The sequence below is a fragment of the Carassius carassius genome, chromosome 29 (assembly GCF_963082965.1).
Source record: "Carassius carassius chromosome 29, fCarCar2.1, whole genome shotgun sequence".
NCBI lineage: Eukaryota > Metazoa > Chordata > Actinopteri > Cypriniformes > Cyprinidae > Carassius > Carassius carassius.
The window spans coordinates 27,493,290-27,608,156 of NC_081783.1; the positions used below are offsets into that span (position 1 = coordinate 27,493,290).

General features: G+C 37.4%; 5 protein-coding genes across 6 annotated transcripts; 2 read left to right on the top strand and 3 right to left on the bottom strand.

Annotated features, from left to right (window-relative positions):
- Nucleotides 1-1,516: 1,516 nt before the first annotated feature.
- Nucleotides 1,517-4,446, bottom strand: dusp1 (dual specificity phosphatase 1). Its single transcript, XM_059516478.1, has 4 exons — nucleotides 3,879-4,446; nucleotides 3,535-3,683; nucleotides 3,211-3,430; nucleotides 1,517-2,663 (listed from the first exon to the last, which is right to left on the bottom strand). The coding sequence occupies exons 1-4, from the start codon at nucleotides 4,246-4,248 to the stop codon at nucleotides 2,320-2,322; spliced, it is 1,083 nt and encodes a 360-aa protein (XP_059372461.1). The 5' UTR covers nucleotides 4,249-4,446; the 3' UTR covers nucleotides 1,517-2,319.
- A 3,548-nt stretch (nucleotides 4,447-7,994) lies between these two features.
- On the top strand, nucleotides 7,995-30,069 carry ergic1 (endoplasmic reticulum-golgi intermediate compartment 1). Its single transcript, XM_059516479.1, has 10 exons — nucleotides 7,995-8,150; nucleotides 14,356-14,417; nucleotides 16,195-16,267; nucleotides 16,911-17,005; nucleotides 21,259-21,383; nucleotides 21,586-21,690; nucleotides 21,775-21,835; nucleotides 27,296-27,396; nucleotides 28,179-28,301; nucleotides 28,393-30,069. Exons 1-10 carry the CDS (start codon nucleotides 8,131-8,133, stop codon nucleotides 28,498-28,500), a joined length of 873 nt encoding a protein of 290 aa, XP_059372462.1. The 5' UTR covers nucleotides 7,995-8,130; the 3' UTR covers nucleotides 28,501-30,069.
- A 416-nt stretch (nucleotides 30,070-30,485) lies between these two features.
- flt4 (fms related receptor tyrosine kinase 4) lies at nucleotides 30,486-86,701 on the bottom strand. Its single transcript, XM_059516480.1, has 30 exons — nucleotides 86,366-86,701; nucleotides 76,393-76,489; nucleotides 74,579-74,853; nucleotides 67,598-67,725; nucleotides 62,475-62,649; nucleotides 61,101-61,243; nucleotides 60,459-60,630; nucleotides 60,246-60,363; nucleotides 59,487-59,662; nucleotides 58,929-59,094; nucleotides 54,273-54,399; nucleotides 53,496-53,604; nucleotides 46,932-47,273; nucleotides 45,910-46,056; nucleotides 41,647-41,778; nucleotides 40,888-40,994; nucleotides 40,439-40,574; nucleotides 38,716-38,820; nucleotides 37,551-37,664; nucleotides 37,146-37,234; nucleotides 36,940-37,057; nucleotides 36,099-36,199; nucleotides 35,717-35,839; nucleotides 34,838-34,949; nucleotides 34,360-34,459; nucleotides 34,142-34,247; nucleotides 33,888-34,000; nucleotides 31,241-31,361; nucleotides 31,064-31,149; nucleotides 30,486-30,935 (listed from the first exon to the last, which is right to left on the bottom strand). The coding sequence occupies exons 1-30, from the start codon at nucleotides 86,421-86,423 to the stop codon at nucleotides 30,716-30,718; spliced, it is 4,116 nt and encodes a 1,371-aa protein (XP_059372463.1). The 5' UTR covers nucleotides 86,424-86,701; the 3' UTR covers nucleotides 30,486-30,715.
- A 7,790-nt stretch (nucleotides 86,702-94,491) lies between these two features.
- trim105 (tripartite motif containing 105) lies at nucleotides 94,492-102,044 on the bottom strand. 2 transcript variants are annotated; one of them, XM_059516481.1, is made up of 7 exons: nucleotides 101,902-102,044; nucleotides 100,796-101,103; nucleotides 97,868-97,963; nucleotides 97,549-97,782; nucleotides 97,200-97,219; nucleotides 96,850-96,956; nucleotides 94,492-95,270 (listed from the first exon to the last, which is right to left on the bottom strand). In XM_059516481.1, the coding sequence occupies exons 2-7, from the start codon at nucleotides 101,066-101,068 to the stop codon at nucleotides 94,726-94,728; spliced, it is 1,275 nt and encodes a 424-aa protein (XP_059372464.1). In that variant the 5' UTR covers nucleotides 101,069-101,103; nucleotides 101,902-102,044; the 3' UTR covers nucleotides 94,492-94,725. The 2 variants fall into 2 exon arrangements, with proteins under 2 accessions (XP_059372464.1, XP_059372465.1); XM_059516482.1 differs by having other exon boundaries at nucleotides 100,796-101,097; nucleotides 101,902-102,020.
- Nucleotides 102,045-103,263: 1,219 nt separating this feature from the next.
- npy7r (neuropeptide Y receptor Y7) lies at nucleotides 103,264-111,975 on the top strand. Its single transcript, XM_059516810.1, has 2 exons — nucleotides 103,264-103,502; nucleotides 108,793-111,975. The coding sequence occupies exon 2, from the start codon at nucleotides 108,798-108,800 to the stop codon at nucleotides 109,926-109,928; it is 1,131 nt and encodes a 376-aa protein (XP_059372793.1). The 5' UTR covers nucleotides 103,264-103,502; nucleotides 108,793-108,797; the 3' UTR covers nucleotides 109,929-111,975.
- Nucleotides 111,976-114,867: the final 2,892 nt, after the last annotated feature.

Here is a 114,867-nt window from a genome sequence, read left to right on the forward strand (position 1 = left end):
ATAGATAGATAGATAGATAGATAGATAGATAGATAGATAGAATACCCATATTATTTCCCAAATAACAAACCAAAATTCACTGGTACATTATAATTCAAACTTCCTTTTATTCAAGGCCCTTATCACTGCCAGTGTTGTGCAAATTACAAAGCCACCATAATTGAGGCTTGTGAAAACACTGCATTCTGGTATTTTACATGACACAAAGGATGAGGCACAGAACACTCTGTGCTTGGCAGCACACTTAGTGCGCTTTAGTCGTCACACTTTTCCCAAACGCCTTGCAGCTGCTCCTATTGTGGTCTCCAGAGGGCTTGAGCAGAGCCCATGCTCCTCTGACCACCTCTCCTGCTGTCTGACAACCCTTAAATGAGCTCATTGAGACCCCCGTGCTGGAACAATTGCAAAAACACTGATTCTATGCAGTGTGGCCACAAGGCATTCCCAGTGCAGGATTCCAATGCACACGCGAACACAGGTCAGAATGCCCCAAAATGTCATGGTCAGGGTGAAAAGGGGATTGTTCAGAAATTTTCCCAGCCATATTTGAAATGTTCACACGGGCCTGAATTCGTTCAAACAATAAAGTCAGCTGCATTTGTTTGTTTAGTGACCCCTCTGTTCATCTGTCTGCATATTGAAACATGCAGTGGCTCCAGAAACGTATTTGGACACTTTAGTCACTTAAAGCTGTTAATGACAATCACAAACTGCATCTGTAGATTATGGTTTGTATTATTTATTTGAACTTAAAAGCATTTCTTTGCAATTCTGTGTAAACCAAAATCTTATCTTCAATCTTATCTTTCTAATTCTTTCTCAGTCAGATCTGTGCTAAAATATCAATGGCAACCTTATTTATTTTTCATATTGTCTCAGGTATGATCAGTGGACAGCACTAAATATAAATGTAAACAGTTTTGTCATTTTAACCATTCGCTAAAACAAGTGGTTTTAATTTTGTCACTACAAAATATTATGAAAAGCCTAAACGTATGAGCATTGGAGTCTTTTGGTTGGCCTCACATACACTGAAATGTCCCAAAACCTACGTGCTCCAGGAGAATGTTTTTTATTTTCTCTGTTTTATGCCAGATTTTGCTGTTGTACTTGTTTGTATAGTCTATATTTGTGTAGTATTTTCCTTTTCGTGTGTCTTTGCTTGACTTTAGGTCTCAACAATAAGGAGAAGCTCAATGTGTTTAAATACCTTCCAAATGTAACCATATGATTTTCAACAATGTATAAAACATCAGTTAAAATTTTTTTTATAATAATTTACTTTTAAAATAAAGGAGTATGTTTGCTGTGGTATTGGAAATGGATCTTTAAATGTCACTGGTATGGTGATCAAATACTGAAATGCTGGGACAGCCCCACTTGGAGGCATTATTGTATTGTAGAGGGTTACTGCCTTGACTATAACTGCAAATTAAATATCTATGTAATGCAACTTAAATTTTCAACTCCAGTATATATAGTGTCATGGAATTACCACACATAAGACTGCATTGTATGAAAAAAAAACTTTATTGTCAGCAACAAGGATCACAAATATATGAAAAAATATAGCATAAGAAATATATTAATTTAGTCAATAAATAGTCACATATCAAAACAGCCTCGCAAGAGTCACTCCTGTTAGTAGTGCTTTAGAGAGGACTCTTAACGGACTGACCACAGTACAGACACATGAGGTATTCTGAGTTTACGGACAAACAAACATTTTGATGAATTGGATTGCTTTCTAAAAAGGCATGACAGGCTCATTGTTTCAACTTCCACTGTCTTAAGGCAGACCTTACACAGAACTACATTCACAGTTCAGAAACAAAATAAAAAGCAGCACACATTAGCACCTTCACGTCTAACTTCCCATCTCCCAAGACTACTCTCCTAATAAAAAAATAATAATGATAGTAACATCAACATAAAGGAAACCAATCCCTGAGCAACCTGTAAGACATGGGGGCATCATTCGAGATAACCAAAAAACCTGAGACTCATCAACAAATTAAAAAGATAAAATAAAAAAGGAGAGATTCTCACAAAGGTGAAATGGAGTGTTTCAAATTGGTTTGTGTCACATCAAATTTTCAGAGGTTTTGATTCAAGTATGGACCAGTGTTAAAATGCTAAAACAGTCTGGGGGAGTTAGTCTTCAACACACAATTATAAGCCATCGTGGAATATTGGCGGCAACACAGGAACTAAAAGTTCCTGAGCCTTAATACTGGAAAGATCACCTCAGGGATCATACAGTCATCATATAAATAAAACTATCCCCTGTCAAGAGGTGAGAAAACGAATCGGACCATCTCAGCAGGAGGGCGAGGTAGTGATGGGACTCTGCAGGAAGGAAAGAGGGCTGGCCGCTGTGTGGATGGGGAATTTGAAAACTGTGCTGCTTTTGCTAATGGCGGGACTTCCTGCCTCTGAGGAACACGTAGAGGAGGCAAGCACTTGGGATTCGAATTGCAGAAGTTGCCCCATGAAGCTGAAGTTGGGCGAAATGATGCTGCGGCGCTGTTTAACAAACTCAAAGGCCTCTTCAAGTTTGACCCGGTTGGTGCGCATCAGATAAGCCAAACAGATGGTAGCAGACCGCGAAATACCCGCTTGGCAGTGAACGAAGACGCGTCCACCTTTATTCCGTACAGAATCTGTGGGAAAAGAAAAAAAAAGTACTGCGTTGGTTAAATATAAAACCAGCTCGACCCTATTAGGAACCCAAAAGTGGTTATAACAACTTCTCTAAACACACATTCAATTGCAAATTATACTCTGTAGTTTTGCGAATCAAGGAAGCCATCTCATTAAAGGAACTAGAATACACGATGGGGGGTAGTGGCATCCCTGCTAAGTGCACTGATCTGATAGGAGGGCAACAGAGACCCAGAGACACTACCTTTTGTTCAGGCTAAACAAAGGATGCAAAGCATTCAGACGGAGCCAGTTGCTCCATGAAAAGGTCAGGTCACGGTCTGGTGTTACTTGAAAAGGGGGGATGAGAGGATGATGTAAGCCTTAGTGGCTGTCAGGCCTGGGCCGTACAGCTGGTCAGAATGGAGGGAACTTTTGAAAATTCAATTCAGACTTCAGCTGAATGGGGGTTGGGCTATGAGTCTGCCAAAGCTATGACATATGATGACATCTGTTCCCCATTTCTTAACGGAGGTTTGAATAATATCTGCGAAAAATGATACTCACCGATAAATTCGATAGCTTCATTGAACCAGGAACTGATGTTGGCTTTGTGGTTGTCCTCAACAGGAATACTCTTGTACTGAAAGTGGTCTTCAAAGTGGTTGGGGCAGTTGGAAGACACGTTAATGAGTGCTGTGATTCCCAACATGTCCAGCATGTCTTTTCTGGAGGCGTGATAAGCACTGCCTAAATATAGGAATGGCAAGATCTCAACAGGGCCACCCTAAAGAAAAAAAAAGGAAATTAGTGGACAAGTTCACTTGCAAGGAGTCGAAATCGGTCTTATTTACAACACAGTTGCTTATTTAAAGAATAGTTATAATTTACCTGATCATACAGAGGGGTTGTACATGAGTTACAGGAGGAATCAGAAGGGTTTGGATGGCAGCTAGAGCTCAGAGGTAAACTCAAGCCTTGTGGGGGAACTGGCTTTGTACACATTTCAGGAAACTCAGAGGAAAATGTCTCGAATCCACCTAAAAACAGTCACATAGAAACCATTATTTTTAACAAAATTTACAAGTGTCTGGCAGTTGACAACAGCTGAAGAAAACATTTGGTCGCACTTTTAAATACACAACCATTCACAGTACACGAGTTCACACCTTATACTTGTAATAGTAGTATAATTAAATAGCCCAAATTATAGTTCAAGAAGAGTCTTTTCGTACCTTTAAGAAGGAATACACTTGCTCCACGTGAATTGCGACACAAAGCGTTCACGGCGAGCATTAAAGTCCCGTCTTTCTTCACTTCTCCCATCTCCAGACTGCGGTCATCCAGGAACACAACACTCTGGTATTCCCCGGACAGAAGCCTGTTCCTGGTGTCCTCGTTGGGTACAATGTGCTCCAGCCCCAGCCCCCCTCTGGCCCTCCGGCGTACTATAGTACTGAAGCGCACATTACTGGAGCCCGAAATATGAGACGAGCTGAAGGAGAAAAACGAGCGACAGTCCAGAACCAGACAGTCCGGATCATCTTCCTCCAGCAGACCGCGAAGCGAGGCCGAGTCGATGGTGGGCACTTCCATGATGACCATAGTAACGTTAATGATTTCAGTGAGATAAACGACACGAGAAGACACGGCGAGCCTGGAAAGTTCTCTCTAAAGTCCTTTGTTCGAGAGTCTGACCCAGTAATAGTCCTTTGAGCGGCGCTGGAAGTTAAATTCTTTTGTTTTAAACTTTAAAGACCCGCTACTTTGTTTCTTGTCGTTCCGTTTCTGATCTGAAAGGGACTGAGCGGCGTTTATATATACTAACCTCTCCGGCTTACACTGAAGCATGACGTCAAAAGCTCCGCCTTTCTTGGCCCGTGGCCCGCGTGAATTCGCACGTACGTCAGCGAGACTGAGTTTGGCTAACCAGGCCCACATTATCTGATTCTGTTAAAGCCACTCAACCTCTAGACCGGTAATCTAGTCCAGTTTCCGAGCGGTGTCACTAAATGTGAGTGTTAGTATTGATGGTGATGACTATTGATATTGTTCTTGTTTAGGATGATGGTTTTGGGGCTTTGAGTGACAAAATAGTTTCCCTCAGAAGATGATCTTTGATCTTAGACCTGTTTATCAGCCAGGTCAATGTTTGGCCATTTTGAGATTATCAGCATTAGCCAATGTTTTGGCAGATTAACACATTTGGTAGTTTCCTCTCGTGTCAACTTTATGCAAGGGTCTACATAAACTTGTTTTAAAATATGTTCCAAATGTTTAGGATATATGCTACACATATCCAGGTTTAAAAGGATGGAATTTTAAAATACAGAGAATATGCTTGCATAATAAAGAATAAATTTAAGTGTCCCACTTTACAGGTATTCGACAACAATCAGCTCATAATGTTTGAGATCATATTGAGATCTCCGATTACTGGGGAGTTTTTCTCAGGAGAAAAATCTGAGAAGCAAAGTGATATTCTAATCTCTTCAATTCATTTCATTGATGACTTTAGGAAAACAATCAAGATATTGATTAAAGATCTCAATTATTTATTCAATTATGTGAGGTTAGTAGCCTAATGCTTCATCATGTATGGAATTCAGTAACAATACAATAATAATTGTAAAAAAAATGCAAGCATGTTTGAGCTGTAATTTTCCATGATATTATTATTTTATGTGATTTTGTAAAAACTTTTCTCATCAGATAAATAACAAGATAATCAGTGAACCTATCATTGTACTCATAAAAGTTTATACTTTGTTTTTATTGTACAGGAGTACATAGTGTGCAATGCCACGAGAGCAAAGGGAAACCATAAAAGTTAATCACTGTATAGAAACTTGAGGTCTAGTAAATTTCCATCAGCTTGAAACATAGGCCATGTTGTAGGAGACCTGTATTTTCAAGATAATCAACGTGTTTTGATCAAAAAGTCAGTGTACTGTACTTGGTAACTAGTTTGTCAGAGTTTGAATATTTTACAAGGAATTGGAGTGCTGTGTTGTTCAGTGAGTCGGTTTAGACATTTTTAATCAGAAATGCTTGTAGCTATTTCACTGAATATATGCTTTAATTAAAAGTGTAATAATTTTATATTTTTCTTAATAATAATAATGAAAAAACAACAGTACAACAATTTACATAAGGGTTTTCTTTTCTGGTCTTACATTTACCAAACTTGTCATAGCAGGAAAACAGAATGACCACTGATGCTTTGTGATCCCTCTAATACTGTTTCATCATATTCATATTCACATATTCACTTCTAAAACTTTAATTTGATAATATTTCTTTCAATGTGTCAGCCGCTATACTTTACAAGAAGCATAAATGACATATATAGGTCATGACGTCAGCACTGCATTTCTGAACTTGAGTCAGAACTTGTGTAGGATTTCTGTCCAAATCATTTCTGGAGTTGTCGTACAGAAAAAGCAAGTAGCAGTATTACTGTTAAAAAACTGATGAGTCACCAGAAAAATGCAAGCCACCAAATGAAACTGTAATGCCCCAGGAAGAACATTGTGTACTGCATCAGTTACAAACTAGTTTGCATGCATGAGAATGACGCAGCATTTAATTTGGAAAATGTTAACATAAATGATTATTATTTATATCTAGAATAGTTCCTTGCTATTTTGGATTATTAAAGACTGTTGATGGTAACTCCTGCGTTCTCCTTACTCTGACACAGTAGAAGTGTTACCTTGATAGACACACAAAAAAAGAATGACACTCAATTCATCAAAAGTAAAAATTAAGCACTTTAAATTCGGTGAATTAAATCTTAAGAGCAGGAATGTGAGGTATGTAAAATCATTTCAAAAATATATTTCAGGCATTACTCACATTTGCATGTTTTGATTGTTAGAAAGGGAAGTGAAATAGTGTGACAAATGAGGCATTTCCTTGGTGTAGCAAATAGAATATACCAGTGTCATCACAGACAGATTTACGGACAGAGGTGCCTCTGGGCAACAGTTGTTAGGCCTGGGAAAATACTCTGAATGTCCTTTTGCCTCTTTTCCATAAATCAGTTATAGCAGATTCTGTATTAATATCTGACAAATGAAATTTCTAGAATGCACCCAGAAATGACATAGTGAAACACTGCATGATAAACCACATCATTCAGCTACAACTACTACATAGTTGGGTAAACATACGTACAATGTATACCGAAAAAAAATAAAATCTGTAAGATTTAATTAGTAACTGTTATATCTAAGGATCTTGTAATATCTTGTGTGTGTTTGTTTTTTTACTAGTTCAGCTCTTCAGTATTTCATTGGCTAGAAACTGCTCTTTGTATGTGCAATTTCTATAACATGTTTATAAAATGCATCTAATTACAAAGAAAAATTATTCATTATGTGAAAACTCTGTTGAGAACCCTATGTGTGATTAAAGTTTAGGTAAGATACAGAGCAGTATCACTGGAACACTGTAGTTTATTTCCAGTAACGAATAATGAAACATTCCTGTGTGTAATTTTGGGATAACCCTAACCCTACATTACTTGATACTGATTGTGGTCAGGACTCTGTTCCCATTCTGAAATATACAATTTCTTCTTTTTAAGGCATTGCTTTTGATTTCACCCATGTGTCTATAATCACTGTCATATTGCATGAAACTTGGGTTTCGACTCACATACAATATGTTGTAACAGAACAAGGACGTAAGTTCATATAGTTTTGACATCAATTGCAAAAATAACTTGTATATGTACAGTAGACATGACAATGTAAACTGACTAAGTATCTAAGCTTATTATTGTTAAACAAAGATCAGTTTTCAGACTGTTAAGCAGAATTATTCTCAGATTACACTGGCACAGATACTGGAAGAACAAGACAGAGCCACAGGATTTTTTTTTTTCTTTTTCTTTTTGTAGAAGTAGTTTTAGACTGTTGTACCACATAAACGGAAGCAAAAGCAGCGAAATAAACTTGGACATGAATCACCATAGGCAACGCGTTAAGTTTGCTTGACACAACCGGAAACAGAATTACGATGTTTTTGTAGAAATGGTTTTAGACTGTTGGACATAAACGGAAGCAAAAGCAGCGAAGTAAACTTAAGTTTGCATGCCACAACCGGAAACAGAATTACGATGTTTTTGTAGAAATGGTTTTAGACTGTTGGACATAAACGGAAGCAAAAGCAGCGAAGTAAACTTAAGTTTGCATGCCACAACCGGAAACAGAATTACGATGTTTTTGTAGAAATGGTTTTAGACTGTTGGACATAAACGGAAGCAAAAGCAGCGAAGTAAACTTAAGTTTGCATGCCACAACCGGAAACAGAATTAAACTACTCGCTCCCCTCCGACCAATAGTATTGTGCAAAGCGTCCTAAGTGGATGTCACATCCGGTCTGAACAGCCGGCAGGATTGAAGGAACAATCTGGAGTTTCCCCCTACTTGTATCGTTTATTTTTTATACTTTTGACATTATTTTATTCGTGCAGACACAATGACCTTCGATGTGCGGAGGTGAGTAGAGGTTTGAAGCTAGTTGGTCGTGGTTTTTTTTTTCTTTAGTGGATGAATCAAACACGTCCACCATAGACACAATGGAAGTGTTTCTAAACCTGGTGAGCTATGTTCCCTACCTAATATAGCGTCGGTCATCGCTGTTTAAGCAGCTCATTAGGTTTTAAGAGACCCAGCAATTCCCTAAAACTACAACAGAGCCCAGCATGTATTGTGAAAACACAACCATTTCTTTTTTTGTCTGAATGTTCTGTAATATTGCGTTCTTGATAAATATGAATGAAAAACCGAGCAGGATGCTGTCAACAGCTCTTGGTAAAACTGCATGGAGCAATTAATTTAGCCGCAGATGAAAATTTGTAGATGTGCATGTCACCTTATTTTTAGTAGCATCCTAAAACACAGATAAAAAGTTGTGTTCTAAGCGAGAATTAGGTCAGTTTCGCATAAGACATTTAATTTTGGTGTTGCATAGTCGTCCACTTCTATTAATGGTTGCTTTGCTAAATTCCTGCTCATACTGGTTACACTGCATGGTTATGCAAATAAAAACAGGACCTACAACATGTAGAAATGACATTCATATATCACAGTTCTGTTGCTATCTGGAAACCATGTAAATTTCTATGAAAGAACATATTCATACTGAATCCACACTGAATCAATAAAACATTTCTGTAGATCAGAATGCACACAATACTTGCTTTTACTTGTATTTTTAATGTAATTGTTATTATCCATGACAAAAAAGTTAGTGTTGTGCTATGCGGCTTGCATAGCTGATTATGGAGGACAAACAAGATGAACAATGATTGATTAAATACTGATTTCTAGAAATCTTCTAGAAATTTTGTACTATTCAAGTTTGTGCTGTGTACGTTAAAAAAAAGACTTATTGTATGCTCAAAAACAGTAAAAAAAAAAAAAAACTTGTTTAAACTGAAATTAATTGCAGTGATAAAAAGTAAATCTTCAGCATCATTACCCCAGTATTCAGTGTCACATGATCCTTCAAAATCATTTTAATATGCTGATTTGATGCTCAAAAAACACATTATTATTATCTGTGCTGCTATTATCAGCCATAATGCATTTTTCAGTTTTCTTTGATGAATCGAAAGTTCAAAAGAACAGCTTTTATCTGAAAGCGAAATGTTTTGTGACATTTTAAGTTTCTGTAACTTTTAATTGATTACATGCATCCTTGCAGAATAAAAGTGTTCATTTGTTTACAAAAAAATTGACTGACTCAAAACTTTTGAATGGGTGTGTGTTAAACTGAAGTGTAGGCTAATTTACTAGTTTAACAGTGTTTTTCCCAGAAGCTGTAATGTAATCCAACTTAATGACACAAAGGTATGCAATGCTAATTTCAAATTAGTAAAGTGTAATTAGATGTGAAATATATTATTATATGTTCCCCAAATAAAGTAACAAAAGTACTTTTGCACTGAAAGTTTTGGTCAGGGTAACGTTTAAAAAATCCCCCCCCCCATCTATTTAAATGTTTAGCATCCATCGTTTTTGAATGTGCGTATTTAGGGCTGTGTGTGTTGTGCTATTACATAATACTTATGTGCTTAGGCGTCAACACTACCTTATTTTCTTGTTTCCAATCATGCTTCATTTTAGCTCATCTGTAGATTAATCTGATGCAACCAATGAAAGTGACAAAGAGGCCTGAAATAAAACTATTAGCTCTTTATATAGCAGACGTCACTTCCTCTTTAAAAACACACAGAGAATGAGCTGTTTGCCTGAGAAAGGACTCATAAACCTCCAGCTGTGAGACACACACTTATACCACAGTTCATTTCAGTCAACTGATTTTAATATTATACAACTGGCTTGTATACCTACATCTAATCAAAAAAATCTATAATAATCGATTAACAAAAACAGTTCATGGATGTTTGGTGTGACAACCTTGAGCTGGATAGGGAATTATTGTAAATAATGGCTTAAAATGAAATAATTTTCAACAGTTAATCATTGTGGCTTTTTATCCAGCTAATAAATAATAGAAATAAAGATAATAAATAAATTGTTAATTGCACCAGTGGTTCTCAATTCCAGTCCTCGCCACCCCCTGCTCTGCATATTTTGTACGTCTTTGTTAACACACATGATTCGGATAATCAACTCGTCAGAAGTGAGCTCCGTGCATGAACTGTGCTCCCATTGACATGATCCCTACACCGTGTTCAGTGCTCCCTACTCCCTGAGCAGGGGAAATCTGAAAATTAAAGTTTACTTCACTTTGGAACATTTATTCACGGATTAGCGCTGTGCAACATGGACACATGGACAAATGTGACATCATATACCTCTGTGAATAAATACAGTTTAAATTCATGTCTCGCACACTTCAATGCATATTGAATGGAACATATACGTTCGTTTCGAACTGGAATCATGGCTGAATATCCTGTGATGTTCACTTCTCAGGGCACTAACGCTCGAATAAGACAAACGTCTGAAGCCGTAAGAGAAACATACAAAATGTGCAGAGCAGCGAGGACTGGAATTGAGAACAGATGAATTACTTAAATTTAACAGCACTTGAATGTTTGTACTGTTTGTGTTTACCACACAGGCCATAACTGATCCATCATTCATCGACAGAACAAAAATAATGCATTGTGTATGTGATTGTGATATTGCAAAATGAATCATAATACTGTGTTTGATGTTATGGAGGAGGACATCATTACAGTTTAATGTGTGGATTGGATTCAAATTGAGTTTATTGTATATTTATTGTAAGAGTTGACGTGTGCTGGAAATGTTTTGCTGCAATTTTAACTTTCCATTTAGGAATTCTTAATAATTTTAATTTTCATTGTTAGTTTTTATTTTATGTGTTGGCACAATATATATTTGTCTGTGAAATGCTTTTAGTTAGAATACATTGTAAATATTCTGGTCTTAAGTAACTAAAAATTGCGCAGTATTATTTTCTAAAGATGTTCCTTTGTCGCTGTGATACACTTTTGTGTCTGTTTATATTGGCACATATGAGCCCTTCGGCTTATACTGACGTTTCAGAGCAGATGTGGGTGTTTGTTGCTGTAGTAATTCAGGAAATATCTGACAGATCCAAACACTGAACTCTTCAACAGCCTCAGGAAATGTGGAAATGTGCCTGCTGTTATGCAACGTGTTGGAAATTGTGTCCGTTCTGCCCAATCCACATTTTTGTGTGCGTACTAAAAACACTTATGTGTGTTTTTGCATTTTTTCCTTACATATTGTCTGCTTTACAAGTAAAGAGTGAAAAGGTTTTGCATGCTAGACTTTGCTATTAGCTGTAGTTTGAGTTTAGACTTTTCTGTGCATTTTCAAAATCCCTGTTTTCAGTTGATATCTGTTTTTGAGATAATCCAGCCCGATCTAATGAGAAAATGTAGCTCTTTTACCCGGTGGTTAATTTGTAAAAATTCATACAATGATGTTCAGGATAGTGCATGTACCAGCATTTATTGTCCTTTCTGTGGTATTTGGTCCAGAAAGTCCATTAGCTCTAAATGATTGAGTGAATACATCACAAACAGATTTATATTAAACTATACAGTTAATGAAAGTCCTGTTAGGTTAATTAACTATAGTCATATGAGTATGATTTAAATGTCTAGAAAGTGAGCAGTCTCGTACAGTGGCTCTATAAAGCATTTTAACGCCGAATATGATAAATATATTTATTTATTTATTCATTTTCTTCATTAGACACACAATATCAAATCTACTTTTTGGGCCTATTTTGGTATATTCTTCAGTCTCTCTTACCAAATCGGGTCTTAAACAGTATGAAGACATCAACTGGGGATGTCAGTGGTTTAAGAACAGTGTGTCCTTCTCCTGAGTTTCACACAAAGGGGGTAACCTTCTACATCCTCTAAGCTCTTCTGTCAGAACACAGTGAACTATATGATTCCCGTCGTGGGAGGAGGGGTATAGCAGAGAAACACAGGGCGTTTGGTTTAACAGGAAGTCAGCCCCACTCCCCCTCCAGCATTGCGTCAGCTTGGGTCATTTCACTGCAGCAAATGTTCACAGATGTAAGTGTTTTTGAGGGCAGGCGACGTAAAGGGTTGGACCAGTGTGCTGATGTAGCTGTGAAGGTTTCAAAGCCGAAAAAGGGCAAAAGACTCTGACACAGCCACAGTCTGAGAGCTCCTTAAAAAGTCAGGGATTGGACGCATTCCTAAAGGGTATAATATTACTTATGGACTTATGGAGAGTTTATTTCTCTATTGGTGTCATCTCAAACAAAGATTGTTGTTTCTTTTCTGTTAATAAACATAACTTTGACTATTTGTTGTATAGTAACTCTTCCTTATCTAATAGAATTGCCAATATCATGTATTGCTTCATTGTTCTGTATTTTATTCAAAAAAGGGCCATTAGTTTTTAAAGCATTCTAAGAGCATGGTGTACTTTCGATTACAGGTGCAGATGTTTTTCAGTACAGGGGAAACTGCATATTGCCTGAAGAATTAAGCTTATCAAATAAGTAAGCTGCAAAAAAAATGTGTCTAGACAAATCAAAAATATGTATTTTTATAGTCATATTTCTCTCTCTCTCTCTCAAAAAAAAGGTATTCTTCAAGACTATAAAGAGGTTTTGCTAAATTGGCTTTTAAGACTTGTAGTGTATTTAATCTGTCTATTGCTATAGCAAAGCTTAACAACTCCCTTCTGAACAAACAGCTAAAGCCGGCCTAAGCTGATTGACAGCTTAGACTGGTCTCCCAATCTGGCTTTAAAGTGGGTTGGACACTTTTTTTTTAGCAGGCCAGACTGGTCTTAGCTGGTTTTTAGCAGTTTTTTTTTTACAGAATCAATCAACTGGTTTTAGCTGGATTGGCGTAACAACATGCTAGTAACATCATGCCAGAAACATGCTAACAGTATGCTAGTGACTTGCTAGTCATGCTAGCAACATGCTGGTCACTTGTTAATCATGCTGGAAACATGCTAGTGACATACTAGTAACTTGCTAATCATGCTAATGACATGCTAGTCACTTGTTAGTCATGCTAACAACATGCTAGTCAATTGCTAACCATGTTAGCAACATGTTAGTCACTTGCTAATCATGCTAGAAACATGCCAGAAACATGTTAGCGACTTGCTAATGACATGTTAGTCCCTTGTTTATCATGCTAGCAACATGCTAGTCACTTGTTAACCATGCTTAGTTATAATCATCAAAATTAAAAGAAACAAACATTTGAAATGTATCAGTCTGTGTGTAATGAATAAATATAATATACGTTTCACTTTTAGAATGGAATTAGTGAAATAAATCAACTTTTTGATGATATTCTAATTATATAACCAGCACCTGTGTGTGTGTGTGGGTGTGTGTGCATATATATATATATATATAGAGAGAGAGAGAGAGAGAGAGAGAGAGAGAAAAGAACTATTTCTGCCCCAATTCTCAATTGTCTGAAAAACTGACTTCATTTTATTTATTCAAAATATTGTATTATTCATTTGAAATATCACCTTGATTGTCTCCTAATGGGACTCACTATCATCTTTGTCTTGATTTCCTGAACAAGATATGTTAACATAATTACAACAATATAAATTGTTTTGAGTAGCAAAACGTAATATGAATAAGATGTTTTGTCTTGTTTGGTTTGTAGGAATTTTTCACTTGTTTCAGGCTAGACCTCACTAAAGTTAAGTTAAAGGGGAATCAAATCAAGTGATGGTAATACAGCGAAAACCAAAACAGCTAGTGAATGCATCTCATTTTAAAGATGTCTAACTATTTTGATATTTAGTGTAGCTTGAAGGGCCCTTTTTAAGCAATAGTTTTTAGGTGTGTAGTTTTGAAATAGTTCTTTGTTTGCCTTCCCTCTGGTCTCAGTGATTGATGTGATGTGTATTTAGTCAATGCTGACAGCCTTTGCTCTGAACTCAGCCACACTGTGTTGTATGAAGAAAAATTTGTTGTTGAGGAAGGTTGTGATTGTAAAGCAGGAATGCTGAGGAAGAGGTGTAACTCAAGAAGTGGGGGTCGCTCTTGACTGTTGCGTCTGGACCGGTGTTTCATGGACAGACACCCATAGTTCACATTCCTAAACTCCTCTGTAATCCATAAACTGCACTGGAAACAATGTGCTTTCACATGAACCTTTCCCAGGAGTCTGCAATATTTACCTTTTTCTTCTCTTTCTTTTCCTTCCAGGTTCGATGTCTACAGGAAAGTGCCCAAAGATCTTACCCAGCCCACATATACTGGAGCTTTCAGTGAGTGCCAAAGTTTATAGTTAATTTGCCATCATAGACCTTCATCCACTCCTCAACCAATAGCTTGCTTCATCAGGGACTGATTTTTACAGCCTGATGCTGTTCTGATGCTTTATTTGTGTGCTTCCTTTTTTTGTGTGCTCACATCAGCATTCCTCCTTTGATCCACAATTAAATTTTTCCAAACCAGCTTGCTGAGTCAGATTTAGTTTCCTTACTTCATATGGCTCATCTTTCCCTCATGATTCGGGAGGATGGATGTTTGTAATGCTAGGTGTTGCCGTTTGACTCATGTAGGACTATGTCATTCTACACTCGTTCCTGTGACTCTTTCCATTGTTGTTTCGGCCTCGAGTGATTTACTTAACATTTAATCATGTTTTCAGGAACTTGTGTAGACCAACCCTAATCTTAACCTACATATTTTGTTGCTAAACTGGTTTTGTGATGAATTTCTCACACACCCAGAGTAAATATCTATTGTTTGTAAATTGGGGGGTTCTATTAAAGGGATAGTTCACCCAAAAAATTTAATTATCATCATTTACTCAGTTGTTCTAAACCTGTATATGTTTATTTCTTCTGTTGATCATTAAGGAAGATATTTGAAAGAATGGTTAATCAAAGATATTGAAAATATATATACTATTAAATATCTTCTATTGTGTTCAGCAGAACAAAGAAATTCCTACAGGTTTGGAACAACTTGAGAGTAAGTAAATAGTGAGCTGTCCCTTTAAGATGCATTCAGGATGAACGTCTACTAAAGGAACATTATCTGTTCAATTTTATGGACTTAAAGTTTTTCCTTATAGTTAACAAAATAGTTCCTTATAGTCAACAGAAAAAAAATCAAAAATAGATGAAGATAATCTGTTAATCTGATATTCTTTTTGTCATTTTTAAAGTCTTTCTGTATGAAACCGATGAGCAAAACAAAAATCAATGATCTACAAACATAATGGCATCTGTTTCATTTAATCAACGTTTCTGCCTTTCTGTTGAGTTGACAAAAAGATATAAGCTAAAATCAGTATCAGTGAAGATAGCGTCATTTGTATGATTGAATCCTTCCTGTTTTCAAAGAATATAATGTCATCTGATTTACTCAACTCTTTTTAGAGCTTTTCAGTAGTTATAAATATATGAATACAGTTAACCAAAAGAAAAAGCAATCATTTACACGTAATAATAATATCATCGAAGTGTTAATAATTCTTTCCCGGTATTATCTTCATTAAAGTGGAATAAGTGATATAACCCATATTGAACCCGAATCAGTGAGCTATGTGTCATAGCGACACGCCTTATTGTTTGTGTTAAAGCTAAACATTAGCCAAGTAAACTGGAAAAAAACCAGACTCAAGAGTATGACATGTCAGCCACAAAGTCACATGACCACAGTGTCACTGGAGACCGTCTCTATGTAAATATGCACTAGCTCTGCAGACAGCCTCTCAGTTTGACTCATTTGGTCACATGTTTAACTTGGTAACGATTACGTACTTTTGAACACATTTATTTGCCTGAACATCCTTATGTAATGGCCCTTTGACTTTTAATATATGTTTGACATGTTGTAATCATTTTGCATAGTCAGGCATAATTTAAAGAAATGAAATCACTGCTACCAAAAAGGAAAATTTCTGAAAATGAGTTCCTTTCAGCAAACACTGACTTAAAATGTTACTTTGAAAATATCTTCGTACAGTATTACTCCGGTTTTGTTACACAAACAGCTCACTAATGTTTTCACGACCTTTTCTTATCCCCTCAGTTTCAATATGCTGCTGTGTCTTCATGTTGTTCCTCTTTCTCTCCGAACTGACGGGATTCATCGCTACAGAAATGTACGTATGAATGTTGTTCTCATGAAGACATCAAACATAGTATTAAATAAAAAAAGAAATAAAACATTTAATTCAATGCACACAGACAATGACTTAATAATATACAAGCATGTTATGTTGTATGTCTCTCATTTCTGAATTAAAATTAATTGTCAAATAATTGGTTTATAATCAAAAATGTTTAAGTGGTCCAATAGTCCAAAGATCATAATGATAGGAAAAAAGTCTAGTTTAAAATCTGATGGTATCATAAATACAACCTCAAGAACAGGTCAGGATATTTTTTTATCCAAAATTATATTAGTGTACATTGATTTTAGTGCAGTGAGTAGACCATATGACAATTTTATAATTGGTAAACATTTTCCAGTTTTGTTTAAAATGGTATTTTGGGGTGTTTTTTTGATCAGCAATCAAGATCTGAATGCAATTACACTTTAGTGACGGATTAGTTTCACACAGGACGTAGTCAATTTGTGTTCACCGGGGGAAGTGAGGAAACGAAAATTACACTCTCTGCAGTTTTGTCATTTTACTGTCAGGCTTGCATAATTTTTAGAAGATGACCTTTACAAATGTCTATTGCTTGTCAGTATTTAAAGTTTGCGTTTTCATATTTGTGTGTGTGTGTGTGTGTTTACAGAGTAAATGAACTGTATGTAGATGACCCCGATAAGGACAGTGGGGGGAAGATAGATGTGAGTTTAAACATCAGTTTGCCAAACTTACACTGTGATTGTGAGTATAAACATAAAATACATAAACGCTCTTCTGAATTGTTTTTTTTCCATCCACATGTGTATCACATCATCCTTTGTTGACATGTTATGAGTGTTAACAGTGACATTACTGTTAGTATGGGATCTTAATTCATCTAGCAGAGCTCCTGACGTACATTATGATAGGAAACGATGGTGACCTCCCACACAGTTTACCATCACTGAAAGTCTCAGTTTGAGACATATTGTGTGTGCTTTTTCACAGAAGGATTCGAATAGACCTATCCGTCAGTCAAACCCAATCTTTTGAAACTCACCGGGAAAATGTTTGGTCATACATGAGCAAGTGTATGAGAAAATATAGTTTGCCAAATAATAGTTTGCCAATATAGTTTGCCAAGTGTTTGCCAAATAATACCTGATATGTCATGTTTGCGTAAATGAATCAGTCACATGCCCTATTTAACTAGTGATCAACTATTCTGCAGTAATGCGGTCGATGTACCGGTCTGTCGTGGTGAAGAAAGAGCTGAGCCGCAAGGCAAAACTCTCGATTTACCGGTCAATCTACGTTCCTACTCTCACCTATGGTCATGACCGAAAGGACAAGATCCCGGATACAGGCGGCCAAAATGAGCTTTCTCCGCAGGGTGGCTGGGCGACCCCTTAGAGATAGGGTGAGAAGCTCAGTCACCCGGGAGGAGCTCAGAGTAGAGCCGCTGCTCCTCCACATAGAGAGGGGTCAGCTGAGGTGGCTCGGGCATCTGTTCCGGATGCCTCCTGGACGCCTTCCCGGGAAGGTGTTCTGGGCGCGTCCCACTGGGAGGAGACCCCGGGGAAGACCTAGGACACACTGGAGAGACTATGTCTCCCGGCTGGCCTGGGAACGCCTCGGTGTCCCCCCAGAAGAGCTGGAGGAAGTGTCTAGGGAGAGGGAAGTCTGGGGTTCTCTGCTTAGACTGCTGCCCCCGCGACCCGGCCCCGGATAAGCGGAAGAAGATGGATGGATGGATGGATGGATCAACTATTAAGTCACCATTGGAATTTTGTGACAATAGTTGATCACTAGTTATTTAGATTAAGGCTGGGCAGTGCATCAAATGACTTTGCTAGTGAGATAAAATGAGGAAACATATAACTGAAAACGGTGAAAATCTTCATTATGTCTATTTAGTGAAAAATGTGTTAATTGATTGTATGCAGATTGTTACTGTAGTTTAAATGGATTCAATATGTAAATGTAGACCCTGTATATTCTGTGCTTATTGCACTTCTGGCTAGATGCTAACTGCATTTCGTTGCCTTGTACCTTACATGTGCAATTACAATAAAGTTGAATCTAATCTAAATAGTTATTAAATATTTTGAAGGTTTTGTTTGAATAAACTGCTAAAACTATTGAGATCTTTAGATGCATCACCAAGCACTAATTAGGATCATTGAATGATCGGTCCAGTGATGAGATTTGCGAAGCATAACCAGTATCATTTGCTGTTTTTTGACCAAAAAAAAAAAGTTTAAATTCGTTTGGAAAGTGACTTAAAGTGTTCATAAATGCCAGTACCCTCAGAGGAATTGTGGTCACCTCTGATGTCATTTTCGGGCAGATCCACAAATGTTTGCAAAGACATTTGCAACTGGGTGTTTCACACACATTACACAGAGCCCAAACTATGTTCAGAACAACATCTTGGGCAGTTCTCATTGGTGAGAAATGAGAGGTTATGCCTATTATGGAAGACACATTTTCTTTTAAATGAGGCCCTTCTGACTGAAACCCAAATTTTTCAGATTTTGTTATGAGTCATTGAGTCAAGCCTCTCTGTGATCTCAGTAATGACCTCATTTAATGTACTGTTTTCAAACAACTATTGGAAGTACCAGTAGATGTCAAGTTTTACCTTTTCTGAAGAACGCGGGTGGCTATTTCCTTTGAAAAAGTTGCCTCCATGATGCTAAGGGTGGTTCTTAGAGGACTGATAAACGTAATGTATTCTTGAGAGGTTTCTAAGGTGTTGTGGTTGGTTGCTAGGTGGTTAATGCTGGCCCTCTGAAGTCAGATGTAAGTCTCGCTGAAGTTCTGGCCTCTAAATAGGACTGGTGTTATTACTTCAATGCAAATAAGTGGGCTTTTTAGTTTATTCTCATTTTATTATCTATTATCTTAAAAATAAAGGAGCTTCACGATGCCATAGAAGAACATTTCTGTCTAAATGGTTCCATAAAGATCCTTTAAAATCTGAAGAACCTTTCTGTTTCACAAAAGGTTCTTTGTGTTGAAATAAGTTTCTTCAGTTTACAAAAAAGTAAGAAAGGGATGGTTCTATAAAGAACTTTTGACTGAATGGTTCTTTGTGGCATCAATGTGAAGAACCTTTTAAGTCAAGTCAAGTCACCCTTATCTTTCTATCACTTTTAACTATACAGATTGTGACAAAGCAACCAAACAGCATTAAATAGGAAAATAGTGTGTCCACAGACTGGATCTGGTGGCTACTGTGACCTCGGAATAAGAGAGAAACAGACTAATATTAGCGTAGATGCCATTCTTCTAATGATGTAGCAAGTACATTGGATGTTATGGGAAGTGTTCCTGGTTCCAGTTTATTTAATTAATGCAGGATATTAAAAGTGTATAAGTGTGTAATGTGTAAGCCATGTTAAAGAGATGGGTCTTTAATCTAGATTTAAACTGCAAGAGTGTGTCTGCCTCCCGAACAATGTTAGGTTAGGTTAGAGTTTTGAGAACGCACCAGACATGGAGGAATTTAATGTAACAAGAGCTCATTCAAATACTGAGGTGTTAAACCATTCAGGGCTTTATAAGTAATAAGCAATATTTTAAAATCTATACGATGTTTGATAGGGAGCCAGTGCAGTGTTGACAGGACCTGGCTAATATGGTCATACTTCCTGGTTCTAGTAAGAACTCTTGCTGCTGCATTTTGGACTAGCTGTAGTTTGTTTACTAAGCGTGCAGAACAACCACCCAATAAAGCATTACAATAATCTAACCTTGTGGTCATAAACACATGAATTAACATTTCTGCATTTGACATTGAGAGCATAGGCCGTAATTTAGATATATTTTTGTGATGGAAACAATGCAGTTTTACAAATGCTAGAAATGTGGCTTTCAAAAGAACCTTGATGTGTGCTTTAAGCACCTTTTATTTTTAAGAGTGTACCAGAAGAAATGTCTAATTGGTTAGAATAATGAGAGGAACAATAGTACATGTTGCGAATGAATCCGTAATCATTAAACATTAACATTTGTTCCAAAATAACCGATAATTGATACAAGCTATATGACATGCCACAAGTTATCCTTGGAAAGGATTTTTAACAAAACTTTTTTTTTGAACAAAAGTACTTGTGGACTTTACTTTCCATGTTGTTGCTCTTACCGTGCTAGATTAATTATTTCTAGAGGCATACACATTGTTCCCTTGAAGTAGCAACGTGACTTTCGACACTTGTGTGCTTATGTGGAAAATGAGGATGCTTTTTCCTTCATGTGCTAAGAAAGCGTTGCAAGACTTTGTGTACAGATTGTGCTTAAAAAGGCAATTTAGTGTTTCCATTCACACATTTACTCTATAATGAGTGGAGATTGTATGTTTGAAGTTTAAGGAAGAAAAAAAAAAGATGTAGTCGTTTAAGGCTTTAACTGTCCAAACTAATAAATTACCAGAGCAACGTCAGAAGTTTAGCTCAGTGGAAATAGTCAAACACTGGAAGGAGTTTAATGGAATCATTCCACCATTCATTTTCTGGACGGCCTTTATTTTTTTGTACTTTTGAGAACATGAATAGTAATTATACCTGTCTTCACAAGGGTAAAGAGAGACAGCCTTAAAATAGCATCGGACAACATGACAACATGCTCATATCAGTGCTACGTCACACTACTGAGGTTTTTTATTCCTTAGCTGTGAAAAGTCATATAAACAGTTGTGTAATGATTCTGCTGAACTCATGAACATGTTGCATATGAAGATTTGGGATAGTTCACAAAACAAAAAAAAAAACAAAAAAAAAAAAACAATTACTTTGCCAGTTAGTCTGACAAGCTCCAAAAAACTTCAAGAACAGTTAAGAAAATGATTATGTATTTATTTATTAGGCTATTATTATTATTATTTTTTTTTTATTGTTCTTGAAAAGTGTCTTTTTATACAATGTAACTGAAAATGTTTCAATCTCTGTGTCCTCACCTTTTGTCTGAATGTTTCTATTTTCTGTTGTGTCTATATTTTTGTACATACATAGTGGTGGGTTTGGACATCCAGGATGAGATGGGGCGGCATGAAGTGGGCCACATAGAGAATTCAATGAAAGTGCCTCTAAACAATGATCACGGGTGCCGCTTTGAAGGGGAGTTCAGTATTAATAAAGTAAGAAATGCTTGACGTTAGTTGCATTCTTTTCTGCTCGTTGGGAGTTAAATGTTTCTTCAAGACTAGAAGCTATCGGAAGTATACTTCTGCTATACTTCTGTCTTCAAATGAAAAGCCTTCTGTCAAGTGAAAGGAGATTGTACTATCTGGTGTCTTTGCCTGTATGATGATGGTGTTGCCTTTTTTCTGTTTTCTGTAGGTTCCAGGAAACTTTCATGTGTCTACACACAGTGCGACTGCTCAGCCTCAGAGCCCTGATATGACCCACATCATCCACAAACTCGCCTTTGGGGAGAAGCTACAGGTCGGTAGTCCATATGCAGTCATTAAGAAATATAGAAATGTAAAATAAACATGTAGAAATCATTGTCATACCACGCAATTGCAGGTGCAAAATGTCCAGGGGGCTTTCAATGCATTGGGTGGAGCCAGCAGACTTGAGTCAAATGGTATGTGTCTTTGTGACCTTTCTTCATTTTTTGCCGCTTACACTATAGCGTACATAAGCAAAGGAAATGTAACAAAAGTATTTGTGTGTGTGTGTATATATATATATATATATATATATATATATATATACACACACACACACACAGTGTCCTCCATAAGTATTGGAACAGTAAAGACAAAATTGCTTTCTCTGCTGTGGAGTCAAGACATTTGCAAATATGATTAAAAGATGAATATGCGACAACTACAGAATGTCACATTTTATTATTAGGTCTTTCGATACACATATATGTTTTACCAAATAAAAAGGACAGCACTTTTAGATTTCATCCCACTATTTGATGTGAGCATAAGTATTAGAACAGTTGAATTTAAGGCAGATGTAAAAGATTAAAAGCTAATAATTAGTTGCAGATCCCTTGCATGCAATCAGAGCAATGAGTCTGCAGCCCATAGACCTCACCAGACTCTTGGTCTTATGCTTTGAAAGGCTTTTCCCCAGCCTTTAATGCAGCCAATTCCAACTGTTGCTTGTTTTGGGGAGTTTCTGTCTTTAGTCTCCTCTTCAGTCAGTTAAATTAATGTTCCTGATAAAGTCCTTGACTGAACTGGCAGGGTGTTTTGGGTCATTGTCCTGATCCAATATGAAGTGCTTTCTAATGAGTTTGGTAGCATTTTCTTGAATATTGGTAGCCAAGATGATTTTGTACCCTTCCAAATTCATTCTGCTACTGCCATCATACATTAAGTCATCATTAAAATGAAGAGGTCCTGTTCTAGAGACAGCCATGCATGCCCATGACACCACCTCCACCATGTTTTACAAATGAGGTTGTATGCTTAGGATCATTTACAGTTCCTTTTTTTTTTTTCTTTTGGTTTCCCATCACCTTAGATAAAGGTTCATCTTTGTCTCATCAGTCCATCAACTCTACTGGCTCACATTTGTGAAGAACCTTGCCTTTCTATTTTTGGTGCTGATCAGAGGTTTGCATCTTGCTGTGTAGCTTCTGTAATTCTGTGTCAAATTCTCCTGTGGACTGTAGATTGACAGAGCATCACCCCAGCTTTCTGGAGGTTGTTGGTGATTTAACAGACATGTATTTTAGGGTCCATTTTCACAGCTTTTATGATTTGTCTGTTATCAACTACTGTTGTTTTTCTCAGCCGATCAGGTCGTCGTTGGTTGCTGATGTCGCCGGTAGTTTCCAAACTCTTGATTTCTCCAAGCCCTTTGTTTGTCCTATAGTTCTTATTGACTTCCTCTTTTCTTTTAGCATCCGAATTGCTTGCTTTTCTTTCAGAGTCGGCTTCCTCATCTTCATCCTGGTTTGTGTCGTCATTGAATGCAGACTTAGATTGAAGAAGCAATGGATATAACTGATAAGACACATTCCCTGCTTTTAATATCTGAGGAATTGTATAACGTATTGTATTGTATAATTGTATAATTGTATAATAAATAATATAACGGAACTGCTTCACTGCTTGGCAATATTTGAAAAACTTTTGTCTGCCAAATAAAAGTCATGTGGTGCAATCAAAACATAAAAAAGGAAATGATATCATATAGAAGACCCCTGCAAACTCCCGTGACTGTATAAATGGCAATAAATCTTCTATCTGACAAGGCAGGATTAGAGAGACAATCCGAATACTCAATCTCTTTAAGGTTGAGTGGATTCTAATTGGCTACCAATGTTTTTGATTCATCAGCTGAAAAAAAAAAATTCTGAAAGTGATTCCAACGATATTGATCCTCTGTGCTGTAGTGTGGACTGTGCTATTCTCATAGAAGTAGAATGATAATTATTACCATATAGTTAAAGTTATCATCCTTGGTGTGAACAGACCTTAAAGGGATACTCCACCCCAAAATGAAAATTTTGTCATTAATTACTTAAACCCATGTCGTTCCAAACCTGTAAAAGCTTAAGCTTCATTCACCTTTGGAACACAATTTAAGATATTTCGGATGAAATCGACTTTATTCAATAATTCGTTTCTCTCTACCAAAGCTCCATTTTGGAGGTTATGAGCTGAACGCAGACAGCATACACTCTTGAATAAAGTCATTATTTTTGTTTTCTTTGCATACAAAAAGTATTCTCGTCGCTTCATAACGTTACGGTTGAACCACTGATGGCAGATGGAATATTCTGATGATGTCTTTCATACTTTTCTGGACATTGACAGTGTAATTTACCTGGCACTCAATGGGACAGTAACAAGCCTCATGGGGCAAGTGATTAATAACAAAATTTTCATTTTGGGGTGAAGAATCCCTTTAACTGTAGTACCAAAACATTTATCAAATCTGTTGATTTAGTCCTATACTGACCTGTTTAAAAGAGATGGTCTTCATCCCTCCTGGGGTGGTGCCACTCTTCTCTCTAGAAATATGGCAAATAGTCTTAGTGTTTATACTTGACTAACTGGGGCCCAGGTCAGGAAGCAGACAGACTGGCTAAACCGACCGTCTGCTAGCTGCCTCCCGTCACAGAGGTCAGTTAATTCTCAGCACATAAAGACTTTTTCACCTAGGTATCACACTATAGAGACTGTGTCTGTTCCCCGAACTAGAAAATACAAAAAACGTCCAAACCAAGTTAAGATTAACAATTTAATTGAGGTTCAACAAATAAAAAACAGATGCAATATGGATAAACAAATGTTAAAGCTTGGCTTATTGAATATCAGATCCCTTTCTACGAAAACACTTTTTGTAAATAATATGATAACTGATCATAATATAGATGTACTCTGTTTGACAGAAACCTGGCTAAAACCTGATGATTACATTATTTTAAATGAGTCCACCCCCCAAGATTACTGTTATAAACATGAGCCGCGTCTAAAAGGCAAAGGTGGAGGTGTTGCTTCAATTTATAACAACGTTTTCAGGATTTCTCAGAGAGCAGGCTTCAAGTATAACTCGTTTGAAGTAATGGTGCTTCATATAACATTATCCAAAGAAACAAATGTTAATGATAAATCCCCTGTTATGTTTGTACTGGCTACTGTATACAGGCCACCAGGGCACCATACAGACTTTATTAAAGAGTTTGGTGATTTTACATCCGAGTTAGTTCTGGCTGCAGATAAAGTTTTAATAGTTGGTGATTTTAATATCCATGTTGATAATGAAAAAGATGCATTGGAATCAGCATTTATAGACATTCTGAACTCTATTGGTGTTAGACAACACAAAAGACTGCTTTTTAAGTTATCTTCCTGATGTATCCAAATTCCTTAGCATATCCAAAACCTCAGAACAACTTGATGATGTAACAGAAACTATGGACTCTCTCTTTTCTAGCACTTTAAATAAAGTTGCTCCTTTACGCTTAAGGAAGGTTAAGGAAAACAGTTTGACACCATGGTATAATGAGCATACTCGCACCCTAAAGAGAGCAGCCCAAAAAATGGAGCGCAGCTGGAGGAAAACAAAACTAGAGGTATTTCCTATTGCTTGGCGGGAAAGTAACCTATCCTACAGAAAAGCATTAAAAACTGCTAGATCCGATTACTTTTTTTTCTCTTTTAGAAGAAAACAAACATAACCCCAGGTATTTATTCAATACAGTGGCTAAATTAACGTAAAAAAAGCCTCAACAAGTGTTGACATTTCCCAACACCACAGCAGTAATGACTTTATGAACTACTTTACTTCTAAAATCGATACTATTAGCGATACAATTGCAACCATTCAGCCGTCAGCTACAGTATCACGTCAGACAGTGCACTATAGACCCCCTAAAGGAACAGTTCCACTCATTCTCTACCATAGGAGAGGAAGAATTGTATAAACTTGTTAAATCATCTAAACCAACAACATGTATGTTAGACCCTATACCATCTAAGCTCCTAAAAGAGGTGCTTCCAGAAGTCATAGATCCTCTTCTGACTATTATTAATTCCTCATTGTCATTAGGATATGTCCCCAAAACCTTCAAACTGGCTGTTATTAAGCCTCTCATCAAAAAACCACAACTTGACCCCAAAGAACTAGTTAATTATAGACCAATCTCGAATCTCCCTTTTCTGTCCAAGATACTAGAAAAGGTGGTATCCTCACAATTATATTCCTTCTTAGAGAAAAATGGTATATGTGAGGATTTCCAGTCAGGATTTAGACCATATCATAGTACTGAGACTGCTCTCCTTAGAGTTACAAATGATCTGCTCTTATCATCTGATCGTGGGTGTATCTCTCTATTAGTTTTATTGGATCTTAGTGCTGCGTTTGACACAATTGACCACAACATTCTTTTGCATAGACTTGAACACTTTGTTGGCATTAATGGAAGTGCATTAGCATGGTTTAAATCGTACTTATATGACCACCATCAGTTCCTAGCAGTTCGTAGCATGTATGTATCATAAGGTTTTTGAGGAAAAAAATTCAGGGGTTTTCTCTATATAATGGACTTCAGTGGGGTTCACTGGGTGAAGGTCCAAATTGCAGCTTCAAAGGGCTCTACACGATCCCAGCCGAGGAAGAAGGGTCTTATCTAGTGAAATGATCTTTATTTTGTAGTGTAGCTCTGCAATGTGCATGCGTATTCTGTGCAGTTCCATTCGAAACATTAAGGGTAGGTCGAAAAACTCCCATGTCATTTTCTCATCCAGCTTCAAAATCATCTTACATCGCTGCAGATATACCGACCCAGTGTTTACAAAGTGAACATGCAAAGAAGATCAAATGCCTTTTACAAAAAAAAAAAACACTGTAAAAGCGATGTCGGGTAATTTAAAATGATTTTGAAGTTGGAGGAGAAAATGAACTGGAATGCACAGAGCATAGACCAGACAAGAGTTTGAGGTTAAAAAGTATATAAACTTTTTTTTTTTTTTTTTTTTTTTAAGAAAATGACCAATCGCTAGACAAGACCCTTCTTCCTCGGCTGGGATAAAGTAGAGCCCATTGAAGCTTGCAATTTGGACCTTCAACCCAGTGAGCCCCACTGAAGTCCACTATATAGAGAAAACCCCTGAAATGTTTTCCTCAAAAACCTTAATTTCTTAAGAAAGAAAAACATGAACATCTTGGATGACATGTGGGTAAGAAAACTGAATGAAAATTTTAATTCAGAAGTGAACTTATCCTTTAAGCCATGTTTTTTGAGTATCATACATGTCCTTAGTAGGGGGGACATAACATGCAAATGTAATACTTGAAGTTACTGTAAAAGTTTGTTCAAACCTTTAAGTGTGAGCAGGACTGTTATTGCTGCATAACTGTTTACGCTTGTTATTTTGTGGACTCAATGCTTATAAAAAGTTCAACCGAACACAAGTCACACAGATTGTATTACAAAACCGCACATAAATAGATCATAGTAACAAGAGAAAGAACTACGTCACTCAAATGAAATAAGCCACCATCCTGTTTGTTTATCTGTATCAGTGTATAATAATTTCTGGAGAAATAAAGCTATGTGTTTCTTTTTCTTCAGCTTTAGCATCTCACGATTACATTCTTAAGATCGTCCCTACAGTTTATGAGGACCTGGGAGGGAAGCAGAGATTTTCCTACCAGTACACCGTGGCTAACAAGGTAATCTGAGACACACACAGCCACGTTACTGAGAAATTGCGAGTCTAAATATATGAATGCGCTTTGCTGATTGCTCTTAAATCAGCTTGTAATTACCACAGATACTGAATGAATTGTGTCTGTCTATTATTAAGTACCATCTATCACCTCTAAAGACACTTAGAGGACGTTTGCAGTGACAGCTGGCATTCATTATGTGTGTATGTGAACAGAAGGCCATGTGCTAGGAGTTAATATGTAGTCAGGTTGTTCTTATTCAGAGGGTGTTAAAAGTCCTCAAAGTATGAGTGTAGAGTCAAACCTTCATTCGTGAAATTGATTTCTGAAATCTTATACAATAGTCCTACAAAAGAAAATCTGAATATATACACATAACCTAAAGTATGTTTGCTTAAGAGGGGTGCAACAGTGCTTTTACTATAGGGATTTCTTCAAACAGTTGAATATTTATTTATTAATTCATCCAAAAGTCGTTTTGAACGCACAGAGTTGATCTTTTATTACACATGAAAATGGAATAAGCTCGTTCAGGGACCAATTCTCTCTATAGACTAGTTGCTTATTGGCATGCAAATTACTAGCATTTTAGCATATTAGTCTTATGCTGCATGACTCTATTTTAGATCACTTACAAGCCGATCCCATACCTACACTAAACAACTACCTTACTATTAATAAGCAGCAAATTAGGAGTTTATTCATAGTTAATAGTTAATTAATAGTAAGAATTGGACCCCAAACTAAAGTGTGACCAAAAGTTCAATTGTTGGGTTGTTTTCTAGGAGTATGTGGCATATAGCCATACGGGACGCATCATCCCGGCGATATGGTTTCGCTATGACTTGAGTCCAATCACAGTGAAATACACAGAGAGGAGACAGCCGTTCTATCGCTTCATCACTACTGTGAGTCAGCCTCTGTATGTATAGCTTTCTCTTTCTCTTTCTGTCTCTATCTCTCCCTAATGATATGTATATTGACTCTTGTCTCGATCAGATTTGCGCTATCATCGGCGGGACGTTCACAGTGGCAGGCATCATCGACTCCTGCATATTCACGGCCTCTGAAGCCTGGAAGAAAATCCAGATTGGGAAAATGTCATGAGTACTCATATCTACTTACCATGCCTTTTATTTATCCCAGCCAAACCTCTGCACAACCGTCATTACACCCTGTTATTATGACCCACACTAACTGGAAAACATAGTCGTGCCAGTTCAATTCTCTGTGGGCTCATTTGGTTAGACTGGTTTTCATCTCTAAACATTTAATACAGTGTATTACAGGGATTTCATTTGGGGCATTTAGGTGGTTTCCTTACTTCGCTCTCATATTAATTCACCCATAACTTTCAAAGAACTGATGTGGAAAGAACCTGTCTTGCTCATTGGAAGGACGCCAGGGTTTCCTTGTTTAAATACATATGACTGAGATGTGTACGTGTATATTGTTACATACAAGGTGTAGTGTCACTTTGATCGGTTATAGTGAAAGAGTTTTAATAGAATTCCCCTTAAAGAGAAATAATCATTGAATTAATTCAGTGTGCCTTCATATGAGCTGAGCTTTCTACCTGGTCCTGGTTAAACCTCGTGAAACCTGTCAAAGACCATGTCTTGTTCGATTTTTGGGGTCATATTGTGCCTCAAAATGAAATTTACAAAAATAATATTTTTGCATCGTGATTTCTTCGCATGACAGTTAAACCCATTTCTCCCGATTCATTACATAATAACTATGTATTATTTAAAGTGAGTTTTCTAATCAAGCTAGTGTTTGCCGTTTTCTTTTTTGCCTTTAATATGTGCAGATTTAAATGATTTTACTGTATTTTTACAGTATTCTATTACACTAATGGGAATTATCATTGAGAATTATATCCAGATACATTATGGTAATGACAGTTTGGGGTTAAATGTGTTTAATTATCATGAAAATGTCACAATCCAAATAATTGCAATGTTTCTAAAATCAGATCGATTTCATATTTCTTTTGATTTGGTGGTGGACTGTGAGCTGTACGTATTTCATGAGATGAACCTGAATGTTTTAAAAGAGGTGGATGCTGGTCTTATTTGGGTTTAATTAAGGAATGCTTATTCCCAGATTGTCTTTCTATGTTACATCTTGCACTCTGATGTCATTCTGGTTGTAGACCTGTATTTTATTTTGATTGTTTGATTGAAGGGAAATCATGATTGTCTTCTTTTTTTAACTAAAAGACTCTTGAAGGAAAGTTTTTTGTTTATTTCCGTGTCTGTAAAGGCACTTTGTGGCTTAACTGTACTTTTATTTCAGTCCATAATGTTTAATGGTTAACCTTTTATTGTTTTGAAGATTACGCTGGAAACGTGTTGTTTACGTCTTGTCAAGCGTTCCCTCTGAACACTGCTGTAGCGTTTCCTGTCAGTGTTTTGACCATGCTCTAAGATCTGGTTGTACTGGTAACACAGGATTGTTCCACATGAAAGCAAGCTACATGTCAAACGTGTGATGCGTCGTTGCCACAAGTTGACATGGCAACAGAAGTGTATTTTCACTACATTTAGTGAGAACAGAAACCACAACCTACTTTTCAGCCTTACTTAATCAAATGGACGTCATCATCTGGACTATGCCACTTTATTCTGTCTTTGTTTACCATGGTTAGAATAAACCACAGCAACGGCTGGATTCATGGTTTGTTTGTCTTTTCAAAATTCAGGTTTGTTTTTTTAAGGTGTACCATTATGTTGAAAAGCAATCAAAATAAACATTATGGAGCCATTCAACACAAGTCTTGTTTCTTAAACAGGTTATTAATTAAATGAGTACTTTGAGTTTATTGTCTTTAATATTTATGTCTCCTGATTAAATCTATATCCCGGGGAACACATGATAGGAGAAAATTGTTAGCCTGAATGCATTGTAAGTCACTCTGGATAAAAGCGTCTGCTAAATGCATAAATGTAAATTTATATATATATATATATATGTTTCCATAAAATTATTAAAATATAACCATATTGTTTTATGCAGTATTGTAAAATGTATGTAAAAGTATTTACCATCAGATGACACTTAAACGGAGAAAGAAAAAAAATCAGTCAAAAGATGATATATTCATTTATTTATTTTTCTTCATTCTGGTTCTTTTCTCTCTTTTTTGTACAAATTAAAAGAAGTTTACTCTATATAAAGATATAAGGTGATAAAATACTTTTTTGGTATGAAATTATGGTGCCACCTAGTGGCTGCTAAGAGAACTTTACAAAGCAAGACTTCAGTTCAGTTAGTTGTGAGGGGGCGGGGCCTGGTTACGACTGGCCAATCAGTGCGGTTACAGGTTGGAGGTTGCCGGGCAGGCTCCCTGGTATATGGCCTGGTCCGACGAGGAGAAGAAGTCACTGATGCCCTCCTCCTCCGACAGCTGGCCGTACTCGTTGTTGTAGAAGGTTTGGCCTGAGAGTTGGCTGAAGAAGGGTGGGTGCCGTGTGCTGCCGCTGCTGCTCATGGACGGAGAACTGATGAGGCGTTCTGTGCTGTGGCCCGCCGATGTACTACAGAGTTTACACAATGCTTAATGCAACAGAGTATGAAAACGGATCAACTATAAATGAAGTATAAGTCATAGCCCTAGATATTTTGCTTATGATAAATGGTGTGCATAATTGTCAGTATCACTTACTTTTTCAACATGGCCCCTCGGTGCTTGTGTTCAAACCTCTCGAGCTCATCTGATGCCAAAACCATCCCACTGTCTGTCTGGCTGTCCTATAGGGCCACAAAAATACATGAAACAATATACATGTTGATATTCTTTAGTTTACAAAGACTTTACATATACTGGAGGTCTTGGTCATACATGATGTGTCTTGTGTGATGTCATTTCCAGAGGAAGTTCCTCAAAGGTCTTCACTCGTGAGTGACACGTGCTGGAGGGTCCGACCATGATGCAGCCAGCGAAAGGCACACAGTTGTAATATCTAGTCAGAGAGAACAATATATATATATATATATACAGGGTACGATTTGTGAAAAAAAAAACAGAGGGGGGGATGTTTTGAAACATTTTAATTCATAAAAATATATCATGAGAACATGAACTATATGACGTCATGCGCTAATTAGCATATTTATGACGTAAGTGCTTCATTTTGTATTGCCTCCCTATGCTCACATACTGCAATTTAATTTAGCCATTTCATTTAATTCTCAATAAAACTGTTTTTATTACTATATTTTAATGTTTCTGTTGTCAGACAACGGAATGAATATTATAATGACTGAAACGCGGTCCATTAAGACTACATAACCAGCTCTCAAACATTAATCTGCACTAATGAAATCAAATACACATACGATAAAGTCAGTGGTTGTGCTGTGACTGATGTCGGCTTAACTTGCTTGTAAAATAGAGTTAGAAGCAACAGAAAATCTTTCTTTTTTTTACTGAAAGTGCTGCTCCTCTCTGCGCTCGCTGAACACAGCAGATACAGAGAAAGAGGCTCGCGCTGGGAAAGAGAGACCTCGTGGGCAGCACCAGAGAGTCTCAGAGACTAATAAATGATTGCCCAAAAAGTCGCTAGATTTGTAGCTAGTCGCTTTTTATGGAAAAAAGGCGCTAAATCTTGCCAAGTTAGCAACTCCACTGCCCAGCAGACCTGGCTTCAACCGTCTCGCAAGTGTTGATAGGCTATTACTCATGAGGAGGTGTAACCAATCAAGTCTGCAGAGTGGTGAATACAGAGAGGCTGCGCGCCAGCCAAAGTAGCGCATTTTAAAATAAAATTGACTTCAATCAAACCACGGATCCGTGATAAGTTTCGTGATCCGTCTCGCCACTAGTGTAGTAGCACTGATCACTTTGGGGGGGGGATGAAAATAATTAAGCAGAGGCAGGGATACATTGACCAGAAAGGGGGAAATCCCACACATCCCCCCGGCAAATCGCACCCTGTATTTATAACAAAGGGGCATAAGAACAGTCCACCACAATCCTGTTAGATGGCTATGACTATAATATTTTAACTAAGATTTTCTTAAATGTAAATACATTTGATTTTTTTCCGTTTTATTATTTGTCGTGTAAAAATATGTCTGATTTATTAGAAAGACAATAGCTCCTTGATAAGACAGATTTGACATAGGCATTTGTTTTTCATACTAAGGGCTATATGGGCTTATTCAAATTCCTAATCCAGCATACTAGAAGACAGGACTAATATTACTTTAACCTTATTAAACCTACACTCAATCATATTTGATGAACACAAACGCAGTTTAAACTCAACATGATCAAATCTTAAAACCTGTTGAACACAATCTATTACATGCCTTCTCTTGTTGATAGTTTATAAGTGGCAAGTAAATTTGGCATGTGTCTTTTACAGTAAATAAAGGAAATAATATTTTAGTAATAAATAATAATAATAATTTAAGACCTATCATTAATTATGAAAAAAAAAATGGTTTAGTACAGAAAAGTTTTTGTACTAGTTTTGCATGTTTTTTTTTTTTTTTTTTTTACAATAATCTGCTTTCAAGGATGGGAACATTCTAGAAGGTTCTGTAACATTCTGGACTATTCTGTAAAATTCTAGTGCTTTCAAAACATTTCAGAACATTGTGGAACTACTCATACACAAACACAAAAATCCTCCAGCGTATACTCCTGAAGTTTTGGACGAGTCTAACTGTTATATAGAGTGACAACTTGTTGTTAGCTCAGTATTATGCATGTAACATGGCATTTGTATGCATGAGTAATACCATGCTGTAAGAGTAACAATATCTTTAAGAAGTCTGCTATAGAGTTATAAAGATCTATTTTTTGGGTGAATAAAATTGAGGTGTTGTATATAAGTCCACATAAGTATATATCATTCAGATTTGTAATGCTTTTTTTTTAAAAGTCTCTTATGCTCATCAAGGCTGCATTTATTTGATCAAAAATACAGAAAAAAATGAATATTGTGAAATATTGTTGCAATTTCTAATATTGGTTTCCTATCTTATTATACTTTAAAATATTATTTATTTCTATGACTCAGCATTGAATTTTCAGCATCATTACTCCAGTCTTCAGTGTCACATGATCCTTTAGAAATCATTCTAATATACAGATTTATTATGAAACTGTTGTACTGCTTAATATTTTTGGAACCTGTGTTCCATAAATAAAATAACAAGTTAAAAAGAATAGAATTTATTACAAATAGAAATCTTTTCTAACAATATCACTTATTTTCCATTTAACACATCCTTTGCTGAAAAAGTATTCTAAAAGTTTCTTTTAAAAAAGAAGAAGAAGAAATTTACTTACCCCAAACTTTTAAATATATTAAACACACATTTTTTATTTTGAATAAATACTGTTCTGTTTAACAAACTGTGTTCTGTATAGCCTTCATACGGAACGCTTCTTTGATGCCTTAAATACCAGTCAATTCCATATTATAAGGAGCGGTTGGCAAGCCTACCCCCATCACTGATATTAAATGTGTATGTACCGGGTGGACATCGTGTTGCAGGCGAGTCTGATCTCCTCTTGTGATGGTGGTCTAGAGGAAGCTTGAGAGAAGCCATCATCCTCTGAGCTCTGAGACACATTGAACGGGATTTCCTAAAATAAAAAATAAAAAATATTTCACAGAATCAATAAAATATACACCGTTAGCTATTATATCACTTGTATAACCAGCTGAGTTGAAATAGTGTGTAATGCTCAGATATTATTTCTGAATGTACAGAAATGTATTCTCACGGGTAGACTGTTTTCCTGAAGAAGATCTCCAAGTATCTCCACCAGAGCAGGAAACGTGGGTCTCTCCCTGGGCTCGCCCTGCCAGCAGGCCAGCATGATGCCATATCTACCAGAATACGCAAACACGTCAGAGTTTCATCTCTGGATGAGGTCATCAGTCTGACTAGCAGCTTGGAGTCGATCAAACACACAGACAGAGTCATCAGGCCAATGCTCACATTTCAGGGGACGCGTTGTCTGGTGCCCTCATCCTGGTACCGTCTTTGAGTCGCTTGCAGAAGTCTTCATCGATCTGGATGCCCGGGTATGGAGACGCTCCTAATGGGACGTGATACAATCAAGTCTGTGATCAAAGACTTTATACAAGCTTCAGAATATTTAAACAGAACAGAATCCATTTGTAGGGAGGGAAAAAAACTGTTTCTTGAGCAGCATATCAGCTTATTAGAAGGGATCAGGTGACTCTGAAGAATTAATTAACGGCTGCAGAAAGTTCATGGGCGCTTGGAGGGGGGTCCATCAAAATAAACTATATTTTAAAATGTATAAAATGGTAATCAGTTATATGTTTTTTATCGTTTTTTATACTTTCAAAAACAAAAAAACATTCATTATACCATAAATATGAGCGGAAAAGAACCGAAAAGGTTGAGTTTGAGGAGTTGCCAGTGCTCAGGTATCAGGTTAGACTCTTACCTAGTGAGAAGATCTCCCAGAGCAGCACTCCAAATGACCATACATCACTCTGACTGGTGTAAACCTTATCAAAGATGCTCTCTGGAGCCATCCACTTCAGCGGCAGTCTAGCCTGCAAACACAGATAACATTTCACCTATAATAGTGCCTGTGAGAGAATACACTCTTATCATGATCCTGGAGCTGATATGATTTGCAGTAGGTCAACCATTCATCAATGCCTCTCAAGGGTAATCTCATAAACTTACCTTTTCTGTCTTATTATGTTTGTCATGCAGTAATACCACTAGTATTGTTACATGTTTATCTTTTGCCTATGTATTTTATTTTTCCAAATAATATTTATTACGTATTCAATGTTGCCTTAACATTTCTGACAATTTTCAGTGGATTCACTGATATCTGTATATCATGATGCAAAGGCAAGACAAGTCATTTTTAACCACTGGCCTTTACCGAAGTGCATTCATATTGAATCTCATGTTGGGTCACATTTTTGCATGTCCAGGTCATATTTTACATAAAAATAAAATGAAATATAAATAAAGTAATAATAAAACACAGACCTTTTTTATTAAAATATTTTTTGTAAGGATGTTATTTCCCCCCCAAATTATAATTTGTTCTTTTAAACATTAAATGCTGTACTAAAAATACTATCATTATATTTGAATACCTCTAATATTGTTTGATTATTTTGAAATTACTTTTTGCTTTCTTCATTACATTATTGGAGATTGAGGAAAAATTAGCATCAAACAAAATGTCCTTTTTTATTTTTGAGTGAAATGTGACCTGGACTTTGTCTTCACAGTTTTAATGAGATTCTTCACTAGAGAACTTTCTGGATCATGCTTTTATTTACAGGGCTTCTCTTACATTTCCTTTGCGCACGTAGTCAGGGTCTTTGTAGATGTCCCGTGCTAAACCAAAGTCACAGATCTTCACCACGTTGTTCTCGGACAGGAGGATGTTGCGAGCCGCCAGGTCACGATGAATGCACTGTCAGAACAAAATCAAGATTACTAGATTTACGACAGATGAGCAGATCTAACATATTTGCAACTTTCTCATCATCAAATTTTATAAGATTTGTCCCCATTTGTAAAAACCTCTATCCAGCGTAACTTTCCCCCGTTTGATGAGCATGGACAGATCTAGAAGAGATCTAAAGTTCACCTATTACTAATCTACAACCTGCTAAATGTGACTTGATTCATTCATCAGAGAGTTTGAGCTTGAATACATGTTTGAAATGTACCTTACGAGACACCAGAAACTCCATCCCTCGAGCGACCTGAAAGCTGTAGCAAATCAAATCCTCTATCGTGAGCGGAGTCTTCCAAAGATCATCCACTGCAACTGAAAATATCAGAGAAAGCATATAAGAATATCAATCAGAAAATTGCCAGGAAGGCAATTCAATAAAAAGACTGTTGTGGATGATTGCTTGGTGTTGCTATGAAATCATTAAGGTGTTTTAAGTGCTTCTGAGCATGTTGCTATCCTATTATACAAACACTTCATAGTTAATGGTGTTTGATGATTTGTTGACAACACTTCATGAGCTAAACTTTCAACAGAACATTTGCAGTTGATTTATAATATCTGTATTAGATGCATGTTTGTGCTGAGTTCTCTATGCACCAGCAGGTGTCACCAGTTTGTGACATTTTGAATGCTTCGAAACAGAATCAAACAGAAGTGGCTCATTTGATTTAAAGCTTTATTTTACAGTTCAAGTGCTATGGTGTTAGAAACAAAAGATTTATTGCAACATATTTCCAATTCAAATGCATAACCAAAAATAATTAACAAGTTGTCAGTATTTTGATAAAAGAATAAATACTACAGTTTACTCCAGAACCCAAAGCTCTCTCTTTCCTGTTGAAATTGCATGGCTCCTTTCGGCTCAGAAACTCGTGAGTTTCCTACTCATAAGTTGCACATGAACGCCCCATGAAGTTGTATTAACAGTCATTTTAATAGCATGTGAAGTCAGCTTTATTATCCACCGGGTAAACATCTGTACATATTTAATACTGTATATAATCTTAATATATCTTTAGACATCTTGCTCTTTGACTTGTGAGTGCTCTTACCACGAGACTGCATTGGAGGGGTGATGTTGGAAGTGGTGGACGGCTGACCGTCATGCTGGCTAACCTGACCCGCTTCTATCATTCGTCGCACCTGACTCTGGGTTTTAGGAGAACGGTCCTGCAAACACAAGCACACGTTACACCAGAACACATAGCAGTTATTATTGTTGTGAGAGTGTTATCATCATGTTATTTATTTCTCTCACCCTGTACGGCAAGAAGAACTCTCTTTTGGCTCGCAGGAAGTTGGAGAGATTCCCGTATTTACAATATTCCACTATAACCATGAGAGGACCTGACAATCCGAGATGTTTAGAAAAAAGTAAGAAGGATGCTGCAGACACAAGATACAATCAAACAGTGTTTAAAAGGTTATGGCCTTTCTTCATAAAATACTGCCATATTGGCCAAGTCAACAGAAAAAGTAAGTGGCATCATTCTGCCAGAAGATGGTCCCTGACATGTAAACTTTACATGCTGCAGTGATATACACCGTAGCTGAGGATGTAATATTTCTAAACTTAGTATTTTATCAAACTGAATCACTGTATTGACCAATCAGCATCCAGGACCAAAAGGTATCTATTTTAAAATAAATGGTACGTTCATACCGTTGGTTTTGGTACATGCTCCAAGAAGGTTGACGACATTGAGATGGTTTCCAATGTGAATGAGGATCTTAAGTTCTGACATCAGAGCTTTGTGTTCACTGGCTGTGGCTCCCTCTGTGATATACACAGATGCTGTTAAGTATACATATACTGTACTGTGCAAAAGTCAGTAGGAAATATCAGTTTACATTTTCAAACATTATTTTTGCCATTAATTGTAATAATCCAGTGAGATTTGTGTTTGCACAAGGAGTCTGACAGCAGCCAGTGCTCCACACAGAGATCTGATCACCATCATCATCAGTCTGTCTGAAATAACATGAAGAAACAGATGAAACTGAGACAGACTCAATCCAGAAGAACTGTGACAGTGTCACCAAGACACTTCAAGAAACCTACCTGCAAAGGTAGGTACAAAGAATAAATACATAGCATGCAAGATTAGGATGCGTCCCAAAACAGTACACTGATTGTCACATATTCATCATGGAGAGAGAAAGCATCAAGCTTTTTTAACCCCTAGTGTGGTCACACCAAATGTTGATTTAATTTAGTTAGGTTAATAGAAGTTAATTCATAAAATCTATTTATGATATTATTTTTGACGGCATCCTCACTTTACAGCATTTTTACACAAGTGCCTAAAACTTTGCACAGTACTGTAGTTTTGCAGGTTTCTTGAAGCGTTTTGGTGACACTGCCACAGTTCTTCTGGGTTTAGTCTGTTTCAGTTTGTTCTGTTTCTTCATGTTATTCCAGACAGACTGATGATGATGAGATCAGATCTCTGTGTGGAGCACTGGCTGCTGTCAGACTCCTTGTGCAAACACAAATCTCACTGGATTATTACAATTAATGGCAAAAAGAATGTTTGGAAAGGTAAAGAGATTTTTGCTACTGACACACTACAGCAAAAAAAAAAAAACAGAAATACTGACTTAAACCATTTTTTGTTACTACTAGTTGCCTAAGACTTTTGCACAGTACTGTATATATATATATATATATATATATATATATATATATATATATAATTAAAAATAAAAAAATTAAATTAAATTAAATTAAAATAAATTTAAATTAAATTATATATATATATATATATATATACATGTGCAAGTGAAGGCATTTTTGTATCAACTATAGTTTTTCGGTAAAACCGAACCTTTCAGCATCTTCACTGCTACTGTGTTTGAACATGTTTTCTTGTCATGCCCAAAGATTGAAGCTTCGATCACTTTCCCAAAAGCTCCATGCCCAAGCACCTTCCCTGCATGAACAAAGAATAAATACATAGCATGCAAGATTAGGATGCTTCCCAAAACAGTACACTGATTGTCACATATTCATCATGCTGAGAGACTGACACAAAGGACAAATACATGCTGCTAAAGGAAATAGCATTTTCACATTTAGGTTGACATATAACAGACATATAACAGACAAATATCTATGTCTTAAATTCTTTACTTTCAAACATTCAAAATCTTGAGCTTTTATTTTGGTTAAATGCTGTTAACTTCTTTATCTTCCATCTTCCATCTTAGAAACATTGCCAAGCTAGACTGGACTATTGTAATGCACTTCTAGGTGGTTGTCCTGCTTCGTCAATAAACAAGCTACAGGTCGTCCAAAATGCAGCAGCTAGAGTCCTTACCAGGTCAAGAAAATATGATCATATTACCCCAATTTTACAGTCTCTGCACTGGCTACCTATTAAGTTCCGTATCAGTTACAAATTATCATTACTTACCTATAAGGCCCTAAATGGTTTAGCTCCTGCGTACCTAACTAGCCTTCTACCACGCTACAACCCATCACGCACCCTAAGGTCACAAAACGCTGGACTTTTGGTAGTTCCTAGGATAGCAAAGTCCACTAAAGGAGGTAGAGCTTTTTCACATTTGGCTCCCAAACTCTGGAATAGCCTTCCTGATAATGTTCGGGGTTCAGACACACTCTCTCTGTTTAAATCTAGATTAAAAACGCATCTCTTTCGCCAAGCATTCAAATAATGTATCTCTTAAATTGTGAGTGTAGTTGCATCTGATCAAATACACATTCTTATTCTTTAGCTTGGGTTAAACTAATTAGTTTTACTTTGTTGGATCAGCAGCTATGCTAATGATGTCTCTATTTGTTTCTCTGTTTTGGTAACTAGGATTTACACAAGCTCCAGTCTGGATCCAGAAGACCTGAGAAGAGATGATGCTGACCCTCAGAGGACCCCAGATGATGCTAACCCTGAATCAACAAACAGAACTGACCAATATTGTTACAAGTGTGACTGTGTCATATAATAATTATTAATGATTAATAATATTAATAATGTTCATCGTCTGGCTGACTACGTCTTGTATTAATTTTTCTGAAAAATCCTGTCATACCTGTACAAACTGACAGTCACCACTGTCTTGCATGAATTTATGCAACTATAAACGTAAAAAAGGGAACCTAGCACACTTTACATTCCCAAATCCATGTTAAACTCACAGCGTTTGCAGAGATGGAGTTTTGTGAGAAGCAGCATTTACTGTGAACTGAGCCACTTCGAAAACGCTAACATCAGCTGTACACATGTAAATGAGCACAATGACACAAACTATATACCTCTTTACTAAAACAGCAGCCTGATTTGATAAAATACATCACTGTTTCAGTTTTATTTTGAACACCTGACCAAGCCCAGTTCTTTATTTTGATGTTACATTTGTTTTTGTTTTTTTAAATACAAACCCTCACCCTTTACCACATGATACAAGGATTCCTGAGTACAGTCAAGAAAATGTCTAGACCATAAATATGCTTTACTTCTGGGATCCAAGCCATGAATGTCCTACATTTGGACTAATTTAAAGCCTGTATCAAGAGTTTTTTTTTTAATGTACCGAGGCGCAGTCTGTCTCTGGATATCTCCCACTGGCTGGAGTCGTAGGGCAGGTATTCACACTGCTCCTCAAGCGGCACTTCCCCCGGGTCCATGATGATTGACAGATAGCCTGTCTTGATATCTGCTGGGTTCATCTGCAGGACAACACCATAACAATTACTGATGGATGATATACCGCAGCCTAATAAGAAGACAGAAACAGCGAGCCTGAGGCGGCTGCGCTCCACATCATCTCGTAGAAATGCTGAGTCTGCTACTCATGTCCAGCACTGAAGTGCTGATATGGCTTGCTCTTATGTTGTACTGAAGCAAGGCATCATTGATGTAAGTGCTTATTGTTACTAAAAAAGCCCCGCTGACATCATGGGCAGATTCAAATAATGTTCCTTGTGTAACCATGTTCATTAATTCAGATGTATTGAAGTGCTATTGAAGCATTGTACTGACTCGCTTGACGTTGCAGAAGATAACAAGGAGAAGGACCCAGAAAAAGATGGCGATGACCCCCGTTCCGATGAGAATCACTATTTCTACATTGGCCTTGTCATCAGAGCCTGGAAGACAAAACATATTATTGTATTAAGCTTATTATTATAACTAAACATGAAAGTTCACATCTTCTAAACTGATTTGATTTTAATACATGTTGTAGATTCTAGAAGTTTGTTTTGCAAAAATCTAAATTTGATGGTAAGACAAATATGTTGTTGTTGTTTTTTGACCATTTGTTGATATAACATTCTATATTTAACAAATTATCATATTATATACCAATACTAATATTACATTTTCGCTGTCATATAACACATTTCATTATGTATTTAATGGTAAAGGCAAGATGTATGAAGGTTAGAAAGGAGCTATGTCTGTTAGGGTTTGTGGTCCTCACAGCAAACACATGTTCATAAAGGGACTACATAAGTTTAATAAAAAAAAAAAAAAGAAATTATAGTTAGGTAAGAGTAAGGGTGTAGTAATTAAAATTAGCTTGAGAATATTTAAGAAAAGACATCAGTGTGTGAAGCCCTCACTATGGTATAAAAACAAATGTGTATTAATGTGTATGGTGTGTGCTCGTCTGTGTATATAGCAATCAAACTATTGTATATGTTCCACTAAATAATGTAAATTCTTCAGCACAATCCTGAAGAAAGCAGAGTTAACTGTATACTACAGCGCCACCTAACGCAAACAAGAGGCTCTCACCGATGACTGACACCGTGGCGGAGGACTGAACGCAGCCCCTCTGGTTGCAGGCCGTGCAGGTGTACAGACCGGCGTCTTCCTCTCGCACTCGCTGAATGCTGAGAGTCCGATTGGAGTCCTGCAGCAGGATCCCTGAACACATCCACAAAACTGTCAAACACACAATCTGCCAGCCAGCCATGGCTTTAAGACACAGCATCTTCTTTTGTTATGGCTTTCTTGCCTTATGTTTTTCTCTTTTCTGAACTGTAAGAAAAAGGAATCCATAATGATACATAGCCTGTGATATTTTTAATTTATCAATACTTTCAGAAAATAAAAAAGAATGGGATTTTTTTCTTCATTGATGCCATAAAAAACTTAGGTAATACTTTATTTTAAGGAACAATTCTCACTATCAACTAGTTGCTTGTTAGCACGTATATTACTAGCATATTGGCGGTTTATTACTACTTATAGAGCACAGCCAGACTAGCATGTTTGCATGGGTACTGCACGTCGATGCGGACGATGGCGCAGAAGTATAAATGAAAACTGACGCGAAACGCTAAAGCGTAGGTCCGATACTGAAGTATAAGTCCACCTTACCAACTTTTCTGTCCTCACTGGATCCCCCAACATCATTGGGCTTAGTCAATCTGATGCCTGTATCCCATTGAATCAGAGTGCTGTCAACTGCTGCCGGATTGTTGCATGCAAAGTTTGCATTTCATCAACACCATTAGATCAATGGGCTCTGTCAGTGCTTTGGCAAGACAAGGTTGTTGTTGTTTTTTGCCTTGCAATAAAGCCAAGTTCAAAGGCCAATTTTAAATATTGGTACAGTAAATAAAGTGCACAAAATCTGAATTTTGTTTAGGCAGTATTTGTTGCAGTTGATAGATCATGTTGAGAGATTTGTCCAAAAGGTGTATGTTTTAGCACCAATGCATTTTTAAATGTCATGTAATATTCCCATATAAACTTTAACAGCCAATTTTAATAGTAATTTTTAATATTGAAATAGTAAAATTTGCTAATTAACAAGATCAATACATCCTTCATTAAACCGCTATGTCGAGCTCAATGCATCCTTATGGAGGTGTCAAAATGCTGAATCAATTAAATCACTTCTAACAGCACGTAATGGGAACAGCATCATTCACATAGAGGGCAGAGCGTCACATTATTTAAAGGGGAAGTTCACGCATTAATAAGTAGCAAAGGATTAAGTAGCTGCATTGATTACTTTTATGCCACTGATCAGGCTTTTATATATAGTTCGGGGTAACAAAGGGTTTTATATGGTTGACTGAAACAATAATTACAATAACTGACACTTTAAATCAATTGTTTCTATCAACAACAACAAAACAATTGAAAAAAAACAGACGTCCAAAGGAAATCACTCCCTCTTACTGTTAGACTGAAAGAGAAGTATAACCTTCTGTAAACGGCCCTTTCACCCCTTTCACCCCCTTCCCCCATGTGTTGGAAGCTTTGCATAACACCGCCCAAATATTCATGCAAAGAAAGAAAGCATAACTTTGATTCTTGCTGAATTGTTGCCGCCGCCTCGATGTCGTGGAGATGCTATGTATTTCCAAATATGGTAAGGGACGTAAAATTTTCATCACACATTGAGGTATTCGATCAATCACAATGCTCTGCATAGCTGGCCAATCAGGACACACTGTGTTTTTCAGAACGATGAGCTTTGTAAAAATAAATGCGTTTTAGAAAGGCGGGGCACTGAGGAGCAACAATGTGATTTATAATGTGATTTTTGGACCTTAAACTGCATAAACACATTGATTTACACTAAATACACAAAATAATAGTATTTTTAGCATCATCATATGACCCCTTTAATTTCTCCTGTCAAAAGATATGTGGTGTATTAAATTACACAATTGCATGTCATAGAAGTTAACAAGCAGATGTTGACTGGTGAACCATGCTTGCATGTTATTTTAGTTTGCAAAAATGATTTTAATCATACATTTGTACAAATTATAATGTAGTAATAATGTGATGACAAAAAAATACTACAGAACAAATTGTCATATTACTGAAAACACACATTAGAAAAATCAAATGAACCGTATAGTTTTAGGGCTGCAGATGCTGCAAGCTAGTTTATATAAGAATGTGCTCACGAGAATCTAGTTCATACCACAGTACTAAATACAGTAATTGTGTCTTTAAATAAATGTTATAGTATATATTATCTTAAAAGACACAAATAAAAGTGTTTCTTCCTTTTGAATGTACAGAAAGGAACACTGAACGATTTATGAGCATTTTATACATTATACACAAGTATATTAAATTATATCACCACTGCGCCATAATTCTACAAACACACTGGTTCTACGCATTCTTTTATCACTGAAACTAATGGAAACTTGATTTGGAAAAATTATTTGGATAACTTTTTGTCATGGGTGTCTGGGTGTGATGTGTGCTATCAAAAGGGCTTTGAAAACTGAAATGGAATCTCTTGTATGGCCTAAATCAAGGATTTACAGGAAATAGTATTTTTGATTTTTGCCAGTTTCCATTCTATGACACACTTACTGCACTTTGTAGTGGAAAAAGCAACCCACCAACCCATAATAATCAGATACTTGCTATAGGCACAGTGTTAAAATTTTAATTAGATCTGTATTGGATCTTAAAATCTATCTAGAAAAATATCTGTGGCTTTGCTATGAACTGAATGAGCTGAGCAAAAAAAGTTTAACTCATATTCCAGTCACACAGTGACCTTCTGCTAATAGCTCTTGAACTCAGTTTGTTCCTGATATAAAATCCTCCCCATAACACCTATCAGCAAACTGCACTGTACATGCACTGCATGTGAATTCACTTACAAGCCCACAAGAAACCCACATACAGTACATTCCCAGAGCTGTATATATATATGCTATTATACTGCAGTCCAGAGTTTCATTCGACTTGCAATCCGAACGATCTCCAGTACATTAGCATGACCTAAGTGCTTTTTCCAGCACCAGAATTCAATTTTGTGTGTGTTAGTATGTGCTCATGAATAAGTGTGTTCCTATTCAAATGTGCTGAGCTAGATGGGATTGATGTGGTGAATATAATGTAATCTGTAATGGAAGTGTTTTGGAATAGCACATGTATGTTAATTTGAAGGGGGCTGAACAACATGCAGAGAAATGGAGAGGAAATCAAACTAAAGAATATAGTGTAAATTTAAAGCAGACAATGCTATATCTATATAATGCAATAGCTTAAATCTATACCTATTACTCAAACTCACAACCTAAACAATATTACTATTGAACCTCGGTAGGAGTTTAATCAAATGAACCTGGATTTTCATATGTTCTCTGAGATTTTGCAAATTCTAAACTCACTGCTGTAGTGGTGTCCTGGGTGGTTGCCTGGTCATTGATATATGATTGCTAGGGTATTCTGTATGTTTAATGCATCGATATGCAGCTGTAATGTTTGGATTGGTAGCAAGAGCCATCGTTATGTGGCTGATTAATTACAGGAAGTATTTTAGTAAGGTATTTTTTTTGGCACATGGCAGTTGCCAGAATATTCGGTGGTTGCTAGATTTTTCTCTGTGGTTGCCAGGTGGTTTTGTGTCCTGTTATATGATTACTAGGGTTTTATGGGTGAATGCTAAATGTTTTCTACACTGTAAAATGTGGTAACCAGTAATCGTTACCTTAAAAACCTATTTCAACCTGATTTAACTCATAAAATGTTCAGTGATAAATTCTATCTTTGAAACTTAAATCAGTTAATATGGACTGGTTTGTGGTCATTTTTAGTTTTTTTTTTTTTTTAAGTTTTCTGGGTGTCTGCTTATGGCCTAATTTTAAAGAATTCAAAATTAATGTCTCTATGATATTCAGGTCTTTACAAGTGATTTTAAAGTCTCAGGGAATTCATTTTATTGCTATGGATGACCATTGCTATGTATAGTATAATATAGTGTAGTATAAGCTTGTCTTAGCAAACACCCTGGTCCCACTTTATATCAGATGTCTTTAACTACTGTGTAATTACAGCATATATATATATATATATACATATATCCAGAGGGTTAAAAGTTTATGTGCATATGACAGAAATTTTCAAAAAAATTAATACAAGACATGGTCAACCAGACGATGAACACTATTAACAGCAATTATTATATGATGCAATCAGACTTATAGCAATATTTGTTAATTCTGTACGTTGTTTCAGGGTTAGCATCATCTGAGGCCCTCTGAAGGACATCCATGAATGACTAACCTGATATCTGATGAAGGGGTTGGTTATCTTTAAACCAGGACAGCTGGGGAGAGGGTGTGCCCTCGACATCGCACTCCATCTGCAGCGACTCGCTCACATTCACTGTCTGATTGGTGGGGTTGTTACGGTATCGAGGTGCCTCCAACGCTGGAATGGACATAGGAAAAGAGAGAATATGCCTTTAGTTTTGGTTAGATCTTCACTGATAAAGCATTTGTAGTGACAGTGATATATAGACACATTATACACACATTGCACACTTTTGATATTGGGCATTAACAGTTACCCCATGAATAAAAGACAGTGGACAATGCAAAGTCAAATTTACAAAATACAGATTCAACCTCTGTTCCAAATCCTAGTGGGACAATATATATTTGAAATTGCAAGTGAAAGTCGTGACATTTGCCAGGTATGGTGACCCATACTCAGAATTGGTGCTCTGTATTTAACCCATCCAAGTGCACACACACATGGAAGTGACGGGGGAACACACACACACACCTGGAGCAGTGGGCAGCTATTTGCTCCAGCGCCCGGGGAGCAATTGGGGGTTCAGTGCCTTGCTCAAGGGAACTTCAGCCATGGGTATTTAGGGTGGAAGAGAGCGCTGTTCATTCACTCCCTCCTTAGTCTATTTTTTTAAGGAATCCTGAAGATATCTTGTTTCAGAAATTCTAAATATACTTCAATAATAATAAGTATTTATTAAACAATGTTCCATTTGGAGCTATTTTAGTATTTGTGTGTCATGTTTTTGTTTTTAGTAGAATATTCAGTAATTACCCCAGCAACACTTAATGCCGAACTCCATTGAAATCGTATGTAAGAGTTAGAGTCTCTGTGATTTACACAAGTGAAAGTATCTGCAATACATCTGAGTAACTACTTAAAGCATTCAAGTCACTTTCACGTTTAGGATGCTACCTTAAAAGTCAGCTTTGTATGTAAGTAGCAAACAGCAAGCTGGCACCAGGAACGTACCTGGACTTATAAAAAACTGATCATTGATTGACCTTCACCTTTGACTGGGATGTACTTGCGGTGGCAGTGTTTCTCCCCACTGCGCTGGTTCTGCACCTCACACACGTAGTTTCCCTCATCCTGCAGCTGGATGTTGGTAATGGTGAGTTCCAGTACCCAGCTGTTGCTGGTGGTCTGGAACGAAAGCTTTCCCCCCAGAGACTCTGCATATTGGTGAACACTTTTGCAGTCCAGCTCTGGTGGAACAGCCTGCGGGTCCAGACGGTACCACCGCAGGTTCTCATAGGTGTAATTATCTGCATTACACTTCAGCCGTACCAGGTCCTGCTCGAGCGGATCCTCCGAGGGCTCCATCTCTATCCCGAATCCCTCTGGGATAGCTGAATAGGAAATTAATGTGAATAATAAGACAAATAATGGCACGCATCTCTTGGATAAACCACACAATTTAGCTTACTTATGTCTCTTTCTGTACATTGTAATATATATATATATATATATATATATATATAGTAGTGCTGTCAACGTTAACGCGTTAACGCATGCGATTAATTTTTGTCTGGTTTAACGTGTCAAAATATTTAACGCAATTAACGCAGCATCCGTATTTTCTGCCATCCGTTGGCTAGCTTTACATTATATGATCACGCTCTTATTCATTTAAATGCTTTTAAACATTTCAAGCGCGGCAAGACAAAAGAGAATGCGCTGTCTGTGAATGCCCTTATGTGACACATACACACGTACACACACACTAGTGATGCGCGGGTCGTCTCATAACCCGCGGACCCCGCGGGTTACCCGCGGGTCGGGTTGGGGCGGGTAAAGAAACTGTCACTTTATTTGCGGGGCGGGTTGGGGCGGGTCATTAAAAACAAAATTAAAAAATGTCAGCCTTTATTAAATATTTGCGAACATCTATTTTAATATTCTATTAGGTTATTTGATAAGGTTACAATATGAAGGTCGCCGCAACGTAAATTGCGTGATGTGCCCCCACTGCCCAGGCGTCACGTGACACGTCATGAAAGCGGCGCGCCAAACAGCTCCCAGCCTCCCACCGCCAGCTACAAAAAAAGGAAAAAATAAAAGTGGAGATGGAAGACGAGGTGAGGGAGAAATTGAGGTCGGGAATATACATCATTAAAAGAAAAGAAGGTCAGGCTGCTAAAGGCCCTTTCACACCGGATGCGTAACGAAAAAGCGAAACGAAAAAGCGAATAGTTCGCGTGCGAATAGTTCGCGTCAAAACCATTCACATCAGCCGCGACGCGAATTTGCGATGTCTGTGACGTTTAGAGAGCTTCAACATTCCAAAACTTTCGCGCCGACAGTTGAGAAAATGGACACTTCAACATCATCATCCAGTGAAGACGAGCTTTTCATTTTCTTTAAAAGACAGAAAAGAAGGTTTTGGGTGCACCCAGTCCTAAAGAACAGAGAGTCTGAAGGGGAGTATGCCAATCTTGTACAGGAGCTAAAACTTTATCATGGCCGGTTCCGCACTTGCTTTCGGATGTCTGTGGGACAATTCGAGGAGCTCCTTCAGATAGTGGCACCGCATCTTACGAGACAAACCACAAACTTCAGGGAACCAATTGATCCGGAGCAGCGTCTGGCAGTCTGCTTAAGGTGAGCTGTCCTCTTAAAAACATCAGCCCACAGAACACACACACAAGTAATCAGAAGATCCGTCATTTTTGCTGTGACGTCACCTTTGTTTCCTTGTATGTGATTGGCTGAAGCCTTTTTGTCGCCTCAAAAGAAAAAAAAAATCGACATCGAAGCGAAAAAAATAAAAGTCGTTTTTTCGCCTCAGCACATTCGCGTTCGGTGTGAAAGCACTCATTACACAAACAGCTGATCAAAAAATAAAACCATCGCGCGAATTATTCGCGCCTTAAAATCGCGTCCAGTGTGAAAGGACCTTTAATCTAATGTTTGGGACCGGTTCTCAGAAATAGTTGCAGCAGGAGACAACAGCAGTATCGGCTACGTGAAGTGCAACTCGTGTGAAAAAATATATAAACACGAGAGCCACAAAACGGGCACTTCCAGCCTGTCAAGACATGTTTGTGGGGGGTCTAAGAAAAAGGACGACAGTGGCACGTCTCAAAATATTACCGCTTTCCTCAAAAGTAAAGTAGTACCAGCACATGTCAAGTCCGAGGTCACAGACCCTTGTGTTGAATTGTGCTGTCGAGACCTGCGGCCCTTCGACATAGTATCTGGAGATGGATTTCATTCCGTAGCCCAGTGTCTAATTAACATTGGTTCACGTTACGGACGTGTGGATGCCAGCAGTGTACTCCCTCACAGGCAAACTGTTTGCGACAGAGCCAAAGCGACCGCTAAAGAAAAAAAAGAAATCCTCTCAAAGAAGATAAATATAGCTCTGGATTGTGGCATAGCTATTACCACTGACATGTGGACTGATGAGTTCAACAAACGATCATACACAGCGTTTACTGGTCACTTCATTAATGACGACTGGAAATTGGAGAGCCGTGTCATAAGCACAGCTGAATTTGACTCTACTCTCAAAAAGACAGCGCACAACATCCACGAGCAAATTATTAAGGAGCTGCATGACTTTGGTATTGAACCTGCCGGCATATCAAAAGTAATTTTTGTAAGTGACCAGGGCGCAAACATAAAAGCTGCCCTTCGCAGCTACAAGTGGGTGCCGTGCACAGCCCATGTCATTAACATCGTTCTCAAACACACATTTGATGTAAAAGAGAACACGCCAACATATATGCGCGACGTGAATGATGTCATTGCAAAGTGCAAAAGCCTTGTGACATACCTGAAAAAATCCGGGACTGTAGTACAACTCCCTCACACTGTGACACAGGAATGCGAAACCCGTTGGAACAGTAAAGTTGCAATGATGCAGTCAGTCAGTAAACAGTATCGTGAAATCCAACAGGCCTTGCAGGATAAAGATCAGCTCCACAGAATGGATGGCATTCAGCTGGATGTGTTAAACACAGTTACTGAGTTTTTGCTGCCTTTTAGAACTGCGAGTGAAGAGTTGGAGGGTGATACGTATCCAACTATTCAGCTGGTCGTGCTTTGGTTTTTTAAACTGAAGAAACACTGCGAGCCCCAATACGGTGATCCGGAGTACATGGTTTATATTCGGGCTCAGGCAACGCAGCTGCTAAACGAGAAAATGTCCATCAGCGTCACCCACAAGCTTGGAACGTTTCTTTGTCCCCGTTTTAAGTCCCTGAAGATGTTTCAAGCAGAGGAGAGAAACGCTGTGTACGACCAGGCCAGAAAACTTGTCAGGGAATTTAACAGTGCGCTGCTTACACCTCCAGCAAGTCTGAGGGAGCCAGAGCCGATGCCTCGAGGTGAGTATTGTAACACCAGCAAATAGGCTTTTTAGCTATAGTGGTCTAATGCATGTTTTAAAGGTTAAATATTGTTATATTTTATTTTTAGTTGACGAAGCCGAGCGAGTCAAAAGAAAAAGAGATGCGTTTAGTGAGTGGGAGGATGAAAGTGAAGTTGCCGCCGAGAAAGACGAGGTTCAGCGCTACATTGAGGGACAGTTCTGCTGGGACGGAGAGGACATTCTTAGCTTCTGGCAGTCCCAGTCAATCGCCTTTCCTGTGCTTTCCAAGCTGTCAAAAATGATACTCTGTATCCCGGCCACAAGCGCATCAAGCGAGCGCACATTCAGCTCTGCTGGCCGGGTGCTGGAGTCTAGGAGAAATAGATTAAACCCCGGTACAGTGGATGCCATTCTTTTTTTGCACAGCGAACGCAAAAACGCCAAATGAACAGTTCCATGTGCTAAATAATCAAAAGTTCATTGGTTATATGTAGCGTACTAGGTTGTAAATTGTTGGCCAGCCTATTAGATGATTACAAACGCTGCTTTGTAAATGTTTAAAAAATGTTATCACATGACCTGATAAATGGTTCATTTCATTCATTCATACTTAATCGTCTGTTGTTGTCAGTTAACAGGGCGATGTTTCTGCACTTTCAGGCTGTAATAAAGGCTGTTTTCATTTCCATTACAATGCATGTCTATTTAATGGTCGCCGGGGCGGGGCGGGGCGGGTTGTAAAAATAGATACAGTGGTGCGGCGCGGTGCGGGGCGGGCCAAATAATTTCATAAATGCGGGACCCGCGGGTTGGAAAAAAAGCCGACCCGCGCATCACTAACACACACACACACAAACACACACACACACACACACACACACAATGCATAGACAGGGCGCCAGAATCCAGTTCTCTTAAGCGCTTGAACTAACAATAAACATCCCAAAGTGCCAGTTTTGTCGATTATCCTCATAAGAGCAATCTTAAATGATTTATATAAAGTCTAAAATGAACAAAAAGAGTTGTGAGAGAATGAGGCGAGATCCATAGACAGTATATAAACGGTGAGATCCGCGTGTCTGTCTGCTCTTAAAGGGACAGCAGCCAATAAAGCTTCCTGTCAGTAAAGTTAAAGAACAAAGGGAACAGAGAAAATGACTCGCTGCTCTTGACTAAATAACTTTTGTAGCTTTAATAAGGATTAACTATTTAATTTATAGTTTATGAAGTGCAGACTGCATATAACTTTGATAACTTTATTAAATTTCTGTATATTTCCTAACTGTTAAGACAGGAACGGCAGGAGTAAACATGACATTTATTATGGGTTTATGTTAGCATTGTTTTAAGTTTACTTAAATTAAAAACTGTTATATTTTTGAAGCCTAATAATAAATGTAAAAAAAATTTTTTTTTTTTAAATCAGTAGCTGTATTAATATCAGTAATACTGGCCTTCATTCATAAAAAGATGTCATTTAAACAAGTATTTAAATTTAACTGTGAAATTAATACATTAAAAAATATATTAAAAACGTACAAAAACATTTCTTTTTTTATTGCGATTAATTGTGATTAATCACAGAAAAAAATGTGTGATTAATCTAGTTAAAGTTTTTAATCGATTGACAGCACTAATATATATATATATATATATATATATATATATATATATATATATAATTTTGAAAATCATTTTAATGGTAAAAATGCTACACTAAAAACCTTTTAAGTGGGTGCACAACCACTTTGGCACTATGTACTGTATAGTGATTATTGTTTGCCGTTCTCATTTGTTTGTTGGCATGATGTGGGTGATTTCATGTGCAAGAAAAGCTGCCACATCTAGATTACCATATTGTATTAATGTATTTAATATTAAACTAACACGTAAAAGTGTCAAATGTATGTGTGGATGTGGGGGGTACAACATCCCTACTGGTGAAGAAAAGTTTTTTTTTCCAGACCTGAATGGCGACCGAATGTGGTGTTAGTGTTGGTCCGGACTCTAAAAATGGTTCTGTTACTGGCCTTAACATTGCTTAAATAGAGTAAGAGATTTGCAAGCCCTTCCAATTGCGTCTTCTTACAAAGACTTTGTCCCTGAGCTGGACTTTTGAACCTAGACTAAACTATTTTCGGAAGATGCCTTCCTCTACCACCAATCATCAGGAAATGTTTCAAATCTGCCTGGAAGAGAATGTGTGTCTGTATTGTCTTAAAGCAGTCAAGGAGGATAATTTGAATGGCCAAAGGCTCTCCAAGGATTGCAGCTAGAGAATTATAGAATATTGTTCAGTCAACAGATAAAAAATCTAAACCTGACTGCCACTGTTAGAAATCTTAAAGTGGGCAATGGATGGATCTTCCATCAGGGCAATGATCCAAAACACCAAAATCAACAAAAAATGGGTGACTAAATGCCACTGCCATGGCTTTTCCAGTCCTTTGACCCGAATTCAATAGAAAACTTAAGAGGATATTCTTGATTCAGATCAGATTAGATTCAATTTTTGTATTAGAGAAAGCATATATATATTATTTTTCCACCTTCTACAATTGTTTTAACTAAATAAAATGTTGGGGTTTTGTGAATATTTTTAATAAAAGATCAACAACCTAGATTTATTTTTACAGACTTCTTTGTTTATATTTACAAAGGGTATCAATAATTCAGAACACAACTGTATTAGTATTTACCTCAGCTTGTGGTTGAACTTTAATTCATATTTCTTTCTATTAAACACTTATGTTTTAAAGGTGGTTGACAGTAAATTACAAGAGTAGCAGATTTTAAACAGATTCTAGTAATTTGGTATATTACCATCATAAAATGTTTTTTTTCTCTCTTTACTGTTTTTTATCTGAATGTAATTGGATTATATTATAATTGATGAGCTATTGTTTTAATTATTGCTTCGATATTTTTTATGATAAAGTTCTGGCGACAACATCTACATTTTTTACTGAAAATTACACTAACATTTTACAGTGTATGGATAATACTCAAGGTTAAAGTTTTTATGAAATAGAAGTGATCATCTTTTTTCCCTACTGTGAAGTAGATCCAGGTGAAATGGATTCTTGAACAACAAAAAAATGTAGAAAAAAAAAGGATATGCACAAACACATCATTTAAAATAAACGCTTGCAAGAACTGTAAATTTTGATTTCATGGTGATTTAAGCATGATCTTTTGTTATGTTATTGAAAATCCATAAAGTTTTGTTTAGCACAAAAGTGTTGCTGAAACTCACTGGTCACGTAGAAATAGATCAATCGTTCATCTCTTCCCACTTTGTTCTCTGCTGAGCACTTGTACATAGCCGACACATTGGCTCTCTGAATAACCAAACGGCTCACAGTCTGTGGAAACAACAGAAGAAGTTTCAAAGACTGACTTGTTTTCATCTGGATCACATGCAAAAAAAATAAAAATAAAATCATTGTTAAAAGGATAGTTCACCTAAAAATTAAATCTCTTCATTATTTACTTGTGTTGTTGCTTCAAAACAGTATATACAGTATATATTCTGTATAGTAAACCTTCCGTGGAACACAAAAGAAGATGTTTTGACAAACAAGTCAGTGGGATTATAAACCCTTTTTCTGCTCATTAGAAGAACGATGGTCAGAATAAAATACAGTACGAGAAAATAAATTATGATTTTTTTACTTTTTGGTGAATCTTTAAGCTGTATAGTGTATTAGTCTATCTTTCCCCTCCCACTCCTATTCCCAGGGTCAAACACAGGAAATTACCCTTACAGGTGTGACAGAAAACAGGAAGAGTGTGCTGTGTTAATGTGTGTTTATTCCCTCTCCATCCAGGGCGCAAGAACTGGAAGATGGGTTTAAATATTTTGAAAGTGGAAATTGTAACACATTCCCCCTCCCACCCACCCTAGATGTCAAGTTTTGGTTATCCGGTGTCACATAAAGCACTCAGGGTTCAGGTTGCGGGCACATAAACTTGGTTCGGACATTTATGGGAAATTTTCAGGAAATAAGAAAAATCCAAACAGGAAGTGAACCTTTTCTTTCCCATCCACCATCTCAGTCAAAGTTTCAAAACTCTCGATAGGATTGACAGCGTGTTCAGGATCCAAACCCATCCAGTTTTGACAGATGGGAATTTTGTCTCGTTGACCCCTTCGACCTCTGTGAAAATGAAAACACAACTATGAATACCATAGGACAGATATGGACAAAATGTTTCAGGACAAAACATCAGTCTCATTGCATTTATAAACTCTTAGAATATTCCTCCCTAATATGTGTGTCGGGGTTATGGAGCTGTTTTGTTGTGTTTTTTCTCCCCATGTGCTCCCCGTGACCTAGTTGTCACCAGTGTTGGGTGTAATGCATTACTAAGTAAGTACCCTCATTGTTTCCCGAAGGATTCCCTTGCCCGCCCTGAATACCTCCTCTTGCTGGAGCAGGGGGAGCACTCGCTCAAGGACCAGACCAGACCAGACTGTTTTTGGCCCTTGCCCATCTCACCAGCTACCCAGCAACAGAGCCCACAATGAGGGAGAATGGCGTGGACAGTGAGAGCACAGAGAGGAGCTCCGCCCCTTGCACTGTGGCTGAGGGTGAGCTGATTATGGATCTGGGACTGCTGGACTTCAAAGGGGAGTCTATTGATGGGGACCGCATAGACTGGGACACTGATCTGGCCACTTTCCTCCCTCCAGCTGCAGATCCCTCTGTCACTCCCATTCCTGAGTTAAGCCATGAGAGGGCTCATGTTACTGAGTTAAGCCCAGAGAGGGCTCCCATTCATGAGTTAGGCCGAGAAGGCTCTCGTTCCCAGTTCAACCCTGAAAGCCCAGAGGCTCACAAATGCCAATCCTCCTACCTGCTCCTGCCTTCTCCTTCGCTGTCGTCTGGCAGCCCCTCTGCTTGCCCTTAGCCCACCATCAACAAGGTGGAGCTTCACGGGACTGCCATCCCATCCCATGACTCCGCCTCCAGCCTCTAAGCCCCAGACTCTACCTCGGCCCGTTGACTCGTCGGCTCCAACATGGCTCCAAACTCCCTCCTCTCCACCATGGCCCACCAGTCCACTAGCTCTGCCGGACTTCCTCATCCCTCCTTCATCACCTTGGTCTGGCATCGACCATCCTGTGCCTCTGGACTCCAATCCTCCGGTTGCAGATTGTCCCTTCATCCAACGGGTTCCATCAGGCTCCTTCATTCCCTTGGCTCCTACACAGTCCTCTGTCGCTCTGGCTCCATGTTGGCCTTTAGGATCCACTGGTCCGTGGTGGTCGCCGGCATCATCTGTTCCGCCTTGGACCTCTGGAGCCTCCCTGTCATCATGGCTCATTGGCTCTCCATCTCCACCTCGGGATCATCTGCCGTTGGTCGTCCCCCTGGAGTTATCTGCCTTTCCTCCTCTATGACTCCTCCCTCTGTCGGCTCCACCGTGGGCCGCCATCATGGCTGTGGGCTGGATCCTTCTGCTCCAAGTCCTTCCTGTCGCCTCCCTGGCTCCTCCCTCCATCGTCACCTCACTGGACTTTGTCTGCCGGACCCCGCCAGGTTTCTGTCTGCCTCCTGAGCCTCCTCCCAAGTTCCCACCCATCCACCCAGGATGTGTCTTCCAGGAGGGAGGCGATATATCAGGGTTATGGGCCTGTTTTGTTGTGTTTTCCCTCCCCATGTGCTTCCTGTGACCTAGTTTTCCTGTGTGTTTGATTATTCATGTCTCCTAGGTGTGTCTTGTCAATTACCCTATGCATTTAAGTTCCAGTCTGTGCAGTGTTTTTCCAGTATTGAATGTATTCATCTATGTGCAACGTGTGTGTGTGCCTGCCCTGTGTTACCCAGAATTGGAGATTAGGAGCTGCTGAAACAGTTCTACTCAGCCATTATTGAGTCTGTCCTTTGCACTTCAATAACTGTCTGGTTTAGTTCAGCTAAAAAATCAGACATCAGAAGACTACAGAGACAGTTCGGACAACTGAAAGGATTATTGGTGCTCCCCTGCCCACCCTTAAAGAACATCAAGAGTGAGAAAAGAGGCTCAGAAAATCACTCTGGATCCCTCACATCCAAGTTACCCCCTCTTTGAACTGGCCGGCGCTTCAGAGCTGCAAATACCAGGACAGTCAGTCACAAGAACGGTTTCTTCCACCAGGCAATCTACCTCATGAACATGTTCCCCACTTATTCAATAAAAATGTGCAATATCATTATATTTATTTGTTACCCCTCCATCCTAGTACATCCCTGCATCTTGCATCTTACTCTATTCTATTCCAGTATCATCTATAGCACAACCGTATATACAAATTATTATTATTTTTTTTGCCTGTGTGTTGTTGTCTCTCTGTACTGGAAGATTATGTCATTAAAACAAATTCCTTGTATGCCCAAGCATACTTGGCAATAAAGCTCTTTCTGATTCTGATTAAATCCCTACGTCACCTCACTCCTTCGCTCCTTCACAGTCGCAGCAGATCGTGACAGTGTGTGGGAAAGAGAAAGAGGGAGAGGAGAGCGGGAATATCAGATGCAGGATGCACACATCGACAGTACCCACACCAGGAAGAGCTTTTAGATGCATCTGCTTTCCTGTGTGCGATGAGAGCTAAGGAACGACAAACGAAGGCAACAAATGAGCATTAGCCTTTGATTAATTTAAAAGATATAACACAATGGGTATGTTGCAAAACCTAGTCAGCTGTCTACCTAAGGCATAAGGCATAATACAGCGCATCCTGACACAAGGCTTGGTTATTGAATCAAATCACATTCCAGGGGGCCCCCAATCTGACCAGGGCCCTTTGAATCACCCCAACCTTTTCTCTCTCGTCAACTGTACACATGATATACAGTAAGGTTGCATTGTATCTGTCCTTTACAAACAAGGCAATCCTACAACACACTGCAATAAGCTCAGTAAAAAAAAAACCTTCCAAATTGCCAAGAGATGTCATAAATATAGTAATGTACAGTAGATATAGTAGATAGAAGAACCATTTATATAAATAGTTTAATCTAATTAAAAATGATTAGTTTCACCAAATTTGTGTGTGCTCCTTTGAAAAGAAGGCAATTCCAGAATGCACTGCATTGAACTTAGTCAAACATATGTATCTAAGGTATATAAATTAGAATTTAAAAAAATAATGACCTGTCTACGAAAAAAAAAGTTAAGTTAAAAAAACCTTTTCACAGTCTTCTTCACCTTGTAGCAATGCATTATGGGATTGTATATTTGGTAACACTTAAGTATAATACCAAATCTCACTATGAACAAGTTGCTTATTAGCATGCCTATTATTAACATATAGGCTGTTTATTAGTAATTATAAAGCACATATTCTGCATGACCATACTATACATCCCTAATCCTACCAATACCTAAACTTAATTACTACCTTACTAACTATTAATTAGCAGCAAATTAGGAGTTTGAGGCTTTGATAGTTAATTATTTGTTAATAGCGAGAATTGGATCTCAAAATAAAGTGTGACCATATTTTTCATTAAAGAGATGCACATTCCTAAATATATTCTATTCTATGATAAAAGATATACTATTATGATCACACCAACACTTTGCTATTCTCATAGGATTAGAAATGGTTAGGGTTAGACATAAATTCCTGAACCTACCGTTTAGCACCAAGCATGATATTTTTCCACTCACAAAAAATCTGCATGTGCCAATTTGCATAGCCAACTTGTATTAAAACCAAATCATGGCAGCGGTGAATTACCCATATAATGCATATAACTGTCTAAGTAGGCCGATCACTTGGTTTTGAAATAGTGCTAATATCTGCATCCTTAGAGTGGAACTCACAGCCTGATATCAAGAAATAATAACTGCTGATAAATATATAATGCACTGGTTCGAGTGTGACTAGGGACTCTAGGCTTCAGCTGTGAGAGTGTATAAATGATGTGGAAACAAATGGGAATTGCGGTTCGCCTCCAGCTCTCTCTGGACCTGTCTGAATGATTCAGCTGCTGCCTGTAGCTCATTCTCTCCAACCCAGACTCTAGAAGCAAATCAAACCACAGAGAAGGTCCAAGCAGTCCTCTTTCAGGGCCAGAGGATGCTTAAATGCCTCTGTCTCTGTGCTTCCTGTTGTTTAGACGACAGGACTCTGTCCTTCACACTGTGCTTTCTTCAAGCCGAATACTATAAATATTCCAAACGCCCTCCTAACCTCCCCACCTTCCCCAGCTGCCTTATCTGTCACATCTCTAGTCAACAAGGAAGAAAAGCTGCCAACGCACCGCCCACTCAGCCTTTACTTCAGGAAAAATAAACAAAGCTTCTGAAAACATGGGAAAGAGTGTCTCTGACTAGTAAGAGACTGTGGGCAAGTCGCCAAAAGGGACAAAAACTATCCACTCTGAACTCAACCTGAACCACAAGCACTGGTGTTTAACATTCAATGGTGATTTCGACAGCTTCACCAGATCAGCTAATACTCCCATTGATCCAGTGCTGACACTGGGAGCGCAGTCCCTTCAGAGTGAGCAATATCCTGAGACTTGAGATGTTTGGAGAACCTATTAACATTGCAACATTCACTTTGGATGAAAGCGCCTGCTAAATGCATAAATTAAAATGTAAATTCTCAGCCCAACGACATTAATTCAGAGGTTTTCAACATGATTCAGAAAGCATGTCAGATGTGACGAGTTGATCTCTGGTTTCTTACAGGGTTCTGCGGGTGCTGTTGAGACCGCAGGGGCTCCACGGCCTCCACTGCCAGGTGATGGTGGCAGGAGGGGACCCGGTGGCGGTGCAGGTGAGCGTCTGTCGACTGCTCCTCCTGTAGGGGTTGGTAGGTGTTGCTGTCTCCTTCTCATGGATCTGAGGAGGAACTGCACATGCAAATCGAGAAATTTATGACAAATCACTATTACACTTTCGAAAAAGTGAATTACATTAGTTAACATGAACTAATAACACAACACACTAAAGCAAATATAGATTATATATATATATATATATATTATGCCATCCTTATGACAGAGCAAGAAAAGAAAACTGCACATACAAGATGATTTTCATGCATTATTTTTCATTTCATTTGTTTGATGAATGATCCCTTCTAGCATTTGTACTGCAGCTACAATCTTTCTGTTTCCAGCTCAGATTTTTAACCACCAAGGCACATCAACCCTGACTTTTTTTTATTTTTTTTATAATGGATTAACTTAATCGAAAGAGCAGATATTTCATATATACATCTATTACACATTGAGAGCATTACCATTGACTAAGAGAGTAAAGTTTAGTCTTTTCTCCAGGGCTGCACGTGTGTTTTTCAGGATCAGTGTGTATTCTCCAGCATCCTGCTTACACACGTCTCTGATCTCCAGAGCATGCTGCTGGACCCTAAACCGACTGAACTCTGGCCGTCTGGTGATCAATTTGCCATTCTTATACCTGCACACATACAGATCATTTACAACATAATGCTGTCTGGTTAAATATATGCACATTCATGACTATTTTTAAAGATGAAATGTTTTCCATGACATTTGTTTCCAAAAAAAGACATTCAGCATGAAGGAAAATATAGAATGGCACATGATTGATTGGTATGGTAAAAATGTCGATAACAAGGGAGCAATTCTCAATATTAATTAGTTGCTTTTAAACATGCCTGTTATTAACTGTTTATTAGTACTTATAAAGCACATACTCTGCATGACCATATTCTACATCCCTAATCCTACACACAATCTAAATTTAATTACTTTAATTACTTACTATTAAAAAGCAGCAAATTAAGGCAAAGGTCATGGTTAATGGTTTGTTATAAGTGAGAATTGAACCTTAAAATAAAGTGTGACTGAAAATGTCTTTATTTGGGGGCTTGGTGTTGTCAGGCAAAGCTGTTTCTGATGCAGAGCATGGTCATTTATTTTAATGACAGATTACATGATATAAAAATACATTCAAATTATATGGCAAGCACAGGATTCACAAGTTGCTCAGGCATGTTTGCAAATGCTTGACTTTTTACCATTTTGTTTCTGGTAAGGGGTATGCTGACACTTTCACAGGGAGCCGGGCAGATTTTTGTCCTTCCTTCGCCTCTATAACTGATCCATTCCTGTAGTCCAAGCTGATGAAAGGTTTCTCTGTGGAATTATGGAAGAGCTGTTACATTAGAAGTAACATGCTGTTTGTTTAACAATATATGTGTAATAGTACAGGCATAGTTATTTTTACATACCGTGAACTAAGACTACAGTGGTAAGCTCTTGTTTCACCTCCACACTACTGACAGAGCAGGTGTAGTAACCGCTATCATCCACATTAACGCTTCTGATTGTGAGGATACTAGACACTTCCGTCGCTTTGTCCAGGATGTTACGCACAGACTGAAAACTTGCCAGTCTGTTCTCCTGTCCGCACAGTGCAAAGAAATCTGATTAGTGCTCTGACTTTTGTGTTCTTGTTGTGTACACTTGCTATTTGCAACGTCACCAATTAAAATACTATATACTACCACATAACTAGCTTTCCATGAATTGCATGACTTTAGAGAGGGATGCAGGAAACTAACTAAGGCTGATGTTGAAATGAAATCCTGGACTATTAAGACAGTGGAAATAATAACTGGATAGATGTACTAAATGAGTGGCCACAGATAAGCACGAGTGTTGGAGAATGATGAATAAGACTGCATATTTTAGCTGAGATGTATTAATATAGAATGCAATCACACCAAAGCCGCTGCATTTTTGTTCACAACCCAATAGCATTGCAAATTCATTAGATAAAGGACATTTATTCTGAATTGGACAGGTCATGTTCTTGCTTGTAGTTGATAGTGATAACAGTACTGTAATATGTATTGTGGCCTGGTAATTACCTTTTGGCCTGGGTAGTCCCAGTGGAATTCCACACCAGTGTTGAACTCGACCAGCGCCGTGCAGTTGAGCTCCAGACTCTCCCCCTGCATGAGCTCCACGGGCGAGTCCTCAGGAAACAGCTTGAGCTCGTAAAACTTCAGTCCTGTTGGGTGTTGCAAACATGGACTTGTCAGCACTTTCAAGTTCTTGGCACAATGGATGAAGTGTTTGTATCATTGCTGTCTCCACCATGATATTAGGGTGTTGTGGGCGGTTGCTATGAGGTTGCTAGATGCTCCGGGCAGTTTTAAAAAAAGTACCGCTGTACAGAACCCGCTTACTGTAAGTGTGATTTTTGGGATAGACTTTGTTTTAAGGCGTCCTTTTTAAAGTCTAATTACACAAATAAGTACTAAGTAATATATATAACGTCCTTTCTGTGTGTGTGTGTGTGTGTGTGTATGTAATCAGTGTGATTAGTAATCACCTCATTAATCTAAATAAACTGTGACTTTGTGAGTTGTTGATAATTTGTAAGTTTTAATGGCCCAAATAAAGCAAGTGAAGCAAACAAAGCAATTAGGTGCATTTTATTAGATATGCTAATGTAATATTTATTCAGGAGTTCAGCTGGTATGCTCTGCTGACTCTACAGCACCACGTAATTAAAGCAAAGTTTTCATTTGTCCCTTTTGAGTAAATAGGTTATTGATTTTGGCCAGTGTTTTGTATGACCAGCACTTTAGATCGAAAAAAGAAGGATGATGACCTCATTTAGTAGTGTAATGATAAAGCATTTCTGAGATGTCCCTCAGCAGGATGGGAGAAGATCACACCCAACTCCAGAATCAGCGTATGGAAAAAAAATCTACTCAACTATCTGGACGAATCCTGTTTTCAATGTGATATAAAATGAAAAGTCTACATAATAGATAATTCTACGTAATAATATACTTCAATCAAAACATTTTTCTAGATCAAAAACCTCTGTTGGTTCTGGAACAACATTCCTGCAGTATAAACCAATCACAGCCTTAAACATACTGCAACGGGCAGGAGCGGATGAGAATGCTGTTCCCACCCCTAACCACAACCTTAAAATTAAAAGATGGAAACTGGAATGTGATTGTTGACACTGATTGTTTGATGGATGAATCAAGTCACTCTGCTAGTATCTACCAAATGGCTTAAATCTAAAACATACATGATCCTTCTTGGCAATATCACCATTTTATAAAACAGTGTATTCAATATTACTCAGTAACATCTAGATCTATTATTTGTTATTATAGCTATACCCGTTAAATTACTGTTAACTACTGGCACGATTTTATAAAGGCTTCATTACCTGCAGCTACTTAAAACTTCTTAAATATTGAATATTTAATGCTTACCTATTGCCTGCACCATAAATATAGATGATCTGTGCTCGTTGTTGTGGACTGAAGTGGAGCAGAAGAAGCCGAAGAAAGTGGAACTGTTCTTAAAGATGTGGCTGGGAACCAACCAGCCCCTTTTATTATTCCAGGTGATTTCATTGCCTTCTAGAAGCAATGTAGCCTGCTCTAACTGTACAAACAACAACAAACATTTAGCACAAACACATCTGAAAGTTAAAATAAAGACAATGTTACAATCTCAGACCAATATTACAATCTTATGTATAAAAAAAGCACATATTTAGGCTTGTGATCCAAAAATAATTCTTTATATATCTGAAAAATAAGTTGCATGGTTTTTGAAAAAATTAAGGTGAGGTCACAACAGAGAAATTTTGCAGACAAAAAAGATCCACTGTCTATTGTCAATACCATAGATATGTATGAAGCACCGCTCACACACTTTCTGACAAAGTAGCTTTCTGGTGGTCAGCGCAATGAATTCACATGACCAATTTAAAAATGAACATACCCTGCATTGAAAAAATGCAATCACATGCAATCACATGGATTCCTATTGAAATGACTGGATTTTGTGGATGAAATTTTGCAGAGCAAATGCAACTACACAAACTAACTTCTTAAGGCAGGAAACTGGGGCAGAAATCTAGTGACTGAATGAGGCACAATTCAAGTCTATTCAGGTCACACTTACTGCATCTAATTTGCTTTAAATTGAAAATTCAGTCATCGTCTTTTCCACCTCATGAGTCATGAATCATGTCACTCAAAACTCCCCGTTGAACCAAATGTCAAAGATGCTCCTGTCCATCCAATAAAATGTATGGTTATAATTCTGCTGCAATTAAATAAAGTCTAGTCATAGTCTGAAAAAAATGTAAAACAGTTCTGAAGATTTGAAATTATTGAAAATATTAAGGGCGTAAGTAAGTCGGCTCTTGAGTCTATGGCTGCCCTGACACACTAATAGAGGAAAGTCTTAACATTAACCATTGCAAATTTGAAATCTATAACTTGAACTCTTTTTTAACCGTAAGCCACAGAAGGAACTTTCTCTTTTTCTTCTGAATCCTTGGCTTAGGCAAATGAACACCAAAATGTAAAAATGTGTTGGTGTTGTTTTTGCCCTATTTTTAATTGTTTCGTAAAACCTACTTATTAAAATGGCCCTTTTTTAATTATCTAATTGCAAAGTGTAAAGTGCACGGCGCAGGTGCACTCAGGGCGTGTCCAAATCCACTTTTGCTATTTTAACGACGGAAAAACGATTGGCGCGCCCGGGTGCATGGTCAAAACGGGTTGTCCCTATTCTCTTAATGAGTAATGGGTGTAATAACGTGCAATAAACCAATCAGAGGCTCATCTTCCATTCCCTTTAATAGCCAGTTGCGCTCCTGCCATGACGGATTTGCTATTTACATGGCGGAATTTGGCAAGCGCAAAGACAGAACGGGTATCCGAGACGAAACGGAGCTGCTCGTGTGCAAGCAAATAGATTCTAATACATATAATTCCTAATTCTGATACATGCGATGACTATTCATTATGACATGTAGGCATTTATATATATATATATATATATATATATATATATATATATATATATATATACAGTACAGACCAAAAGTTTGGAAACATTACTATTTTTAATGTTTTTGAAAGAAGTTTCTTCTGCTCATCAAGCCTGCATTTATTTGATCAAAAATACAGAAAAAAATAATAATATTGTGATATATTATTACAATTTAAAATAATTGTTTTAAAATTTATTATACTTTAAATTATCATTTATTTCTGTGATGCAAAGTTGAATTTTTAGGATCATTATCACATGATCCTTTAGAAATCATTCTAATATGACGATTCATTATCAAAGTTGGAAACAGTTCTGCTGCTTAATATTTTTTCAGAACATGTGATACTTTTTTAGGATACTTTGATGAATAAAAAGTAAAAAAAAAAGAAGCTATGTTTTTAAAATATAAATATTTTGTAATAACAATATACACTACTGGTCAGTAATTTGGGGTCAGTAATTTTTTTTCTTTCATTTTTTAAATAAAATCATTAAATTGTTAAATTGATAAAAAGTGATAGTAAAGAAAATATATTATTAAAATATATATTATTAGAATTTTTTTTTTATTTTGAATAAATGCAGTTCTTTTTAACCTTTTATTCATCAAATATATGAGACAGCAGAACTGTTTCCAACACTCATAATAAATCAGAATATTAGAATGATTTCTAAATGATCATGTGATCGACTGATGTTACATGTGACACTGAAGGCTGGAGGAATGATGCTGAAAATTCAGCTTTGCATCACAGGAATAAGTTATTTTTTAAGTATATTCAAATAGAAAACTATTATTTTAAGTTGTAATAATATTTCACAATATTACTGTTTTTTCTGTATTTTTGATCAAATAAATGCAGGCTTGATGAGGGCGGGTCGACGAACTGCTGGACCGCCTAAGAAGGGCCCCGTACATCAGTACCCTGGACCTCACCAAGGGCTATTGGCAGGTACCGCTCTCCGAGGCCGCCAAGCCGAAGACTGCCTTCTCAACCCCCAGTGGCCATTGGCAGTACCGGACCCTTCCCTTTGGCCTCCACGTGCCCCTACAGTGGATGGCCCACGCCAAGGACACAAATGCTAGGGTGACTCGCTGGTTCTTAGCGCTCCAGGACTTCCACTTTGAGGTGCGCCATCGGGCCGGGGCCGCCAACGCGAATGTGGATGGCCTCTCACGAATCTGGACAGCTTATGCAGGTCTGTCAGGGGTCATTCCCCACCCTCCCCTAACTTCACCCCTACTTTCCCCATTTGTTCGCAGGACCAGAACGACGCTTGGGGGGGGGGGGGCGAATGTGACGAGCGTCCTAGGAGGAATCAGCATCGCCCTGGCAACCAACGGCATACACCTGCACGTCCTCACCGCTGGCTGATCGTTCACAGCTGCATCTCATCAGAACACCGCTCTTAAGCAGCACATGCTGAGCAGACAAGACAGACACTGGTCTCGAGCCGAATGCACGCTGGACTAAACCTAACCTTGGAGCACGTTTGGACACCCACTTTCACTTGGATTGAGCACTGAAGAGCACCGTGAGCACCAGCCTCCACGCACCGGCTTGCCATCCTGCACCTTTTATAATTGTAAATAAAATCCACCCTCCAGGGCCTTTTGTTGTTCACAAAGCCAAAACTTGTCGAGTGATTCTTCACCACCTCACAATATATATATATATATATATATATAAAAAAAAAAAAATCTTATGTTCTTTCATTTTTAATATTTGGCATGTTTGTTTGCTGCTGTGCGTCCCTGTGTTTAATAAGCAGTATGTACGCTCTTTAAATAACAAAGAAAAACTCCTTAAAATAGCAATGCACCAGCAATGTGCCTGAACACACCTCTTTTTTAGACCAGCACACCCACGGGCGCAAAAATTAGCAAAAGCATTTGCTAATTAAACGACGTGGCGCTGGATGGGAAAATGTGAATGGAGCTGGACTGAAACTAGAAAACACACTTGCACTGCGCCATGCGTTGGATTGCGCCGAGTGTATTATACTCTGATTTTCACCAAAATTGGTTTAGATCATCTTCAGATCAAGCTGGCAAAAATTTCAAGTTGATTAGTCAAATCTTTCTCGAATAACACGCAAAAGAATTTTACGAAAAGCATGCAAAATCTCCACAAAATTTTGGCATATTAGGACAAAACTTGGTGTGTTATAACAACCATGACCTGAGACTACCTGCAGTGTTCCTGCGCTGTGCCACCTAGTGATCAGTAGATATGAAAAATGCATATTTTTGCATATAACTTCTGAAGGGTTAGGCCAAAAATCACAAAACTGATCTTTTTAGATTAGGTGCATCATGCCAAATGGAATGATACAGAATTTTCTAATTTCAGCCATTTTGGGAGTCAGCCATTTTGAATTTTGTAGTAAAATGCTGTATTTCCTGAACGCATTTGATGTATTGTTACAAAACTTGGTATGGGTCAAAAACCTACTTTTTGAACTCCTCCTAGGCCGTTGGTCTGATTTTCAACAAAATCTAATCATATTTTCAGCCCATGCTGACAAAAAGTTACGGATTTTGTGTTGACAGACAAAAACATTTCGCATACCACCGCAACGAATTTAAGGAATGATGCCAAAATGACACTTGAGGCTGTATCTCTGCAATGCTTTGGCATATTGATACCAAACTTTGCGTGTGCAATTGTCAGCTCACACAGAACACACCTCATCAATTTGATAACAGCGTCACCTATTGGTCAAATGTGATAAGCCAATAAATCCTATTACTAGATGTTGTATTTCAGATTTTCCAGTCGTTTTGACAAAAATCATCCTAAAATGGCTTCAATTAGTAATTTAAGCAGTTGGCCTAATGCTTGCTTCTGTATTGATTGGCCCCATAATTGCCGCTTGCAGCTATATTTATTATTATTATTATGTAATACTGAAATATTATTTGATTTAATTGAAATATTAAAGCGTTGTTAGATATCACACCTGTCTATGTGACAGCCACTGGCTCTGTTTACAAAAGAAAGAGTTTAGGGATCAGTATAAGAACTATTTAGACAAAAAAAATGAACCAGTTACATACATTTTGCATAGCTGCAATTGCTTACATTGGCTTGCCTGGAATGCAGAGAGGGTGTATAGTTGATGCTAACAAAATGATGGAAGTTAGCAGAAGGCTGAAATCAGTTACAGCACATTTAAAGATGTCTAAAGAAGTTTATTTTAACAAAGTATAAACAGACCCATATATTTCTGCCCCATTTCAACACTACAGACTTTGCCCAGTAAACCCAGCCCATGAAGTATGATTACCTGGAGAACAATCAATTTGCAAAAAAATTCTGGAGAAAAACAAACAAACATTTATTTAAATGACTTTTAATTTCCTTTGGCTTGGAAAGCTATGTCACCTGAATCAGCTAAGGGCTGAAGTTACACTGCATATACAGTAACTGTTATTATCCTTGGTCAACTCTCTAAAAAATAATACAAAAACAAACATGTCCCCTAATCAATTTTGCAGAAACAGAGAGATCAGGTGAGCAGCTGCTGGACAACCTACCGAGAAGAGAGAGACTTTCAGGTCAGGATCTGAAACCAGGCATGGGACCTCAATGTGAGTTTGAGAATCTGTTATGAAGATGGTCTCAATGTTGTTCTCATTTCTCTTGATGAATGGATGCTGTGGGTCTGTTTGTTTGAAGAAAAGTGAAATTAGTTCAGTTGTCTATATTTTTCTTAAGTAAAACCCTTCAGATTATACAATTATATTAAACCTACATAAAACAGATAATATTTCCAATAGATTTACCACAAGTTTTAAAAGCAGAAATTTGAAGCTTCTATTTTTAAAATACATTTACTTGAATTCTTTATGATTTTTTTTTTTTTTTTTTTGAGCTGTACTTTTGGTGGATCAACCTCTGATTATGTCATATGGACATAATTTCAGTGTGCAAGGGTGATCCACGTTCTAACACATGTAACATTTACGGACAGAATCATACATACATACATACACAAGCATGCAAATGCAAGAAAGCAGTCTCAGGCAACATTGCACTGGTGATAAACTTCTATACACAAGGGGTGATAGAGTTTGTCAATCTAAATAAAGATATTGACTTTAACTACTTAAGCAAGATCAATATAGTATTTGACCTGAAATCGAAAAATAACAGAAGAAAGAAGCTGTATGCTAATGCTTGCTATATATCCCCTTTCTGAAATGCTGAGAATGCTGCAAGCTCCTGCAATGCTTTATGAATACTATTGCGGTCTGACACCAGCTGCGTTTGTGAAGCTAGAGGCATTTGTATTCACTGACTTGCAAAGAGTAGATAGCAATACCTCAAATTATACTGAATTACTCTTGCCTCCTAGACCAAGGTATGTGTGTGACTGAATACACATTTTTCAAAATAATTTTCTGTGTTGGTCAATTCTATTAGGATCTGGAAAAGGATGGAACGTCTGATGGGAGGACCTTTAAAATTTTGTACCAACACACACGTATGGCACAACTTTAATTTTTTTATGTGAAAACTGCCCATTTTTCCAGCCCACTTGGTCAACATTGGGCATAAATGCATGCGTTGACTTATATGATCACCAAGGACTCTGGTGAACTAAGTTTTGTTTACCAGCATCATCATATTTTGTCTTTTTTCAGTTATGTTCTGCTCTCAAGGCCTATGGAGTTCCCTGGGCATCCCCCATTTCCTCTCATCCTATGTGGGATTGGATCGCATCACCCTCTGGTTGGACATCTGTTTCTCTAAGTAAACTTAATTATCACACTGCAAAGCCTCTTTCTATTGAATCTATCTGGAATCGTAAAAGATTTTGACTTATCAGTTGACTGGAAGAGGATGTGGTCTAATCTAACTTTAACTTCTAAAAACTTGACTCGACGTCTTATCCTGTCCAATGTCATCCATAGAGCATACATACTGTAACTTTTTACAAGAGGTTTAAAATGAAACTGTAATCGACCTATAACTGTCATATCTGTAACACGGTATCATCAGGTACTTTTCTCCACATGTTTTGAGAATGTCCAATTGTTTTCAACTTATGGACTCATGTGAATTCTGTTTTATCCTTTTTAATACAACTTGATTACATGTCTAATCCAGGTTTATGTCTTCTCAATGATGATTCTAACTCCTGTAAAAGTTCATTAAAGAAGAGAATGTTGTTTGCTGGTTTTACAGCTGCAAAGAAGACAATAATACAAAATTGGTTTACTCGGCATGTGTGCAAAAGTATTCTGGATTCATAGCCTGCTTAAAAATAGTAAGGCTTTGAATAAGGCTAAACCTTGTACCATCGATGCACGGCATTGTTTTTCTTCAAAAATTTTAGACTAAATAAAGGAATGACCATTTTTTTCTCTCTCTCTTTTGGATTGTAAAATGATTGATGTGTCTGTTGCTTCCCCTTTCCTGTTTTGTTTGTTTGAAATTATGTTGTTTTGTTGAATAAAAAAAGAAAAAGTTGATCACAAAAAAAAAAAAATCTGTGCCAATCAACAGCATGTCACAGACCTTGTTGATAAAGCATTAAAGTGTTTAAATCAGAATATATTCGAAACTTAACATTCCATCTCAAGTTCTTTGACGGAATATATATACATTTTTAGCCAGATTTAGTCTGTGGATGATCCGAAATATCTAAGAGAGTACATTTTTATGACACCGCTCTATCAACAGTCTCTAGAACGTTCCTTAAAGCACCTGATAACAGCCTTTTTCTTGGGCAGCATGCATATGTGTGGGACGCTAAACAAACCTCTCCAGCTTTCACTTTCAGCTGGAAGTCGCAGCGCTGTTTCTAAGCCTTTCTTTGTACATCACCTGGTGATGCCTGCATCTCTAAAGCCACCATTATTCTAAAGAGTGTGATTTTTCCTCATGTAGCTTAAAGCAATCACTCCAAGCTGTCGGAGTCCAAACAAAAGGATTGTATCTTGAGGTTTATGTTTCTGCCCCGCGGTGGTCTACATGTACCGACATAATAGGAAAAACTCCTCACAGTGATTGTGCATCACAATAAATCACTTTCAGGAGGTGAATTGCTTTTTTGAGGGTGAAGAGACTGGGAAGCACTGGAGGGCATGACATGTAGCCATAATGCTGATAACTCTGAGAGGCAGCGGGACCAATAAGCAGTTAACTGAAGCCACATGCCGTGAAGTGCCATTCTGCTTTACACTCACTGCTAATTTATAGCTGTGATTTCAGCTGGCTCTGATCAACCCCCTAGTAAGATCTGTGGAAACTGTTTCGGCATCTTGTCAGGAGAAATCACCCGGCATTTCACACGAGTGAGTGTCTCAGCTGACTCTTTGATCAACTGGTCGAAAACCAATTGCTAACAAATACAGAGCTGGATTGTGTCACAAAGATAAACAATCCACCTGTCATTGGTTAAAGAAAGACTCCAACCATAAATTCTCTCATTATTTACCAACATACATCATTCCATACCTGCACTCTATTGTCATTTTCTGTAGTAGAGAAAAAAATACATATATATATATATATATTTAAAAGTATTGAGAATTGCTGTCAAGCTCCAAAAAGGCCAAAGGCTGCCTTATGAGGCCATACACTATTTTTTTGCGTTGCACAGTCCAAAATATAAGCTGTTCTTCAATGATACTCATGGAACAACCAGTGCTGTTTTGGCATTAATGATGCCCAACTAATCCAAAACAAAGCAACCACGTGCTCCTCCAGCTAATCCAGGTGTGCCAACAAACTATTTTAAAATGTGAACTCCATTGGATTGTAGGCACTACTTTTACCTTCTGTCCTGTTTTTGTTCTTTCTGGTTACCATAACCTGCTGCTTTTCTGCCTTTGTGGTTGAACTATTTCTGTAATTCAGGCTTCAGTGTTGTCTGCTGGAGTGTTTAGATTAAAAACATGGGCAGCTTCACTGTAGGCCTGGATTTAAAAACCCTTGAACCTCCCAGAAAAACATACAAGTGACATGACTGAGTGTTGAATAAAATATTTTTGCTGATAAGGTCAATTTATTTATGAAATCAAGCTTGACACAAGTATATTAAACTACAGCCAAACTCTTATCCACAATACTGAGGGGATAATATGTTCATGCCATCAAACTCAAAATGAATATTCTTCCCTTTAAATGATAAAGTGGACACTGGCAGGGTAACAGTGAATATACTTACTCTGTAATGGTGATATCAGCAAATTTGGCATTGTGTACATTTCTTTATTACATCCTTATCTTTAGTTTATTCAGTATAAAAGCTCTTTCCTAATCCCTGGCTGTCTCAGGGTAAACCAACTATGTACTAAGCGTGTTCATAATGTTTTGAATGAGATGTTTATGATGTCTTTGTCTGTTACCCAAAGAAAATAGAAACTTTAGACAAAGATAGCCTGTGGCCAAGCATTCTTTGAAGGGAGTCAAATAAAATGGGATTTGTGATTTGGTTTGCCTCAGGAAAATGCCACAAAAGAGATCGGACACTGATATTAAACTAAATTGAACTACTTTCAAAGGTTAAGTATCTATTTACACAAATAAGCTAAAGAACAAAGAAGAATTGCAGTCCATTTGTTACAGACTTTAACATTAACTACAGTCTCATTCTAACAACAACATTTAAGCACCATTTGAGTCCTCATAGCTTCCTACTGCTATTAATTACTTACAGTACATATTTTAGATTACTTTAATGATTGTGCTATTCTCAGTGTAATACATGTGCTGAAATGCATATAAAGTAGAGTGATTTTAAAATACATTTGTGCTTGCACTTCCACGACATTACCTCCCTTTATAAATAACATTCATGATATCATACAGTGCATACAGAAATGATACTACAATGTTTTGATCACACTACCTTTATCAGTATTTCATTATGTTTATGTCTAGTAACTTTAGAAGTACATATCAGCTTATTCTACACACCCTAAAAATAACCTTATGTAAGTCTACTAATAGTCTAATGAGAGTTAGTTGACATGTAGTTGCATAAAGTTACAAGTGGTAACAAAAAGTTACTTGTAGTAAGTAGTATGTCTAAAGTGGACTGTCAAAATAAAGTGTAACCAACTCAGAAATGTAACAGCATTGATACCAAGCATGATCTTATACATTACAGCTACATATATACAGGGATGCAGTGTTGGGTAAGTTGCTCTAAAAACTAATTAATTACTAGTTACTAATTACATCTTCAACAGTGTAATTAGATAACTGTACAAATTACTCTCTCCAAAAAGTATTTAGTTACTAATTACTTTCTATATCCTATATCATCCTCGACAACTTAATGATACAAGGATAGATATGAAACGGTTCTTTTAATTATTTCAAGTAACTACATAAATTATTCTGGTCACACTTTAGATTAGGGTCCAATCCTCACTGTTAACTAATTATTTACTATGACTTTTGCCTCTATATACTTCTAATTACTGCTTATTAATAGGATTTAGAATAATGCCTTGCAGAATAAGACATTAATGTGTGCTTTATAAGTGATAATAAACAGCCAACATCCCAGTAAAATTCATGCAAATAACCAACAAATTAATAGTGAGCATTAGACACTAAAGTGTTACCAATATTCTCATTAACTCACCAAAGTATTTAAAGTGAGAAGGGTACATAAAAAGCATGCATTTTAAGTCAAGACTTTAAATATTGATGTTAACCCTCTATGGAGTTGCCATATGGCAACAATTAATTTATACTCATTTCCTTGTTATTCTGAAAAAAACTATGATATATCACATTATGGGAATTAAAAGGGTAGGCCTTAAGGTAGCCAATGATGTGCTGTTTTTAAGTCACATGACAACTGAATGTCCTCCCAAAACTCTTTTTCCCATGGTCAACTTCACACAGAAGACACCTGTTGAAGTGCTCCAGAAATTGCTCTATTAACCTAATTTCTAAACATCTTTTCTCAAGGGGGATTTTTTTGCAACATCTTTGGTAAGTAAATTAGATATTTTAATTCATAAATCAATTTTGTCTAACATAGTTTTACTGTAAATTAAAAAAATATCAAGGTTGCCATATGGCAACCCTGTACCACAGTGGAATTGAAGTAATGTATTTCCCCATTGGGATTTTTTATAGATAGTAGCATCAATAAAATCATCACATTTATTTAATGTTTTGAAGTGTTTATTGTAGTATAGTTGTATTTATGTATAAATAAAAAAATTATGTCTTCTTTTCAGAAAATGAATACAGCTATATTTTATGGAAAGGGCAATAGGAAGAGTGCAGAGTTGGCCTGCAAATACCCTGGCTGCAGGGGGATCGTCCACATGAAGTGCAGCAAATGTGACTTGCACCTTTGCATCACAGCTGAAAGGAACTGCTTTTTGCAGTTTCATGGGATGTCATGAAATTTGACATGAGTTGGATTGAGATGGGTGCACATGGATGGACTGGGAAAACCCACACTGAGGGGCAGCTGTGCCCTAATGGTCAGAGTGTTGGACTAGTTACCCAAAGGTCACCAGTTTGAGTCTCGGTGCTGGCAGGAGTTGTAGGTGGAAGGTTGTGAATGAACAGCGCTCTCTTCCACCCTCAATACCCATGGCTGAAGTGCCCTTGAGCAAGGCACTGAACCCCCATTTGCTCCCCGGGCGCTGGATTTATAGCTGCCCACTGCTCTGGGTGTGTGTTCACGCTGTGTTCACTTCTCACTGCTGTGTGTGTGCACTTGGATGGGTTAAATGCAGAGCACCAATTCCAAGTATGGGTTACCAAACTTGGCAAATGTCACAACTTTCACTTTTCACTTTACTTCAGGGAGCCGCATATCGTAATACCTGTATTTTATGTTTTCATGTTCTACATGGTATTAGTGCATGTTCCAAGCTACCATACATTTACTTAACTTGTATAAAATACTTTAAAAAATATTTGTTCTTGTTGTTGGAAACTTTGTGGATGTAAAACAATAAAAAGCTGATGAATTTGATATCCATATATGGTATTTTTTTGTCCGTTTGCAAGCATTATAATAATACTTTTAAGTACCATTTTGAAGGTTAAATGATAGGAACCTACCTACTTTTGGTTTGCACGAGTTCCAAGTATAACAATCTATCAATATCTAAAAGAAATGTCCATTTAAATAGAAAAGATAATCATAATTTAATAGAAAAACTATTTTTTTGGCCATTTTCCATCGTTTTCCTAAATATAGTTCAATTACATAAGAAGAAAACTGTAATTAAATTACAGGAAAAAATAAGAGTAATGGCTTACTCTACTTTTTCAAGGAAAAAGTAATTATATTACAGTAACTACTTAAGTAATTAGTCACACCCAACACTGCAGGGATGTAGATATATTTTTGGTACACATGTTATTTTGGTCACATACAGTATGGGCACCTGCGCACCACTTACATGATACAACCTGTATATACACCACAGCTCACCAAAATCAAATAATACAACCAGAATTAATTCTAATAAGACTAACCAGTTTTAATCCTAGTCAGAAGTTAGTCTGTTTACAGTTCTCACCTCGCACAAAGACAAAAATGCTGGCTGCCGTGGTCCCATCGATGATCGCTTTGATATCCTGGTAGAAGCAGCGGTAGTATCCTGAGTCATTGGCCTGGGTGTTGGTAAGTATTAAAGTCTTGCAGTAAGGTTTCCCAGGCTCCCCTTGGCACTCCTTCACCCTGACTGCTCTGTGACCCGGGGTGTCAACAGATGACTGCTGATCCTGGCGATCAGTTAACTCAACTTTACTTAGAGACACTTCAGGCCAGCTCCAGTCCAGAATCCTCTGTCCCCTGGTGGAATGGGTCAGATAATCACATTAAAGTCAGTGCCCTTCCAAATGTTTTACCAAAAACATAGCCCCATAATACACAACCACATGATTTTTGAGAGCTTGAGGGTGTTTATACTCCAAAAGTTCTGTGTTGATTTTCCATAACTCTAAATATTTAGAAAAGTAACTGCACACCTTTCTAAATATGACATTAAGGTTTGTAGTACAAACAGAACAGGCTGGCTTGCATGCCATAATGTAATGCTTAGGGTTAGAGGAGAGTGGTTGTTTAAATCCTCAATTCCAGGGTTTTGAGCAATAATAAAATTAATGTTTGCCTTAAAAAAGTTTGTGTTTTCACTTGAGAAACATAACATGCATGTCTTGAAACCTGTGATCAAGTTTCTTAGATGGCAAAGGAAAAAGCAATGACATTTAAAGTGATGTGTTCCTCAATCAGATAATGGAAAAAAATTAGTTTGCGTTATCCTGTTCATTGAACACATTGTACGATGGCCCAAAAATATGCTTTCCTCTCAAAGGTATATGTTCATAACTGTTGAAAAAAAAAAAGTATTCTGGGAATTCTTGGCAAGCAATGTCTGCAAATTTTGAAGGGATTAGAGCTAAATATGTTGGATGGCCTCCCTGCATGTTCATACCACATTTATTTCTAAACTTAACCATCCAATCACTTCCAAATTCAACATGTCCCTTGTTTTTGTAATAGCTCACAGGCTTATCTGATTATTCAATCAAAAATGACCAGATCTGCATCTTTATTGTTTATTTAACTAGACATTTTATCCCATTTTGCACGAACAAGTAGTTTAACCTAGATGCAGTAGGGTAGTCAATGTTTCAATGTTTCGATTACTTTTTTAATCAACACCAATATTTTCAGAAATAATATATGTAAAAACAAAAACAAAAAAACAGCTCTGTGGTGTGACTTTCATATTTAATATGAGCTGCATTCATAATAATTATTAAAAAAAAAAAAGTTGAAAGTTATGACAGATAATAGTAAAACGTTTAAGAAAAAGTTTAGCATTTAAAGGCACAATGTGTCATTTTTTGAAGCAGAAACAAGGCTGCTAAACGAGCGTGACACACGGCTTGAAAGCAGTGGAGCTTTTATTATGCCTCAGTCGACCGCTTCCGCTCCTTCCGGTCATGAGTATGTGAGAAAAAAAGCAGCGCTGTTTTATCATAATAGATACATTTGAAAGGTCTGTTATAATGCTACTCTGTGTGGTCGTCACTGGTCTATTGAAACACACAACATAAAGTGTCTTCGGTGTTTCCATGTTTTCTACAAAACAAAAGCAGAAATCGAGGGGTTATGACATCATTGGCACACGGTCCATGTCACTAGTTAAAATTGCTAATTTCTCTGGATTTAAACATTCTTCGAAACATTTGGGATAATGTAAGTACACAAGTCAGCAAAACATATGACACTGTTCTAGTGTTTTTTTTAAATATTTTAATAAAAAAACTATTACATATTGTGCTTTTAAGGTCAAGTACCCATTAATAGATCATTTGATTGTACCTGCATGTAATGGTCAATGTGTCGTTAGCGTTAATCACGAGCTGGTCTTTGGTGTTGTCGAGGGTAGGTGGACTCATAGAAAACCCAGTCACCAGACCTACAAGAAAAGAACAGCATCATCATGAGCACAATCTAAGAAACAGTCAAATTCTCTTTATGTTCCTGGGATTACACATTTTGATAAACAGCGCTCTCTTCCACCCTCAATACCCATGGCTGAAGTGCCCTTGAGCAAGCCACTGAACCCCCAATTGCTCCCCGGGCACACTGTGTTCACGGTGTGTGTGTGTTCACTGCTGTGTGTGTGCACTTGTATGGGTTAAATGCAGATCACCAATTCCTAGTATGGGTTACCATACTTGGCAAATGTCACGACTTTGACTTTATTTATTTTACTGTTTTTGTACTGTCACATATTTTCTCATCTGTATATTTTTGAGGATGCATTGCCTTCCTGGACAAAATGCGCCTTGTATCATCGTTTACCTGGGACTGACTTTCCCATCATTAGGTGTTTTATTAGATTACCCAGACAACTGTCAACAGATGTGATTTATCATATATTATAGGAATTTTTAACTACCAGTTCCTTGAGCACATGAAAACCTATTTGTTTTCTTTAGTGTATAGACTACTGTGTGGTTTGTTGTAAATGCGCTATACAAATAAAATTGAAATTGAAATTGAAAAAATGAAAAGGCTCCTAATCTGGTTTGTTTTTCACTGACAGTGGGACAGAAAGGTCAAAAGGTCATCGTGTGCATGTTAATCGATCTAGGAGTGGTTTAAATGTCTTCTGTTGCTCTCAGAGCACACGGAGTATGAACATGCCAAGAGGAGTTATGAGATGCACCTGGATCAAATTAACACCAAATGATGACAAGAACATACACTGAGCATTCAAACCAGTTTCCTGATCACTACACAAATCACATCAACAAGTGTTACTTTATATGACAAGTTTATAAAAGGAAACGTCGGAGGAAATTAATACACAATATCCTGACAGAAAAAAATAACTGAATACTGAGTCTGAAATTTATGTTTCTAATTTATTTTCCTAATGTGATATACTTCTGAGAAAGCAGGATATTTTTGACAAGGTTTTAGAAAGGCTGAATTACCACGGTTCTCTAAAACAATACTGTAACAAGTTATTTATACATTGTGTATTAATTAATTTCTCTATTTGTTTTTGCACATTATTTAATGTTGTCTATATACTATATGGGGAAACTAAGCAAACGCATCCCAAGAAAAGCCTTATTAAGCATAACCTCCTTATCTATATCGAGCCTCTGAGGAGGAATTCAAAGAACCTGCCTATGACAAATTTCTTATTTATTATTATTATATTTTTTTTTGCCTAGGACATTACCTTTAAAAAATTATCTTGATATCTTTGATATATTTAGCCTAGCATTGTCGTAATTATAAAAATAGATGGAATTTTGTATAATAGAAATTGTCTGTATATAATATGATGAATGATTTTGTTCTGTTTCAGTCAGATTGACACAGCTATCACAGCTGTGGCAGAGATTTGCATATAGTAAAAGACAGGGAGAGTGAGGCACAGTTCAAGTGGCATGTCCTCTTTAGACTAGCAGACCAAAATGCTTTTCATGCCAGTCCCTGTGACTCCATAGACCCCATCAGCATACGTCAATCACAAGGAATATTTCTGGATTTCATGTATACAATCCATCTGTTTCAGACGCATCCGGCCTCAAAAGCCAACAAAGGAATTTTCTAAATATTTGATGGCGAGTCAATAACCTGTTTAAAGTTGAACATGAACATCCTGGCTTTTCTAGAGCAGTATTTTCAGCTCTGTAGATTTATTGTTGGATATCACCAGTCAATGGATAATGTGAAATATAAAGGATCACATTTATTTATTTTTAATTGTTTTTCTAAAATCCTGTGTGCATTACATCTGATTTGGTCTTAACTATCAGTTTGAGTTCAATATATTCTAGCTGATTCACAGCCCAACAGATGGAAGGGGGAAAAAACAAACATTTCGTCAGCTTTAATGAGGTGATTTTTGTTCTGAAGACTTTGGGCAGTGGTTAAGCCAATGATTTATGCTTAAAAATAAAGTAAATCACATCCAGTCAGTCCACATATGGTCAATGACAGTATATTTATTTATTTTATTTAAATAAATACATGTATTATTATTTATTTTATTAAATTTTAAAGTAAATACGACTTCACATTGTGTCAATAACCTTTACACACAACATCTGACACTTTCGTTTGTCGTAAAAAACAGTTTTTGCATCCGTAGGAAGGATTTTGATAGGAAAGGTTGCTGAATACGAAAAAAACAAACACTTTTAGTTGACCTTTATAAAAGTCATATGTTTCTAACTACTTTACATGACCTACAGGATTTTCTAGTACTGTAGTTGATATAGAGAGAACTATTTGAAAACAGAAAATGTGCATTATGCAACCTAGACTGTCATTACATTTTAGAACCAAAACACTTCAAATAATTTGCCAAATTTTCATCTAAAAGCAATAATTTGTTTAGTCAAGTCAAGTCCCCTTTATTTATATAGCGCTTTAAACAAAATACATTGTGTCAAAGCAACTGAACAACATTCATTAGGAAAACAGTGTCAATAATGCAAAAATGATAGTTAAAGGCAGTTCATCATTGGATTCAGTTATGTCATCTCTGTTCAGTTAAATAGTGTCTGTGCATTTATTTGCAATCAAGTCAACGATATCGCTGTAGATGAAGTGTCCCCAACTAAGCAAGCCAGAGGCGACAGCGGCAAGGAACCGAAACTCCATCGGTGACAGAATGGAGGAAAAAACCTTGGGAGAAACCAGGCTCAGTTGGGGGGCAGTTCTCCTCTGACCAGACGAAACCAGTAGTTCAATTCCAGGCTGCAGCAAAGTCAGATTGTGCAGAAGAATCATCTGTTTCTTGGTAGGAATATCTATAATCTTAAAAGCCCAATTGTGTTGTGTTTTGAGAATAAACATGACAAGACTTCAGCAAACAAGTACAGTAGGTGAAAACCAAAGTGAATGATAGGGATCCTCAAATACTAAGAAGGATTGTGTCCAAATAACAAAGATCTACAGCTGCAAAAGTAACAGCAAACCTTATATTCACCTTAAAGACCTTAAAAAAAATTCACAAAGCCAACAACCATGAAAGAGCTGTAAATGCTGAAACTTTAATCAAAGTCACCAATGCTAAAAATATGAAAAGGATTAATTAATTATAAAACCTGGACTGCTGGATCACCAAAATGAACTGCAACATCCGCTTGACTTGAATATTATCAAACAACTATGGATAGGTTTGGAAAGAAGAGTGACAATAGTGAGAAGTCAGTTCCCTTCTTCAACATCTCTAAAGTGGCAGATTTTCTGATAGATGGCATTCCACAGAAGACCATTTAAAAGCTGTATGAATCTATTGCGAAAAAGAAGAATCCAAGGCACTTCTTCTGGTCCAAAACGTTAACAGGCCTTTATTCACATTCTGGCCTTCTAAACATGCACACTTATGCATTTCAGAATGTGTCCAGAAGGCAGAAGACTGAAATGCATCAACTTTTTGGACCAGAACAAGTGCCTTAGATTGTTCTTTTGCAAATGAGTTATTTCAAACCCAACCAAAGAGCACCTTCTGGGATTACTTCACAGGGTCTCTAATCAGCAAGTAGTGCTTCAAGATGTTTCCTATGAGCTGTATAAATCTATAAATAAAGGTGGAAAGCTGACGTCACACGCTATACGTTACACCTCACTGTTTTTAGGTCCGAATGCTCCCGGATATCCCAAAAGCAAACAACAAATCTTGCTAATAAACACTCACAGTTTGCTGTGGCATTCCTGAAAATGCATGATCATTGATAATGATAATTAATCTTTTCTGAAACTTGGTTTCCAGGATGTCACAAGCTTGGAGACTGATATGAGCATACACTATGAGTTGTTAAAAACTTAGCTTAACTTAAAGGATGATGAATAGTGCTCATAAATTACTACTGAGATAGCATTTTCGCTTGAAACTAGTATCAAATTGGAACATTGATACATCATGACTATGAGAACATAACAGATGTTCACTTTATTTTATCCAGCTCCTGAATGTTCACATTATATAACTGTAAGGGTTATTAGTCAATAAACTTTGAAACAAAACTTTGATATATTCATATATTTAGATATGCATATTTAACAACTAAATTATTTACTAAAGAATGTCTTTGTAAAAAATGAGACTGACATCTGATGAATAATGCAAACTGAGAGATTTACATTACAAGCCCAAGATAGAAAAAAACTTCTAATGGAAAGTGCAAATAGGAAAAAGTCCTTGGTTATTTTTGTGCTGTCTTGTCACGCTGTCTGGTCTCTGTTTCCCTGAGTCTCCACTAGTGGTCTCACTTCCCCATAGGCACCTCACAGAAGGCACTACAATTCCCACAAAGCCTTGTCCCTTCATCACAGTAATTGCACCCCTGTTAATTGCACTCAGGTGTCTTCACTTGATAGTCATTACCCTGCCTATATTAACCGGTCTTTTTCTGTTTGTCTTCATGGAGTCCTTTCATTCCATCACCCAGTTTCCTCGCCTTCCGAGTTTCCTGTTCCTGTTCCAGTTCCTGTTCCTTCCCTGTTTGTTTGTTGTTTGGATGGATTTATGGTTTTGACCCCTGCTTGTTGGATTCTGATTTGGATTACCCATTAAATCCCACACTGCGTTTGGATCTCTCGTCTCCTGCGTTTCTCTGGGTTCTGATCGTAACATATCTACATGATAGCTTTATAGCATGACAGAGAAAATGTAATGTCAGAATAAAGTCTTGATCTCCAGACGCAAAGCCAAATATACATTTGAATGCATTTTTTGTTTGAATGAAAATGGACCAAGGCCGATATTATATTTCCTAGCATGTGCCTAATAAACCTTACTAATGCAAAATCAAAGGGAAATGATGCAGAAAAAGTAAGCTTTAAAGTTCTGTCTTACTTGTGGTTTATATATGATCTATCGCCACATGGTTTACTCACTTTGAACTAGAAAGATTGAGTTGCCTACATGCTGACTTGAAAAGATTTATGACAAACATTAAGCAGCTCACAGTGTGAGCGGTCACTCCTCATCCACAGCGTTTCTCATTTACTCTCCCCAGATGTGATGATGACACACAAAAACAAATATCCAAACTAGCAGTACTGTGCTCGGTGGACCTGGGTTTAACTCTCCACTGCACACAGCAAAAACATTTGTAAGGATGTTTGACTCATGCAAGCATATTTTCTGCCAAAACACAGCCTGTAGACACAGCTGGATGGCACCAAGGAATGAGTCGAATCAGAGACACTTGGAAGGTATCTGATAGCAGGCTTACATGGAGCTTAGAGATATTAGGGCAGCATTTTGAAATCATCCAGTGTAAACTGATGATTCAATGCTAAATTGGCATGACATGGGGATGGGAGTTCTGTGTGCCAGATCTGTTCCATATGGATATACATTTCTTTCACAAGGATGCTGTGTGTAGCAGTCGTCTGGGCCGCTGGCTGTTAACCTGTCAGTGTGATATATGACTAGAGTAATATGTTAGCAGGGGTTAACCCCTAGGCAGAGACAGATGATGGCACATACTGTATTGCCTGTTTGTAATTCAAAGCACACTGCAATGGATACTGGATGTGTGCAGTGTTTAGAAACCTTATTGTTTTTGTTTTGTTTTGGTTTTTAGTGCTGGGTAGAAAACCCAACTGGAGGCAAAATAAATTCCTGTATTAAATTCTCCACAGTGGCTTGGTCATGTCAACCAAGATTGAATTTCAGACCATGGAATTTAGAATGTGATAGTTCTGCTGTTCAGAGCTAGTTGTGATATTCCCTGAGCTACTGGGAATGATTGGGAAAGGCAGGGTAGTCAACTGATCATACAACAACTGACTAATTGATTAATGCTGACTATTTATTTATTTATTTTTATATTGCAAGTGCAGTGCTGTACCAGGTGGGCTACTGAGCAAGTTTACTAGTGTGTCAGAAAAGCCATATAGATATAAAGCTGGTTATGTTATGCCAAATCATGCACATAATAAAAGGTTTTTGATAGCATTGTACTTAGAACCAAGCACAAAATACATTTATTAATCAGTAATCTGCCCATGTAATCATACTTTTTTTGTGAAAAGGAATACAAATAAAGGAAGTAGTATGCCTGTGGAAAACAGATAAATCGTGCACTCAGGAGCAAAGAGCAGTCATTTTGGCACTTTGAAGCATGCATGCTGGATTGTTATTCACTATGGGACATATAACAGTGAGAAAAAAAGCCTTCAAAGGTAGTCATGTAGCAAAAGTCTTTTCCCTTTTGCTCTAAGGACGGAAACATGGAGCTTTTGATAGGCAAATGCATTTTTTTTTGTCTTATCCAGTAAATTTCCTGTTTTCCTGCTTGGCTTTCATTTCATAATTTCCTTAAGTGGAACATAACAGTGAAATGTTCAGTTTGTTGTCTGTCTGTCTGTCTGTCTGTCTGTCTATCTATCTATCTATCTATCTATCTATCTATCTATCTATCTATCTATCTATCTATCTATCTATCTATCTATCTATCTATCTATCTATCTATCTATCTATCTATCTATCTATCTGTCTGTCTGTCTGTCTGTCTGTCTGTCTGTCTGTCTGTCTGTCTGTCTGTCTGTCTGTCTGTCTGTTATCAATGGGGTCAGTTCACATCATCCCAGTCAGACATTAGGGCACAGGGTCTGAAATAGCTGTATGTCCGGCCTACAATTGGAGGGCAGCTAGGCCACGGAACAGACCTCCTCCCTGGACTGAGGAGTCAGCATCCCGCTGCTCCCCGTGGAGGACGTCGGTCAAGCCCCGGGAGGGGATGTGCATGCACATTAAAACATGAGTGAAGGAGAAAAAGTTGGATGCAGTTCCTCTGTCCTCTAGAGCCAAGGCCAGGGACACGCTTTGATTCCATTGTCACCCTCGGGAGAGAATGAGATCCAAAAATGTGACTGAATGTCCTTTCTTGCATGTCTATCTGCCTAATTGTGGCCTTCCTATTTCCTGGCTGGGATTTGGGGTGAGGTCAGGATGTTGTGGGATGGGAGACATCTGTGTGGATTTCCTACATGTCTCTTTCTCATCCCTTACTAGTATTTCCTGTACCTGTGGAGGCTGCCAACAGGACGCTGTCCTCTTTCCACTGCATCGTCGCATTTTCTGTCATCACTGTAATTCAGAAATGATATTCCCCATTTAGATCTCTTGGGAAGTAAAACAGTAGGAGTCCATGGTTTTAATCAGTATTCAGCTCAGCTGAAAGTACAATCAAATTAGCCAAGATCTTTAGGGTTGTCACAGATTCCATGCGGACCTGTGTCATTAGCTAATTGCAGCTATTATAAATCTGCTAATGCAATGATGCTGATACAGAAATGGGTATCATGAGATTAAGCATGCGAATATGGAATCGGTCAGAGGAGGCCATGGTAACACTGGCAGTCCATTTTCCCATGAACCCACGCTGACCTCCAATGGCAGGCCATGCCATATCGCTGACCACAGAAACCTAACACTTGTTACACCTCATAGTGCACCATAAAATATTGCCATAGGCCATGAAGCTCACACCAATTATGGTGACGCTGTGCTTAAACCAATAAGCTTCAGATTTAGCTCCACTGAGGCCCCTCAAGAAGCATCTCAATTTAAAGTGAAAACACAGTATATAAACTGATGACAAGCCCTTTAAACACAGACCAAGAAATAGACTGAAAGTCTATCAGAGAATTCTGCTTGTGTAGTGATTTAACAGAAGTAATAACATATTTAAAAAATCATGAAAAGAAGAAAATAATCTCTGCAGCTCTTAAACTAAAATATATATATATATATATATATACACACACACATATACACACATATATATATATATATACATATATATATACATATATATATATATATATACATATATATATATATATATATATATATATATATATATATATATATATATATACACATATATATATATATTATTATTATTATTATTAATAAATAAAGGTAATAGGGTGCTGTTTGTTTCTGCTCCTGTAGCCAGGAAGATCAGAATATTGGGAAAACATTGAGATTTCAAACCTTAACCTCCATGTACAGCAAGACAATTAGCACCACTAATTTGAAACACATTGCTAAAAGTCTTGACATAAAAACATTTAAAATCCTATTCTGAGTTTTGAAGTATGGTTTTACAATTCCAGCTTTAAAGAGTTCTGCATTCATCTTTTATATTAAGAACGGCCTGGAGAGCTAACAGATATTTGGAATTTAATCAGTGGAATCTCTAGACAGTAATTACATTCTATTACATGCCAATACTGTCCTGAAGTCAGTGTTGTGGCCAACACATTTCTCATGCTGTTACTTAATAAACCTGTATGCGACACATACATCCTAATGCAAATATCAAACCTTCAAATGTAACTGACTGATAATAGGCTTCCAATTTAGCTCTTTAAGTCAACAAAATATAAAACGCAGGTTACATGGAAAGCTACGCTGCTTGAAAGGATTTTAGCAGTTTGGACTTTAGCACAGACACAGCACTTGTTATGACAAAGCAGTCAAACACAGGGTCACCATGCTGCCATATGGTTTTCATTTGTGCAATGTTTTAATGCAGTCATCTATAAGTGAGGCTCTTATAGCTGTAGATTCCTAGAATTTAGACAAAGCTCATCCTTCTGCCAAAGTCTTCACCTGAGCTGCTGCTATGTGATGTGTAACCAGACAACAGGAATGAGTTTTCCACCCTTCCCAATCTCACTATATGACACCTGCATTCACTAAGGCTCTTGATCTCTTTATTTGGGGATTCACAGCAAAGTGAAGCTTTCTTTCTAACACTACCATGAAACACAGAGTTTTGAAACCTGTGCAGAGAATAGCGAGTTTTTGTTGTCTCAAACTGCTCACTATTATGATTGGCTGATGTCTTACCCCCTGACTGAGGGTATGGTTTCAGATGTATTCTGTTAGAATAAAACTGTGTACATAAGAAATACCACAGCAAAAATATAATAATATACAGGATATTGATAACCAGGAAATGCTATGAAGATTAAAGTCAAAATAAAAACATGATCTTGTATCTGTAAGAAGGCACAAAAGAGAGAAAGCAACCATTGGTCAATCATCATTGCTCAGAAATAACAGTTTAAAAAACATATCCGATTGCTCATTTAAAGTTCCTTTAAGCTGTCTTCTTCCAACACTGCAGCCTGTGTAGCATTAAAGTGGAATTGGAACTGGATCTCATCAAGACCAATTAAAAACCTCCACTGAACAGGCAAGAGTAAAGACCAGGCTCCCTCTAGTGATATATCACACACTTTTGAAAAAAGAAAAATGTAATCAAAACTGCACATAGGCTACTGCAATGATTGTGAATAACGAGAAGCGATGTATTCAAATTGTAATGAGTTATGTATAGCCTAACTAATTAGTTATGGTCAATTAAAAAAAATAATGAATATGATTGCACTAAAGCAACGAAAATATCATTACCTTAAAAAAAAAAAAAAATTAAATGGAATGAATGAATCGTCATGATTTCTGTAAATGGTTGTGTAAATTTGTAAACTTTGGCATGAGTAGGATAATATAGGACTGAGCTAATATTTAACAACATTGACAAGAAGCACATGGACAAACTTGTATGAAAAGTGTCAGACAGGTTACAATGATTAGAACGCGACCAATTTGAAACGGTCACTTTATAGCAAAGTTTTCGCGCGCTCTCAGTTTTGACAACTTCGTTAATCATAATGTGACCGTTACCACTTTTCCTGCGTTTTTTATAAACCCAAACTTTCAAATTTTCCGCATTCTGTTACAACAACAAATCTCGAAGTAATCGAATTGTTTACTAAAATGCGTTCTCACCTGAGAAGAAGGGAATCCCAATCCAAATCCTACAGAAAAACGTAAAATCTCTCTTCATTTCCAGGTTTCCAGTACTCCGGGGTTTTAGATATTCTAGCAAACCCCCGTGTTTTCTGATGTACTTTAATAAAGCGAGCAGAAGCACCTCAGATTATGGTGAACCCCAAAGAAGCGTCTCTGCCACAGGACGACGGGAATAAAACGCTCTTTTTCCTGTTGAAATGAGAATCCTGACGTTCTGAATGGATTTACAATCATTTCCTTTTCCTCTGACTCAGTCATCTGCCGCTTTTCGTTCATAAACGCCCGTGTCCTCCATACTATTACTCCCCCAGTCTGAAGTGTCACATAAAGTGTCTGGCCCCTGTGCTTTAAAGTTTAAACTGACAATGCATTTGCACATAGCACATATATCCTTCCAAGGACCAGCAGTTCATTTGTGTCCACTATAGTGGACATATGTTTTGTGTTAGCCTAATATCACTGACAGCAAATGCCAATAACTTAAGTCTTAAAATCCTGAAATTTTTGTGACACCAGTTGATTGAGGGTGTCTAAATATAAATGGTTAGTCTCATGAGTATATCTGCAGTGATCTCAATAGGTAACATCTCAAATGTGAATTGCACCTATGTCCAGGTGTGATATTAAGTGCTTTGTCAGACATCCAGACCATGATTAGATAGATGATAAAGCTGTCAAGATGATGATAAATGGGACACCCAACAGAACTTCACATCCCATCTGACTATTTAAAAACCTTACTCAGATCATTTCCACTTCAAGGTTTCAAACATAATCCATGAGAGCATTACACAGTGTCATTATGCATTGCCTGGATTGTTTTAAATTATGTTTTTAAATGAACAGCATTTTTTAAATGTAAGGCACCATCTGAAACAATAACTAAATGAAGAAGCAGGCATATGGTAAAACATCACCAGGAACGTGCAGCAATCAGACCTACAGCATGGACTAAAATTCCAGAAAGTGAGAAATACAGTCAGTATTTTTGTGTACATATGGCAAACCTTTTTAACATTCAATTCTTAAAAAATATTGTCATGCTACTAGTGCTTATTTTTTAGTTACTAGTATCTATTCCATTAGGTATGAGTACTTGTTATTTTTTTTATTAGTGCTTACTAGAACTTTTTTTAAATATTGGTACTTACTAATTATTTAGACTGAAGATATAATATTACATTTCATCTCAGTATGCTAATGACACAATGAATATTTGATATTCGTTGCATTCTCAGGTGCCGTAATATTCAATATTTATTTTTAAGGAATTATAAATACTCTCCAGAACTGCATGCTTCTGTGGTGGATGTCCTGGGTATTGTGTTTGTCTGGCAGGTGTGCATGAACTGGTTTCTGGATCTACTTGTCTGCCAATAGTCAAAAGGGTCAAGTACAAACAAACCAATAAATAGTATATCTTCCCTTGTGCTTTTATGCTATCCAATTAGCAAGATAATCTAACATACAAAGCCAGTAACAAACAATCGGTTTCATTTAATATGTTAATATATTGTACCATGTGAACTCTGATTGGATAGCTGTTAGGTTCTCATGTTTATGTAATGATCTTTAAATGAAAATGTCTCCAAACACATTGTCACTAATTCCTTATAAGCTTGAAGATATCTCCAAATGAATAGGTAATAGTTATTCTGTTTTTGATATTGTCTATTAATTTTGAATTAGTAATTATTCTAATACTGTAACTATAAGTAACTATAACCAGCAAATTATGAGTTTGAGGACAAAATTGTAGTATAGTTAACAGTGAGAATTGATCCTCAAACTTAAACGTGACCGTACTTATAAAACTAGTGTCTTTTGTAACTGTTACTAGTAACAATTCTTATTTTAACTGCTTTTTACTTTTAACTTATGACTAGTCAGAATGGTAGAATTAAATAAAAAATCTTAATAATAAAATAAAAAAATAATTCTTACTACTTACATTTGGAATAAGCACTAATTCAAAGGTGTACTAGTGTTTATTGGATAAGTACTAGTAGCTAATTAATAAGTAGTGTCTAATAAATATGTACTTGTATCTAATAATAATAATGAGTAATTAATAAATAGTATCTATTTAATATTAGTTATAGGTATCAAATAGGTTCTAATATCTAAAAATAAAGTACAAATACCTAGTGAATAACCACTCATATATAAAAATATGTACTAGTCACAACTGGAATACTTAATTGTCAAAACTAAAAAGTTGATATCTGAATAACAGATCCCCATAGTAATCAATGGCAAAAATGTAAAATTGTTATTAACAATAAAATACTCACCACTATTGAGATAAGTAGTGTCTACATAATAGGTACTAGTATCTAATAAATGAGTACCTGTAAACTAGTGCTAGTGCTTATTCATTAGATTTAGATTCTTATTTGTTTGATATATACAGTGCTTTAAGTGGGCCGGTACGCAACGGTACTCAGTACAGCCACTTCCAAATATAGCTCTTGAGCGCACTGCCACCTCTCCGTGCGCCCACAACGTGCTTTTAGCATACCGGTATGCTCATTTGGACATCTGTTTTAATAGAGGTTTTAATCTTTTGCCTGCGCTGCCGCTTTTCAGAGTGCCCTTCACAATGTAAGCTTCCTAATTCGTCCCACCGAGAGCAGAGACTACATTGCCCATACACCCTTGAGTTTTACAAGTGAAAAGCACATGCGCATGCGCTGCTGTCAGTAACAACTCCACGTGGCCGGAGGGGGTGTGTGAAACGCGCACACACTCGGATTGGTAAAAATACAAATACAGTGAACAACACTTAATATGCTCTCCTGGCAAACTCTGAGTACTAAAAGAACACAGTCATAACCAGATGACTCGCTGGCTGACACCCCACCAAGCCTGAACGATTTTGCTGCAGGACAGACGCAAGATAATGAAGTAATGCAGTAGCTCTTTCAGTTAGGGTGACCAGACGTCCCGAAATCTAAACTGTTGTCCCGAATCCTGAATCTGGCCCTAATTGTCCCGAACATTATACTAAAGCAAAATCTTGAGTAGTTATTGTCTGATAAACATTAAAAACTGTCTGCAGAGATTGAGTCGTCCCCCGCCGGCTGCTCATTGGCTGCAGCATCTTTTTTCTAAGTTCTAAAAAAATACCGTAGGCGGCTAGGCACAAATTTAGATATTCATTTATCCAATTAATATATATGCACAAAGACAATACGACCTTTTTGTCCCCTTTTTGTTTTAAAGCTTGATGAAGAGAGCGCAAGTTGCTGCAGCTGCGAGGAGGACAGTGATGCGCGCATACAGGAGTGATTGACAGTTCACGGCACTATGTTCAAAAAATACTCCACTACACAATTATTTTGTTATTTTCGTTTAAGCTTATTAGCGTTAGCGTTACAGAAAGGTCTGATTTACGCACAGTTACAACAGTAATTTTTTTTTTTTTTTTTTTACAATGACATTTGAGTTCATGATTTTAATGTTGTTGTTTCTTGTGGCAGACTAAAGAGTTATGACAGACGGTTGATCTTTGAATAAAAATGTGTTTAGTTAAGGTTTGAAATTCATTATCTTTTATTATAGGCTACGAAGTCTAATATCATAAGCCCTCCATCCCGTCACCCAAGACCGCAGACACGCCCCTTAAAAACTATATATATATATATATATATATATATATATATAGGCTATAATTGAGTACCGGCACCTCTTTTGGGCCACTTAAAGCACTGGATATATATATATATATATATATATATATATATATATATATATATATATATATAAGGGGTGTAACGGTTAACAAAATTCACGTTTCGGTTCGATACGATACACTGGTGTCACGGTTCGGTTCGGTACGTTTTAGATACAGCAAAAAGAAAAAATTGGCAGATAAATTTCCTTGATTTTTAAAAAATGTTTTATTTATTAAAACTAACAAAGTATTTTTTTTATTTATTTTTTTACATTGAACAATGATGGAGCTATTCTTTACCCATCTTCTATGGTGTTTTCTTAGCAGCATACTGTATAAAACAAAAAAAGCTCCTTATTAAAAAAAAATGAAAATGTTATATTATTGTAGTAGTTATAAACAAATACAAAGATGTAACTTTTTATATGGAACTCTATAACTCTTTATATTGAGTGTGTTTTTACTCAATTGGTTCTCTATAGGGCTTATATTTTTTGTAACAAAGCAGGAATTACGGTCTGTCTGAAATGGGCTCTTGAAGGAATATTGTAACGGGGCTCAATTACATTAAGCATGTTCTTAAAACCTACGTTTTCCACTACAGAGTAAGGTGCTCGCTCACTCAGTACGCGCTGAAGGCTCGTTGCAAAATGGCTAATGCGTTTAACAGACCAGAAATAGAAGATCCTCCAATAACCAACAGGTCTGGTGTTTGGGTGCACTTTGGATTCCCTGTAAGCTATAATGGGGGTGATAGAATCAATGGTAAATAGTAAGGTCTTATATCCGCGGCTATAACGTAAATGTAGCCTTACCAATCGCCGTGGTGATGTCTTTTCCCCTGTTTGAATCCGTTGGAAATGTCTGTCTAAATGCGGCGGGGATAGTTTGTTGCATGTATGGTTCTCCTTTTTTTCTTCTTTTCCCAGATACTGACACACTAAGGTGATGTCGGCGTAAATGAGTTGATATGTTTCAAGTATTCCCGCTGGTGTTTTTTTTTTTCTTTTTTGTATTCCCGCCTGTGTACCCTAGATGAGACATATCGTTGTTGTTTTTATCCACCACTCTCTTGCCATCACCATTATAGCTTACAGGGAATCCAAAGTGCACCCAAACACCAGACCTGTTGGTTATTGGAGGATCTTCTATTTCTGGTCTGTTAAACGCATTGGCCATTTTGCAACGAGCCTTCAGCGTGTACTACTGAGTGAGCGAGCGCCTGACTGAGTAGCCTAACATAAACATATAAGTTGGTGTTTTTTTCTGCTTCGGGGGTGTCAGGGGCATTGCCTGTTACGTCGTTTGGGTTATTGGGCTACCTTGTTGAACGCATATCATTATATTTAACTTTTTTTTTTTTTTTTTCAAATATAATTAATTAGTCCAACAAACCGTTCTGTCCATAATGCGTACCGCGTACCGAACCGAAAACCTCTTACCGAACGGTTCAATACGAATACGCGTATCATTACACCCCTAATATATATATATATATATATATATATATATATATATATATATATATATATATATATATATATATATATATATATATAAAGAACTCCTATCGAATGATTAAGCACTAGCTAAGGCACTACCTAGAGAATAATCACTAGTACTCAGCTAATTAATAGAACTAGTAATATTAGTATGAAAGGATTAAATGTTAAAATGGCTTGCCATAGTGTTCATGTGTTTTTCCAGGCATGCTTCATGTTTGATTTGGCTCTTCAAACATTCATTAGAATGAATGTTATGAAGGGGCGGGGGATTCTCAAGTTATGTTTCCTGGCAAATGTACAAACACTACGCCACGAGCTAATGAACTTTTTAACAGCCAAAAAATAAATAATCAAATGAAAGCATTTATAACTGGCAGTTCTAGGTTAGCATTATCAGTCACGATTAATGCCAAAAATTATACATGTATGAAAAAAGTCACATGATAACTATTGTATTCCATTATTGCAAGTAATCCCTTCAGCAGAACACTCAACTCTGCATCACTCCAGAGGGACTGTTCTTGCAGTTCACGTGTTTTCAAATGCTTTGCTTTGGAATCTATGCTAAATAGCAAATAAATAAGACTTGCTTTCTCTTTGAATGCAGATTGTGTGTACTTGAACAGGTTGCAATTAGTAGTTATGACTATTAATTTTAACAGCGGTTGTTAGCTGGCGGGTAGCAATCCAAAAATAGATGGCAGGTCTGTTATGATTGTCTCACTGGCAGCAGAGAAGAGGTATTACAGCAAAATCAACACGCTTTTCAACTTTTTGTCACTGACATAAAAGTCTGTGTGTCCAATCAAACTCTACATTATTTTGGCATGAATCCGTCACTTAGTATAAGATACACAAATTAGACAAATGCAAATATATTGAATAGACTGCTTAAAAAAACGTGAACAAAATGTGAAATAAAATGATGATCCAGACTAAATAAAATATGGGTTATGGGTTTTGGTAGTATTGGATTGGCACTTGAGGTGCACTGAGAATCTGGTCACACTTTAGTTTGGGGGGGGGGGGGGGGGACTAATTCTCAGTTAACTAACTATTAACTACAACTTTTGCCTCAATAAACCCTTAATTTGCTGCTTATTATTATTGGTCATTTGAAAGTATGTGACTCTCTTACTGTAATAATCAAAGAAACATACATAATTATTATTACATTTACATTTATTATTATTATTATTATTGACTTTTTCCGGTACGCAGCATGAAAGGCACAGCATTTCCTCTCGCCCTGTCCTCTAGAGTCCAGCTCAAGGACTAGACCTTGAAGTGCCATGATTTCTTCTTCCACATCCTGGGGTCAGGAAACACATTACTCCGCTCTCCCGCTCATCAGACGGAAATGAGACCATGTCACTCACCACCAGGAATTAACAACACTGCCAAGAACTAGATACAACAAACAAACATTACAACAGTTATGAGCTCGGTGTTCAGATGTAGTGTTTTGGAAAATGAGTCAGATGAACTGTAGAGCTTCAGTTCAAACTAATTATTTTAATGCCAAATGGTTTCCTTGCACTTTTCCACTTTTTGTGGGACACCATTTGTGGACCAATGAAAATTAAACTTTCAGGAACCCATGGTAATGTTGTGAAGTGAGAGGCTGTATTTGAGTCTAAGCAACTAGAATGTTAAATTCCATGTTAAATCTTGCAACATTTATCCAAGTCGAAAATAATTACCTTGCTATATTTATAATACACTCATATATGTTAAGCATGTATGTAGATGAAAACATTAGCACAAACATGTCCGACTTTAGAAATGAAGGCATCGAGGGCTGAAACGGCAGCCTTGTGTCAAACACACTGGACAAAGGTCGAGAGGCTGGAATGTTAATAGGCTGTTTAAATCATGGCTGCTCTGTGTGTTTAAAGGCAACCTGACCCTGTGGAGGAGGGCTGAGCACTGACTCTTATTTCCAGCAGCAAAAACACCCCCGAACCCCAGTCCCAAGGTGGCAGTAATGTAGTTTGAGGGCACCCGGACTCTTATTCTGTTTGTGTGACCCCTTGCAGGAGGCAGGAGGAAAGAGGATGTTGGTCCACTTGCCTGCTTCGATAGATAATGGCAGCCCCATCCTTGCTGTTTTCTGCATCCGGGATGCCACCCCAGGTGCTCTCCCCCACTGGAAAGTCATACTTCATAAACATAAACTTTTTTGTTTACTCTATAAATTTAAACATGAAATGTAACTGAACAGATATTGCATTGTGGTATACACATTTTTTACATGCTGAGTAAGTCATATGCATTCGTCAAAAATAAAATATCAAACTTACGGTGCTTATATAACAGAACAGGGTGCTTGTTTTTGTCCATTTGACAGGAAGGAAGAGCTAGACATAAATCAAAACTAAACATCTTCCTGCCCTGCCACTGAGCCTTGACACAATGATGGACAGAGCGAACTAATGCATGCTCACATTTATTGACTTCAGACAAAACAAACACTGACTACTGATGTAGCAGGAATTGGAAACATGCTCAATTTTTCAATGATGAAAGTGAAAACAACTGGACATCCCACTGAACAGAACAAAGTATTTCAATTAATTTACAAGTAATATCTATAATTACTTTGCATATCTATAAAGGAAATGATGAAAAGAGTATTGTGTAACATGCATGCCGAAGAGTGCTGCTGTAATTTTTCTGAAACACATTAAAAACATTGACTGATTTAAACCATATAATATTTATTTACCATTTCTTCAGTATTTGTAATTAACTTAAAAAAAAAAAAAGAGGAAAGAACCACAGGCGAAGGGCTTTACATTCCAAAGACTCTATACAATTTAATTCTAAAACCGATTTTAAAATAAAATAACGTTTAGCTGAGGGTAACGTGTCAATGTTGTTAGTGTCATCAATTAACATCAGTTACCCTGGTAAAATCTGGTACAAAAATTAATTAAGAATTTTGTGTGATCCCTTTTGTCTGTTTGACGAAATACAAACAAAATAAATTCACCTCATTAGAACTGATGAGCATTTTGAGGGCTGCATGGCTTTAATGTATCAAAAGTTACGCCAAATGTGAAATATTGAAAACCTCATGCAAGTACAGACTCATGAACACAGCTCAGGTTACTAGAGTGTCTACAGGCTTTGTTTTACATCTCTGATGGACACTAAAAGGGGAAGTGGAGGATGCGGATGGCTTGGGCTTTCTGACTGGGTTCCCTGAGACACGTGCTAAAAAAGGGGAATGCTTTTCCTCTTGGCCCGCTGGAGAAGAAATACAGCAGCGTCATGTTATCTGCATTATAAAAAGACACTTTCCTTTCCTCACAGTCCAGGAAAACCCCAATCCTGCTAGGTGGGGTCATCACATTCAGGGGTGTCCAGGGCTGCGTGCCGGCCGAGTACTGGCTATCATTGCGCAGCCGGAGGGTCCAGTACCCATTCTCAGGGCACAGCTTGACTCTGACCTGACGATTCACTGATTCCAGAGCAACACCCAGGTCCCATTTGGGATTGTTACTTACATCCACCTCCCAGTAATGCCTGCCTGACTGGAAGCCTTCTGTTGCAAGAATGTTAACACACTGAAGGAAGCGTTTGGCATCACACAAGTAACTGGTCATTTTGTCGCTCTCAATGACTTGGGTTTTGTTCCTGGAAAGCTGTAGACTTGGATGAGCTGTGTCTTCATCAAATATCAATGGTGCTGGGCCTGGGAAAAAAGACACGCTATCATAAATGGCATCGACTGCAAAACAATGGGTTTTGAGAACTATTTGAATGTTTTTTTTAAATGCTTGAATCGATGAAAGGGCTTTTCCATTATATTCAGATCTTTTACTGGTTCTTGATTGCCCACATTCTTCTGCTTGTGCAAAAAAACAATGTTTCAGGTGAGTAATGAAAGCAATTTAGCTGCCCTCACTGCTTGAATGCAACACAAAACACAGAGCATGATCTGTGTCATCCAAACTATGAACAATAACTCTGAAATAAAAAGGTATCTTTTTGCCCTAACAAGCACAACAGCTTTTTTTTTTTGGTTGGTTGATTTTATCTAGTAGTTGAGTCATGTCTGGTGTAGACACGCAAACTGCTGGGACCTTATCACATCGCATCTGGTTAAGACATAAGGTGCATCCCATATCGCATACTTATGCACTATTTTATGATGTTTTGTAGTATAAATAGTGCAAGTAGTGTGTTCAAACTGAAAATTCCAAAAAGAAGAATGCACTTCAAATACCAGGATGATGCGCTTAAATAACCGGAAAAAATGAAGTGTGGAATGTTGAAAACTTAATGCACTCAACTTTCGCAGCTTTAATTAGGTAGCGACGGGGGAGGGGCTATCAGACTCAGATCTTTAATGACAAAATAACAATATAAATAAAATAAAAAAGTTTGTCAAGACAAATGTTATACATGTGTGTCATTTTGGATGCAGCTATGGTGTAAGGAGCCCAATCATTAAAAAAAATGGTCAAAAGAACTTACAGATCAGTCTTGAACTAATTTATAGTTTTTTTTAAATCAGTCTAACCACTCATTCAAATGACTGTAAGGTTATTCACTTTTTCATTGAACCGCAAGTCATTAGTTATCAAGTCCAACTTGATGTAAGGAATAACCAAAGACATATTTCTTACTGAAATTTGAGCATCATACTATATGGGGACATATCAAAGTGCTTGGGCCTTATTAATAGCCAATAACCTTATAATAGTTTGTGTTTTTTGTCTTCAAAGCCAAACAGATATCGACTAAAAGCCAAAACAAAAATCCAACTGAAATGAACCAGTGGAACTGGTATATACAGATATGTGTGCTATGAAGATAAGTGCTAGATGGTATGAAACATAACAGTACCAGTGTTTTTATACTATGTGTAAGCTTTAAAACCCTAATGTGCAACAGACGACTGCAGTTTTTCATTATTTCCTGATAAGGGTGTAACCTTATATTTCTATGTAAACAAAAATTTGTGAATACTGCTAAAACTGACATCCAAATCATCATCTAACATAAGCCCACTGCGCCATTCAACAAATCACTGAATCCTTTGTTGCCCTAAGGGGGCTATTCATACTGTCACAATGACAATAAAACCATCTGTTACAGAGGAAAATGAATCCCTTGAGCTATTCTTCTACTTCAGTACCTGTTAAATTGGCTTTGCTTTTTTAAAACAAATTGTACAAATACAAATATTAAAGATCATGTAGTGACCATTAATTAAACATAGTGTTTAGTGGATTAAGTATCGTGGCAAAGTGTTATTGACAAGTTACCTGGATTCAAATGTTGAAACATTTTTCGCCACATAGTGTATTGTAGAGGAGCAATGTGTTTGCTTCTGAAAGTATTCAGGTTGATATTCAGCTCTTGCATTGGCGATCTGGAGTCATAGAGGCATCAAGGTTTTAATAATAAAGACATTAAAAGTTTTGTAGAGTTTTTCAAATAGTTGAATAAAATAGTTAAATAGTTCCAGTAGTTTCTACTATTGTACCGAAACCGGTACCAAGAACTGGAAAAATTTAGTGGTACAGACTATTAAAGAGCCATACAATGAATATTATCAGCAATCTACTGGGTGGTAAATAATAATAATATAAAAAGCTTTTTAATTGCTACTCACTTGTAGTTCAATTCTGGAAGCTGTGGAGGAAGGAAATGGAATAGAACAGGTTATTTCTCAACCTTACACGACTTCAGATGCTATTGCAAGAACACAGCAAAAGCAAACCATCTGTCTGATAATTAACAGCACGTTCAAATCACTGTAGAATTGATTTTTTTCTACAGTTTTGCTGTTTTGTGAAATATATATGAGGCTCTGGCTCTAGCTACACTTCACTAATAACTCATTCTGACAACCAGCACTCTAGGTTCATGTGTAAATATGACATTAATATTACAAATATTAGTTCTTTGACAAATGGATATGCAGAAGCAGCATTACAAATGAAAAGAGTCATTGTAATCACCTCTACAAGAACAGATTGGTCTGTGCTGCTGGCAGTCTGTCGTAGCATGTTGATGTTCTGCTCCACGTCACTGATTGCCACCTGTAGGGCCTCCAGATGTCGCTCCAGCCTCTGCAGCATTTCCTCTTGTTCACTCTTCAACTGCTCCAACATGGCTTCCTCCTCCAGCCGCAGGAAGTGATGCAGAGCCTGGAAGTCACTGTGCACTCGACCCTGCAGCTCAGATCCCATTTTCTGAGGACAGGAAAGGGAGAGTTGTGTGATTCTGTTTTGCAGGAAGTGTCACATTGTGATCTTTCTCTTTTGAAGGTGGACCCACTTTTATTTTCTCCATCTTGTCTTTGTCCTCACGGATCATATTGACGTAGGCATCTTTCATGGAGAACTGGGATTCTAGACATTCCTTTAATTGTTTCTAGAAAAGAGCAATTGGTAAACACATACTCACAGAGAGTATTCAAGAAAATCAAAACAGTAGTTTCATGATTGTCCCTCAGTCAGCACAGTCCATTAACTGACAAAAGAGAGGCACTGTAATATGCAGTGAAGTGAGGCGAACCATTTAAAACCGATTCCATAGATTCGCATCATCGTGCGATAACACTGGGTCTCTACTGTTTGTTTGTTGCAACTTCAATTTTGATCCAATTATGATTCATTGTGTGGTACTTAATCATATCATTCATGTATAATATTATGAGCTCACTGGTAATACCAAGACTTGTTTGCGATATAAAGTTGGCGCAAAATCAAGTGAACAAAACATGTGAGCAGATAAACCTACCATAACTGAACTTAAGCGCTTTAGGTATTGTTTTCTTGTACATTCACGTTTAACTGAATGTACAAGTGAATGTCATTAAAATACTTTCAAAATATGTTTTTCTCTTCATTGTTAGTTAGCACATAACTGATACAACCTAATAATCACTGTAGCCATGAAGAGCCAATCGCTAAGAACTAATCAAATATTTATCGGATGGAAACTCAAAATTTCCAAACATTTTCTGTTTTCTGCAACAAGAAAACTAGCACGGCACTTCTATACATTTAAAGAGGTCCTATTATGCTCTTTTACAAAGTTTTGATTTTCTTTTTTTATTAATTTTCTTTTTTTATATTATTACAACACCTCTCTCCCCAGTCTGGCATGAATGGCTTCAATAGTTCCTGTATCAAATGAAGACACACCTTCTGAAGTACTATATGTGCTGTGATTGGTTAGCTGGGCCAATGTGTGTTGTGATTGGTTAGCTGGGCCAGTGTGTGCTGTGATCGATTAGCTTGGCCAGTCTGTGCTGTGATCGGTTAGCTGGGCCAGTGTGTGCTGTGATTGGTTAGCTGGGCCAATGTGTGTTGTGATTGGTTAGCTGGGCCAGTCTGTGCTGTGATCGATTAGCTGGGCCAGTGTGTGTTGTGATTGGTTAGCTGGGCCAGTCTGTGCTGTGATCGATTAGCTGGGCCAGTGTGTGTTGTGATCGATTAGCTTGGCCAGTCTGTGCTGTGATCGGTTAGCTGGGCCATTGTGTGCTGGTATCGGTTAGCTGGGCCAGTGTGTGCTGTGATCGGTAAGCTGGGCCATTGTGTGCTGGTATCGGTAAGCTGGGCCATTGTGTGCTGGTATCGGTTAGCTGGGCCATTGTGTGCTGGTATCGGTTAGCTGGGCCAGTGTGTGCTGTGATCGATTAGCTGGGCCAGTGTGTGCTGTGATCGATTAGCTGGGCCAGTGTGTGTTGTGATTGGTTAGCTGGGCCAGTCTGTGCTGTGATCGATTAGCTGGGCCAGTGTGTGTTGTGATCGATTAGCTTGGCCAGTCTGTGCTGTGATCGGTTAGCTGGGCCATTGTGTGCTGGTATCGGTTAGCTGGGCCAGTGTGTGCTGTGATCGGTAAGCTGGGCCATTGTGTGCTGGTATCGGTAAGCTGGGCCATTGTGTGCTGGTATCGGTTAGCTGGGCCATTGTGTGCTGGTATCGGTTAGCTGGGCCAGTGTGTGCTGTGATTGATTAGCTGGGCCAGTGTGTGCTGTGATCGATTAGCTGGGCCAGTGTGTGCTGTGATCGATTAGCTGGGCCAGTGTGTGCTGTGATCGATTAGCTGGGCCAGTGTGTGCTGTGATCGATTAGCTGGGCCAGTGTGTGCTGTGATCGATTAGCTGGGCCAGTGTGTGCTGTGATCGATTAGCTGGGCAAGTGTGTGCTGTGATCGATTAGCTGGGCAAGTGTGTGCTGTGATCGATTAGCTGGGCAAGTGTGTACTGTGATCGATTAGCTGAGCCAGTGTGTGCTGTGATCGGTTAGCGATTAGCTGGGCAAGTGTGTACTGTGATCGATTAGCTGAGCCAGTGTGTGCTGTGATCGGTTAGCGATTAGCTGGGCCAGTGTGTGCTGTGATCGGTTAGCGATTAGCTGGGCCAGTGTGTGCTGTGATCGGTTAGCGATTAGCTGGGCAAGTGTGTGCTGTGATCGATTAGCTGGGCAAGTGTGTGCTGTGATCGATTAGCTGGGCAAGTGTGTGCTGTGATCGATTAGCTGGGCAAGTGTGTGCTGTGATCGATTAGCTGGGCAAGTGTGTGCTGTGATCGATTAGCTGGGCAAGTGTGTGCTGTGATCGATTAGCTGGGCCAGTGTGTGCTGTGATCGATTAGCTGGGCCAGTGTGTGCTGTGATCGATTAGCAATTAGCTGGGCCAGTGTGTGCTGTGATCGATTAGCTGGGCCAGTGTGTGCTGTGATCGATTAGCAATTAGCTGGGCCAGTGTGTGCTGTGATCGATTAGCTGGGCCAGTGTGTGCTGTGTTCGATTAGCTGGGCCAGTGTGTGCTGTGAACGATTAGCAATTAGCTGGGCCAGTGTGTGCTGTGATCGATTAGCAATTAGCTGGGCCAGTGTGTGCTGTGATCGATTAGCTGGGCCAGTGTGTGCTGTGATCGATTAGCTGGGCCAGTGTGTGCTGTGATCGATTAGCTGGGCCAGTGTGTGCTGTGATCGATTAGCTGGGCCAGTGTGTGCTGTGATCGATTAGCTGGGCAAGTGTGTACTGTGTAAATACTGTGTCAAAATCAAATCAATTTGAGCATGATTTAAACCTGTATGATTGTAATCACTCGAAGTTCATCTGTCTTGGGAAAGCTAGTATGTCTCTGAGATAGTAATAATACTCATTTGCCTTCTCTAGTGCAGCTGGTCACAAGACACTTGGTTTAAAAGCTACAGGCTTGCCTTTTCCTGACTGTGGAAAGACAACTCACCTCCAGATACTTGACAGATGCAGATGTGGAGCTGGCCCTGACCTTCTCCACAAGGCCAGCTACTAAGTAGTTGGTTTGGAAGCATTTGTTGGGAAACTCTTGCCTGCACTGAGGACAGGACACAGGACCCCTGACCGTCTTCCAGTATGAGACGATGCATGTCCTGCAGAAGTGATGCATGCAGCCCAGCATCACTGGGTCTTTGAAGAGCTCATAGCAGATGGCACATGTCAGATCTTCTCTGAGACTCATCTTACTCTTGTTGGTCGCCATATGGAGCAGATTTACTGTTTGTTTCACTTCTGCTTCTGGCTTAGTTTATGTAATAATGAAAATGAAAAGTTATCACCTGTTCTCATATTCACTGCTCAGTACATTACACTTTAAATGCCCTAAAGGTAAGACTGATTTACATATAAAGATAAAATAGCTAAGAAACTTGTTCCTTTTGCAAAAATGTGCAATGGTAACCATAATTTGTCAAAATACCATAGTTAATTTCTTATTATTGCTTATGGGTCTGCATCATGGTGCAAACAGTATAGAGAAAATATATATACCGTGGTTCTGTCATATTCACGTACAATGCCATATTGTACTAAGGCACTAAAGATCGTAAGGCAAGTCGTATTTATGACACACGAAGTCCAATAACTCATGGTTAATGTTTCACGACAGTCAGCAGTTTTACTGTAGTAACAGCCGTAAGAAAAAATAAAGTTATTATTGTGATTCCTTGTTGTTGTTGTATTCTTTTCCTTGTTGTTGTTGTAAATTTACTTTCAAAACAAAACAATGCATTAATTAGACGATTCGTCTAGATTTTTAGCCGCCTTTCACAATAGCTAACGTTAATAATCGTTATTACATTTTTCATTTTATAATATCAAAAACTATTTTATCAAAGCAAATGCACAAACACAACACGATCTTATATGTTTAAAGTGTCAGAATATGTTGTTACGCTAGCAGAAAGCAGTAGCAGTATAAACATTAGCTTGTGAGTTAGCTGCACTGCTAAACACAACAACACGAATAATACCGAAAATAAATATGCGTCGATTAAAAACATGGCTGTTATTTAATAAATAAACAATATAACTTACCCTTTCTGCTTTGGTTTGGTTTTCCGTGCAGTCCCAGACTCTGAGAGACTGGGAATCTCTATTCCTGTCAGTTCACACTACGAGTTCTTCAGTGTGTGAAAGTGCTTTCGGTTTACTTTTATTATGGCTCTTATTCAGCTCAGTGCGTTCTTTTTAAACACATGATGGAAAAGAAACAAGACATAAACAGAAAGCATGATAAACAAATACAGACACTGACAAGTATAAACATCTGTTGGGAAAATTTTGCATGTTTTGTGCATTTAATTTATAATCCTCATTAATAATATTTTATTATATTATCTCTCATGAATTGAACATATAATACTCAGGTGCTAGTACCTTACATGACATGTAGAGTTTTTTTTTTTCTTAACATAAATTTTATTTTCAAAATACTCCAATTAAATTGACAAGTGGAGACCAAATTGATGATTTTTTTTTTTTATCACAAGATCTGTCAATAATAACTTCAGTCAAAAGTCCAGCACAGCTAAGCTTGTTTTTCCAGCAGGTTTTTTTGGTTTCAAATATCTGTTTTTAAAACACTAAACTAGAATCATGTTTCTGAATTCTGTACCCAAATGTTACATTTCTATACACACACACACACACACACACACACACACACACACACACACACACACACACACACACACACACATATATATATATATATATATATATATATATATATATATATATATATATATATATATATATATATATATATATATATATATAATTTAAGAAAGGAGATGCAGGTTTGAATGGAGATAAATGACCATTCTCCTTGTATCCTTGTGCTATTGAAAACTGTCCATGTCATTTCACATCAGTAAATGCACGTCACTGTAACACATCTGGGTTCATGTTTTTTTTTTAAGCAGTATCTCAGGTGTGACTGAAATCTCCATACGCAGGTCAGAACCCCTGCAGAAGCAAGCACCTGACTCACCCACCCACAAACTAAGGCCAATAAATGAAACAGTGCATTTACACACGCATTCCCCCTCAGAAACAAAGATTGCATGCAGATAGTGATACTCCAAACTCTAGAAATTCCTGCCATTACTTACTGCAGTGTATGCTGTCAGGTTTGATAGTTCAGTTATTTGCGAGTCAGAATGATATAACACTTTGTCTCTAATTAGAAGCTCTTTGGGTGACATTCATTACTGAAATAGAGCTATGCATGTCATCCCAATTCAACTGTCAAACAATGTACCACAGGTCTTGATGCATATATCATGGCCCATCACAATCACATCTCATTTGATTTGATCAGTGTATAGAAGAGCGTCACATTGCATAGACAGATCCCTCCACTAGAGCAGTTCCGCACAGCCTGCATGCATTCATGCACATAAAGTTCACTTGCCTACAGCCGGTTGGCTTGCTTTAAAAATTAAATGTGCATTTATTTTCCCCCCATGGATATACATTTAGTACGTTATGCTTCTTTGTTGTTTCCGAGGGTGAAGCTGATCCTGAAGGGGACAATAGCGTGAAGCTGTCGCGTGCAGCGGGGATGCGCGAACTTTACCGCGCGTGCTGCGCAATCATCCCGGTTATTATAGGGGTGATATCTGACATATAAGGTGAGTGGATTGTTCGTTCTCTAATATTCAATAGGATGGAGAAATGTGTGTTTTTATTTAGATATGGCACGTGGCAGGTGTCTGTATCAAGGTTGTGCACGTCATTATTAATTCGAATTTGCTTTTAAGAATTAAGATGCAATTGATTTCAAAGAAATTCATATAACAGCTTTAAGTGCATTTTTTAATAGTATATTCAGTTTTCAGTGTGAATCGACATATTAAATATTGCAAGTAATATTATGATATTATTATGAAATGCCACCCTAAATAGCATCTACATACTTAGTTTCTATATCTTTTGTGTAAGAAATTACCATATCTACAAGCAACATTTAATTTTCCAGACTTACCGCAAGGCGATCAAAATGTAGCCATCAGTATACAGTATATAAATGATTTCACATTTGTAGTTATTAAATGTTACACATTTTACATATTTAATGAAACGGTATGTTTTTTACCTAGGCTATTTAATGTACATTACATGTTTGATGAAATATTAATAGTCTATTAGCGTTATATTTAATATATTCATATAATTGTAATAAAAATAAGATGTACCTATATTAAATATATTACATTTTTGCAATGCAGTATGGCATAATTATTTGTTTTGATTTTAGCTGTGTTAACTTTGGACATTATCTAGTTTAGAGAAATACATGTCTAATATATGTTGGCCAATTCAATTCAAACTCCAACTCATGAACTGAAAGGAAGCCAGTTCCTAAATTCTGAACTTTGAAAGCCATTTTGCAGTTGATTGTTGAGATATCTGTTATGTGTTTACAAAACCCCAGAGTATCCTTCCTAGGATAGTCTTACGCATTACTGTTATGTGTAGTTTTAATCATTTACATTACGTACAGTTCCTCCAATGTTGTTTTTATAGTTGCAGATATACAATCATAAAGCATTTGATTACATCAGCTGGACGAGTATCTGATACACTAAGACCAGTCCTCATGATGAATTAGCACGTCATTAATGATGAGGCTTCCAAGAGCTCTTGATGTGGAGGAAGAGCATCCCCAGCAGAACATGATAATGACAGGAAAGCTGAATCATGGGGGACGTTTGAGGGAGACAATCAACAGACCCATAGCCTTTTATTTGTGTTGATTCCTCTTTACACGTACACAAACAAACAGGCAGCAAGAGAGGCAGTCAAAAAAATAAAAAATAGTGCCAATTCTGGGCTGAAGTGTTTTTCCATTGGTTTCTATCTCAAAATGCAGTTTTCTAACTTGATATTCATTAACATAACACTTTGTATAATATGAAACACAGTCGATTCAAATGCAGAGAGATAACATTCCTATTTCTAGTCTTGATCTGTTAGAAATAAGTGAATGGACTGTCATATTCTGCACATAGTCGATGACTTGTCCATATTAATGAACATTGAAAGGAAAGGCCATAAGGGGTATGACCTTTTGATGAATAGCGTCTTGCATGTGCCTCTGGAGGACAAACTGAAAAAATCTGCAGAACGTGAACAGAAATAAAAGCACATCCTACTTTAAATTAACAATGTCCTCTTTGTCATTTGAAGTCAACACAGAATTAAAATTGCTTTGTAATTTTAATCAATAGCCACACAATAGTTGAAGCTATATTTTAGTCTTTGTTTTGCCTTTTTGACTTTAAAGTTTTAAAGCATGGTACCGAATTGGTTATAATAACTGAGCCAAGCAGAAAAATATATTTATTTTTATGGCCAAAACTCTGAGCTGCTTGTAGATAGCTCAGTAAAAAATGGAGGCAATACTTTTTTGTAAGGAACATTAGAAATATACCCATCAGCTAAAAACAATGTTACAACCTAGTTTGCTTTTTTAAATTCAATGCACCCTGAAAGATTGAATGTCCTGCAAAAACGGTGACATCGTTTGGTGGAGGGAAGACCGTGTTTTTGTTTTCAATTTCTAAATGACCTAAGATGCCACAGTCTTTATTGGCAATTTTCCTTTTCCCTTGAGCAAAAAGCTGTCCATACAGTTTGTGTCATATAATCAGCTTAAATGACAGTACAGGCGCTTCTAAATGTGCTCATGAGCTCAGATCATTCTTAGAAATAAAGCTCCACATTGTCTTGCTTTGAGCAGCCTGTAAATTGGATTTTAATGAAGCTCTATCCATCTCTTATGAGCAGGAGAAGGCCTCGTTAACCTTTTTGTAATTAAATATGGTTCAACATTCTGGTAGGAAAATCATGATGATAGCCAAGCATTAAATGTATATTACATTAGCCGTTTTTCAATAATTGCTTTAATTGAACATTATAAAAATAAAAAAGAAAATAACAAAGATTGCCCTGTTTGTGTAAAACGTGCATCTCAAATACAATCCCATTTTTCAGCTTAACGATTTCATTATCTAACGCTCATTTATATAACTTGCAATGCTGTAATGATATACTATGATTTACCCTCTTTAGTAGATGTGTATTATATATATTTCATCAGGTGTGCATGTCTCATCCAGAACATGCATCGCTCACTTCTACTCCAACTGAGCATACAAAAAGAAAAGAAGACATCATTCAGCTTCCATGCTGAGAATGAGATCTCTGGCGTACATTTATAATTTAACATGTGCAATGAAATGTGAACCACTGAAATGAATAACAACTTGCATATATGTACCAATATACAATGGCATAAAATTAAATGGTACAAAAAGCATACTATTCATATACTGACTAAACATCACCTTCACACAGTTTGCTTAGAAATGAGTATAATAAAAAGGCTAATAAGACTAACTCAACATGGTTGATCCAGACAAAATTACAAAAAGAAAGCAGCAATATGGCAACAGAAACAAGCTGCGTAAACTTGATTTGGCTTTTGATGCATCAGAACCACAGTTTGAAATTCCAATCCCATTCTTCTCTCTTTTTCTATCATTCAATTCAATTCAATTCAAGTTTATTTGTATAGCGCTTTTTACAATACAAATCGTTACAAAGCAACTTTACAGAAAATTATGTTTCTACAATATTTAGTAGCAGCTAGTAGTTTGTGCACGTTTGACAGGATTTTAGAAAAATAAAAAAAATAATAATACAAGACGTAGTCAGCTAGATGATGAACTATCAATATTATTAATTAATAGTAATTATATGATGTAGTCACACATGTAGCAATAATTGTTAGTTCTGTTTGTTGATTCAAGGTTAGGATCATCTGGGGTCCTCTGAGGGTCAGCATCATCTCTTCTCAGGTGTTCTGGATCCAGACTGGAGCTTGTGTAAATCCTAGTTCCCGTTGCAAAACATAGAAACAAAATAGAGACATCATTAGCATAGCTGCTGATCCAACAAAGTAAAAGTAGTTTAACCCAAGCTAAAGAATAAAAATGCAGATGCAACTACACTCACAATTTAAGAGATACATTATTCGAATGCTTGGCGAAAGAGATGCGTTTTTAATCTAGATTTAAACAGAGAGAGTGTGTCTGAACCCCGAACATTATCAGGAAGGCTATTCCAGAGTTTGGGAGCCAAATGTGAGAAAGCTCTACCTCCTTTAGTGGACTTTGCTATCCTAGGAACTACCAAAAGTCCAGCGTTTTGTGACCTTAGGGAGCGTGATGGGTTGTAGCGTGGTAGAAGGCTAGTTAGGTACGCAGGAGCTAAACCATTTAGGGCCTTATAGGTAAGTAATGATAATTTGTAACTGATACGGAACTTAATAGGTAGCCAGTGCAGAGACTGTAAAATTGGGGTAATATGATCATATTTTCTTGACCTGGTAAGGACTCTAGCTGCTGCATTTTGGACTACCTGTAGCTTGTTTATTGACGAAGCAGGACAACCACCTAGAAGTGCATTACAATAGTCCAGTCTAGAGGTCATGAAAGCATGAACTAGCTTTTCTGCATCAGAAACAGATAACATGTTTCGTAGCTTGGCAATGTTTCTAAGATGGAAGAATGCAGTTTTTGTAACATTGGAAATATGATTTTCAAAAGACAAATTGCTGTCCAATATAACACCCAGACTTTTGACTGTAGAGGAAGTAACAGTACATCCGTCTAGTTGCAGATTGTAATCTACAAGATTCTGTGTGGTGTTTTTTGGTCCAATAATTAATATCTCTGTCTTATCCGAATTTAATTGGAGAAAATTATTTGTCATCCAATCTTTTACATTTTTAACACACTCTGTTAGCTTAGATAATTGGGAAGTTTCATCTGGTCTCGTTGAGATATATAGCTGAGTATCATCAGCATAACAGTGGAAGCTAATTCCGTATTTTCTAATAATATTACCAAGGGGCAACATGTATATTGAAAATAGAAGGGGACCTAGGACTGATCCTTGTGGCACTCCATATTTTACTGATGATAAATGAGATGACACCCCATTTAAATAAACAAAATGGTAGCGATCGGACAGGTAGGATCTAAACCATCTTAGAGCCTGCCCTTGAATACCTGTATAGTTTTGTAATCGATCTATGAGTATGTCATGATCTATGGTGTCGAACGCAGCACTAAGATCAAGTAAGACTAGAAATGAGATGCAGCCTTGATCTGACGCAAGAAGCAGGTCATTTGTAATTTTAACAAGTGCAGTTTCTGTGCTATGGTGGGGCCTAAAACCTGACTGAAATTCTTCATACAGATCATTTTTATGCAGGAAGGTGCTCAATTGAGCAGACACAGCTTTTTCTAAAATTTTTGACATAAATGGAAGATTTGAAATAGGCCTATAATTTGCCAGTACACTAGGATCTAGTTTTGGTTTCTTAATAAGAGGCTTAATAACCGCCAGCTTGAATGGTTTTGGGACGTGACCTAAAGATAACGACGAGTTAATGATATTGAGAAGCGGTTCTTCGGCTACAGGTAACAGCTCTTTTAGTAATTTAGTGGGTATAGAAAATATTATAGAAAATATTAGAAAAGTGGAAATAGCATTCCTAACATGCCTTAATAGGCATTAATATTGGATGTGTTGTTAAGTATACTAAATAATATGTTGTTATCTTCCACTATTTGCAGTAAGTTAGCTTCTAGCACTATTTCCACTTAGGGCATGGATATAACTGTTATTTTCAGATGGCCTCGGCCAAATTGTATGCATCTTCTTGTGGTATTGTGATTTTATTACAATTTAATTCAGAAATCAATACCAAATTCTTCATATAATATGTACATTCAATTGACCGGATGTATGACAAACATCTTTTGAATATTTTTTAATAAATTAAAATTGCCATGTTGGCGACAACTGTTTGTACTGTAAGAAGCAAAAATGTTCTTGTCTGTTTGACAGGTTATATGTCCTTGGTTAAAATGGGTCAGTCAGATCTAGCCAATGGAACGGAGGACACAGTCTATGATGGAAGTCAAGAGACCAGCCTGGGAAACGACAGCATGAACACTTACAAACCAGTGTTTGTGGATGACATCACCAAGCACCTGAGTGTCCAAATATCTCTCATCTTTGCATATTCACTCATAATCCTGCTAGGACTTGTGGGTAACATCCTGGTGATTTACATGATCATTCTGTACAGAAACATGCGCACGGTCACCAACTACTTCATTGCAAACCTGGCCTTGGCTGACCTGATGATGGACACGGTGTGTTTGCCTTTCACGCTGGTTTACACGTTGTTGGACGAATGGAAATTTGGAGCAGTGATGTGTCATATGGTACCTTACGGCCAAGCTCTCAGCGTCCACGTGTCCATTCTCACCCTAACGGTCATTGCTCTAGAGCGCTACAGGTGTATCGTCTTCCACCTTGGCCAGCGCCTCAATAGGTGCACCAGCTTCATCATCATTGGCCTGACATGGGCGTTCGCCGCCATACTGGCTGGCCCGCTGGCTATTTTCCGAGAGTATCGCCAGGAGGAAATCCCATACATTGACTTGCGGATCGCAGTTTGCTCTGAGAAATGGCCCAACGGCACCAATCGGGACGCCATCATCTACAGCTTATTGATGCTTCTCCTGCAGTATGTGATCCCTTTGGCGATCATCAGCTACGCTTACGTGTGCATCTGGATCAAACTGAAGAACCACGTCAGCCCTTCCACCCGCAGCGATGGCATCGGCCGCCGGAAGAAGACCACGAAGATGCTGGCGATGGTGGTCGTGGTCTTTGCTGTTTGCTGGCTTCCCTTCCACATTTTTCAGCTGGCTAGCGATCTCGACTTGATTCTCAAGTTCAAAGAATACAAACTCATTTACACCTTGTTTCACATCGTGGCGATGTGCTCGACTTTTGTCAACCCATTGCTCTATGGCTGGATGAACCAAAATTACAGGAATGGCTTTCTCATGTTCTTCCGCTGTGAACACAAGCCAGACACCATCTATCCTGACGGGTCCTTCAGGACTCGATCTTTGAGGGGGATGATTGTGAATGGTTACAATGATGGTCAGCCCGCGACTGCTGTCTAATCATGAAAACGGAGTCTTCCTCTGTCTGGGGGAGCATTTTTAATGCACATGCAGTATATATATTACATATATTACAATGGAGCTAAAGGTGCATTGGGGTAAAATAATAAGATAATAATTGGGATAAGATAATAAATAGATGACTGACTTTTCCCTTTGATGACATGAGGGTTGGGTAATCACTATATTTATAATTAAACCATGACATAATAAAATATTATAGTCATTGTTACTGCTGAAAAACATATTCAAATTTTATGAGAATCTCCTTCAAGAGTTTTTCTTTTTTTTAAATATTTTAAACTGAACATATTAAACTAGCATTATATTTATTGAACAAAAATAAATGTTATTTATCAAAACAAACTGAAAATAGTACAAGTTTAGTTGAAGTGATCGTTTTAAGCAAGTATTAACAAAAATATATTACTCCAGCTAAAGTATTTGTATCATTACTGGTTGTATTTGCCCCATGTTTGTGAGCCTGTAACCCCCCCCCCCAAAAAAAAATTCATGCATTTGTATGATTTTTAAACAAAACTAACCTCTTTCATAATTTATTTTCCCACAAAATGTGTTGCTCCATAAATGATTTTTTGTTTTCTGCAATCATACATTATGGGAGTAGCGAAAAGCAGATTTTCCTTATGGTGTGCCTTTAGCCCTGTGGACCAAGTGGTGTCCATTTATCATCAGCCTTGTGCAAAACTCTTATTGATAATGTCAGGAAACAGCCTGGATGCTGCTGATAGGCTTTCAGCTCTGGAAACATTTAAGAGCCAATCGCTAAAACTAAAAGCCAAACTAAGCTGTTGACGGCACGTGACTGATCACTCTTAGGATTTGGAGAAAGCTATTCATTCGCTTCCCCATATATCTTTATGGCATTTGCATGGCTGGTCCAAGACCTACTGGAAGTACATGATTTAAAATCTGCCATTATTGCTCTTGAGTCAATTACCTAAACCATAAATATCACATGACTCAAGTCACCTTTATTTAAATAGTGCATTAGACGATACAGATTGTCTCATAGCAGCTTTAAAATATTATAACAGGAAAACTCTGTGTTGAGAGGTCAATTTTCCGGTTAAAGACAGTTCATCTTTCATTCAGTGATGTCATCGTCCAGTTCAGTTCAGTTCAAATCCTTCAGGGGCAATATGAATTGGTCTCATGACAACTCTGATTGGCGGATAGCGCCACAAGTGCGCACACAATTACATACCCTTCACTAGTGACTATTTTGAGCTGTTACATAAAGTCCATTTCATGCTTTAAGAGCCCTTCAAAACAGAATCTTGCACTGGTGAAATATTGGTGAAATATGTTGTTTTTTATGTCGTCAGAGAACACAGCAAATGTTAAATTGCCATTGCTTTGTAGAAATCTGGTGCCAAAGCTAATCGGCCCAACCTTGATCATTGTTAAAAATACGTTCATATATTGCATTGTGGAATACAAAATCCACATAGTGTGCTCTGTTGTATTTTGTAAATTTTGGCAAATGTAGTTCTGGGTGTTACTGTACAAGCATACAGGAAATGTGCATAATGTGCATATGGTGCATCTCAATCAGCTTTATAGCACCCAAGCTCATAAATCAGTATATCGTGCACCTGAATCTGGGCACTGGGAAGGATCCTGCCTCACTGCACATTGAGACAGAGGTTTTTCTGTTCAAATCTTATATTGAGTGTCATTATATTAATGAGGTGCTTGTGTGTTCTATGTTTTGCGCTTCAGAAATGTCACTTAATTTCTGATACACGAAACTCCCTGGTTTTTGTGGTGCATTGTGGGATTTTTCAGGGTGCAAAATTTTGCGTGCACTGGAGGGATTTCGCAAATGAAACAGCCCTGATCAGTGCTCAGACTACTGAACTATTGGGAGCTGATTGAGACGCGCCAATACTATACACTACATCAATGGCAAGACTAGCATAACAGCATTTCGAACATAACCTTCTATGTTTCTGTAAGACACTCCAAGCATTGATGTTTGATCGATGAATTGTCCATCTCAACATTGTACTAATGAATGTCTTTGTTATTCAGTTATATTAACAGTTTGCTTGACCATTCAAGTAAATTGTATGACTTGGATGAATTTGATTTTGTGATTTGTTAAAGATGAAAATGTTTTGTGGTTTTGTGTAAATTTGCATAGGGCCGATACATCAAGTAAATAAATTGCTTTTAGCTACTCATTATTGTATTTATATGATGTGAAGGTTATAATGTACTTTGTATGCAAATAATTAATGGAATGGAATGGATGGAATCATGTTCGTGTATACTTTATTGGCGTATTTAATATCTATGCTGTGGTAGCAGTGAGATAAAAAAAATTTTTTTTATTAAATTATTTTCTAAAATGCAGTGGAGGGAGGGAGTGAAAGGAAAATAAAACTATATCTGCATATTTTTTTATGTTCGGTGCCTTATCAAATTTAAAAATCTTTAGTGAAAGACAAAACCATGGCAACACAACATATTACAAAAGAGATTTGAAATGATCTGCTTCACACCAACATTTGGCTGAAGTGATTATGAAAACAAAACAATATATCCACATTACAGCTGCTGCATTATTCATCTCCGCTACACAACTCTTCGCTACAAAAGCTTTTTTATTCTGTGTGTTGCACAAGGAGCATAAGAAGGAGAAACCTCAGAGAATATAATAAACTGTGGCACAAACCTCTGGTTCCACATTCAATAAGCCATAAGATGAAGATCTGCACACAGAAGAATAAAACAGATACCAGACAACGGTTCTTAGTGTGTTTATAACATTCATTTGTCTTATCTGGAGTTTATTTTTTAACATTTAACATTTATTTTTAACATGATGGGGTGTTTTTTGGAAATATGGCTATTTAAAAAAGCTATTTCTCCAGGAGAGCAAATTGGAAACTAAATAAGTTTTTTCTACATGAACAAATGTGTGCAAATAGGGGTTTACTAGTGTGAACTAGCAACTTACTGTAATTCCTATAATGTGTGTTTTTTTTTTCACCAAAACAAAGCAGCTGTACAATGCAGCTGTACGACTTATTTGATACGAACTAAGGCTTATTAGGTTATTTTTTCTGTCAGGCTTGGAATAAATCTAATCAGTTTCTGCCCTCTATTGGACAGAAAGTATTTTTTTCCAGAATGAAGATGAGGAAATCATCTAAAGAAACCGAAATACAGGTCAAATTGCTAAATAATTTTTCAAACCAAGCAAACAAGTTTTTTCTCTCTTTTATGTATTATTAAAAAAATGTAATTCTAAAGCAAAATTTCTAATTCAGGACTTTAGGATTTATCATTTTAAGCAGAAAATATTTCTTGTCTAAAAAAAGCATGATCTATGCTCAATTAAATAATGAATGACATCCTTTTAAAATAAAGATAGAGAGCTCAAGACAGACCAAACAGACATCTTTTAATGAAATGAAATTTTGTTGCAGTAAAAAGGGAAAATGTGTTTAAAAACAATCAATGTATGGAAAGCAGAGTGGGTCCATCTGGTAGGACAAATAAAGATAATCATATGTAAATAATACCATGGTCTAGGGCTGTGTTTTCCCTAGTTGATTATATGAGTATTTTCTGACTTCATACTTTTAGGTTTTGCCATTTTATATATATTTTATAATTATTTGACCATGAAGATGGTTAAATTACTATTTTTCTTTAAAGACCATTTTGCCTAATCATGGCCAATATTTTTTACCAAATGTACCTACAAGGATATTAAAACCAGATTTTTTTTTAATGTTGTGAGGACAAAATTTCAGAAATGTTGCGCAGTTTTCTAAAAGTTTGTACTTGAATAAAGAGAGAAAACTTGCACTTAACTTTTTCACAGGCAGTTTGTTTTCATAGTTAAACAGATATCGTGATGTATCAACAGAACTGTCTAGCAATATATCGATTATTGCAGAATTGCTATATCGTGAAATGAACGTATAGTGAGACAAGTATCGCAATTCATATCGTATTGTGAGGTACCCTGCGATTCCCACCCTAGTGTGTAACTATAGACTGTATGAAAACATGGACGTAGTGTCCGTGGCGTCACCCGTAGGTTTCCGAAGAGCGTTTTTGAAGCCAAAAGTGGGCGGAGCAGGCCATCACCTTATTGGCAGCAGGTCACTCTGGGGTAATCGAAAATGGGCAAAAAGGCGGGAGCTGGTTGCTAAAACCACGCAAACCCTGGCGCAACGGAGCGGCAATCCACCTGTCACTCAATTCAATTAAATTCAATTCAATTCAATTCAATTTTATTTGTATACCACTTTTTACCATACAAATCGTTACAAAGCAACTTTGCTTTTCTACAATATTTAGTAATAGCTTATAAGTGGTGACTGTCAGTTTGTGCGCATATGGCAGGATTTTTCGGAAAAATTAATACAAGACGTAGTCAGCCAGACGATGAACATTATTAACAGCAATTATTATATGATGCAGTCACACGTGTAGCAATATTTAATAGGAGAAAATGATTGGTCATCCAATCTTTTACATTTTTAACACACTCTGTTAGCTTAGATAATTGGGAAGTTTCATCTGGTCTCGTTGAGATATATAGCTGAGTATCATCAGCATAACAGTGGAAACTAATCCCGTATTTTCTAATAATATTACAATTACAATTACAAGGGGCAACATGTATATTGAAAATAGAACTCTAATAGCCTCGCACTTAATTATGCAGAACTTTAAGGCTGAATATAATTTAACCAGATGAGTTATAAAACAAATTCACCCCCCTCACTACCCTAACTACCCTAAAACCCCTGGTGTCTCTTGATAAGTGCTTTGCCGTCCAGGTGACGTTCTTCACCGCTAACTTAATTTTAGGGGCGCAGCTCCCTCTGTTGGTACAATTAATTACTACACGAGTGTTCTGGTAAGCAACAGGGTATTATAGTCGTTTTTG

Excerpts from the sequence above, each read along its gene's own strand:
- npy7r (XM_059516810.1), top strand. The coding sequence starts at position 108,798 with ATGTCCTTGGTTAAAATGGGTCAGTCAGATCTAGCCAATGGAACGGAG.
- ergic1 (XM_059516479.1), top strand. The coding sequence starts at position 8,131 with ATGACCTTCGATGTGCGGAG. Across the intron at positions 8,151-14,355 it reads ATGACCTTCGATGTGCGGAG|GTTCGATGTCTACAGGAAAG; the intron begins GTGAGTAGAGGT and ends TTTTCCTTCCAG. Across the intron at positions 27,397-28,178 it reads AGTACACCGTGGCTAACAAG|GAGTATGTGGCATATAGCCA; the intron begins GTAATCTGAGAC and ends GTTGTTTTCTAG.
- trim105 (XM_059516481.1), bottom strand. The coding sequence starts at position 101,068 with ATGGCGACCAACAAGAGTAAGATGAGTCTCAGAGAAGATCTGACATGT. Across the intron at positions 97,220-97,548 it reads ACCAATCTGTTCTTGTAGAG|CTTCCAGAATTGAACTACAA; the intron begins GTGATTACAATG and ends CTTCCTCCACAG. Across the intron at positions 96,957-97,199 it reads CTTCCAGAATTGAACTACAA|ATCGCCAATGCAAGAGCTGA; the intron begins GTGAGTAGCAAT and ends CTATGACTCCAG.
- dusp1 (XM_059516478.1), bottom strand. The coding sequence starts at position 4,248 with ATGGTCATCATGGAAGTGCCCACCATCGACTCGGCCTCGCTTCGCGGT. Across the intron at positions 3,684-3,878 it reads AAGTGTATTCCTTCTTAAAG|GTGGATTCGAGACATTTTCC; the intron begins GTACGAAAAGAC and ends GACTGTTTTTAG. Across the intron at positions 3,431-3,534 it reads CAACCCCTCTGTATGATCAG|GGTGGCCCTGTTGAGATCTT; the intron begins GTAAATTATAAC and ends TTTTTTCTTTAG.
- flt4 (XM_059516480.1), bottom strand. The coding sequence starts at position 86,423 with ATGAAGAGAGATTTTACGTTTTTCTGTAGGATTTGGATTGGGATTCCC. Across the intron at positions 47,274-53,495 it reads GATCTATTTCTACGTGACCA|CTATCCCAGAGGGATTCGGG; the intron begins GTGAGTTTCAGC and ends TTTCCTATTCAG. Across the intron at positions 30,936-31,063 it reads CGAGGGGCCATGTTGAAAAA|TACATCGGCGGGCCACAGCA; the intron begins GTAAGTGATACT and ends TAAACTCTGTAG.